Raw genomic sequence first — 121,799 nt, 5'->3', positions numbered from 1 at the left:
CGTAATGACAAAGTGAATTCTAATGATATGATTGGTTACAAGCATGCATGTGACCAATTATTTATTGGCCTTATGTTTAGATTTACTAATGACTGGTGAGGAGTGGTCATTAGTAAAATATAATAACCAGTCTTGGTTTTGAGATGAGATGGTTTATTAAATAGCAGGATCCACATCATATCCTTATATAACATAATTCACATCATTTAGCTCATTTATGGATGAGATAATTTCCCACATCTTGTTACCATACAAACAGTCCAAATGCCAACGATGTGTATTATATTTTGGATTGCCAATTTAATTTGCCCAAAGCAAATTACGAACATTTGTCTTTATGAAAGAAGATCCTGATTCCATGTTGTACACTGTGACCAAAATCATGTATATTACTGATTACACAATGAAAGGGCGAAGGCAATATATGTATGTTATGATGCCCCATATCTGTGCACATGCAAATGTGCATGATTCTAAGTCCTATGTATTAAAAAAAAATATGTAAAAGAAACCTGACCGACTGACCCAACTTTTCAATTTTGGGCTCATGAGGGCAGCATAATTATTTAAGGCCCAGTCAAATGAAACACTCAATTACCATAATCATTCCATCTCCATGAACATATAATTGTTGAATATTAATGAAAAATCAGTGAAATTGATAAACAAATATTCAATTTCAGGATTTCATGTCAAGGGCTTTAAAGGCTGTCTCAGTCACTGAAAACCTTGAATCATGTGTAAAGTGAATGGGTGTGCAGACATGGGACACGATTCTTTGTTCCAACTCAAAATGACAGGCTGTGGTTTTGGGGGTAAACATTTCATATTTTTGCTAAACTTATTTTTTTGAGATTTTTTTTTGCATATTCGCTTTTGAGAATACATGTATTCAAGGAACATTTGTTCAGCCGGAAATGGGGGTCCTGAGCACCATCGGGGAACATTATTTTATTTCTAACTTTTTTGTATTGCTTAGAGGGTCTATTTAATGAATATTGATCTTATAATTGCCAAATAATATCACATGGGGTTCATATTGGTAACTTTTGGCAGCTGTGAGATCTACTGTGTCTGATTATTACTTAGGTTCTGCTAAATGACAATTTAACATGGGAAAACGATACTACCAGTTCTGGGGCAAGTATTGGCTTTAGCCTATGCCATGGAATCCATAATTAGCACAGGCTAACAATTTTCTAAAGTGAACTTAAATTTGATAAAGAGCCAATTGCTCAATAAAAGCTTACCAGTGAGATATAAATAATTGATTCAATATAATATGTGTGATTCAGTATGTTGATTACATCGCTGTCTAACTGTATATCATTACATATCATATTGAAAATACAATTGTATTATCAGTCTTTGAATTTGTAAATAATAAATAATCATTCTGTATATTAGACAAGAACAATAAAGAAATCATGAATAATTATCTTGTCTTGAGGGATGAAAAGTAAACAACCTCCAAGGGACCTGTGTGGAAAACCTCTAATTGGTTCACTGAATTTATGAGGGTAAAGGCGACCGCACACCTTACGATTGGTCTGCGACCCAATTTCAGAATAAAACGTAGTAGATTTCGATGCTAATATTGAGACTTGGAATATCTTACTGTGTAATGTTCTAAATCATTGTACGAATACCTATGTTCAAAACTGTGACTATGCTATCATCCTTCTTAGATTAAAAGCGAATTTAATATCTAGTCGTAATGACGTCATAGCAGTCGTACGATTGGCTACGATTTGAAACTAATTTGGCCTTTACTCGAAAATACAGGCTTGCAATCTTTTAAAATGGTTGTATTAGTGTTCTTTCAATTAATTTAAACCTCAAATGAAATGAAATGTTCCATTCCAATCGGATCGCGAACATTCGTAAGGTGTGCGGTGGCCTTTATAGAGTTCATGTATTCCACAGCTTATGGCATGGTCAAGACAGAGATGGATGGATAGTATAGGGAGGTGTTGCGAGAGATTGCAATCAATGGATTGAAGCAAAAGGAGAAAATGGGGGAAGAGAATAGGGTTCCATGAAATTTGCTCAGGCAACAATAGTTCCGATTTAAATTTCATACACTAATCGAAAGACCAACTTCAACCCTGGGTTAACCCTATGGCCCATATTCTGAAGTCTGGTTTAATTTGAACTTAGGTTTAGAGTTGTGGACAGCCAATTGTTACATGAATCATAACAGTAGAGATATAATATGTCGGCTCATTTGGCTCTCCAATCATTCATAATTGTGTAGGAAGTATAATTAAACCATCGTCTTCACCATCAATGAATCAGGAAAGAGCAAAGTAAACATATGAAACATACAACTTAATAAACATTTTGAAACATTTGGCTTCCCATAATTTTAGCACAGACTTAGACCGTGGTCTGAGTTAAACCTGACTTCAGAATATGGGCCTTTATATTGCAACCCTGAACCCTAACCCTACATCTTAGACGAAATTAAGCCCGGAGCAATTGTTGCAGGAGCAGATGTCGTGTTATCGAGAATGAGAGGGAGGGATGGGTGGGGGGTGATGAGAAAAAGAGAGAAATGTGGGAACTAAGGAGAGGGCGACTACGAAGACATCAATGGATCCAGAGAATGATATGAAGAGAGAGGGGGATATGAGTCAAGGTAATGAAAAAGAAAGGGGTCTGGGTAGAGAGACGAAAAATGGGGTCTTGATTGAGAGGAATAAGGTTACCTTTTTTGTGATCAAGCTTCATCAATGGAAAAGGAGGTAGAGGAAAATTGATTGTAATGTTGCCCTCATCGACATGAGCCAAGAAATCTCATTGTAATTTTACATAATGTAATGTAAGATTATGCAATCTGGTAAGATTACAGGTGTTCTCGAGACTGCTGCAGGAACTTCTCATAAGGATAAATTTTCTAACAGTGTAACTACTGCAGTCTTATATTTATTATTTTGAATCCCTGCAACTTTTACATAGTTTGCATGGGGAGTTCAAAGGGTTGTTCACTTTTGTCATTAAAAAATATATTTTGATTGAGATAATTATGATTCTAAATGATTGGAAAGGGGACAAAATAATCTTGTGTAGGCTACTTAATTTATTAGGTTCCTCGTCAAAAGTGCATGTACAGACAAGGGGGTCCAATTTGTAAAGACAGTTATTCCCATTGAAGTGGCGTGGTGCATTCCTTTCAAGTGGAAAAAGTCTAATATTTTCTTTAGGCCTATGATGATCAAGCTACCATTCTGTGACCTTTTGGGCTTTATTCAGATCTAAAAAATATATAAACCAAAAGTAAAATCATAAGGAATATGATCATATTTGTATATGAAAAAAAAATCATAAATTATACAATATGCTCTTTTGGACAATATGCACAATTTAATATAGTTTTTATAATTCAGTGTTCTGTTTCATAGAGACTTATTATAATAATTAAAGGATTTCAGAAGGTTTTAATTGATTTGTTATGATAACAAGTTTCATGAAGTGGGCCCCCTTTTAAAATTTGTTTCAACAAGAAAAATAAAATTTTCATGTGAACAGAAAAAGAAGGGTGAATTGGTTAATGTACTCCTAGTAATAGTAAGTGTAGGTATATAAGTATTTTTATAAGATCTCTACCTAATTATCTATGTAATCGTGGTATAATGGGGATATAATTTACACAGAGTTGGATGATTTGTCCACCTCTATGATCCGCAAAAATGTATTAGATCTCTTCTCGTCTTGAGTAATTTTGCAAAAATGGGAAGTACGCCCCCTACAGTTTCAACACTGTAGATTAATTTCTGCACATTTAATTTCTTGGCGAAGAAATCGAACAGCCGAGAAAGTCTCGTTATTCTTACTAATTTTCATACCATCTAAGGAAGATAATATGGCGAGTAAATCATCTCCAAAAGGTTCTAATAAAGTGCAGAAGTGTAGTCCAGGAGGATCTGGTAGTAGCCCGACAGAAAAGGTGAATATGCCTCACGTTAACGTTATAAAAATAATAATTTGTATGATGACCGCCGTACGGTAAGTCGTACCTTCCGCAGTTCACATCTACCACTGCAAGTCGCAGTTCACGTTGATATTATTTTCCAGTTCGTGTGTCCTCAAAATGGTCATGAATGATATGTGACAGTTCTGTGTCCGAGGTGCGTGTGCAATTTCTAATTCTATGTAAACGTTACACAGGTGAACAAGCGTTGTCACAATTCCTTGATGAGACTAGAGTAGCACATAAGTAAAATCATTTGTTAAGTGTTGCCTGAGTATTCATGAGTGAGTGCACTCATTCAATGAACAAGGTTATAATATAACCTTGTTCTCAGTTATATCTCCATGTGTGACAAAATAAAGGTGGTAATGTTTGGCTTATTTTCTCTTTTTCTTTGGGGTAAATGCTTGATTTTTTTACACTGACAGTTTCCATTAGACCTGTTAATTCATACCGCTTGGCTCTTATTTAAATTTGATTCTTTATATCATTTTTTCTTAATTAAAAATAGAGATCAAAAAATGAAAATTTTCTTGCCATATTACTTTCCACCAAAAGAGGGCGTACACAAAAATATGCCCAAAATTCAAGTTTTTGAGCGCTCTGGTGAATACAAAAATCATTCCCACATTACTAATGATAAATAAATTAAAACTATATGGAAATTAGTAATTTTGGTCACAAAAGTGATATTTTAACGATTTTTTAAAGTGTGTGCTCTATACAGCATTGGCATACCATAGTCCTACCTGTAGATTCTCCACAGGCTAGATGGTAGCAGTGAACAAGTGAGTGAGTGATGAGCTGAGCCTGTTACTGACTCGACTTAAAAAAAGTTGTCATCAAATTCATGGTTGTGTGGCCTACCTTCTTGGCCTGGCCCTGGGGCTGTATTCTGAATCTGAGGTCATTTTATCTTTAAAATATTTTATTTCATCTCTTAGAATGAAATAGACAGCTGGCAGCCGTCTGTTTCGAGGAGTTTTTTAATATATTTTTTTTATTTTTAAACTTCTCCTCGTACACAGACGGCTCGCTATCGTGTAACCCAGGGAACTCCCGCCCACTACGCGGGCGGGAGCCCAGGATCTTACGTGTAAAGTTATACTCACCTCACCTGACAAGCGTGAAGTATGGTCAAAATAATTCTCCGAATAAATAGTTAAAACAGAAATCAAGCACTTACCACGATTATATGGATGATGGTCTAACGAGTGGCAGTTTTTCTGACATCTGGGCACAGACTGGAACCGTTTTTTGAGGTTCCAGTCTGTGCCTATGATGTCAGACAAACTGCCACTCGTTAGACCATCATCCATATAATCGTGGTAAGTGCTTGATTTCTGTTTTAACTATTTATTCAGAGAATTATTTTGACCATACTTCACGCTTGTCAGGTGAGTATGCCAAATTGCACGTAAGATCCTGGGCTCCCGCCCGCATAGTGGGCGGGAGTTCCCTGGGTTAGCTATCGTGCAGCCACCACCATTAGGGGACTTGCAATGCAAAATCCCCCCGTCGGGGCTCTTCAATTTTTGACTTTAATGAATAAAAATTTTGAAAATTAACTTGACCAAAATGCAAATTAATATTCCCTCTTGGCATTAATTTCCAAAAAACAGAGAAAAATCAAGTTAAAAGGAACAAAAACAATTACCTCGGCTGTCGCGCAAATTCACTTCCCTGTTTTATCCGATCTTAAGTACATACATGTAAATGGCCATTGAGTCCCCTGTACAGATCGCGCTAGAACTTCGGTCTCTGTATTTGGTGAGTGAAGCCAACGGAGTTCAGCTGAACAACCAACATAACAGAGACCGAAACAGTCGAAGCTTTTGGTCTAAAAATGAAATTGGTATTCTGAGATGACATTTTATCTCTCAGATAAAATTTTAAATTTTATCTTGCATATCATCATAGATACCCATCGCGTATTTGGCCATTGCAGCGCGGTTGATGTGCTTGTGCCAATTTACTTTGAAGAAAAAATATAATAAACTTAAAAGAGGGTAGGGGTTATTTTTTCTCTGCGACGTTGATTTCGTCAATATTTCTAGGTGAATTAACTTTAAATGTTGGCATGAAAATTAAAGGTCAAGTGCACCTCAGAAAAATGTTGATTTGAATCAATAGAAAAAAATCAGACAAGCACAATGCTGAAAATTTCATCAAAATCGGATGTAAAATAAGAAATTTTCAGTGTTATGCTTGTTGAATTTTTCTCTTTTTATTCAAATCAAGTTTTTGTTGGGGTGGACTTGTCCTTTAAGAAAAATGATATATTCATTGAGAACAACACCTTAAAGTTATTCCTGTACAATCAGGAAGCATTTCATAAGACTTTTCTTGACTAATATTGTCTTTGAAATGATGCTTGAAAAGATGCGATACAGACTTCGAAATAAAGATGAGAGTATTGTCATTTTTGTTAAAAGAAATCTTTGTAAAGACGCATGAGCGTATAGTGCAAGCGTATTGAGGTCAATAAATTGACGCGATCTCACTCCTTCGCCACACCTCCTAGCGGAATGGATTTCCATTGGTTGAGTGATATGAGAGAGCTATAAAAGCGGTTTCTAATTGGATATTGATTAAAAAATAGGTGTGTCTTACAGAGATAAAATGAAGATAAAATTGTTCTCAGAATACCAATTCGGAGAGATTTTAAGGGTATTTTATCTCGCTGATTTTAATGTAGATAATATATGTTATTTTATCTGAGATAAAATGGATCTCAGAATAGCACCCCTGGACTGGAGCCCTGCCCTGGCAAGGCCTGGGTGGTCTGGATCGATGGAGGGGGGGGGGACTTCTTTCGATGAGTGTATAACCATGCATGACCAAAAACATTTTAATAAAAAAAGGATTTCTATCAAGATACATTGTAGGGCATGTTACATGTACTTATGTAACGTATGAAGTAAGCACTAAAATAATGAAAACAGTGATTTTGCTAATCGCTAGGAATGTGTTTACGATCCAATTTGCATAGGTATGAAAAGACGAAAATACTTTGTAAACGGACATGTCCACCCGAACAAAAATTTGATTTGAATGAAAAGATAGGTATGTGACAAAAAAAATGAAAATAATCAAATGTGAATAAATTTGGTATCATTTGAAAGCTCTTAAAAAGACCTTTCAAATGATACCAAGAACTCTAATTTTCATCAAGAAATGATAAAGTTATTCCAGTTTAAGTCGCGCATTTTAATCCAAATTTGTTGTCATTGTTTTAATGTAAAGTCAATGGAGTACAGAACCGATTTTTGTGACCATTTTGAACCAAAGTCCTCGACAGGCTCTAACTTCTTTGTTTTTGAGCCCTATGAAGTAATTTAGGTATCAATGGAAAGGTGAAAGAAGGCTCAATTGATGTGTAATCATTTCATCTTGTAGTTTTTCTTCTTATTATGTGTAAAATAATTTCTTCTAATTCTAATTAATTATGCAAATTACACAAAATCACAATTACTCGCCTGTTTTTTTTTTTTTGCCAAATGAAGGTGATCATGATAGATAATATATATAATTTAGTTAGCATCAAAACAGCATCATGTAGATAATTTCCTAAATGAATTTGTTTTTAAGTGTTGTCTTTTTTTAAGTATAGAAATTATTCCTTTTGTACTTCTTATGACCAAATAAACATACAAGTGTGCTATCTTCTGATGTATTTGATTGTTTCACCAATTCCTTATACATGTATGTATTCTATTGCTTCATCAATTTGTTATACAAGTGTAATCTGTGCCTTTGATTTTAGAGACAATGGACATTTGATTACATTTTTTTAGGGGGATGAGCAGCTAAGTTGAAATATGTATGTAGCAGTGTATTCAATGTATTTTAAGTATCAAGGATAAAAATCAAGCTTTAATATATTCTATCATTTTCAATGTATTTCTTAAATTTGTATACATACATTGTATTACAAAGGCGCTGTTTGAAAACTCTTTTTTTAAGAAAAAATAAATAGATTCAAATTATTAGTTGAAGCCAAAAGAAAAGGAAAAGAGTGGTCTATTTTTTTTCAAAGCAAAACAAAAAACAACTAGGAAAAAAAAGATAACAAAGCTCTAAACAACAACCAAACAGACATCAAAGCTCCTAACAAACACTAAACACAAGAGAAACAAAAGTGACACAAAAACTTGTACCAATCTCATCCCCATTTTCCAGTTTAAAACACAACCTCCACCTCCCCCCTTATAAAGAAAAGTAAATAAAAAATAGTAAAATTAATAATAAAAAAAAAATAAATACAGGACTTAGACCCATCTGGAAATGAAATATTCTTTCCTCTGAGTTTTCATGTATTTTCTTACAAGATTGAAAAAAATATTACAAGAAAAAACAATAAACCACTTAAAGTTCGTTCATTTTGATAAAAAAAATCAACATTTAAGATATTTTCCCTTCAAAAGCAAATCCAGTCTCCAAATAATGAAACATGACAAAAAAAAATGAAAAAATAAACAATGCAAAATTTTTAAAAGAAACTAAAAAATAAAAAAAATATGAAAAAATAAACAGAATTTTTGCATTTTAATCAAAAAGTCAACATTTATGATATTCCCCTTTCAAAAGCAAATCTAGTCTCAAAATAACTAAATATGATTGAAAGTTTCCAAAAAAAAAAAATTTCTACAAAAGAAAAAAGGAAACACTAGATTTTTCATTTTAATGTAAAAAGTCAACATTGATATTCCACTTCCAAAACTGAAGAATCCAGTTTCCAAATGATGAAATATGATTGAACAATCAACCATCTTGCATCTGTAACCTTGGGAGGAAAGAATGTTTTTGTGACAAAATGTATTAATTAAAATCAATATCAAAATAATAATCTACAGTATAATGACAGAAATTTACGAAAAAGGCACAATATAGAGTAAACAATTCAAGATTCTAGTTCGATTCCAGCATGAACGACTCACTATCGACTGCTCCCATCACTCAGCCAACCGCATCGGGCAGCTCGACTGCCTGTGACAAGGGTAACCCACGGAGCTCCCAGTATAATGCACGCGCGGTCATGCAGCCAATTTTTGCTTGGCACATACAGCAAGTTTCGGAGCTAAAAAACATTGTTTCGGTAATCAAATCACTTAGATATTTCATATGCAGGTAATTAAATAAATATTCTACGTAGATATAAAACATTCAAAATTATACATACCTTTTTTGAAATTCAAGGCATCGAATCTGTCTCCCATCTTTTGATGGTCATATCTCAGTCCTTGTTCATCGCACGGGAAAAAAAAAGCGATATCAAGTGGGATTCCCGATCTCTTGATCGATACCCCATTCATGTACGGTCTAAAAATAGCACCACTACAGCGATTTTAGCAGACATGCACTGTGCACTCGAACAAGAGGCTGAATGATAGCGTGGTGCAAGGAAATAATCTGCGGAAGCATGGATTGTCACGTACCTAGAAAAGAGAAAAAGCCAACAAGCATAACACTGAAAATTTTATCGAAATTGTATGTAAAATAAGAAAGTTATAACATTTCAAAATTTTACTTGATTTCACAAAACAGTTTTTTATATGCACATCCTTGTCGGTATGCAAATGAGGAGACTGATGGCGTCATTGACTCACTATTTATTTTGTATTTTATTGTATAAAATATTCTAATTTTCTCCTCATTGTCAAGTGAAACAACAATTAATTCTTCCCTGAACATGTGGAACTAGCATTGTTTAATACTATATGTTTCAGTCAAGTTATTCCTCATTGTCAAGTCTGTCAAAAATGAAATATTGTATTATTCAAAGTTTCAAACAATAAAAAAAAGAAATAATGAGCGATGGACATCATTGACTGTCTCATTTACTGAGTTGTGCACATAACTGTTTTGTGCAAAATAAGCGAAACTTTAAAATGTCATAACTTTCTTATTTTACATCCAATTTCGATGAAATTTTCAGTGTTAAGCTAGTTTGATTTTCCTCTATTTATTCAAATCAATATTTTTCTGGGGTGGACTTGACCTTGACCAACACTATATGTCTTCAGGGTTCGATTTGAGCAAGGTGCATGGGCTGGTACTACACTAAGTGTTCAGTAAATGAAAGTAAAGTTAACGCCGATGCCCGTGACAACAATTAACTTGTTGTATACTAGTATAGGGGGTGAATTCTGGGCAGGGTGCTACATAACTTTTTAGATTCACTTGCCCTGTCGGGCGTCTGCGTTTTGTAATCACATTTTCAATTGTGATAATAATGATATGTCCATTTATATAGCGCAGTTACTATGTGCATATACTCTACTGCGCTTTGATACTTGGTATCATATTATTACCCCGGCTGTAGCTGAGCCGCCATATTAATAGGCGCTAAAGCGTTCAAGGAAAAATCCTACCGGGTACCCATTCACCTCACCTGGGTCGAGTGCAGCACAATGTGGATAAATTTCTTGCTGAAGGAAATTACGCCATGGCTGGGATTCGAACCCACGACCCAGTAGGCGGTTTCAAACCGCCTCGATCACAAGAATCCCCGTTAAATTACGAGAACTTTTTAAGGCTACAAAATACCCGTTAATTATTCCTGCATTCACACCGCCCCGAAACACATCCTTCGGGATAAGTTCCCGAAGTTACGAGCATGCGCAGTATGGTCTGATAAGCAGGTAAGGCGCGAGATTCAAAATCACTAGCCCAGCAGCCACCCACGCCGCCGCGCCCAACGACACGCTGGGCTAAAAGTTCCCGTAATTTGCTTTCACATCGCCAAAATACCTGCGACCTTGGAAAAATCCCCACGAAAGTTCTTGTAATTTCGCCAAGTACCTACTATTTAGCGGGTATTTTCTTTCGGGGAAATTACGCGTAGTTTGCTTTCACATTACCAAAATACCTGGTATTTTCTGATCGGGGTAAATTTCCCGATCAGAGAATACCTGGAACTGGCGAACTTCGAGGCGGTCTGAAACCACCTTCTGTTTCAAAGTCCGGAGACTAATCCACTGGGCCACAACGCTCTGATTCATTCATTGAGAGTGAAACACAAACTGTGTGTGAGAATTGTTGTTAGTTCATCTGTACAAAGTGTGGCAATGCATTGCTGTAGATCTATATGTATGCTGCATGCTGTTTGCCATAAGAGGAGAAAATGGGGTCATTCAGATGTTCCTTTCTTTGTTTACATGATAGGAAAGCTCCTAACTTTTATATAAGATTTTTTCCCTTTAATACAGTAGCGCCCCATGCACACACAATACTTTAAGATACATGCACTTTACATGTATGCATGTATCCAATACACCAGCGCTTCTCGAACAGTGAGCCGCGGCCCACTGGTGGGTCGTGAAGCTTTCTCAAGTGGGCCGCGAGAAGCTCCAGAGGGAGAAAAACTAAAAAAATATTTCACAAACCTGTCCAAAAATGGCATGTCCAATCAGTCCACGTGGGTCAAACAAAACTAAAGCACGCTTTACGTATCATGCATGTTGCAAAAAGCATGCACATGTACATTCTGATGGTTTCAATCTATTAAAGATAAATTCCAGTCTTGGTAACGATCTCAAAATTACTTTTTACAGAATCTAAAATAATGACCACCCAAGTGTCTGTTTGTATGAATAAAAAAATATGTGCCAAAGGATTCTGGAAGAATTTGTGTAATTGCTGAGAAATAAGCAAAATAAGCGGGGATTCGGTCACTTCCGTGAGGTCTTTATTCTAACAATAATACACTGTCCCACGTGTGCCTGTCTGTGTTGGTGATCTTCATTGTGAACATTTTCAGCGTAGATTTCCAGATTTCACAAAGTTCAGTTTATGTAACTGTACCAGATCTACATGTAGATCTCCGATGATATACTGACAATTAAGCCTGGTTTTACAGACTTTCTCATGAAATCAGTGTTACTGCAACTACTGACATTTCTCTTTAATGTGAACCTCGTACATGCGTATTGTGTATACATATGTACAGTACATGTATTGTCGCCCATTTACCGGACATTTGCGAATGTTTCGACGGTGCTTCAGATCTTTTGTGTTCAAATTTCACGAAACATTTTTGCATCAAAATGGACGTTTTCTTTAAAATTTTGGTAGATGGGCCTAAAAAAAATCTGTGAGTCAAAGTGGTCCTCGAGTAAAAAGGTTGAAGCACTGTAATACACCATGGAATACAAGATACTTTATACACTGCCTTGATAAATACCAGTGTGTGCTGTATGAATACATTGAATAATTATTATTAGTCTGGTCAGTTAGCGGAATTATGTGGACACGGTGGACAAAAGCGTGATTTTTTCTCCAGACCTTTGTTTATGTATAAGAATTAAGAATGGGGTATGCTCCAAAAAATCTGGCTGCAGGAACAGTGAAAAAATGGGTGAAAATGTCAGAATTTATGAGTTCAGATTTGTCTGGTATATAGACTAGCGCTAGTGCAAAACTCAATAGCAGTGCATTATTTTGCATTGAATTAGTTCTTGAATTCAGACCCTTTTTGAACAGATCTTCTGTTTGTCCTCGCATCTCAATGCACCAAATATCTGAATGAAGATGCTAACCAAGCCGAAGGGTGACGGTGGAGGGGTTGAATGTTGGTGTGTGTGTACATATTTTGGTCTTGGGGTAAAGGTGTGCAAGACACATTTTTTGCATGTGTTGGAAATTGTGTTGCCATGGTAACAGTGTATTATTGCAAAAATAGGTAAAAATCTTGCAGTTAGAACCACTTCCTCTGTTTTTAACCGATTCTCATGAAATTTGGCACACACATTGGTCTTGAGGTGAAGATGTCTAAGACACACTTTTGTGTGTCTTTCAGAAATCTTGTTGCCATGGTAACAACATATTATATGGTGAAAATTGGGAAAAAATCTTACAATTCAAACTGCTTCATCAGTTTTCAATCAATTCTAATGAAATTTGGCACACACATTGGTATTGAAGTAAAGATGTACTAGGCACTTTTTGTGTGTTTCAGAAACTGTTGTCATGGTAACAAAATATCATATGGCAAAATTTAGGTAAAAAACTTGCAATTTGAACTACTTCATCAGTTTTGAACCAATTCTCGTGAAATTTGGCTCACACATTGGCCTTGTGGTAAAGATGTGCAAGAACCTTTTTTTTGCATTTGTCAGAGAGTGCATTACCAGGGGCCCGTTGCATACAACTTTTTACCTGAGAAAACTCTGGTTGCTTTTACCAGAGTTTTTGCCCTGTGTTAAAGTCAATGGCAGAAATCAGACTAACCTTAGTTTTCAGTTTTTACCAGAGTTTTCTCAGGTAAAAAGTTTTATGGAACGGGCCCAAGGGTAGCCACATATGATAGCCGAAAATGTAGGAAAACTTATTGTGGATCAAACTTCCTCCCCTGTTTTAAGTCAGTGCTCATAAAAATTGGAAGAAATATTCATCTTAGGGTAAAGATTCATATTGAATTCTAAATGTCTTCTCTGCATTAAAATGTGGGGATATTAATCACCTTCATTAATATTTCTGGGTTGGGGGAAGGGGCAGGATTAGTCCTTTAAATCTGACAAAGAAGGTTAAAGGCAGTGGCCATTAGAAACATAAAAATGATAAAACACTCTTAAAAAACGCATCCCCTTAAGGGCATATAGGCTGGAGGTACACTGGGTGAATATGAAACCTTCCGCTGAAGCAGAGGAGTTCCAACACTGGCAAGCAAAACAAAATGTGTACCCCTTCTACTTTCAACAGCTGATTTTCCAAACCTTAGTTCCACCTCCCCAAGATGTGCACCCCTCCCCATACCACTTTTAGTTCTACTTCCCCATGCTCAAACCAGTCTACACCTTTGTCCCTCAGGGGTCAATGCATTTTTAAAGCTAGACATTACTCTTTTTTGGGGGGTGGGGTCTTTAGAAAATGACCTCATTAAAATTACAGTTAAAGGATTATGACTACATGTAGGAACTTAACCCCCCCCCCGAAAAAAAAGGGGGCTGATAATACTTTTTAGCAGAAAATGCCCCCCCCCCCCCTTCAAAGGTAAGAAGAGTCCTTTGCACTTCAGACCATTCATTTGAAGCTTAATGCATTCTGATTTGATAAAAAAATTGTTTACAGTACCTAATTAACCATTGTTTATTTATATTCTCCTACTCAGTCTTTTATTCATATTCATATTCCGTTCCTACTCTTTCTTTTTAACTTTCACATCACTCTTGATTTTGAGCTTCACCATGCCATCTCCTGTTTCCTGTCTGCTGTCTCTCTCTAAGTAATTGTTTGGTAAAAAATAGAAGTATATTTTTTCTGACATATTTTAAAGTGTACCTTTCATCATGCAACTAATTATTATAGAAATATAAATACATACAAAAACATCTGCACTTGTTTTAGAAATTCACTTGCAAATCCATGACTCAGTAACATACCATATCAAAAATATACCTATGTGCACAATAGATTTTAGCCTTATATTTTCTTTCATTCAATTTTTTCAGTATATTTCTGTGACAGCCCCTGCTTCATGCTTCAAATAAAACATTGATTAATTGGACACCGGAAACTTTTTTTTTCAAAGCAGAATGTTTGAGGCTTTAAATCAATATGCTGAAGTGTAAAGGATTTCCCTTTTTTTTTGGGGGGGGGGGGTTAAGTCCTTAGTCGTTATAATTTCATTTTAATCTTTATGTGGCAATTTTCTAAAGCCCCCCCCCCCCCCAAATAAAAAATGTAAGGGGTGTTTTTTTTAAGACTGTTTAAGTTCCTCATGGTCATGGCCTTTAACCTTCTATATTTTTATGTTGTCAGTTTAAGGACCTTCTCCGCCCCCCCCCCAAAAAAAGCCTATAAATATTATTGAAGGTGATTAATACCCTGCGCTATTATATGACGTTATAAAGGGGAATCAAACCCAAATAAACACTTGTTTTTAGAGGAAAATGAAAAATCAGACAAGTTTATAGGTCAAAGTTTGAACAATATCAGACAAACCATAACAAAGTTGTGAACATATTAAAGTTATAAACATTGGTAATCACTATACCCATGAAGACTTCAAATTGACCGCATATGTGATGTCACAGTAATTTAAGAAGGCAAGGACCACTCTTCCATGTACTGGAATAATTAATTAGCTAAAATTTCTTTTTTCAAAAGTTTTACTTCAAATTATATCTTTCTTTCATGAGGACATAAAACATACTACCGGTTTATATTACGGCCCCAATGGAATAGGGATTTAGGAGAAAACCAAAAATCCTGATAACTACTAGTCTTATGGGAAAGTTTACATAATAGAATAATTTACATAGATATACATGTACATGTTTTAAAGCAACCATAACTATATTCCGCTTGTCCGATTTCTGTAAAACTTTCACCATTCTTATTTTTCTCCTTTTCCATGCACACAACATTATGACCAAGGCTTGATTCCCTTTTAATACTGAATATGAATCTTTACCCAAAATGAATATTTGTGTCAACTTTTATGAGCACAGGCTGAAAACTGAGAAGTACACTGATCCACAATGAGTTTTCCCCATATTTTTGGCTAAATGTGGTTACCAAGGCAATGCACTCTCTGACAAAAGGTTCTTGCACATCTTTACCTCAAGGCCAATGTGTGAGCCATAATTATTTCATGAGAATTTGTTCAAAACAACAACAACAAAAAAAAAACTGATGAAGTAGTTCAAATTGCAAGGTTTTTACCTAAATTTTGCCATATAATGTTGTTCCCATGGCAACACAATTTTGGAAACACACACAAAAATTGCCTTGTACATCTTTACTTCAATACCAATGTGTGTGCCAAATTTCATTAGAATTGATTGAAAACTGATGAAACAGTTTGAATTGTAAGGTTTTTTCCCCAATTTTCACCAGATAATATGTTGTTACCATGGCAACAAGATTTCTGAAAGACACACAAAAGTGTGTCTTAGACATCTTCACCTCAAGACCAATGTGTGTGCCAAATTTCATGAGAATCGGTTAAAAACAGAGGAAGTGGTTCTAACTGCAAGATTTTTACCTATTTTTGCAATAATACACTGTTACCATGGCAACACAATTTCCAACACATGCAAAAAATGTGTCTTGCACACCTTTACCCCAAGACCAAAATATGTACACACACACCAACATTCAACCCCTCCACCGTCACCCTTCGGCTTGGTTAGCATCTTCATTCAGATATTTGGTGCATTGAGATGCGAGGACAAACAGAAGATCTGTTCAAAAAGGGTCTGAATTCAAGAACTAATTCAATGCAAAATAATGCACTGCTATTGAGTTTTGCACTAGCGCTAGTCTATATATCAGACAAATCTGAACTCATAAATTCTGACATTTTTCACCCATTTTTTCACTGTTCCTGCAGCCAGATTTTTTGGAGCATACCCCATTCTTAATTCTTATACATAAACAAAGGTCTGGAGAAAAAATCATGCTTTTGTCCACCGTGTCCACAAGTAGGGCATTTTTGACGCTAACAGACCAGACTATATTAGCTACAGTTCTAGTGTCTGTCCTTTTTTGTTACAGATTTTACAAGGACATGGTAGGCTAAATGAAGAAGAATCAAGTGTATTCTTTTTCAAATAGTATGAATGGTGGCATTCTTTGGCCATTATTTATAGGTCATAGAGTATATAAGTAGGCTTCTGTGCTATATGCAAGTACATCAATTCTGTCTTTATGACGTAATGTAGTATTGATATTGAAGGAGTAGGCCTATGCATTACATGTACATGTCAACCCAGGGGCCAATATGTACACAACGCAATCCAGGTGTCATAATTGTTCTTAACCTCAAACCTAGATAAGCCTCAGGAACCACAAAACCATAGGAAATGATCACCAACATGGCATAAAAACGATCTTGAAATCTTTAGAAAGTCTGACCAGTTATGTCTTTGTCCCCCCTTTAGACACCATTTTGATACTGGTATACATGTAATAGGGGAACAAAGAGTGCATGCTGTATTGTTGGAGTCTATTCTTTGGGATAGAAAAGGAGATTACCTAATGAAAGCCACTATAAGGAGACTACTGCTATACAGTACTTTAGATTATATCTATTGGACAAAGAACCCATTGCAAAGTCATCTTGAATTGAGCCTGGACAGTTATTTTTTTAAGAGCTATTTTAAAATGTGTACATGAAGCCTACATGTGCAATTATAGACCGTTTCATTCCAAACTTGATTAGTCGTGTCAATAACAACCATGAAATAAATGATAAACAAATTGGTCATTCCCTGTGCAGTTAGAGCAGTGGTTGTGTGTGCTTCATTCATAGTGGGCCAAGGAGAGAAAGAATGACGAGAAAAGAGGCATTTTGTTTGCAGGGCAAACAGGTTTTATTGATTCTCTTGAAGATCATTGCTTTAGTAGGTTTGTTCAAACCTACTGGAGAGTAGACTCACAATTATTCAGTTTATTATTTGGCCCAGAAATGGCTGTGTGCTTGCAATGAGGCCTTCTTCATTATCACGTTCATTTCATTCATTTTTGTAGAGTCATATATGTACATGTACATTAGCTGTGGACTTTCTGTACTTTGTCAGAGTTCTTAATGGCTGGTATAGTTCAAATAGATTTTCTAGTAATCTTTAAAAAAAAAATGGATGAAGTCAATGTTCCAATTACATACCACAATAACAGGCCAACATGTACATGTAGATTTTGAATTTGTGATTATCTTTTATATTTCATTATTCTGTGGTTACTTGTAAATTACTTTTAAAACAAAGCATTTGATTTGGAAAATGTGCAAGTGGTCTGCAATTAATGATCATTAATCATATTCAATGTTTTTTGTTCATTTTGTCAATCTGAACTAAAGAGAAGCAAGGATATGTCTAACTTTATAATAAAACACAATGAATTAACATGTACAAGATAATAAACAACCCTGGATCTTTACACTAAATTTAATTAAGAAGTCAAAATGAAAATAATCATAGATATTTTATAAAAATTCAGCTTCACAATGGCTCCAACAAGATAACAAAACAATTTACTCAAATTTTTGACATGACAATCCTCTATCTGATCTGTCCTCAGTCTATGATCTTGTTCATTCTGTCTGCCCCATCACTTTTTATTTTCATATATTTTTATTTATTTATTTATTTATTTTCAGTTTTATTTAATCAGGGTAGCTTCATCAGTTAACAAACTGCTGTCTTTGAGGGCCCTGAGATAAAGATCAATATGTACAATATTTACAAAGAATGAATACATATACATGTACACATCATACATGTATTTCCTATTGTTACATGTAAATAGTTAAAAATGAATAGTTTTGTTAAAGTGATTAAACATTGGTTTGACTTTTAAAAAATCTGAGCTAGAAGGTCACACTTGTCACCTGTGTCTGTGATATGTTACGAAAATGAAGCCCAGAAAAAATTGCGTTCAAAAGAAATTATTTAGTGCTTCAAAAATTGAAATATAAAGTGACCGGAAACACCATCTTAATTTCATCCCATACACATATCTATACTATATAGGCATCTAGAAGACGCCTATTTACAAAATCGGGGTTTGCCTTGTAGTTTTAGCTTTTCATTCTCAATAATGGTTGTTTTCAGGGTTTATTAGTTCTAATACATGCACCTGTACACATGTTTCATCATGGTTTGAGAATTTTTTAAATCGGCTGCTCACAAAGTTAAACAATACCTTTAATGAATACTTGTACAGTGTTTGTTTGTACATAGTGTACTTCTTTCTTCATTACTGTATCAGGTAACAATTTGGTGATGATGGTGACTGTTTTTTTTACCTGATTGCTAAGAAAGCATGAATGCTATTATGCAAGCAACCAGAGGACCAAAGGTTTAAGGTCCTCTCTGAAGGACCTATTACTGAGGATTAATGCCTACCAAAGGGCATTAGCGCACCCAGTGGGAATCGAACTCTGGTCACGGGAATACGAATCCCCCGCTCTACCGACCGAGCTATCACGCCTCCTTTGATAATCACATGTGTTCCTCACCTATGTATGAGTAGTTATTTCTGCGCATCCTCAGCCAGTTATACCAACATCTGTCTGAGGATGAGCTCTCTGGCTGATGAGACCCATCTGAAATTGTTCTGGAATGGGAAATTATTGTTCCTTGTGGAAAAACATGTAGTCACATGAATATTTACAGCTTCCATGTTCAGTCAAATTCATGCATACATTAACATGAAGGCCTACATAAAAGATTTGATTTACGATCCATCATAACATGACTGTATCATATGGTTACTAAAGCGAAAGCAAAATATACAACTCGCAGTACGCAGTTTGGTATGAAATGGAAGTAGGCTGACAGAATGATGTCAAAGAGTAGAGTCATCATTCAATTCGTCCTTTTTTAAACTTGTTTCTGCAGAAATGTCTTTCCAAACGTCCCTTTATCCATATTTCATGTTTGTGATTTGATATACTTTTAACTTTTGACTTAAATTCTGCAGGAGCGTGTTTCAAAATGTGTTTCAAGTCATGATTCTAGGGTAAAAAGTGGCGCATATTAAAAAGGCACCCTGAAAAACCATGAAGTGATAATGAAAGATCCATACAGGCACTCTCTATGGATTCTGTTTGTAAAGAGATGAGAATAGCTCGTTGTAAATATGACCATGAGTGTATTGTGCTGAAAGCAGTGTTGATATGGATACCCCTGCATTGTTGAATGGAATTACAAACCGTTGAACAGCGTTATGCAAACAGCTTGACACAAAAGTGGTAATCTACCAATTTGTTAACCGCTTTACTCAAATATGCAACAGGGGTAATGATGATAATCATTCCTTGGTTGCTTGCTACACTACATTACAATTTTTATCGGATCCTATGGGAATTTTCATAGTGCTTTTTGTCTCGCCTGCATAGCAGAGCAAGTCTATAGGCGCCGCTTTTCCGATGGCGACGGTGGCGTCGACAACATCTAATATTAACTGAAGGTTAAGATTTTGAAATGTCATCATACATTAACTTAGAAAGTATATGGACCTAGTTCATGAAACTTGGACATATCAAGTAGTACTGAACATCCTGCCAGAGTTCGATGTCACATAACCAAGGTCAAAGGTCATTTAGGGTCAATGAAATTTGTAGACCATGTTGGGGGAATCAATATCAAAATCTTATCCGAAGGTTAAGCTTTTTAAATGTTGTCATAGCTCAGATAAAACTTGGACATAAATGTAATCTAGTATCACTGAAGATCCTGTGCAAGTTTTAGGTCACATGACCAGGGTCAAAGGTCATTTAGGGTCAATGAGTGAAGGAACTTTTGCCATGTGGTGGGTATTCAGAGTTTCAGGTCACATGCTCGAGGTCAAATGTCATTTAGGGTCAACAAGCTTTGGCCATGTTGGGGGTATTCATAGAATTGCCAGATGTCATAACTGAAAGTTTATAGAGTTCATGCACCTTGGACATAAGAGCAATAAAATATCACTGAACATGCTGTGTGAGTTTCAGGTCACATGGCCAAGGTCAAAGGTCATATTCATTGTCAACAAAATTTAGCCATGTTGGGGATACATGTATATGTAGTTGTTACATTACCACCATCGTTTGGAAAGTGGACATACATGTACATGGAGGGTAATCAAATATCACTGATCATTTTGCATGAGTCTAAGGTCACATGATCAAGGTCAAATTGAAGTTTATTAAGCATCAATGAATATAGAATTTCATATTCCACTTGTAACTGCATTTTTGGGGACCCCGCCTTTGGAAATATGGCGCACATAACATAATTTTAAGGACTTACTTTGTATTTTAGCTGGGATTTTTGGTGAGTGATAGTGCCTGTTGACGTGATTGACTGTCTGTGCTTGTTACTGTGTTGGGTGTACATGTGTGTTGCGGTGAGGTGATTGACTGTGCCAGCGCGACATGTGAAATGAATAATTTTCTAGCGAGTTATAATGTTAGCTATCCAGCAGCAATGCATGGAATATTTTTGAAATATATATTTTCAAGTGAGATATATTTATATAAAGAAATTGAAAATTATGAAAGAGATTCCTGTAAGTACCAATTCTGTTCAAATTTGATAAATTTCATCCTTCCTTATGAAGCTATATTTCATAAAATAGATCTACAAATATTGAAATAATTAACATTAGTGAACAATGTTAAACATTATTTAAATGAATATACATGTACAAGCAGGACAAACTGCGATGCGGAACTATGTGCTAAATCCTGAAAAAAATATTGGCTCTAGAAAACTGAAAATGGCTCCTTGGTTGAAAAAAAATGGCTCTCAAATTTTTTTCGAAATGCACACTCCCAAGTATTTTTTACCCTTACATATCTATTGTAAAATAATTTTAAATGTGTTGAAAAGGTTCATTGCCAATTTGAATATTACCACATTACTTCAATTTGAATTTAATAACTTCATTCACTTGACATGAACTTTTTGTTTTACAAGTACTGTTATATCATATATATCAGTAATACATCAATGAAATTTATCGCATAATAGGCCTATTTGTATGTGCCGCGGTTGAGACCCCCTTTTTCAGCCTAAATTTAAGTTCCAGAGCATCACAAATTCAGGCAGCCATAGAGATTCCCATTTTTTCCCTTTCCGGAAACCGTCAAATTTGTAGTTTCTTGCTCCAGTGAGCGCCCGTCATGATCTACCCAGCCGTCAGAGCGGCAAGCTTGATCAGTGCGGAGCCCTTACATGGACTTCAGCCCCCCACTTTTTTTTCCAAAAGCATGTACAAAAATGTAAAAATGACCATACGATTATGATTTTTTTTGCATGGTCAGCTCAGCCCCCCCCCCTTCCCACTTTTGGTTCAGTCCCCCCCCCCCCACTTTGAAAACCGTTCCGCGGCCCCTGTATTGTGACGTATCATCATAGGGTTTATGATAGTATCCTCTACAACTTGTTAGATCATGTTAAAATTTGAAAATGTTGATGGCTCCCCTGATTATAGGCCCCTCCCCCAAATTAAAATTCTGGATCCACCACTGATTTATCCATAAATTAAACTGATCATGAGAAATTGTTAGGAAAAGAATACATTTATGCAGTATAAAGAGTATTCATTCCTAAGCTTTGGAATGTGCTCGCTCAACGATGAAAATGTTTAAAGTTCGTAAAGTGTGTGGTGATAGAAATGATGGATGATAAAAACAACAGCAATTAAAGTCACATTTTAAACCGAATTTGCCCCCAATATTCACTTTATTACCCTTTAAAATGAGTCTGTGACATTGAAAATACAAATAAGTACACAAATCAATTTCATTTTTGCACAGAATTCTGCCCATAGGTTGATAAACATTACTGCCAAATGACATTGCTAAAGACAGCCTCGAAAAAAAGTTACACCATATTGAATAAGGGGTTACTTATTCTTAAACATATGCACCCATAATGTACACAAGTCTATGAGAGAGGAAGTCAAAATTTTAACAAATATGAAATGAGGGTTTGTTTCATGGGCGGTTTTTGTTACTTCTACCAACAGTTATTTCATGAAACTTCGCAAATGGCTTCAGAGTAACACTATCTATAAGGCGCGCACACCAAAATAACCATTTGATATGGCACAGAGTGGGGCCAAGGCCTTGAACTCTCATTTGCATAATTTTCGAATATTGTGTGCTTAGTGATGCATTAAACATTGGGATTTTCATAAAAATCAAATCAAATGAACTATGCAAGAAGGTTTGTGACAGATATCCATCGTTACAAATTTCATTTTTTCCAATAACGAAAAAAACAGCTAATCACATTCCACATGTTCATTCAAGCGTAAATGTTTATTTGAATGCCTTTGAATCATTGAAGCATGTTAATTGGTCATGAACATAACAAAAAAGTTGAGAAAAAAAATCATTTTCAGTTACCAAAATGAAACAATACTTGCCTATGATATTTGAAAATCGTATTTTTTGTTTTCAATGAATGTTCATTGAACCATGAAACGATGAATATTGTTGAAGATACTCTTCCCAAAAATAACTGTCATCATATTCTATCATTTTTATTGATAGAAATGTGTCAAAAATCCAATTATAGCAGATTTGAACTTGTGTTTATTCAACAGTGAAATTTAGCCAAAAAAGTTGTATCGTCTTTTAGAAAGAACCTTTTACAAGCCTTTTGACTATTTGTCATGATGAGAATGTGGAATTAGTTCCAATAAAATGGAATCAAAGTCATGATATTTGGCTTGTGACTTTTGAAAAGTGACATTTTTGCCTTCTGACGGTGCTCACTGAAGCATGACGTAAAATATGTCCATAACATTTCTTCAGAGGGTAGCTTATAAAATTACCTAATTAAAAACTCGCATTGGTTCGGAAATTATTGATGTTTGTTTGAGGGGGGACTTACTTTTTTTGTTGTGTATATAATAATACATGACATGTAGGGTTGTAATTAACCTTGATTTAAAGGTTTTCTCATGAAAATTGTTTGCTGCAATTGCTTTCTTTTACCTACATGTATGACATATACTTACAGCCTTTCATATAGGCCTGCATGAGGTTGGATAAAAAAAAACGATTGTAGCATTTTTGTGTTACATGTACATGTATAGGCCCATAGTATGTTGAGGGCCCTCTCCCTTTCGGGTTCTGAAATTTTGGTGTCCCAACTTTTTTCTATTTTTCATGAATTTATGATATAAAAGTATGATTTTGGATTTGAGACAGACATATAATCATTTTGTTACCTGCACCAGTTTAGTGCTTGAGCAACTTGTACCATGTCAGTTATCTTTCTCTAAAACAAAGAAAAATTTAATTTCACCGGTGTGTTAAGCCAAGTTTACATGGATCATTTCCGACCCACCAGCAAGCTTCTTTCAAAGTCACCCCTGATTCCAAGAGATCTCTCCAGGGCATATGCAATTTGCTAGTGTATGTTTAGTGCATGCTCCCTTGCACACACTCCATTGCACGTCCACAATGGACGTGTGTGGAGGACATACGCACAACGGGAACGGAGCTCCTAAACGGAAGATGCTTGATATCATAAGAGTTAGCGACCCGTTGAGTTGATGAGAGCACAAGCACATGTGATATTGTTCCTCTTCGGCTCTTGTTATAGTGCAAGTCACTAAACACTCTTCAATGCTATAAACAGATCTGCGTATTTGTGGACTAAACACTTGGAGAGGGAGGTCAGTTTTATGGATCATTAGAATCTCATGGCTGTGCTCCACTTTAGTGTTCATGTTTTTCAGTGTTGACTTTCGAGAGGAGTGTAGTTCTAGCATGGATTCAGCAGAGCTAGAGGTAGGCAATACTACAAACATGGAAAACTGTCTTTGAATTTTTCTCAGGACTTCATACATACTGTACATTGTTTGTTCCTTATATCGTATCATTAAGATTTGATGCTGAGCATGTGTTTTCACTTTTTCAGAAATGTTGTTGCCTGTTCTGATACTACAATGCAATACATATACCACTGGCCTATACAGCCAGGCTGACTTCTAATTAGATAGCCTACTGTGAATCGGGGGGGGGGGGGGGGGGGGGGGTTTCCCATTTCTATTTTTTTCCAGGGATCCCCCTTGTATTGTAAAGTTTAATATAAATTTTTGTGAAAATCTCTGTCATATCAAGTCCAAATTTTTTTATCAATTCTATATTACATGTAATAGGCAAAGGGTATTGGTTTAAAAATGAACATTTTCACTATTATTTTTTCACGAACAATTTTCGGTTTACTCACTTTGTTCACTTGCACAATTGCTGATTTATATCAAAAGAGAATTAGGGCAATGACCTTTGGTGCCCTATCCTTTTCAGTCAGAACAGAAATTCACTGCCACAGAGTTCCATATGAATGTTTTCATTCTAGAATCTTCACCTTGTCTGGTGACTACATGGATGACACATTCTGTGTACTAGGGAACTCACATGTATTTCAGCATAAAAGGACAAGTCCACCCCAACAGAAACTTGATTTGAATAAAAAGAGAAAAATTCAACAAGCATAACACTGAAAATTTCTTCAAAAACGGATGTAAAATAAGACTTTATGACATTTGAAAGTTTCACTTATTTTCAACAAAATAGTTATATGAACGAGCCAGTTACATCCAAATGAGAGAGTTGATGACATCACTCACTATTTCTTTTGTATTTTATGATATGAACTATGAAATATTTTATTTTCTCGTCATTGTCATGTGAAATGAAGTTTCATTCCTCCCTGAACACATGGAATTCCATTATTTTGATATTTTGTGCTTCAGGCAAGGAGGTCATAATTGTCAAATTTGTAAAAATTGAAATATTGTATAATTCAAACAAAAGAAATAGTGAGTGACATCATTGACTCTCTCATTTGGATGTAACTGGCTCGTTCATATAACTATTTTGTGAAAATAAGCGAAACTTTGAAATTTCATAACTTTCTTATTTCACATCCGATTTTGATCAAATTTTCAGCATTGTGCTTGTCTGATTTTTCTCTATTGATTCAAATCAACATTTTTCTGAGGTGGACTTGACCTTTAAATGTTGTTATAAGGTAGGGAGAGAAATTTCAAGGATAATTTACAAAATCCCAAATCAGATGCCAAGTTCTTCTTGCTATCAAGGTTCAAAGGGGAGTGGGCATAGATTTCGTGGTTACGTTTGTATTCTCTTTCTGCCACACTTGCCAACTTCTTTACGTCAACTTGGAGGATGGGAATAATCATATCCATGTACCAAAATTTCCATTCCCATTTACAATCTGATACATTTTTGAAGAGGAAATGTGCATAAATATAGTATATTCTAATCTGGTGTTAAATTTTGCCCAAACGTCAGGGTTTTTTTTTTAAAGAAAACAAATCAGTATCACATTGAAATGTAATTCAAGCCTTTAGAAATATGCTTGATTGAAAATTTGAATTAATCGTATAATCCTGGTATGATGTTGATTCCAATAATAGCACATTGAATTGAATCAGGAAAAGCAGTTTTGAATTTAAATGGAAAATGCAACTTTTTTGCACAAAAACAGAGAAGTTGAAAATGCAGGAAACGATTTAGATATGCACTTCCTGGGGAAATTGTCAATAAATTAACACATGTTCGCTGTGGAGGTTACTCTGTATGTACAGTAGTAACAATCTGATTATGTAGTTCCTGCATGCATACGCTTTAGTCTACAGTGAGTGCTGAAGCAAGTGAGCTATACTGTACAAGATATGTACAGGCTTACATTTTGTAATGTACATAAAATGGGACAATAGAACTCTGTGATGAGAAATAATTTTTAAAACATAATTCTCTTTCTCTTTAAAGTGAAAAAAAAATTGATATAAAAACATAAACGGATCGGGGGAGGGGGTGGAAGGTTAGGGCACACCCCATAAAAATTGTAGATAAAATGCCTCCATTGTGGAGGCTATGAGCTATGAGATTTTTTTGGGGGGGGGATGATCGTCAAATTTCTGACTTTCTCCTTGGACAAATCAGCACCCAGGAAAAGTCTGACCCTGGATCCGTGCCTGAAAAGGAACAATGTCTATCTATCAAAGTAGTTCAAAGTGGCTCATCCCTACTTTTTATGATAGATTTAAAAAGTTTTTACTGTTTTCATGATATTCTTGTTTTTATCGATAATACAAAGTGGGTCTCTCATATTTCAAAAGTGAAAATCAGTTGTGAAGTTATGGTACCATTCTTCAAATCAATTCGTCTGTAAATTTTGCAAACAAACAGCAACTTCTAAAAAGCAATTTTTAAGCAAAATTAGTTAAATCACCATACATGACATTGTTCATGTAGACCTGTACACATGTACATGTACAGTCATACGTGTGTAGGAGCTTTCATTGGATGGGAATAAAGTGTTCACCAAACCAGCATGCATATTGCATGTGCTTCGTGCCAAGAAGCTGTTTTGATCTTGAATTTGGCAGATCACGTTCCATTAGGCTGAAGAGAAATTTTAGCTTTGCCAGCCGTATAATTCAGATGCTCACCTAGCGAATTAGCACAAAGAGTGTGTGTGTGTCTGGGTAAACCTTGTCGCTTTCAATTATCCATGTTTAGCTGATAGAGTTCACCAGACCAAGGTTGGTCAAGGGTGCTGATGTGTGACCTGATGATTTCAAGTGTCTTCAAGATATGATATTCTTGACCAAACTTTGATATGAGCATTGATATTGTAGTGGTTATGTCTAGTCTAGTGGTGACAAATCTCGTCTTTCAATGAGAAGGACTTTGGTTCAAATCTCAGCTACAAATGTATGGCATTACTTTTCCTTCAGCAAGAAATATATCTACATTGTGCTGAACTCAACCCAGGTGAGGTAATCGGCACTTGTCAGGATTAATTTCTTGAATGCCATGAGCACTGGAAGGAAGCTTGAGCTAAAGCCTGGATAATTGATTCGCCTTTGAATAGATTTTATCTAGATACTGTTGACGATATTTTAAAATGCCTATCATTATTTTGTTGTTATTGTACTGACAATTATAAAGAGCTACATGTAGTTGGTTGTGTTGCGATCCTGAATAGTGGTTCATTCAACCGTTCATGAAGTTACATTTAAGTTTACAAACAACTAGAGAGAATAGTGATGAATACAGTGGTGCTAAAAAAAAATTAGCAAACCCCACCAGAAAGTGAATGTGTTTATTAAAAGTGTTCAAGTTTTGCCATGTTTTAGATATTTGATTGTGAAGTCAGGTGATGAAATATTGCATCTAATGATAATAAAGTTTGTTTCTCTTGGCTTGCCGAACATTGTGTAATTATCTACCTTCAACACTCAGCATGGAGTGCATTTTGTGGGGGTTTACTAATGTTTGAGTTCAACTGTATCGTTAAGCCCAAGAAAGGATCACCAGTCATGTGGACAGTTATGCGTTACCTACAAACACCTTTAATGAAGCATCCCCCTTTTAATCTTTAATCTTCCATGATATACATGCAGGCTCTATACACGGAGTTCCGTATTACAACATTTTGCTTAGCAGTTAGACCGGGTAAATTGTCGAAACAAGTTTATGGACAAATTTGAACAATGAGTACATCAACAATATTTTTTCCTAGATCATTGAGTTTAAATCAGTTGTATGATGGCTTTGTTATATGTCAATAATACAGTAACACAGACTTGGGGGGAAATTTTATGGATTTGATGGTACGGTACGGATCGTATATCATCCATAACATGATTACTGTAAAGTATGCAGTGACTGATACCTTGTTGTGTTTGTGTTGGGGAATACTGCAAGAACCATGGTAATTTGATGATCCTTGCCTGAGTTGATTAATGTAGATCTGATTTCCTTCTCCCCTGCTTCTTCAATCTTGGTTAGACCAGAGAGAAATAACTCCATGGTTAGACACTTCAGATTGAGTAGATAAGAGGGCATGTGTTCGCAACAGGCGTTGCTGCACCAGCCCGAGTTTGCTCGATTTCGAGATTTTAGCGCGATCGGCCCTATTCGCGATTAATCTCAAGATCCAAGAAACCCCTTCTCCACCATCGCAAGTAGAGCGATACCTGCTCGAGCGAGGCATCGATCTGACGCCGTGAATAAAATAATCCCTAGTGCTTCTGCACCTGCGAATTAGCGGGATAATTCTTCAAATAGAGCCCTATTTTGAAAATAATCCTAAGTTGACTTGGGATTTCAATCTCGAGATTAATCCAGCTTCATTACAAATAATCTTGAGATTGTTCAGATCGGGATAATTTTGCCGGATCAGAAATAGCGCCTCAACCCTAAGATATCAGTAGGCCTATATGAAAACAATCGAAAAAAGTATAAAATATGTGTGTTTTCTACTAGTGTACCTACATGTACTTTGCGTGACAACCAAAATTTTGGTATGAGGGGGAATAAGTTTGCTAGTTATGTGATTGAAGCCGGTAAATTGCCTACATGTATTTGTCTATTGCCAACTCATCCACCTATCACATTGTCTACATTGTACATTCATTCAGTCTAATGCCATTATGTCCATCAACATTTTGTCTAAACAACCATTTGGTCCAATTGCCAGTTTGTCTATGACTATTTTGTCTCATAAACAGTTGGTGTAATATCCATTTTATTTTCATTCATTTTGCCAAATTAACACTCAGTCCAATTAGGAATAAAACGTATTTAAAATAGACTAAATGGCTATTGGACCCACTGGTTATTAGACGAAATGGCGAGTAGATGAAATGGTAATTAGACCCAGTGGATAGTGGACTAACTGATGGGAGACCAAATATAGACAAGTTGGTAATTAGCATTAGACAAATTGAAATTAGACCACTGAAGACTATACATGTAGGTTTTTGTCTCACCTGCGAAGCAAAGTGAGACTATAGGCGCCGCTTTTCCGACGGCAGCGGCGGCGGCGTCAACATCAAATCTTAACCTGAGGTTAAGTTTTTGAAATGACATCATAACTTAGAAAGTATATGGACCTAGTTCATGAAACTTGGCCATAAGGTTAATCAAGTATTACTGAACATCCTATTAGAGTTTCATGTCACATGACCAAGGTCAAAGGTCATTTAGGGTCAATGAACTTAGACCATGTTGGAGGAATCAACATCGAAATCTTAACCTGTGGTTAAGTTTTTGAAATGTCATCATAACTTAGAAGATATATGGACCTAGTTCATGAAACTTGGACATAAGGTTAATCAAGTATCACTGAACATCCTGCATGAGTTTCACGTCACATGACCAAGGTCAAAGGTCATTTAGGGTCAATGAACTTTGGCCGAATTGGGGATATCTGTTGAATTCCCATCATAACTTTGAAAGTTTATGGATCTGATTCATGAAACTTGGACATAATAGTAATCAAGCATCACTGAAAATTTTGTGCAAGTTTCAGGTCTCATGATTAAGGTCAAAGGTCATTAGGGTCAATGAACTTTGGCCGAATCGGGGGTATCTGTTGAATTACCATCATAACTTTGGAAGTTTATTGGGCTAGTTCATTAAACTTGGACATTAGAGTAATCAAGTATCACTGAACATCCTGTGCACGTTTCAGGTCACATGACCAAGGTCAAAGGTCAATGAACTTTGGCCGAATTGGGTGTATCTGTTGAATTACCATCATAACTTTGAAAGTTTATGGATCTGATTCATGAAACTTGTACATAAGAGTAATCAAGTATCACTGAATATCCTATTTGAGTTTCAGGTCACATGATCATGGTCAAAGGTTATGTAAGGTCAATGAACTTTGGCCATGTTGGGGTTTTTTGGTGAATAACCATCATATCTCTGTAAGTTTATTGGTCTAGTTCATAAAAAGTGGACAAAAGAGTAACCATGTATCACTGAACATCTTGTGCGAGTTAGAGTAGTATTCAAAGTCAGCACTGCTGCTATATTGAACCGCGTGATGCAGGTGAGACGGCCAGAGGCATTCCACTTGTTCATGTCTAATACCCCTTTCATAAACCCAATTATGTGGCTAATAGCAGCATAATTTGGTCGTAAACTTTCATAAACCCAATTATGCGGCTAATAGCAGTATAATTTGGTCGTAAAATTGGAGGAGGACCAGAGTTATCCGCATTATTTTGATGCTGCTATTATCCGCATAATAGCAGCATCGGGACAAGATTTGAGTTTATGAACGCATTTCCAAATAATGCGGATAATTGCCATGGTGCGGTCACAAGGTCACCCTTTTCCAACACAACCGCATCGGAGGGGGCGTGTCCAGTTGTCATGACGATTATCCGCCTTTTTCAGGACGGGCGCTCGTAAAAATAATGCGGCTTATTTTCGGAGTTTGTGAACGCAATTTTTATTGAATTATCCGCATTACTCTTAGGTGGCTAATTGGAGGATAGGTTTATGAAAAGGGTATAAGATATCTAAAAGAGTTTGAAAAGTAGAAAGTATGTTGTATTTTTTCTAGTGTACTATCAGTATGTTAAAAAAACTGAATATCAAAGTAGAAAATATTGTGTGTTTTCTAGTGTAGGTACATGTACTTTGCATCGACAACCAAATATTTGGTATGAAGGAGAAATCTATCCGTTTGTTTATGGTATTGATGCATATCACAAGTCTGTCTAGCTTGAAATTGATGATGCATGTATCTAGACATGAACATGTAGAACTGCAAGTTTTGCGAATAATGATTACTAATTCCCACTGGATTGTGCATTTTTTAAAGAAGGCCATTTATGTTGCTGAATTAGTGAGGCATTTCAGAGCCGTCCTTTTATAGTGTTGTGATCCATATTATTCTCCCTACTGTTACCCCATTCTGCACAACGATTCAATAGGTTTAAGTCCAATAAATCAATCAAATCCTCGTCATTGGTAAACTCTATTCATGTACTGTACATTTGCAATGAATATCCATCCCCACAAGTTGGAGAACCGACTCACAATTCCCTGGAAAAACTTATTGTCATTGGTTCCTTCTTTTTAAAGGGATGGTCTGGCTGAAAATATTTCTATCTATTAATAAATAGATTAAAATTCACAGAGCAAAATGCTGAAAATTTAAATTTTCAGCATTTTGCTGTGTGAATTTTACTCTTTATTGAGATATAGATACATGTATCTTCAGCCTGGACCATCCCTTAAAGAGATTCGATGCATGTTAGGAAAAGGTTGACAATGGTCCAAACCATTTCATACAATTCTACCAGCCAGTATTTGTGCCTTGAGATCAATTCATATTTTGGTCGGACCACAGAAATGGTTACAAGTTGTTTATGTTTTGTATGCTTTAAAGTACTGCACATATATAGGCCTTAATATTATAGTTAGGAGGGAAAGATGCTGTGGAGCTTGTTTGTCATCAAGATTAATAAGAAACAAAGAAAAAAAAATAGAAGGAAATTTAAAACCATTCAAGTACATTAGATTTGGACTAATTTCTGGATGTGAATTCACACACACACACGCACATACATGTACACTGTTTTGGTGTTAAAGGACAATTCCACCCCAAGAAAAACGTGATTTGAATAAAAAGAGAAAAATTCAACAAGCATAACACTGAAAATTTCAACAAAATCGGATGTAAAATAAGAAAGTTATGGCATTTTAAAGTTTCGCTTCATTTCACAAACAGTTATATGCACATCTCGGTCAGTATGCAAATGAGGAACTGATGACATCACTCACTATTTCTTATGTATTTAATTACATGAAATATGAAATATTTCTATTTTCTTGTCATTGTCATGTGAAATGAAGTTTCATTCCTCCCTGAACATGTGGAATTCCATTATTGTAACATTTTGTGCTCCAGGCAAGGAGGTCCTTATCGTCAAATTCGTAAAAATTGAAATATTGTATAATTCAAACAATAAAAAACAAAAGAAATAATGAGTGAGTGACATTATCGACTCTCTCATTTGGATGTAACTGGCTCCTTCATATAACTATTTTGTTAAAAATAAGCGAAACTCTGAAATGTCATAACTTTCTTATTTCACATCCGATTTTGATGAAATTTTCAGCATTGTGCTTTTCTGATTTTTCTCTATTGATTCAAATCAACATTTTGCTGAGGTGGACTTGACCTTTAAAGAGAAATGCCAGTAGTTGCAGTAAACACTGATTTCATGAGAAAGTATGTAAAACCAGGCTTAATTGTCAGTATATCATCGAGGATCTAGATCTAGTTTTACATAAACTGAACTTTGTGAAATCTTGAAATCTACGCTGAAAAATGTTCACACTGAAGATCACCAACACAGATAAGCGCACGTGGGACAGTGTATTATTATTGCTCTGAATGTCGGCCCGACGCTTGACCCGAATCCTGTGCTTATTTGCTAATTTCTCAGCAATTACACAATTTCTTCCAGAATCATTTGGCACATATTTTTTATTTATACAAACAGACACTTTGGTGGTAATTTCGTTGGATTCTGTACGAACTCATTTTGATATCGTTACCACAACTGGCATTTACCTTTAAACCAACGAGTTCCTTATGCCCAAACAACTTCTTTCATCATGATTGTATAAATGCATAAAACGTATGACCCCTATCCATCCCACCATGCACACAAATTACCTATTTTCTCTGTATGTTTTTAATGTTCAGTTGAGACGTACATTATTTATACTGGAAAGGTATTATTTCCCAATTAAAGAGGGAAATCCCTGTTTAAGCTTTGATTGTCTTTTGGTGTAAGGACTGGACATGGTAATTCATATTACAGTACATAGATATTACTCTACTTGTATTTGTACAGAATGGTATACAATTACCAATAATGAATGTTCTTTCATTCGTGCAATTGACAGAATACTTCATGAGGTGAAAGATGAAATGATCCATTCAACGAGGTGTAGCCGAGTTGTATGGATCATTCATTTCATCTTTCACCGAAAGAAGTATTCTGTCCATTGCACGAATGAAAGAAATTCATTATTTGGTTAATATGACACCTAAAAAAAGATTCTTTTTCGTATGAAATTTGTGAGTTTCGAAGCAAAATATGCTCATATGCAGTGTGAGTTCGGTCTGTTGATTATCGCGTACATATAACAGGCGCGATATTTTGTGGTGCCTCTTGTCTCTGTGCGCGCTTGCAATGGACTTTAATACTCATATGGATCCAAAATTGCACGATGAATGGATCTAAAATTACACGGTTGATGATGTCATTGTAAAATGGGCTGAATGGTCGATTTCAACCAACCAACCAATCAAATGACAAGGATCTATCTAGGTGTCATATAATTTGCTCTAATTCTCCATGAAGTGAAAAAAAGATCACCACAAATATCCTGTAATCAACGAAGCGCGCACATTCCTGGTTATCATTCAAAGTCATAACAGCAGTGATCACTTCATTTGATTCACACCTGGGCAGTGAGTCATGAATCACCTTGTCTGTGATTTTCACTGACAAATGTGCTCTTAGCCAATCAGATGCAAGGATTTCAGTAGCTTATAACAAGTCAATAAAAATCACTGACTATAAACTTCATGTATGCTCCCAAGGTGAATATTGTGGAACTAGTTGAATCTACAGAATATACGTGTGTTTTTGCTTCAGACCTTTTCAAAGAGCCTTCACTGAATAAATAGGCCTATACACTGGAATGAGTTGTTTTACAATCTGTGCCTGAAGACAGTACAGCTACAATTTCATCAATTTTGGCCATATCAATGTACCCAAAAACATTTTATCTCTGCTTTACTTCATAAAATGAAATTCATAGTTACACACATTTTGTCAGCCTACTTGATTGATGTTTATTCTTTCTTTCTTTTTATTTTTTCCTCTTTCAAACAGAATTTAAAGAGCAGTAACTCTCCCAGATCGCATGCAGCAGACCAGTCCAGTTCTCAGAGTACCAAACCTGTAACGTCACCCAGGCAGGATTGCATAATGCCAACGACGCATATAATAAGTCCCTCAGGGAAGAAAAGACTGTCTCCTACCTGTTCGTCAAATCGCTCGATCAATAATAACATGCATACTCTGAATGTGGACATCAGTCTGGCAAATGCCAAAATGAACAGTGTTTCTCCAGGAAGACAGTGCCTGTCAGACTCCAGGCTCACGGTGAAACCATCAAAGAACATTCCAGTGTCCAACCATCGCAAGAGAAAGATAGACATCGACGGTGCAGAGATTACCACTGTCATAACCGTGCCCATGACCTCTCCAAAAAAGAAGAGATTAAGCCCCCCAGATATCTGCAACAATGTGAATATAAATGTACAATCAAAGAAAGATTCAACTGTTGACTGGAACCAGAATGAAAGGAATATGTCTGATGCACCTTACGGAAAGAGGAGGTCAAGTTGGTCGGAGACCTCTCCTGACAGTTACAAGCATTCCCACAATATAGGTCACAGAAAAGTATCCCCCAGGGTGTCCCCTAAAATCCCAAATTCTGCAGAACTCCACCCGGCCATTGGTTGGAAGGCATTCCCAAATTCCAAAACGCAGAACAATCACAAAGACACCCACAGTGTGGACAGGCATACCAACAGCGTTTCTCCTACCAGTGCAAAGGTGCAGCAGAATGGACGTCTAAAAAGCAGCCATGCATCGATAGGTGAACAGAAGAGACCAAGCTTTTCCCACAGTATCTCAAACGATTCTGTTTTTGATGAAAATGTTTCGGAACCCAATGAAATAGACGAAGAAAGATTTGAGAAGGTTGACAGTGAGGTTGCCTTCAATAGGACGCCTGGGATAAAGAATAACACAGCAGGAGATATGGGTAAACCTAAACAAGCTACAGGAAGAACATCACCCAGAGGGGGTGGCAAGCCAAAGGAAGTTATTCGGAAAAATACTCTTGGCTCAAGCGATTCAGGTGTTGATAGCAAGAGGAAACGAAAGGGATCCGTCTCAGAGAGTGTTGGGAGCGAGTCTGTATTAAGCAGTTGCACAGAGGATTCATTCACTGACGATGGAAGCATGGCGGGACGTGAAGGTCTTAGCTCTCCTGAAGATGGAAAACCGAAAAAGCGCAGGTTCAAATTTGCAGACACGCTACCTCCGCGTGCGCCAAGGGCAAGACGAGAAGCGAGTCTGACAGCAGAGACCAAAGTACATCTGTTGTACGAAAGGGATGATTTTGTTGAGAAAATGCCTGCAAAAGTGTCCGCACCAAAGAAACCTAAGGCAAGTCAGAGTGTAAGTGATGCCCAGGGAAGTGATTTGTTGACAAGTAGAGCTATATCATCAGATATCAAAGTTGCAAAGGATACATGTAAAGTTGGAAGTGATTCCAAGGGGAAAAGGATTACGGAACATACTAGTGTGACGAATGGACAGGAAAAAGCAAAGGAACCCAAGAAACCTGCCATTAAAGCGAAACTGAAAAGTGATACATCCCCAGCATCTAGCAAATCTGAACTTGCTACTGAGACAAGTGCACAAACATGCTCTCGCTGTGGAAAACCTATAAAACCTCAAGGCAATAGAACTCCAGATGAAGCCTCGGATAGAAAGAGTAACAATCTGAAAACGGAAACTTCACCTAACAACAAAATCAGTAGCCCCAGCAGTACAACTCTCTTACCGACCCTCAAAGAACCTGCAGTGGTTCCGCATTCTACAGAAACTCCAAACCACTTATCATGCTCGTGCACGCAGGCTCAGAGGAGTATTTCTGAGCCTGCGCCAGACAATGCCCTCATGAAAGCTTTAGCGCCTCTACTGGGGCAGCCGAGAAGGGCCTCTATTGATGCTGCCGAATGTGAAAAACTGAACGCATCTTTGAAAGGGGCTTTCCTGCTGAGGCTATCAAGACATTCCATTGATGCACCTACAACCATTGCCAACCAGCTTTCTCTACCTTTAGCCCAACTCGGTATCCTTCAATCAGGTAAGCTCAAAGTTTTGATTTACATGTAGGCCTATATAAATCTATGGTACTCATGGAGGCCATTAAGTTTGATATTTTGTAGTGAAAGGCTTCTGTTTTCTAAATGATAAAGCACAATTGGCCCCAAAAAAAAGTAAAAAGGGAAAACAAAATATCTTAAGGCCAATGAGAGAGACATTTGGGCCAATAGGGCACCCAAAGCCATGGTCTAGGTGTACTTGGATTAATTGAACCCCTTTATATCGTAACATAATATTTATTAGGAAATTGGTATATAACCTCTGGTGCACAATACATTAGATTCAACAAGGAACATATCTCACCAAATGTCTATTCCACATGTTTTTATCATAGTCTAAATTTAAATTATTCCAGTATGAAATCAAACATATTTCCTCTTGATAGTTCTTTATTACATGTCCTTTGCATCTATACCAAGTTGTAACATTGCTTGTAAATCAGTAGGCTGCATGTAGGTCTGCTCCACATGTTTACATACATGTACCTCTTGGCTATGTCCATGCTGGGGTGTGTATATCATGGCCCTCGTAGAGCTCATTAAAGAGATCACGGCATCAGACACCTGTGTAAGCTATTTATGGGCCAGACGGTAGGGGTAGCTCCAATCTGACTTGCAGCTCGTCTGTGTGGCATGCATCCATGTAGCCACACTATGCGGCTACGGCAATTGTGACAAATTGTACACCTTCAGAAGAGTGACTACTTCCATGCTACTGCAAGGTGCCCCCCCCCCCGTGTCCTTTCCACACTCTCTCTTTCTCTCTTCTACTCTCACTCTTTCCCTTTGTCTCTTCCTCTTCAGTTCTCTTGTATGCGAATGCGCGGAGAGTGTGGCATACATCTAGTATTTTGATGTATTCCGCAGTTAGAGCTAACAATAATGAAAATTCATAAAACTGACTACTTTCAGAATATTCCTGAGTTTACAATAAACATGTCACATTCCTATACCTGCAACAAGGTAGAGTGAATTGACAGCCTGTGATTATTAACTCATAACTAATAATATTCTAAAATTATATTGCCTATACTTACATAGGTTTTTCATTATTTCTCTTCATTAACCTGCATTTAAATTCAAATCGCTACCATGAAAATTATTAATTAAACTTTTAGTTACCTTTCATGTAGGCCCTATAACTACATGCACATTTTTTCTTGGCTATTATCAAGATTATTAAACTAGGTTTCCTTACATGTATATTATCATGTACATTTCAATTAACGTGGAATTTCCTATTAAAAGCCATTCACTCGATGTGCAGAATGGGAGAGGGAAAGACGTGAAATCATCATCGTAACATAGCCAACTTCATATAGAGAAATCAGTCATTCATTTGATACCATCAAAGATCCCTGGGGGCTCATCGCCTGTACATACATGTATGTTCACAACATGCTTTGCTTCTCTCCTTTCGGACGTGTAAACATGTACATTTGCGTTGCACGGCACAGACAAATGCCAGGGTCAATGTGTTTCCCAAGTGTTAAATCAGCACAAAGCCGCATTTCTTGTCTGTAGGTGAATTCAATCTCGCAAGCAAATACAAAGTGATGGGGGACTGTGCCTGAAGGGAGTCTTTGATGTGTGTTTTAGCCCCGATTGTGTATATTGATCCCGTGAGAATAGACAGTGATACCACACAACATATTATAAACATGTTAACAGAGAACAGTATGCAGAATAAATGAAGAAAGTAAAATAAGCAGCAATGACTGACACGTCGTCCATCGTACACACTGTTTATTGATCAAAGGAAAGTTGTAGACTTTAAACATTTCAAAAGATGTTTGCAAATGCAAAAACATTGATATTATAAATCAATTTTTTTTGAAAAACATGCTTTTTCAAGCAATATATATTCCATGAATTTGCATGTACATGTAAATGTAGATTGTGAAACAAAATTATTGTACTGTAGATTTCAATGCAAGAATTATGGAAAATTTACAAGTATGATGATGAGGGAGATAAATGTTTGAAATTATAAATAGGTTATCTTATAAATATATGATTACGAAAGCTTTGACGTTTGAGTTGTAAACATACTATGGTAGTAGATTTAATGAAAATGATTTCACAATCAATTGATTTGTTAATTCATTTTATTCGCCAGATACAGTATGTCATAACAAATGCAAGCATTTATGAGATATTAGTATCAAAATACTGTGACGGGAAAGCTATTGAAAGCTGAGATGGCTCATTTCCAATGGGGTCCTTAATCCAGATCCACAAATATTCATACATGTAAATGTACATGGAAACATCCGACACTCGACACACCATAGAATACAGCATACATGTCCTAGAAAAAAAGTAAATGTCAAGGCACATGTACATGTAGTATGTTGAAACAGTATAATAATATGTTTTCCTCGTAAGAAACTGATATTGGCCATCAGTGTCAAATCTTCCACTTTATGGGTGCAAATAATGAAACAGACAATCGGTGAAGCTTTCGCAACCTGTATTCAATTTCCTGACTGACGGTTTTCTCTTCTTGTTTTTCTCTAATTTCCCTTGGCTCTCCTGTGGATTTCCCCTTTTCAGGTAAGGGTTTCATGAAACAAACAGTCTGTGATTTTTCACTGGCAATGGTATAAGCTACTGAAATCCTTGCATCTGATTGGCTGAGAACAAACTAGTCAGTGGAATCTCTGACCAAACTCTTTATGAAATGCTCCCTTTCTGATTTATTCTGAACTCGGCTGTTTTTCGCCATCGCATCCTTCCACGATCTATTTTGTATCACCTCTGTCTAATATCCACTTTTCCTCCTTCCAATAGGCCTACATGTACAGTTCATGCACTTTTTTTCTCCTTTCTTCTCCCCATTGTGAATTCTCAGCGTCTACATTTATTTGCTCTGTTTTTCTCTTTGTATGATTAATTAATTATAGTCTGTCTTTTGATGGTAGTGGTTAGTTGACAAGTTGTGCTACATTGTAAATTCCCCTCTTTCAAATTTTTGTCTTACCTGCATACTGCTTAGCAGAGTGAGACTATGGGCACCAGTTTTCCAACGGCGGCATCAACATCAAATTCTTAACCGAAGATTAAATTTTGAAATGATAGCATAACTTTATGACTTTTAAAACTTTATGGAGCTACATGTAGTTCATGAAACTTGGACATATGGTTAATCAAGTATTACTGAACATCCTGCGATTCCTGCCTGAGTTTCAGATCACATGACCAAGATCAATTTTAGGGTCAATGAACTTGGACCATGTTGGGGGAATCAACATTAACCTAAGGTTAAGTTTTTGAAATTTCGTCATAACTTCGAAAGTATGTGGACGTAGTTCATGAAACTTGGCCATAAGGGTAATCAATTATTGCTGAACATCCTGTCTGAGTTTCAAGTCACATGACCATGGTCAAAGGTCATTTATGGTCAATGAACTTTGACCAAGTTGGGGGTATTTGTCGAATTACCATCATAAATTTGAAAGTATATGAATCTGATTCATTAAACTTGGAAATAAGAGTAATCAAGTATCACTGAATGTCCTGTGTAAGTTTCAGGTCACATGACCAAGGTCAAATGTCAATGATCTATGGCCATGTTGGGGGTATTTTTTAATTCATAAAACTTGGACAGAAAAGTAATCAAGTATCGCTGTACAACCTGTGCGACTTTCAGGTCACATGACTGAGGTCAAATGTCATGTAAGTTCAATGAACTTCAGCCAAGTTGGGGGTATTTGTTGAATTACCATCATAAATCTGTAAGTGTATTGGTCTACATGTAGCTCATAAAAGTCGGACATAAGAGTAACCAAATATCACTGAACATCCTGTGCAAGTTTTAGGTCACATTAACAAGGTCAAAGGTAAATGAACTTTGGCCATGTTGGTGGGAATTGTTGAATAAACATGACTCCGAAATTACATGGCTCTAGTTCATAAAATTGGACATAAGAGAAATCAATATCACCGAACATCTCATGCAAGTTTCAGGTCACATGACCAAACTTAAAGTCAAAAGTCATTTAAGGTCAATGAACTTTGGCCATTTTGGAGGTAATTATTAGATTGCTGTCATAACTTTCAAGTTTATAGATAATCAGATATGGTTTATAAAATGTGGGTATAGGGGTAATCAATTATCACTGACAAGTCTTGGGTCGCATGATCAAGGTCAAATGTCATTTATTGTCAATGAACATATTGTATCATTATATGAATTGTGTATTTGTGAATAATTATGTTATAGTAGTTTTCAAAGTCAGCACTGCTGCTATATTGAATCGCATGATGCAGGTGAGACTGCCAGAGGCGCTCCACTTGTTCTCTGTTACGGGTTCCCCCATCTTGCCTATTATTGTTTGATGTAGAAAGATTTTGGAATTTCCAGAACCCAAGTGCACACTTTGCACTTCATGCAAGCCCAATAAAATTAGTAAAGCAGCCTCGTTTTCGCCATAGTTTACAAGGGCTTCAAAAATTTACCGAAAATACTAGCACCAACAGGGAAACTACATGTCGGCCTACAATAACTGGAATATTATGTCAAGTGCCGCACTATGGACTTCACAGATTTTAGAAGCTGAAGAATTTGTGTTCCATCTAGATCGTTCAAATCTACATGTATGCCAAGCTACTGTGTACATTTACATGTAATTCAATAATTTGCTTATTCTGTATGTTACTAAATGTATACTTATTGTTGAATGATGTGAAGTTTATCACACAATTGTTGGTTTACAATGTGATTTTTTAAATTATTATTAGATTTATTCATTCAGTTAATTTAAATTGAACAGAATCACTACATGTATAATGAGAATGTGATATTGACAATAATTGATTCTCTCTCATCACAGGAAATTTGCATGCATCAAATGGGACGCCAAACAATGGTACAATAGCTACAGTCCCCCAGCCTAACGGCAGTGGAACTACCGTCACAGAGTTCATCAACTCCAAGTCAAAAGTCGTTCGGAAGGTGGTGAAAAGGCCCGGTCTCAAACCCTTTCATCGAAGGAAATCTACCAACGGATGGCGAGGGGAAGGCAATCCAGTGCAGAAACCTGTTATCATTAATGTAAGCAAATTTTTCCTTTTTCTTTAAATTTAGTCCGAAATAGATACTCAGATGTGTTATATTGTGAGCTAAAAAAGAAAAGGGTACATTTTGTTAACAGGCTAAAATGTATTACTAGGTGAGGGCCTACACATTCACAAATGTGATGAGAAGTACATGTATGGTGTTTGCTCTATTGTAATTGGCTTATCATACAGTGAACGTGCATGGTGTGTTAGGGTATCATAAATAACAAATCAGGAAAGGATCGTGTACAGGGTATTTTCCTCCTTACATATTTATACAGAATTTTCAGGGCTACATTGGTGATGGTTAAGTTGATCTTAAAGGTCAAGTCCACCTCAGAAAAATGTTGATTTGAATCAATAGAGAAAAATCAGACAAGCACAATGCTGAAAATTTCATCAAAATCGGATGTAAAATAAGAAAGTTATGACATTTCAAAGTTTCGCTTATTTTCAACAAAATAGTTATATGAACGAGCCAGTTACACCCCAAATGAGAGAGTCGATGATGTCACTCACTCACTATTTCTTTTGTTTTTTATTGTTTGAATTATACAATATTTCAATTTTTACGAATTTGACGATTAGGACCTCCTTGTCTGAAGCACAAAATGTTAAAATAATGGAATTCCACGTGTTCAGGGAGAAATGAAACTTCATTTCACATGACAATGACGAGAAAATAAAAATATTTCATATAATAAAATACAAAAGAAATAGTGAGTGAGTGATGTCATCAACTTTCTCATTTGGATGTAACTGGCTTGTTCATATAACTATTTTGTTGAAAATAAGCGAAACTTTAAAATGCCATAACTTTCTTATTTTACATCCGATTTTGATGAAATTTTCAGTGTTATGCTTGTTGAATTTTTCTCTTTTTATTCAAATCAAGTTTTTGTTGGGATGGACTTGTCCTTTAAAGTATTATTTTGACCAAGCAAAGACAAGTAGGGATGGAGTTGCTTGTTCCCTGTACATGGGCGAAAACCCCAGGGGGACAGGGGGGATGTGTCCCCCCTATTCAAAATAGTAGGGGGACACAATATCATATGTTCCTCCCTACTATTTTTGGTCTTTTAGGATGGTAAGAAATACTTCATTCAAAATCGAACTAAAACATGTATTTTGGGACGAAATGACCTTACTTTGGGGATAACCGTTTTTTTGTTTTTTCTTGTCAAATTTTCCAGCCCCTTTTCCCCCCTACCTTTTAGGAGAGATTTCCGCCCCTGCCCTGCCCCTGTAGTGTAGTGTACCCCCCCATCCCCTCAATCCTCTTGTGTTACAACAATACACTTGGCTCAAAATTTCAGAATTTCAAAGATGTGGTCACATTTATTGGAAATTCAATCTTCATGTACATTACATAATATAATACCAAATAGACAGAATTATAAATGTGTGGTGATATTTAAGCTATTAATATATATATCATTTATGATCTACTTCTTTTATCATAATAATTAGATTTTTAGTTTTGCTGTATTATGTCAATTTGCATTTATACTGGTAGTTTTGGTGCATGTATTACGATATTAAAACAATTGATTATTTTTGGATCATGTGGATGAAGAATCACTGTGGATAATTTGAGGTAGATTATTTGTACTTGAACACAAGAGTCTCCTTGTTTGCGACCGATCTCTTTCTTCTGGGTTAAGTTTCAAATACGGTATGTATACCACTTTGCTTCTGTATGGCGCATCATACCCGGAGAGTCTCGGAGACAATCACTCTTTCATGTATTAGCTTGTGAATCCTATGCAATATGTATGAAATGCAACCCTACAAATTTTATGTGGCACCCAGCCCAGTCAGGCTGTCATCCGTAATATGCCAAGTGATAAGTTGAGTGTAAATACTCTAAACACTCCGATCAGAATAATGATACTTAGTCTGTATTGGCAGGCTTTCGTCGCTTCTGATGTGTTTAATCAATGTGTCATTTCGGTGCAGCGGTCTTCATGAAAATTAAAAGGGCAATCAGTACAATGTACATGAGTAGTTTAGAAATGACACTCAATTCTGAGTGGCAATAGTTAATCTTTTGTTGAAATACTCTTTTTTTTACAATATTTGTATAGATCTGGTTTTTAAAGAGGAGATGGAACAAGTTTTTATTTCTTTATTCTGACATTGCCATTGTTCGCTTTCAGGTACATGTACATTTTAGTTCATTTCGCAGTGGAACTTGATTTATTATATACCTCATGCTAAAGATAGTTATCACTGACTGGTCAAAACTGCATCAAGTTATAAGGTGCTATGCTGTCTATCATCATCTCAGGGATTTGACTTGCATGTATTGTCAATTTCTTTTATCAAACCCTCTGATAGTATTTGTTTTTAAACCTGAGAGCGGGGCCACAAGTTGTGGAGTGTTGTGGCCCAGTGGATAAGTCTTCTGACTTTGAAACAGAGGGTCATGGGTTTGAATCCCAGTCATGGTGTAATTTCCTTTAGCAAGAAATTTATCCACATTGTGCTGCACTTGACCCAGGTGAGGTGAATGGGTACCCGGCAGGATTAATTCCTTGAATGCATGAGCGCTAATAGGCAGCTCGAGCTTAAGCTGGGGTAATGATAATAATAACAACGCGCCTCGGAATAGAATATTTCTAGATAGATTATTATTATGTTGCTAAGCGTGCATCTACCTGGCTGCTGCTGCGCTTAACATACTGCTGCTCGGGTCATGTGTGCGCAGCCAGTGGCGCACTGGCTGGCCATAGCAGTGCAGCTCGTTTACCCCTTTTACATGTATGAGATTGCGCTTTTCGCCGGTGAACTACACCGGTGAAGGGAGAAAGTCCCCAGTATGAAAGGTACACAGGAGAACTTCCCCGGCGTCAATATGAAAGCTGACTTGAGAACTTCAACGCCGCTTTAATGACGTCAGAGGTCAAATTTCATATCCCTGAAATACCCTGAACCGAGATTCCGCAAGCTGAATAAAGCGAATGGCCGATCAATCCATAGAGTTTTACCCTCAAACATACCATTTCTTTTTTACTAACGATATTTATGATGAAAGCATCTTTTACATGCTAAAGATGCACTAAAAATATTGATAAACTCTGAATTTTTTATTTGTTTTATAGTCTTTCTAAAAGATATTGCAATTTAAACCTTTTGACACCTTTAATAATTTATAAGAAGTGATGTTTACAATTTTCTTTTTGTTCGTTGTGCACATGCCGAACTTGTTCAGTTCGGCCTAAGGAGTATTAAACGTATGCTACATTGCGATATTGGAAAATTAAAAAAGCATAGGCCTTCATTTGACCCCAGTCTTCTTTTCTCCCCGAGCAAATCGACTTTCTCTGGGAAAGAGATGCTGGTACGAAAGTACACATTTTCCTCTTTGCTGGGAAAGTGAGGAATGCTTGCCAGAGGAAGGGGCCAGTGTGAAAGGGGTATTACATGTAGCAAATCAAAGTAGATTTAGAGTTACACTATTGATCCTAATATTGAAACCCTTGGGTCAAGAGTGATGTGATTAACAATGAGGCATATACAATGTAAAGCAAATATGGGCTGCTCTTTATTCAGATGACAGTAAAAATCATCATTCCCTCAGGTGCTTTTCATAGGGGGAGGGGCCCCCTTCTATCAACCCTGGGCCAAGGACTTGGGGTGATAGAAGGGCTGGTATGAATGCATCTTGGGAATGATAAATAAATTTACACAGTCATTCTCATGTGTAGTCAATATTTGTATACATTATGATACATTTTGTTAACATTGGATATCATGGTTTTAGTTGATAGAACAGAGTTACATGCAATTATAAAGATCATTTCATTATTAGATTAGATTGTGTACAGTATTTCCATGTACAAAAGTTATTTTGTATAGATTTAATATGTGGTCCATTCAACCTCAGAAAATCGTAGAAGGAAAAGAGTTTGCAACGCAGCAAAGTGTCTGATTATCAAGACTACTTGCATATATAGAGATCATAGGTCAAGTTTAAAAGCCATATTGTATTTACAGCTTTCTTGTTAAATTGAAAATACATGTGATTGAGTACCAGTACCCTGTGCAATTGGATTTCAGCTGGCATACATTGCAGACTGATGCAAAGGAGTGTTCTTAATAGAGTGTATATGTTTGTGAATTATGGTTTAGCAAATAAATTAACATTTATTTTCAGTGGGGTATTTGAAATCTGAGAGCACCTTTTTTCCTTCATCAGCCAAAACTTCTACATTCCACTATGAAGTGGACATGACTACATTTCTATCTCCTTTTTGGAGCTTTTGGAGACATCTCTGCAGTTTGTCTCTATCCAGAATGTTAGCTATCAGAACTGAATTATGAATATAATTAAATTAGAGAAAATAAAAAAATTACACTCTAGCTTTGCAACCCAAATAACTAAAGCAATTTTTGAAGATGCGAAGTGGCAACTGATAGTTACATGTAAAGTCTCTAAAAAGGTGTTTTTTAAACAGTTCTGATTCATACTACACGTGTACATGTACATACATAACATTTATCTATATATTTGATTAAGTCTTTGGGTTAACAAGGACATTGTACATATCATAACAAGTAAAATAAGACTTGAATGATGGACAACTTCCTCAATAGTTTCTTTTCCTTTTATGAACTCAGAGATTTTGTTGTACATGTAAAAGTTAGAAGCATTTTCATAGTTAATTGTATTGAAGATAACTTGTTACAGCAAAACCTTGTGTTAATGATAAATGAGAGCGATATATGTAATAGGCTTTATTTTGTATGCCTATAAAGAAGTTGTGTAAAACCTAAATGTATCATGTACCCATATTTCTATGATCGGGAGATATTGTCCCCAGACACCAGCTTTAAGTCAATTCTTGCAACATAATTATAAAAAGAAATTATTTGGAATAATAATCACTCTGTTTGAATTAGCTTTCATAACAAAACATATGTGTTTTGAAACAATTCTGTACTTTGTTTCATTCTATTTCTTTGTCTGCCGATCAGAATCACTAGGTGGTTTCAGACTGCCTCAAAGTTTGTCAGTTCCAGGTATTCTCTGATCAGGAAATTTACTTCGATCAGAAAATACCAGGTATTTTGGTAATGTGAAAGCAAACTACGCGTAATTTTCCCGGAAAGAAAATACCCGCTATTAGGTACTTTGTGAAATTACGAGAACTCTCGCAGGGATTTTTCCAAGGTCGCAGGTATTTTGGCAATGTGAAAGCAATTAACGGGAACTTTTAGCCCAGCGTGTCGTTTAGCGCGGGTGCCGTGGATGGCTGCTGGGCTAGTGATTTTGAATCTCGCGCCTTGCCTGCTTATCAGACCATACTGCGCATGCTCGTAACTTCAGGAACTTATCCTGAAGGGTATGTTTCGGGGCGGTATGAATGCAGGAATGAATTTTTTTGGTATATTTTAGCCTAAAAAAGTTATCGTAATTTAACAGGGATTCTTATGATTGAGGTGGTTTGAAACCACCTAACGAATGAGAGTGTCCAAGGGGTGCATTACTTGCTACGGATCTATCCACAGACACTTGCTTAAATCCATTCTGATAACATAATTGGTAAAAACTAAAAATAAATTACTTCAAATATTCTCTTTTAAATTGAATGAGTTTCCACTGCAAAATGTCTTGCTACATGTGAAACAGGACTTGATTATTTAAGTACTGTTCTGTTCTCTTCCTTTGTCAGAATGAGAGTGTCCAAGAGGTGCGTTATTGCTTCGAGTCCATCAGAAGGAAAGATGATGTCATCAAGACCAGAGATTGTGTCTTACTGAGAGCAGACCTGAGGAAACGAGACCTACCATTTGTTGCCAAGGTAGCAGCACTTTACGAGGATCCCGATACAGGTATGTCTTACATTTGACACACAGTAAAACAAAATGAAAGAACATGTATTTAAATTTTTATGCATCCTGGTACGAACTTTTTGTAGGGACAGTGATTTTCCGTTTCAAAAAATGGCCTTTTCCGTTTCAGAAAATCACGAATTCCGTTTCAGCACGTCAGAAAACGGAAATTCCGTTTCCCCATAGACGTTGTACACACGGAAAAGTGACAATTCCGTTTACACATTGAATAGCAAAATCAAAGCGCATACACTCGCATTGGCCAAAATTTGTATCTGCTACTGTACCAACAACACAATAGAATCCGTTCTAATCGGATCTATGCTGGTGTATTTAATGATTTTTCAAACTGATTTAGCATGCATACATCCTCACCTTTCACATAATTAGCATTATTTTACGGTGAAATTAAATTTCATCGATAATTTTGGGTTTTTTTGGACATCGTTATCATCAGTCAACGACTTTCGCCAATCCGCCATCTTGGATTTTAAGACCACGATATCGTGCTGTTACATCTTCAAACGTAGAGGGCAGCAACACACGACCGTGCAGTTGAGCGATCTGAAGCGATGTGAAGCTCAACCCGGCCGGCCGGCCGGGTACGATCGCGGGGTACTATCGAGTGTGCTGATGTCGAGAGCAATCACGATGTGTGAATTGTCATGATTGTAGCGAAGTGAGATCGTGTTTTCTGGGGTTTTGTGGCCATTTAATATTCTCATTTTGTTGTTATTTTGGAGTAATTTCTGTTGCTATTCTGTGTATTTTGAGGGAAAATACGTTTTCCGTGATTTTCCGTTTGAAATGCCACTTTCCGTTTCAAAAGGCCTTTTCCGTGAATTCCGTCCGTTTTCCGCGATCGCGGAAAATCACTGTCCCTATTTTTGAAACAAATGTTTAATCCTGCATGTATCAACTTTGGCTATTAAAAGAAGGTTAGATACCCATAATGCCTTGCTATACATGTACATGCAGTTTTATCTGTGACATATTGTTATGAACAGCTTTATTGATCACTTTTCTGGTTGTATAGCGCCATATATCTGTCAAAGACATTCAAAGGAGCATTGGAGGAGCCAGCCAATCTGGGTCACCAAGAACTGTGACCCGAAAACTGGTTGGAGAATGCAGGTGGACCACTAACACCGGGGTTTCCCCTACTCTTATTCGAATAGTACAGTGGGTTTTCTTAACGTGCAAAGGTGGTGATTCTCCTCTCCATGGGGCCTCCATTTAACGTCCTATCCGAGGGACAGAGTGTTTTCCACTGTATCATAGCCTGCATCTATGAAACAGGGGAGAGACGTTTACACACAATGCACTGGCTTCAGTCATTTGCCCGGGATGGACTCGACCCCACGATCTTTGATTCGAACGGCCGACGCTCTACCGACTGAGCCAACTTCGCTCTCTTGGATGTTCATTAACCTAAACAAAATACATGTAATTTCTTTCAGACGATCCCGGCACATTGGTTAATGCTTGTTTCATATATTTATTGTCAAGTTGTTGTTTTTAATTTGTTGTCTTAATTTGTTGTCTTGTCATTATTCATTGTTATATGTTCCTGGAAATTAAATAAACAAAAATACACTTGATACACAAAATAAAAATAAAAAACTAAACCAAGCAGCCACAAATTTGCCAAGTGGTTTCATACAAATTTGTGAGATTACAGTGTAAACTGCCATGAATTTTTCAGCTTTCTTTCCAAATAATTGTCCATCCTTTTTTTCTTGGAGTAGTTACAGTCTCAAAGCCAGTATACATGACTTGACACACTTGAGAATGTTTGTGTTCCAGTTGTATTAGCGTTAATCAAAACAGTTGACAGGGGTACATATGGATATCAAATTAATGTGCTCTTGGCCCAATTGTCACCTTGACAGCCTTCATATTTAAAGGTCCCTTTCTCTTCACACAAGGAAGGTAGTGATCACATGGCCTACAAATTTATATGATTATGATTTGTGGTGTGTATTTGATTCATTTTGATTTGATGATGATCAATAATGGAGGTGGGGTGCCAGTGATGGTGGTTATGGGAGCAGGGAATAATTTCCTTGTATCGCAATTCGCTCCACATTTTTACAGACTGCTATGCATAAAGTCTTTTGTTTAGCATATTTTTACGTAGGACTGTACGACCAAAAATGCTTTTCAAATTTGTAAAGCAGAATTATTCCCTGGGTAGTGATGATGATGATGATGGTGATGATGATGATGATGATGATGAAGATGATGAAGATGAAGGTGAAGATGATGATGATGATGATGATGATGGTGATGATGATATTGGTGATGATGATTTTAATGATGATGATGATAGTGGTAATGATGATGAATTGAAGATGATTGAACAATGATGATAATGATGGTGAATGCTGGTGGTGGTGACAATGATTTTGATTTATAATGATGCAGATGTGAAATACAACATTTAGATATTCATGAATAGTTCAAAATTAAATTCATCATGATACTATTCAAGTATTGTGCAGCGATAATGGTGACAAGAACCTTTTAGATTTTGATGATATTTATAAGACAATCGCAAGATAGCTTTATGAACAGAAATTTCTGTTCTTGTTGATGTTTGATATAGACTTTGCCAGATCTCTGTGGTATGAGGCAGTGCTAGTGATCTGATTTATGTTGATTTTTGCCCAGTATGCCTGAAGAAAGAAGTGATCTAGGCAATCGCTGCCATATTATACCAAAGTTTGAAATTTGATACTGACTGTACCTAGCAAACTTTTCAGAGGGAGTATCGATTTCCTCCTGAGAATTTTGTTTCATATCAATCAATAACAGTTGTTTTCAACTAGTCCATATTGGAGTAGAAATCGGTAAATTTTGAACCAGATCGATGTAATGTTACTGTACGATACTGACATCACATTGCAGACATTGGATTGCTGTTATCATGATGCATGGCCTATATTCTCTGTAGTAATCATATTATTGAGAAACAAATTTAGAATATTATCAAAATGCAGTTTGTTGTGTTGTCCATACATCGACTGCCTGTAGGCTTAGTTTGCCCTTTAGTGTCCTAATAAAAAAGTGAGTAACCAGTATGTCTGACCTTTTCATGATGATACTGTGTGCTTCATAGTTCGCCTTTCTAGTCCAAAGAGTCACAATGCTTCTAACAATGCTAATTAAAAGTTTGCAAGCTACATGTAAATGTAAGCATAATGACAAATTTTCGAAGTGATCGTTGCCTAAGGGTACATTGCATACTTCACACACACGTCAGACATGTGTAAACCTCTTTTGAGGCATTATCCATATGTCGCAATGTCATAGATTTCTTTCGTTTTTAAATATCTTTTTAAAAGAGAAGTATGTGTATACATGTATATCCCCTTTTCTTTCTGTCGATAGATTATTTTAGATGAAGAGTAAATTTATTTTATTTAGACAATGAGGCAGCCCGTCACTTCTTTGTTGATTTTATTGAGAATGTACCTTCATCACTTTCACCATGGAGCTACTAGCTCCGGCTCCATGGCTTCACCGATTCGTGCTAACTGTTACACAGCCAGCAAGCTATTAAATTACTCTAGTTTAATCACGATTCTTTGGACAATATCATATCTTCCAGTTCAGATCTCATGCAATAGCCATGGGAGATCGGGAATTTCATTCTGAGAGCAATCCTTTTTTAATGTGTTTGTGTGCAGATAGCTTGCCCTTATGGTATTCAGCGAACAACTCTTGGCAGATTCTCAAATGAATCCCATTTCATCATAGGGGTACTAGTATAAAAATTAAAGCAGAAAATATGACTACATCCAGCCAGGTAGATGTAATCTGCCAAATAAACCCAGCCCTCTCAGTTGCTATGACTGCTTAGCTCATGCAAGCAAAGGAAATGATATTGCCATAGTTTTTTTTTACATTTAACCCCTACAAATGCACATTAATATTGAAAGTATTCATCGATTTTATTATGGCGGGTAGGGTGGATTGAAAATGGTTTGCTTCATATTTACAGATGCATGTACACTTATGTATTGAAATTATCTGTTCAAATTTTCTTCAAAATGAATGTACATTGTCAATCCAATAATATCAAGTTTTCGAGATTACAAAAGGAAATTCACTGCTACTTTTATCGCTGTGTCTCCAAATCCAAGTTTTACACGTACACTGTATCTGTCTGCCCTTTAACCATTCTCGTATTTGATGAGACATTCATGGGTTGTGATATATTACATCATAAGCATATATCCTGTGTCTGGGGACAAACCTCCATAAATAGTCCCGTGTTTGTGCCACATACTGTATTCCAGCGATCGCTATCACAACATGGAAGATCGCACCGGTTTAATAACCACTGCGAGCAAAGAATCGTCTGTTGAAGTTGGGAGAGTCCCATCTGTTTTGGGATGAGATGATTGAGTATGTGTAAAAGATCGAGATTGTCCATCAGTAACAAGGCTCTTCAGAGAATACAACAGTCACCTGACACTCGCTCTCTTGTCAGTCAGTCAAGTTTCGGTGGTTAGGGGGCAAACAAAAAGATGATAGATCTCTGCATTATGAGCGGGTGAAACAGGAAAGATGATGATGATGGTGATGGTGGTGGGGAAAATGATCAGGTGATGTTGATGATTGATGATGATCATATTGATGATGATGATGATGATGTTGATGATGATGATAATAATGTTGATGATGATGATGATGATGATGAGATGATGATGATGTTGATGATGATGATGAAGATGATGATGATGATGGTGGTGGGGAAATTGATGATCAGGTGATGATGATGATGATGATGATGACGGTGATGATGAGGGTCATGGTAGGGATGATTATCATGTAATAGTGCCAATGCTGTCGATAGGCCTCATATCGACATTGATGTCGACATACAAGGGATTTTCAATGTTTCCCAACATGTTGACATGCATGCATCCACATCGACATGTAAACATGAGATAAAAAGGGGTCTAGCCTATAAAGTCCCGAGTGTAAAGCTTACCTGATATTAAAGTTAGCAGCATTTATCCACAGTAATTGGCACAATTGAAAGGTTTATTGAGCTTAGCAGTGCATTAAATTAATAAAGAATGCCTGCAAGCTGCACGGCAGCAGAAATACGTCAGTGTGGCACGGGCCCTAGCTAGCTAGAGATCTCTGTGCATGTGCAGCGCTAGCGCGCTGTAACTAGCGAGCAGCATTCACGTTCACCGTACCCATGCTTGATAATATGCTGCTCCAGACCTCAATGTATTACTGTTCACATTGACGTGAGCTGCAGCGAACAAGTGTTTTCATCAAAGTTGCGACCGCTGTTATTTAGTGCTTACGTCATTTCACAGAAGTCACAGAAAACTTGCCTTCCTTCGTTTGGAGATTGCTGCAGAAGTGGTACTGAAATTATCGATCAATTTTTATTATTTTTTATTGTCAATTTTAGGAGCTTGCTTTTGCAGCACATGTGTACCAGTGTATAATACGCAATGATCACTGTTGCAATTGGTGATTCTCAAATTGGCTCTGAGTGTGATTGCGCAATGCTTTTGAGACCGGATCGTGGTACAAAAACTTGATTTTCTAGAATAAATGTGGATTAAATCAGCGATTTTGGAAGTGAATTCACTCTAGCTTTATTAGTCAAAATATGTTTTCCTGAACTGAGCCTGTATAGATCTAGATCTAGATCTAGTGTGGGGATATCACTGTGTCAAGGTGAATACATTTGATTGAGAGAGTGCTGTTATGTGCCAGATCGAATGATTGTTAGGGAGCCTTTATGGTCCCTTTTCCAGTCGATGTCGGGATTGATTATTCAGCGACATGTCGATGTGGATTTTTGTTCCCGACAACATAACTATCATGTAATGATAATGATGTTGGTGGGGATAATGATGATCAGATGGGATCAGATGATGGTGATTTAGATGAAGAAGATGATGAGGATTATGATGATGATGAAGAGGATGAGGATGATGATGATGATGATGATTATGATGATGATGATGATGATGATAATGAGGATGATGATGGTGATGATGATGATGATGATGATGATAACTATAATGATGGTGGTGGTGATGATGATGATGGCGATGGTGATGATGATGGTGATGATGATGATAATAATGGTGATGATGATGATTATGATGAATAATTATGAGCAAAAGGATGACGATGACAGTAGTGATCTTAGGTTGATAATGTTAATGATGAGGAGGAGGGGGAGGATGATAATGAAAATGATGATCTTTACAGGACTCTCTTCTGCTTGTTTGGATTTTTTTCTTTTTTTTCTGGAATTTTCATCAATATATTTTTTTATGTTGATGCATCTCTAGCCATGTTGCTTCAGTTTTTTTTCTTCATATTAATTATTCATATCTGCAAACAATATTGTTCAGAGTAGACAAAAGTGACTGGTAGAGATATGTGGAAGATTTTCTAAAAAAAAAACAACTGACAGGATGAATGATTTAATAGTATTGTAGCCTAAAATATTCAATGAGATCATAATTGAGGAAGCAATTTGTGTAATTTGTTTCCTACGTGTGTGTTTTACATAGGTAACCGTACAGTTCCCAGCTTCTTTCCATAATTATGTTAATTGTTTTTTATTTATTTAATTTTGTGCTTTGTTTGCTGCTTGATTTGATTTCTCCCAAAAGTATACAAAGTACGATTTGCTACATGTAGTTATGACTGCATTCTTGTTTTCAGGATCCTTTGGAATTAGTATTCCAATAAATCCCAAAGCATGTATATATGACACCAATTAGATCTGAATTTGTGCAAATAATCAGTACATTTGGCCATTTAGAATACAATCACTGTTAAATAAATGAGTGTAATTTACATCCCCAAAACACCCTATAAAGCATCAAGTTAATGGACACCAAATTTATGTACACCAGTGATGAACTGTTTTAAAATTATAGGCCTGCAATTCTATTTCTCTTTGTTAGTATCAGATTTCTTTTTAGTCATCTTTGTTGGCATGATCCTGCCAGTAATTGCCTAACAATAAATGAAAACCCATCAAACTTGGAAATTCGCTGAACACAAAGTTTGACCATACTCATTGTGCCGATCCAGTCTCATACAATAATTATGCATCATCTGTCCATTATGATTTTGTCATTTCAGGATATAAGCCTCAATTTGTTGATTACATAGGGCTTATTCTACACATTGTATAGTACAGAATGTAACTAAGATGTAGGGTATTTATCTGATATTCATACTCCCCTCTCGCTTCCTGCCGGCGTGTACTCACAGTGTATGCGAGGGACACAGTCTCAACTCTCCTACTGCTCACGTATCCGCTTATCGACAGCCCACGCAGTGCTTCTAACATGTAGGCTACTAGTGTCTTTATTTGGCATGCCTGATATACAAGACACCCATGGCCAAACGACCGACCGCCATGCTTACTCTAAGGGCTGGTTAAGCGGGGGAAAGAAACCGAGACGATTGATTGAATTTGATCGAATCACTCCCGTCCTCGGCTGCAGAGTAAAAGGTGCCATGTCTCACCATTTAAGATATATTCTCTCCCAAGCAAAGCAGTGATATTTTAATGACATTTTGATAAATTTGATGAGTTTGGTGAGGGATGGTTGATGATAGAGAATCATTACCCTCACTGCAGTGGTTCAATTATCGGCGATTTGATCGGAGTATGATTTCCTGACGTGGATTGTAACAAATTGATTGTTGTCCATGACGGAGATAGGATGTGAATTATGTGTTTATTTCAGGGCAGTTGACCTTTCCATTTCATACTTTACATTGTGTGTGTTTGTTCTCTCCGGTTTTCAAACAGTTATTTCCTGCTTTTGTTATTAGCCTGAAGTTTTGAGATGTTCATTTTTTGTTGAAGATGAAGGGAATCGAAGTAGAGTTTAATCTTTCTAATACTAATAGCTACAGAAATGCTGTCGCTTTGAGCATCTTGCTTTTAACTCTCATAACTTGTATAATATACATGTACTTCAAGATATCTTGCTTTCTTAGCACATGTTCTTTTTACATATATGCCTATGCTCCAATCCTGATTTGATAGCACTTTGTATGAAATTTACTCACATGTATATGTGAATTCTTTAAACATTTACAAATAGATAGAGCTACAAAATAACATTTGCATTAAAAAGATCATGTACATTTAATGTTTATTTTTTTATAACACTTATCTGTCTCTGTTCTCTGTTCTTCGAACTGAAAATGTATATATATTTATATATTCCTCATAAAATGTTCATGTGGTATAGCTAGCTAGGAAGTACCGTTACAACCGAAAGCAGTTGTTTGTCGCTAATTTCACAATTAACCCCGCAACAATGCTGATCTCCATTCAAAGACTACGAACCTGAAGAAGCCCAACTTTGAAGAGGTGGTACTCAATACTTGGAAATCAGATTGGGGTATAAGTGGATTCATTTTGACTGTCAATACCGATGATGTTATGTGTTATTAAATTTTGGGTTTCTTTTCATTCTCCTTTAATATATTCGAAATCTTTTGATTCTTTGCTTACATTGATTGTGATTTAAAAAAAAAATGATTTTCAATAATTGATAAACATAATGATGATGATGATGATGATGCACACTTTCATAATTGATCTGTCTGAGTGTTGTCCCAAATGCTCCACAATAATTACATGTAAATACTGCCAATATTTAAGTCTTCTGCATTTCAATTTTCATGAAATAAATTCATGTCGGGCTCCTCTGTATAATTTGCAAAATAGCACGCTATTTTACAAATTATCGTGCTAATTTGTAGGTGCAGACGCACTCGGAATTATTCATTCACGGGATCAGACCATAATGCATCGATGCTTCGCTCAAGCAGGAATTGCTCTTCTTGCGATGGTGGAGACGGGGTTTCTTGAATCTCGAGATTATTTGCGAAGAGGGCCGATCGGGGCTAAAATCTCGAGATTGAGCAAATTCGAGATGGTGCAGCTATGCTTATTGTGAGCAGAACTGCTGGTCTGCCTACACCTTAGGATGTAGTTTCTCGTAACTCAATGGAATAAATTCATGCAGGTGTTTCTCAAAGATTTAAGTCTTACTAAAAAATCGCTTTTATATCTAAAATTACCTGTGGTATATAATGCACCCCTACATTGGGTGGATCTTGCGCACTGGATCCATGTTACTGTGCATCCATCAATCAGAGTATATGTTAAAGAACATGAGCGTGGCAGCACCTCGGCAAAAGCATTAATATGCTTTTCACACTGCACTTTTTTCCCTTAACCCCAGGAAATTGGTGGGGCGAAGGGGGGGGGGGGTCTTAGCCCCACCAATTTCCCTGGGTTAAGCTTAGCCCTCTTCGTTTTCACACTATGTTTTAGCAAAGTGGGCTAGCATGGTAAATAGTACGGTACTATCTGGCCCTGCAAACAAGCTGGGTTAGCCGGCTTATTGTGGTGCTAGCACCACAATTGCGGTGCTAAAAGATGCAGTGTGAAACGAAACAGGACTAAGAAAAAATGGGGCTAAGCAGTAGCCAATCACAGATGTCGAAATTGCACGTTAATCACGCTCTGCATGGTAAAATCATCAATATTAATGAGCTGTGGGATAGCCCGTGGTTAAAGTGTTAACCCCGGCTAAGCAAATAGTGGGGTTAAAAAAGACAGTGTGAATCGAAAAAAGATAATATGGGGTTAAGGATAGTATGGGGTTAAGGAAATGCAGTGTGAAAAGCATATTAGTCATACTTACAATCTTTGTAGAACACCATCAAGGGCCCGTATAACACAAAGCTTAGCCATCATCGTAGAACGATTGATCGCATTGACTACCAGTACAATTTACAGTTAATCGTGAAAATCAAGTGTACGATCAATCGCTAACCTTTGTGTTACGGGATCCTGGAGTGATCTGTCAGGGAAGATAACGAAGAATGCCTCCAATCCGAAGAGGAGTGGGAGTGTTTGAGGTGAGGTGGTAACCGAGCTAATCCTTTAACGAACAACCCAATATTGCTATTAAGTTGAAATCAATGACAGGACAGGAATCGGCAACCCAAGTGTGGTTTGCATGACGGCATCATCATTTATTCATTGTCACAGCTACGGCAGCTGTCTTTATTGATCAGTTTGTAGCACTGGAGAGGGTCCCCCATGCAATGGGATACATTCACATCCATTCTCGGCCTGCCTGTCTTCACTCCCGCTCTACCACAAAACTTGTAATGTTTACATTATAACCATGCACTTGACAATGGAATGGCATCCCCCTGTGTTTTACAATCCCCGATGTGTATCACCTAGCCACTCCAGTGATGGAAAAGCTACATGGAGTGCCTCCAGACCACAAACTGGCTGAAATCCAGAAGAAGATACATGTACTGTATGCAACACGCTTGCACATGTATGCATGACATGTCTATAAATTTGCATTAACAGGGGCGGATCCAGGATTTTCCAAATGGTGGGGGGGGGAGGCACACTTTCTTGAGGAAAAATTTGACAAGCAAAAAAAAACAAAAAACAAAAAATTAGGGCATTTCGTCCACGCAAAGATTTTGCAAGTAAATTAATAAATAAAGAAGTCTTCACTATCAAAAGGGGGGGGGGGCACACTTACAGTAGCTTATGTTTTAAAGAGAAATCCCAGTAGTTGCAGTAAACACTGATTTCATGAGAAAGTCTGTAAAACAAGGCTTAATTGTCAGTATATAATCGAGGATCTAGATCTGGTACAGTTACATAAACTGAACTTTGTGAAATCTTGAGATCTATGCTGAAAAATGTTCAGACTGAAGATCCCCAACACAGATGGGGATCTTCGCACGTGGGACAGTGTATAATTATTGCTTCGAATGTCGGGCCCGATGCTCTACCCAAATCCTGTGCTTATTTGCTGATTTCTCAGCAATTACACAATTTCTTCCAGAATCCTTTGGCACATACGTTTTATTTATACAAAGAGACACTTTGGTGGTCATTTCATTGGATTCTGTACGAACTCACTTTGATATCGTTACCAAAACTAGCATTTACCTTTAATGGCGTTTTTACATACAAATTTTAATTGTGCCTCTCAAAAGGGGGAGGTATGGGCCGGCTTTGCCCAGTGCAAAAATGGTTCCTAGAAAAGTATTTTAAAGTTAATTGAGCTGCCCAGTTTTTCCTCATGAATATTCAGCAATCCACCTTAATTATGTTGAATAATGTGAAAGCAAATTGTTGTGCAGAAGAACATGTCAAAATGTGGGAGGGGCTGGTCTTTGTAGAATTCAGCACATTCGAATTTGAAATAAAGATTCACATGGACACTGTAGGTCTACATATAAAGTATAGAAAAAATAGGTTTTTGTAGTGATCATTCAAACAGCAATCAGTAAAACTGTCATAATGCCCATGATTCACTCAAAATTAATCCAGTTATTAAATGCCACTTTCTTCATTTTTATGGTGGAACAGATATTCATACATGAGGTACATACATGCTTGAAATGGTAGGCCAGGGCCCTTCTTACAAAGAGTTACGACTGATCCAGTCAATCGTAACTATGGAAATCCAGCAGTGTCATAATTTTTTCTGCAGGAAATTAGCACAATGTCCTTCGTAAACAAATAGAAGCACAGTGAAATTTCAGAAAACAACAATGAATGCACGAATATACATCAAAGCTAGAAAATATTTTGAAAAAACATGCATATTAGATGTTGACGTTACTGGCCGTCCATAGTTGCGATTGATTGGATCAATCACAACTCTTTGTAAGACGGGGCCCAGTATGATATTTTATGCTTTCAATCAATTTTTCACAAATATGTATATATTTTCTTTTTTTTCACTGGTCATCTCTGCTTGAACAATGACATTTTATCCAGTTCTTTTGATTTTACATGTAGTCCCTTTGAAGTCCATGTTTCTGGGACCATGATTTTCAGTTCACAGTCACACATGTTTTAGCCTCTTGATTTCACATATTTTTTTTTCCATTCTGACAATTAAAGTGAAGTCTAGATCATTAAAAAACTGGAGGTTACCACTCATTTGGTGGTATATTGAAGGCCATGTTACCGATGTTTGTCATAGGTTTCGGCATTGAGCATTGATTTGAAATTAATATGGGGTATTATCCCGATTATCCTTGCGCTCGAAACACTTCCAGGTACATGCTTCAGTTTCAGTTGCTATCTCAATGGTGGTGAAAGCAAACCGCACATTAAATTCATTTTTTGTAACTCGGTATGTAGCCCAATCTAATGTACAGGACTTTGTGTTTTCATAGTCAAAATTTTTTAAGGAAGGCAATGCCATTTTCCTGTGTTATTGGTATTCAGTTCTATTTGGGGGTAGGCAGCCAACTGTTTTACTCTTCTGACATTAAAAAAATGGAAATAGAAATGAGAAAAAAATGAAATTGATGAATAAACAAATTGGAAAAAATATATTTGATGTATTGTAAAGCACACACAAAAATAAACTGAATAAACTGAAAAGTGGTTCTGACAGGATCATGTTTCAAAATGTCTGATAAATACAACATTGCATTATGATTGAATGTAAAATTATTCATGTTTCCTGCTTATTTAAAAACTCCATTCAGATTTTGTTATCCACAAGTGCACACTTTGGTATCTGTTATGATTTATTTGAAGACTTGAAAAGATAAGTGTCAAAATAGAGAAGTGCCTTGCTGTAGGCTGTGCCTGAAATCAAACCCGGTAAACTGCCAATTGGTCCACTGCCACCTCGTCTACTCACCACATTATGGTCTACCTTAGTCTAATGCCATTCCGTCCATCAACATTTGAGTTAACAACCATTTGGTCCAATCATCACTTCGTCTATTACCATTTCATCTAATAACCAGTTGGTCTAATACCCATTTTCTTTTCATTCATTTTGCACAATTAACACTTAAGTTTAATTAGACCAAATGGTATATGGACTAAATGGCTATTGGACCAACTGGTTATTAGATGGCATGGCATTAGACTAAATGAAAGTAGACCATGTGGTGAGTAGACAAACTGATGTTAGACCAAATGGTAGTAGACGAGTTGGCATTAGACAAATTGGAAATAAACCTCAAACCCTGGACTTCCATGGTGTACTCAAGTGCCTACACCACTAGGCTACAGCATTTCATGCAGATATTTTTGCTTTCTGAAATCTGGCCTGGAATAAACATTTGAACACCGTCAGTACCTTTAAGAGAATGATTTGTATCCTAGCAGTTATCAAATGACAGAAATGGTAACACTGTGGTATAAGGTTTGGCCGTCAGTCAGGGTATGAATGAGCCACTGTGAGCGCAGCTGCTGCTATTGATCACATGATACGTGTCATGAATCACATGAATTGAAAATCCTGATGAGATCCAATGAGACCAGAACAGTTTTTCAATATTGAGCTGATTTGAATTGATGAAAGAGAGGCATTAGTCTAGCAAATGTCACAATCAAAGCATTCAAATTTCATTGTCAACATGCTTATTCATTTTTGCTCCAAAAACAGAGTATCGTCTCTGATCAATACAGTTAATAAAGATCAAAAAAACGTTTTAGCTATTTCATGATAATTCTAATTTTGTTTTGCACACTGAGTATGGTCTGATCTATAAAGTGACTTAAATTTGGTTTATTATTGTACATTTAATCAGTTTCATTATAGTTTTTATTTTGCTCTGACAACTGAGTATGGTCTATGATATTTAAAGTCAATAGAGATCATAAAGACTTTCCCATTGGTGTAATATTCTACATCAGTTTCATGGTAATTTTTCAGTTTGTTCCCCCCTCTTTGTAATAAATAGTAAGTGACTTAAGATCACACAGACTTTCCAGTTAGTACTGTTTGTTTATCATTTTCATGATGATATTCATTTTGCTCTGATAATGGATCATGGTCTGTTCTATGATGTACTTGCCTGACCTTGAATCACAGTACATGTACTAGGTCGTTACCCTATCACAATATAATGGGAACAAAAAGCTGTGTAGCGTAGATGCATATTAGTATAATTAATTAATTTGATTTCTTTTATATCCCTTCATACAAGATGTGGCCTGTTTAAAAAAAATAATAAAATGACAAAAGCTTTTTTTTTTTTTTGATTACATTTTTTTGTCAGTGAATTTCCTTTTGACTAGCGGTACACATATTTTTACATAACCATTACATTGTTATGTATCTTAAGGGTCAAGTCCACCTCAGAAGAATGTTGATTTGAATCAATAGAGAAAAATCAGACGAGCACAATGCTGAAAATTTCAGCAAAATCGGATGGAAAATAAGAAAGTTATAACATTTCAAAGTTTCGCTTATTTTCAACAAAATAGTTATATGAACGAGCCAGTTACATCCAAATGAGAGAGTCGATGATGATGTCACTCACTCACTATTTCTTTTGTTTTTTATTGTATGAATTATACAATATTTCAATTTTTACGAATTTTACGATTAGGACCTCCTTGCCTGAAGCACAAAATGTTAAAATAATGGAATCCACGTGTCCAGGGAGAAATGAAACTTCATTTCTCATGACAATTACGAGAAAATCAAAATATTTCATATTTCATATGATAAAATACAAAAGAAATAGCGAGTGAGTTATGTCATCAGTCCCTCATTTGCATACGGACCAAGATGTGCATATAACTGTTTTGTGAAATGAAGCAACACTTTAAAATGCCAATACTTTCTTATTATACATCCGATTTTGATGAAATTTTCAGTGTTGTGCTTGTTGAATTTTTCTCTTTTTATTCAAATTGAGTTTTTGTTGGGGTGGACTTGTCCTTTAATGCTTATTAGAATGACATTGTAGCTTTCCATGTGAACTATTTTACAAGAGACCTCAGTAAGTTTTAGGGGATGAAAAAGCTAGGAACAAAGGAAATTAAGGAATGTTCATAAAATTTCCCAAACAAAACAGAAAGTGAATTAATGCAACAAAGCTACTTGTATGTAGTTTCAATTGTAGAATTCATGTGTTTGCTGTTTGTGCCATGCTGAAGTATCAGTTCCTTGTTTTTCATGACAACTTGTTATGGTACTTATCCTCATCAATTGGTTTCATGATAGCAGACAGAAAACAATACATACAGACAACTGTTTAAACTGCTATTCTAGTGAGTTTAAGTATTTGAATTGAATTTCCCAGAATTGATGATACTGTGAAAGAAACCATTAAAAACACTTGATGTACATCAGTGGTGTACCGATGGGGGGGGGGGGACGTGGGCTTCCATGACCAAGAAAAAATGGTAAGGAAAGACAGAAGAGGAAAATATAGTACTATTTTATGAATATTATGTCAAAATGTATCACAAAATTTGATTTTTTGAAATACATATTAATAGATTTTGTCAGATATCTGGCCCCTGGAAATTTTTTGGCTCATTACGCCACTGATGTACATGTTTCATCTTGTGTAATACTCAATTCTTCAATGTGAAACGGACCAATACAATTCACCAGGCACCAAGCTGAGGAGGTAGCTCCTGAGATGATTGAATGATGTATTTTTCAAAGTCATCATTCACGTCACTGAACTTTAATGTTGGTTAATGGCTGCTGCTTAATAGCTGTGCCAATCAATGATTAGTTTCTACAACAATAGAGCCAGCTGATGATCCAACCCTTGTAGTAATGTATGTAGTATTCAATCATCATGTACATGTAGGTAAAAATTGATTATTGATGATCTTCTGTTACATATACCTATGACAGCTTTATTTGGTAATCAAATTATCATGTACATGATACAAAATGTGGAGCGTTGTGGCCCAGTGGATTAGTCTTCTGACTTTGAAGCAGGGGGTCGTGGGTTCAAATCCCAGCCATGGCGTAATTTCCTTCACAAGAAATTTATCCACATTGTGCTGCACTCAACCCAGGTGAGGTGAATGGGTTCCCGGCAGGATTAATTCCTTGAAGGTAAATGCTAGTTTTGGTAACGATATCAAAATGAGCTTGTACAGAATCCAATGAAATGACCACCAAAGTGTCTGTTTGTAAAATAAAAACGCATGTGCCAAAGGATTCTGGAAGAAATTATGTAATTGCAGAGAAATCAGCAAATAAGCACAGGATTCGGGTAGAGCGTCGGGCCCGATGCTCTAAGCAATAATTATACATTGTCCCATGTGCGCTTATCTGTGTTGGGAATCTTCGGTGTGAACATTTTTCAGCGTTGATTTCAAGATTTCACAAAGTTCAGTTAATGTAACTGTACCAGATCTAGATCCTCGATGATATACTGACAATTAAGCCTTGGTTTACAGACTTTCTCATGAAATCAGTGTTTACTGCAACTACTGGCATTTCTCTTTAAATGCACTGAACGTTGAGAGGCAGCTCGAGTTAAGCCGGGATAGTAATAATAAACAATGTGCCTCGGAATAGATTATTTCTAGATAGATGGTGCTATATAAATGCCTATTATCATTGTTATTATTAATGTAAGTTATATTGAAATTTGAATTAAAGCCCACCAAAAGTTAAGGTAAGGATATAATTCAATGAAGTAAATTATATTGGAATGTTATTTTAACTTCTTCAAGGGATAGTCCTGGCTGAAAATAAAATAGAGTAAAATTCACAAAGCAAAATGCTGAAAATTTCATCAAAATCAGAGAACATATAACTAAGTTATTGACATTTGAAGTTATTGAATTTTAAATCAATATTTGGTGAAAACTGTTATATGCACATCGTTATGAATATTCATTAGGTGGGCTGATGATGTCATATCCCCACTTTTCCTTTTCTTATGTTATTACACAAAATCATAACTGTTTCATTTTTTTCATGCATGTGTAAATGATGTGTCTTTATAATGATGAAAAAAATTTGCGGCAATAAATAACTAATGGGCTATTCCACGGTTACTCACGTAACATTTGGAGACACCTTGACTCATACTTGTAACTCCATTATTATTGATAGGAACTAAACATCTCCTTATCACAACAAAGTACACAGTCTGACTATCCTTTGTATAAAAACAAAACTTGGGAAATTCTATTATGCTCCTGGCAAATCTTTGGAATGTGTCGGTTACCCACGTTACAGGATTTGGACCAACCTGTGGAATTGCCCATATGCACTTAATCAGTTGTCAATCCAATTGTCTTAGTTCTTGGTAGAAAAATTTTGAATAACACCTAATTTCATATGATGAAATACAAAAAGGAACAAGTGGGAATATGATATCATCAGAGCTGTTTCACTGTAATAATGCAAATCTTTAAATCAATTCAACTTCGTTATTTGTTATCCGATTTCGATCAAATTTTCAGCATTTTGCTCTGTGAATTTTACTCTATTTATTGAGACATAAATATCTCCAGCCTGGACCATCCTTTTATATTTAAAGTGAAGTGACTGTTATACGTGTATATTTCAACACTTTTAGTATGATACACTCTAAAAGTTAAAGGGTGGGCTGAGGGAGGGACTCCTTGGCACTTTTCCACCCTTTTTGTCTTGTTTTTTATTCAGAGGCCTGTAATATTTGTACCAACCAACTTATGGAGGATTGTTAACATTATTTTAGAGAGTACTACCATTTCCCTGCTTAAACAAAGTAATGTCAGAAGAACAACTCCCTTGTGCGTCCATAATGTATGTACACCATTGCATTCCGGTGTACAGTATCACATGTTGAAAGGAGGAATTGAGTTTGATTTTGTGGTTTTCCATTGCTTGCCAGTGCTTCTCACAAGGTCAGGGTCTGGTTGTTTCTTTATATCATTATACGAGACGTATTATGGTATCAAGCTCGGTGTCCGTCCGTACGCCGGTCTGTCCATTAACTTTTTCTTGTAAACGCGATAACTTCAGTTTGACTTAACCTAGGCTCGTATAATTTGGTATGTATGATACCAGCATGGATCCCAAGAAGCCTTTGATTTTGAGGTCAAAAGGTCAAAGGTCAAGTCCACAGTGACATTTTTATCTTGCCCTTCTGAAGTCCTTGTAAACGCAATAACTTCAGTTTTGACTTAACTTAGGCTCATATAATTTGGTATGTATGATACCAGCATGGATCCCAAGAAGCCTATTGGTTTTGACGTCAAAAGGTCAAAGGTCAAGTCCACAGTGACATATTTTTATCTTGCCCTTCTGCAGTCTTTCTAAACGCAGATAACTTCAGTTTAACTGAACCTAGGCTCATATAGACTGTGGGATGGACAAGGAAAATGTCTCTAGTTTTTCATTTCCGTGGGACGGCAAATGCAACGACGGTTCTTGGACATGATAATATGTAAAATATTATGAGTGAATACATGCAACATGTTGCCACCGCTAAATTCTGCTCCTGACCTCAAAATTAAAATAATAATGCGAAAGAAATTTACTGGCCCTCTTTCCTTGTGTAAGACGTGCATATATTTGCTATTGGTAAATCGTCATTTTCGCTGTCAAACACGACGAAGACGACGACATCTTATCCGCCATCGTAGATTCTACATGTACATGTACAACGAATAAAAAATAAACGCGAAGGAGGTTACATGCATTGTACACGCTTGCGCGCGTTCGCGGAAGTCCTTAACACACGGGGTGAATGATGGAATTTCCAGTTTAATCAATGGTACAATTTCGCATATTATTTTAATTTTGAGGTCAGGAGCAGAATTTAGCGATGGCAACATGTTGCATGTATTCACTCAATATTTTACATATTATCATGTCCAAAAACCGTGGTTGCATTTGCCGCCCCACGGAAAGTCACAATTTTAGCGACCATCCCACAGTCTAATAATTTGGTGTGTATGATACTAGCATAGATCCCAGGAAGCCTAATGATTTTGACGTCAAAAGGTCAAGGTCACACTGACATGTTTTCATCTTGCCCTTCTGCAGTCCTCATATAAACGTGATAACTTCAGTTTAACTGAACCTAGGCTCATATAATTTGGTGTGTATGATACTAGCATAGATCCCAGGAAGCCTTTTTATTTTATTCACCCATTTTGGGTCTTGTGTATTATTATGTAGATAAGGATAATACATTGCAGTTACCATTTCTATAATTTATATTAATTAATAATTATTCTTCGAAGCATAGATGTTGGCCTACAAATAATAGTGATGGAAAAACAACAGTTCTTAGACTATTTAAGCCTCATTATATTACAATGAATATTGAGAAGGAAGCAATTCATGGAAGGCATGATCTTTCTGTCAATGCATTGCCATTCCAAGAAATATCCTGTGTAAGCTCCCAAAAGGGAATGTGGCAATTTCCTATCATAAGAAAAAAGCCTGATCGTGGATTGTGCCATATATGATCCTGCATACAGCTCTTTTAAAATGTATAATAGCCTGAAATCGTTGGCGTTCATACAAACTATCGTATCAGTCAATTTTGATTTTAAAAAAATTATAAATTCTGAGATCTTTGCAGAAAACGAAAGTACAATTCCTGTTCTGTTCATAACTGAATTTCTAGGCAGCAATTTATTTTAGTTTCTGAGATATGAGGGGATTTCCACGGCGAAGCCATATAAATTACAGTCCGACCTCTCTTATCCGGACACGTTGGGACCAGCACCAATCCGGATAAGGGATTTATCCGGATCTGGGAGACCCAATATCAAATACACACAGCTGCGCTGCCGACTGCCTCCCCAGGCCACCGGCGGTAGCTACACTATTGTAGTGGGCGCACGGTAAAGACAATATTCACTGCAGAGTCGGTGCAAATTATAGGCATTGTTTTTATGGAAATTAAATCGATCAATGGCCAAAACTCTTGGATAATTTACCTGCTAAAATGACTGAGGTATACATCGAGCATACCTCGAAAGAAAGAGAATGACTTGATGAAACCAAGTTTTAAAATTAGATCATCGCGGCGGGTATCGCAGCTTCGCAATGTCAGCCATTGTTACACTGACTATAGGCTCAAACATGATAGATGGCGCTGTCTGTATTGAGGCCTAAAGTTAGCTAGCAAGACATGTGTTGTTTTTCCCGCGAAGCAAAAAGAGAAACGTGATGAAATGTTTGCGCTGCACCCTGATTTACTGGAAATTATCATTCCTAAAGTTCTTTTGGTGATTTGGGTGAGATATTTTCATGAAAAATATGTTTGGTGTAGGGTGACTATGTTGGGAAATATATGTTATCAAAGTGAGTTTAGGTATAGGATTCAGTTTAGATTGAAATCTCATTTCCTCACGTACCGGTATTAGATTAAAAAAAAACCTCGGCAAGTGTGCGTCCGGATAATAGAGAGATCTGGATAAGGGGAGGCCGGATAAGAGAGGTCGGACTGTATTGATAAAATGCCCTTATCCCATTGGAAACATGTACTGTAGTAAAGCAAACAATTGCTGCATGCACTTAATATGCAAATGCGCGGTCAGCTGAACCGTCGTATCAGCACTGCATTGACTTTGCAAATGACAATGCAAGACAACGTTTTGACTTTATCGCACGCATTGATATCGCAGTCAGGATTGTTGTGTCCTCTATGGCGTTTTTGTCCAGGGAAAATCTAAACCGCTCAAACCGAATTTACAAGCATGTAGCTCTTTTGCTATGTTTTCTCTGATCCTTGGTTTTGTGTAAAAATAAAGATACCAATGCCAAGCATATATGTCTTGGTCTTTCCAACCATGTATTTTTCTAGCAATGAATAAAATTATAGTGAAACTTTGAAGTTGATTTTCTCTGGAATGGGTCCACACTGTCGTATTTGTGATACGACGGTTTGGATGACTGCTGACGAAATGTATTAGCTTTGTACTGTAGGGTAGCATCATGACTAATTATAAACAGTTACTCATTTAATGACTCCTTTTATTTTTCAGTGCTAGTAGCGTTGTGTTTTAACGGTTTAGCCATGCCTTTGTGCATCAGTGGTATGCATAAATCATTAGTGAGTTTCTCCTTCAGACTAGACACTCTCATGATCATTAAACACTCAAGTGGGATTAATTGGTACATATTTTGTAGATTTCCAAACATTGTTCTTGTGATTTCTTCTTGAAGCACTTATGATCCAGTCAGATGAAAATGTTTTACTATTGATAGGTACTCCATTAATTGGATGCTTTAAATCTCTGCTTAAAAACTCACCTCTTTAAATTTTTAGTTTGATGGAGGCGCACCTATTTTTTGTTTATTGTAAATATAGACTTGTCGTTTTTAATAGTTTAAATAGTCATTAAAATAACAGGTTTTAAACAACCGTATAAAGCACCCTACAAATGTCAATCACTATTATGATATCATGATTATCATCTTCTAATGTTGCTCATCCTTGGGTTAATGCCAATGAATTCCCGAATGTTTGATCATTTAGTCAAGCTGTCATGTTGTATGTGAAGAACATCAAATGATCACTCTCTCTCAATAGGTGGTTTCAAACCACCCAGATCACAAGAATCCCCGTTAATTTACAAGAAATTATCAGGCACAAGATACCCAATAGATATTGATGCTTTCACACTGTCTCGAAACATACCGTTCAGGATAAGTTCCTGAAGTTACGAGCTAGCGCAGTATGGTCTGGTGAGCAAGCAAGGCGTGAGATTCAAAATCGCTAGCTCAGCAGCCACCCATGGCGCCCATGCGCAACTGCACACTGGGTTATAAGAAAGTTCCGGTAATTTGCTTTCACACTGCCAAAATACCTTTGAAAACTTCCCTTCGAAAGTTTTCGTAATTTGACAAGTACCTAGTGACTACCTACTAATAGTGGGTATTTTCTTTCGGAGATATTGCTCGTGATTTGCTTTCAACACTTCCAAAGTTAGCTGCTATTTTCTGATCGGGGTAGATCGGCAAATTTCCCGATCAGAAAATACCTGGAACTGAAGAATTCAAGGTGGTCTGAAGCCCCCTTATCTGGTTGTGACTGTCTTGAATGGATCCCACAGAAAGCCAAGATAAACAATCCTTTAATCACTCCCACTCCTACTCCTGCTGACTGACTGTATGGAAGATTTGCCCCTCAGCGTTTGCTCCTTTCGCTCCTTTCGCTCCTGAGTTCAAGATGACAGGAGAGCTGTATTACATGAATGAACAACTCTACGCTTTGTGCAAACAATGACAGGATCAAGAGGGCATCTGAGGACACATCAGAGTCATGTTTCATTGGTTTATATTTACTACAGTTGGGCTATTACAACATGGGTTAAACTGTAGTCCCCCCTGTTCCATAAGGAAATTGGCAACAACAACAACAACAACAAAAATCACAGTGTTCTTGAAATACTTCCTTGTCAAATTTTACCTCCATTGGAAATATTCTAAAATTGTTCTCTATATACAATATCGCAAGTTTTGAAGACAAAATTTGATGTTTAGAACACTAAATTTGGCATTTTAAAGTACTGAAAACTTTGGTCTATAGGTGTTAAACCCATTTGCTCTTCTTTCAACCTGGTGTTATTTTTGTATGGTCTATTCTCCACTTGGTCTCATGTCCACTTCATCTACTTATTTTTACATTGTCAAATGAAAAGTTTGTTTATAACCAGTTCATCTTATAAAGAACAAGTGGTGTTAGACTAAATAGTTAGGCCTGTAGTCTAAATTGGGATTAGACAAAAGGGTTAATTAGACTTAGTGGCAGTTAGACCAAAAACACTCTTTGACGGACTGGTGTAAGTAGAAAAAAATGAGATTAGATTCATTATATCATCTGCGATAAGACCAAATGTGTAGTAGACAAATATGCTTTTCACATTGCATTTCCTTAACCCCATACTATCCCTAACCCCATACTATCTTTTTTTTTATTCACACTGTCTTTCTTAACCCCATACTATCTGCTCAACCGTGGTTAATGCCTTAACCCCAGACTATCCCTCAGCTCATGAATACTGATGATTTTACCATACAGAGCGTGATTAACGTGCAATTCAACTTCTGTGATTGGCTAATGCTTAGCCCCACTTTCCTTAGCCCTGTTTCGTTTTCACACTGCATCTCTTAGCACCGCAATTGTGGTGCTAGCACCACAAAAAGCCGGCTAACCCTGCTTTTTTGCAGGGCCAGATAGTACCGTACTATTTACCGTGCTAGCCCACTTTGCTAAAACGTAGTGGGCTAAGTTTAACCCCGGGAAATTGGTGGGGCTAAGACCCCCCCTTAGCCCCACCAATTTGGGACAAAAAGTACAGTGTGAAAAGCATAAAAGTGGTTGTATTGTAATAGACAAATCAGATACTGCTTCATCAAGCACTATGGTATCCATAGAGATGGAAGTTGTGTGAAGAAACAGTCGGATGATGTCAAGGTTCCAAATTTGACAATTAGGACCTGCTTGCCTGAACCACAAAATGTCAAAATAATGGAATTCCACGTGTTCAGGGAGGAATGAAACTTCATTTCACATGACAATTACGAGAAAATCAAAATATTTCATATAATAAAATACAAAAGAAATAGTGAGTGAGTGATGTTCCCTCATTTGCATTCCGACAGAGATGTGCATATAGCTGTTTTGTGAAATGAAGCGAAACTTTAAAATGTCATAACTTTCTTATTTTACACCCGATTTTGATGAAATTTTCAGCGTTATACTTGTTGGATTTTTCTCTTTTTTATTCAAATCAAGTTTTTGTTGGGGTAGACTTGTCCTTTAAGCTTGCTTTATTCCTCGTGGAAATGTGTTCATTCCTTTTTATAATACAAGTTCCATCTGCATGTCTGCTCCTGTGTGTTTTTTTTTCCTCATAATGAAATGCAGAACGTATTGTATTTTAGGCGAAGCTGGTTGTTGAGCATGGGTTAGCTCCATGGTTAGAGCAGTTCTATAACATTTACTACAAAAGTTGAAAGGATGCTGATGACAGGCTCACATGTTGTGCTTAGCATGAGAGTTATTGTGTCTATTTGTTGAAAGGTTTCACTGTCTTTTTCATCCAATTATTTCAACACATGCATGTACTCGTAGTTAAAGCGAACTTAACCTTTATAGCTGTAGTCATGGTTATACAGTTAAAGGGGAGTAAAACAAATCCTTTGACTATGTGCGTTGAATGGGCAAACAGGATGTTGTGTATTTTAAAGGGGTGGGGATCTGCTGTTGTGGACGTTGAGATTTGTTTTTGACATGCTTGATAGTAGGAAGTTTTTTGCCCTGTGACACAAGACGAATTCAAGTACAGAGTAAGTGTATTGAAAATGCCAGTCAAATGACAATGAACAGCTGGAAGGTCTTTGTCGAAAATTGGTGTAATAGAACAGCAGTTTTTCCCAAGTTTTGGAGCTGATGAAAACTTTCAAATTTCGGATATTGCAATTTTGTCCACCGTCCAGGACAAACTGCTGTTTTGATTCCATAACTTTCAACAAAGACTTCTAGGTTGTTCTTTGGGTGTAGGGCATTCGACAATGCATTTTCTGTTATTGAATCTGCTGTGCGTTGCAAGCGAAGACTCTTAATTGATTCAAACCAATTGAACTACTACATATAGTAACTAGATGTAAAACACAAATGTATGAGTATGATAGTTCTTGCTTGTAATCCTTTGAACATGATTATGACATGAAAGTTTACTTATAGGGGATAGAAAGATACAATGATCACGACAGCAATCTTAATGCGGGGATAAGTTAATTAATCTTTAGCCCCGCTCTCTGAGAACGAAGTCTTCACCTCTTGAACAGATTAAACCAGATACAATATTGAGGGCCACAACCGACATTCCAACCCCTTCTTCTGGCTAAAGAAACCATCAGCTTGGACTGTACACACTTGTGTTACGGGAGTTGAACGCATCCCCCTGGAACGCATCCTCACCGATCAGATCAAAATCATGGCACTCTTCGCCTTCTCCGAGTCCGCTCCTCTCTCTTTATCATCTAGTACATGTATCTCAGGCATGCGTTGGAAATCTGACCTTATTATCTCCACCTTGGCTTGGCTTCGCTGGCCAAACACTTATGATATGCATGCCGATTTGTTTCCATATCATGAAGAGAATGGATTACCACATAACCTGATCAAGTGATTCGCTTGTCTTCAGGGGCAATAAAGTATCAGTTTTAATTAGAATTAAAGCAATAGGCTTCTCCATGTGATTGCCAACATGCACATTTGTATTTTGAAATCATATACGGTGATATATCATATTTCTTTAGAGTATTGATGAAAATTTGAAAATGGATTTATTTTTTCATGCAAAGGGCTATTGATTCTAGCTGCATTTAATCATTGCACAGTGTTATACTTTGTTGTCCATCTTTGTAAAACCCACTCTGGTTTTCATGGTATTTTATGACAACAATTATGACAATGAATACTTACAAAAAAGGACTTACAGGCTATTTTTATTTCATTTGTGTTTTAGAATTTTAGTTTATATTATCTATTATGATATAGCTAAAAAGTAATTGCCCTCCAACTTGTCTGTCTCTGGGAACTCTATCTATTAAGATTTCTTTTTATTTGCTATCCATTATACATTGCTAGGAAAAAAAGGTTATTGATCAAGAGTTACCATAGCAATGTATGGATATTAGTCTGATGACTCCGGGTTGTCTGAAGTGGTACTGAAATATTAATCATTATTATTGGTAGATTGTCAGTCACTATATCTCAGTGCTTCAACTTTGACTTTATCTGTCACCTTCAAATGGTATATCAGCCATTGCGATCAGCTAATAACGAAGAAAAGGGCAATATCAACGTATCGATAGTGCATATTAGATATATTATGAGATATATATTTGAAATACTATCAATTAAATATATGTTCTTAAAGAGAAATGCTAGTAGTTGCAGTAAACACTGATTTCATGAGAAAGTCTGTAAAACCAGGCTTAATCGTCAGTATATCATCGAGGATCTGCATCTGGTACAGTTACGTAAACTGAACTTTGTAAAATCTTGAAATCCATGCTGAAAAATGTTCACACTAAATATCACCAACACAGATAAGCGCATGTGGGACAGTGTATTATTATTGCTTTGAATGTCGGCCCAACGCTTGACCAGAATCCTGTGCTTATTTGCTAATTTCTCAGCAATTACACAATTTCTTCCAGAATCCTTTGGCACATATTTTTTATTTATACAAACAGACACTTTGGTGGTCATTTCATCGGATTCTGGATTAACTCATTTTGATATCGCTACCACAACTGGCATTTACCTTTAATATTTCACCCTTCTGGATTTTTCAAGCACATTTAATAATGTAGGGAATATTGTATTGTCAATAGAAATATTAGAATTGGTAATCAAGTAAATTATTTTCAATTACAACTACGTTGAACAGAAATCCACAATATCTCAATCTTCTAATTGTGCTGATCACTAGCTGTTCACTACCAGTCTGGATTTATTTTCAATTCTTCAAAGTTAGAGTGTAGTGTATATCTCATGAAGCCACAGATGAATTTTGATTGCAGACGAATTCCCATGAAATACATTCATCCAGATCAGTTTTAGTGAGAATCCATTAAAAAACATGCATGAATTCATTTTCTTATCTTACAAAATATCAAATTATCCCGTGGATCTGTGCTGTCTGGGGTTATACGAGATTCTTTCTCTTCTACAAATAAAAGAGTATTTCCCTCATTCATGATGAGCTGCAGTAATGCTTTCTTTAATTACTCAAACCATATATCCTGTATTAACCACCATCCACTTTCACAATAGGGATGGTATGTTCAAGGATGTGGTAGTGGTAAGTTCTAATAGTTTAATTATACTTTTCTCTGTTTTTCAATGTTGTTTTTGTTTTTGCTATCTTGATGTTGATAGGTGATCTGATGATGAGCCTACTATGGTACTACAGACCGGAGCATACCGAAGCAGGCAGACTCAAATCACATCTAGAGGTAAATTTGATTTCATTGTAGAGTACCAAATTGATGATGTCACAATTTTTTTTTTTAGATTTTAGCCCCATTGAAATCAATGTATCTTTTGCCTGGTAGTGGTTCATAACCTCTCGATCTTGATCAATAATATGTTGATTTTTAATAGAGCTAATTATGTATTCATGCACTGTTGAAATTTTTAAACAACACTTTGTATGATATGAATCTTACAGTAGTTGTTTAAACAGTGTTAACAAATGTTTTTTCAAATCATAAACAAACATGGTCTGATTCCCAAATTTGGGTTGTGGAGGTGTTTCATCGTGCTCTACTGAAATATGTTATCAAAAATTGCCGTAGCTTTCAATTATAGAAAGCTATTGGGAGACATCTCACATTTTCTCGTTTCATACTGGCGAACTACAAATCTGACATTTGTGTGTTTATCAAAATTTTAATTTTCTAATGCTCCCTATTCAATCTTGATGCTAATGGGATCTTGTATTCTTCCTGCGTTTTATATTTGTGTTGATGGTATCCCTTGGAGATATCACTGATAAGTAGATTGCATATATGGAATTTCAAACCACCCCGACTGAATTTTAAGCAGTTTCTCACTTCCTTGCTCAGGTTTCTACTGCTGGTTACTCTGATAAAAAGAAATTGATATCATTTACAGTGTTTTCTAATTGCTTGGAAGAGTATCAATATGTTTATTCTTGGAAAATATGAAGAGTTTTAAGACTTAAAAGAGTCCACTGGGTAGCCTGATATACAGATGTGCTATTTACTTGGGGAATTCAATCAAAACCATATCATTAATCATAGTTTTATTATGATTTTATATGTCCTACCTTTTTCTTACCTTTTTAAAAAAATCATATTTTTCTCTGAAGTTTCTGTGATCATTCTTTCTTCTAATTACCAACTTGAATTGTTGCCTCACATAATACTGGTTATACTGGTCAGGCACGGTTCTAGACTTAAAGGGGAAGTTCACCCTAACAAAAAGTTTATTGTAAAAATAGCAGGAAAACTAATAAAAAAATATTGCCGAAGATTTGAGAAAAATTCATCAAATAATTAAAAAGTTATTAGAATTTCAATTATTTGATTTGTGACGTTATATGCGAGCAGCATTCATACGTAGCGAATGGTAAAAAATCAAAGAAATGTCATTTTCCCAGAAAATTGAAAATGGTTTTCACTGTACCTTTTATATATCAATAGACAAATCATTTCACACCCGATCATGAATAGAAAACAAAATTAAGTCACCAGGAACCATAAAAAATTTGAAATTCATGCATTTTATATTACATAACACATGGGGCAGCTGCTCGTTTATGACATCACAAATCCAAAACTTTGAACTCTAATAACTTTTTTACTTTCCAACGGATTTTCCTCAAACCTTCACCAATATTTTTTTACTAATTTTTCTGCTATTTTTACAACAAAGTTTTTTTTCAGGGTGAACTTCCCCTTTAATAATGTGGTGGGGCTTCTGGGGACTTGAGACATTTTAGATGTTGGTTTCTTTACTACACTGGAAATGAACTATTATGTGTAGCATATATGTGATCATGCAGCTTGTCCTCCTCCCCCTGGCCCTAAAACATTTGTTTAATATAATGTGAAAAAAAAGTTGAGAATTGAAAGTTGAAAATGCTTCAGAATGTTTTTCATATTCCATTTCTATTGACAATCATGTACGGCACCCATCAGGCCCGGAAGCAGTAATTGCTCTTGTGAGCATTTCAGCAGGGGTAGAGGGGATCGCCCTGAGCCCCTAGGTAATTTTTCCCCCTGTGAACAATACATGTAAGCCACCTATACATCTGTTTTTGTGAGCATAGTTCTCATCTGATAGTGGTACTCCACATTTCTGTGATAAAGGCTCGTTCTCAAAAGGTCATTTAATGGAAACAGATGAGGAAGGAAACATTAATCCTTGTTATCAATCATCAGCTGAATTACTAAATCACCTTTTTTGTCTATTGTTAGAATATTTTGACCCAAGCCACAATAGTCATATAGGAGCCAAAATCTCAAATGGCTCATTTTTTAATCTTCAGGAAATGCCTTTCTGAGTAAAAAGATTTGGCAACATTGTACATCCCATGTTTCTAATACAAGAGTCAGTGTGCATTGATTTTTGTTTTACTATAACTGAAAAGTTCCCCCACAAGAAGTTACAGTCCCCAGGGGGGGGGTGCAGGACACCCAGAAATTTTGAATTATTGGCGTAGTGACCAAGGGGTTTGGGTTGTCTCGATTCTCCCCCCCCCCCATGTCATGACCAGAAAACTGTGTTTAAATCGTAGGAGAGCTCATAAAAAGCTTGATAGTATTACTACTAGTAAAAAACTTCTATAGCAACCTTTGTTTGCTTGTTTTCTCCAGGAATAAAGACACTATGTTCGAATGATATTTGGATACCATTGCCATATTTCAAAAGTGAAGCTTTTTCTTAATAGCTGCCCTCAATGTTTAGAATGTTTAGATACAGGTACAAGGTTTGAACTATTCTGGTGTGCAAACACGATACTCTGAGTTAAGAGTCTGAATTTGCAGCCTATAATGCCTTGTGTACTGAAGGCCCTCTCGCTCAGGAATTGAAACAGGAAATTTTGTATGTGCTAGTCCTTGTGTGGAGACCCATTTGTTGATCAAAGTTTCAATCAAGGTCTGTGCCTGCAGACTAGGTTTTTAACACCCTTGAAACAATAGCAACATGATATGCTTTTCTAGGGGTGCATTTATATGAGCCACTCTTTTACCCTAGAATCATCATTTGAAACATGTTTAGAAAGAAGAAAGAAGTTTCTACAGAATCACGGTTGCGTCCAGTCAAAAGTAAATATGTTTCACTTTCAAATCACAAACGTGAAACACAGAGAAAAGAGGTGTTTGGCCGGGGGGGGGGCACTCAGTATATAATGCATAGTGGAAATGTGCCAAGGAGGGGGCCACCATTTGTACTCTCAAATTTCCGTTCGAAGGCATACCATTTTTGTCTTATTGAGATAAAGAACGAAGAAAGCCGCTCCAAAGCATAGCATTTTCTTCTTATCAAAAAAAAAGAAGAAAGAAATCCACTCCAAAGCTTCGCATATTTTCCGTTACGATGTTCCAGCCATATTGATCTGCTACAATGAGCCGCAATTTTGGTGAAAAGCGGCGGCAGAGTGCTGTCCGACCATCGCATCTGCACTAGCGCACCCGGCGCCCGTGCCGCCGGGCTAGCTGCATGCACGTATGCCCATTCCATAGGGATGAATCCTGGAGAATAAATACACAATCACACGCATGTATTAAACCAAAATTGAAAATACATGCGGTCAAATAACTTTCAAAAGTTCTGACTAACGAGAAATTAGCACGGAAGAGAAGGAAAAAAAGAAAAAGAGAGAGAGGGGGAGAGAGTGTAACAATGTGAATTTCTACTATTAGTATCATAGATCCTGGTAGAAATAGACTTTTTGTATCTTTTGCAAATAAAACTGTTATACACTGTAAAGAAGTTGACCTATCCTACCTTGGTCAAACCATGGTCAAACTACACTCTATGATGCGCACTGGCTAGGCTTAAAGATAAATGAAAGTAGTTGTAGTAAACACTGATTTCACAAGAAAGTCTGTAAAACCAGGGTTAGTTGTCATATCATCGAGGATCTAGATCTTGGACAGTTACATAAACCAAAATTTGTGAAATCTTGAAATCTACGCTGAAAAATGTTCACACTGAAGATCACCAACACAGATAAGCGCATGTGGGACAGTGTATTATTATTGCTTTGAATGTCTGCCCGACGCTTGACCCAAATCCTGTGCTTATTTGCTCATTTCTCAGCAATTACACAATTTCTTCCAGAATCCTTTGTCACATATATTTTATTTATACAAACAGACACTTTGGTGGTCATTTCATTGAATTCTTTATGAACTCATTTTGAAATCGTTACCACAACTGGCATTTATCTTCAAGTGAGGGAGAACAGTGTTCAAGAGAGTTTCAATTTTCAATTGGTCTAATGACATTTCATCCAATCCTCAATTCATCTACTATCATTTGGTTTGTCCACTATCCACATGATCTAATTGCCATTTCGTCCACTCACAATATCGTCTAATGACCAGTTGGTCCAATAACCATATAGTCCATGGACCATTTGGTTCAATTGGGTGGAATGAATGAAAATAAAAAGGATATTAGACCAAGTGTTTTTGAGACGAACTGATGATTAGACGAAGTGATGATTTGACCAAATGGTTGTTAGACGAAATGTTTATGGACGGAATGGCATTAGACTAAATGATGGTAGACCATGTTATGAGTGGATGAGTTGACAGGAAACGAATTACCCAGAGGGCCACTTCGATTGACGAGTGGATACCATGCGCGACCAAAAAAAAACCATGTAAAAAGGATGTCTTTTTCAAGATAGGGCACGTTACGTACGTAACGTAATAGGAGTGTCAAAAACACAAATAATGAAAAGGGGGTATCTATTTTCTCAAGGAAAGCTACGTGTTTAGGGTCAAATTTGTGAGGGTGTAAACAATTAAAGACTGAAATGTTTGATAAAGGATGCACTTATTGTCCCAAGAGTCAACACTTATTGAACATGTTGAGAGTACGATTTGCATGAGGAGTGGGTGGTGGGGCCGTATATACTAAACCCAGTTATGTAGGTAAAGGTAAAACCGAAGACCGACATCCGTAACATATCGATGTAGTTGTTTAGTTGGGTCAGTTCAGGGAATACTTGGCAAGAGTATTGTTTTGTTTCCAATACTAGTTAAGGGTAGGGTTTCACGCGCCAATACTTGTTAAGGGGTGCATTTTCAGAATATGGAAAATGTGTGTTTAGGGTGCTTTTTGAGGCCCCATGGTCGCATATGGTATCCACTCGTTATTTGGAAGTGGCCCCCTCCCCCCAGGATGAATTGGCAATTTACCTTTAAGAGAGGGTCTATTAAATCCTGATTTTGTAGTTACCATGATTTTTGTTTGTACCCATGAATGTGATCATGTGATTCCAGCTTATGATGTTGCCTAAACGCAGCCTAAATTGTTGCATTGTGCAACATAATAAAAATAGGGGGTATTCCCACTTTCATGAAGCAGCAGCGTATGCAAACCAGGATGTTATTGTTTTTCATGACAAGCTCATTCAGTTACTAGAAATTTCTAAATTTCACACACGCCACAATCGAGGGGAAATCCTGGCAATTTTTTTTTTCAGATTGGATATTCTGTCCAGTTCAGAAAATATCAGCTAGATGTGAATGAAAACTAGCAAACAAAGTGGTAATGTCCTTTTGTTTTTAGTTGGAAATTTCACAAAAATAATCCCATTGCAAAATATTTAGTTAAGAATGGGCAATTTAATTTCCTAATCAGAAACACATGAAATTACCATGTTTGATTGGTTATTTGATATTATATCCCTCTGATGAATATGAGTATTCTAGATAAACGATTGGTCAATTCGCGATCATGTGACAAAGTGTAATTTCAATAGAAAAGTACGTTGCTGCAAATAGCTCTGTATAGTTTTCTTCTAGCTCTGTATATTTTTTGTTACATACTGTGCATGCTCGTGCTCGATATGTTCCCTCAATGTTGAACTGCTCCCTGTCCTGATATCCGGCAGCAAAAATAAATAAATAAAATAAAATACAAGCTCTTGTTAAATTACTTACCGACAATCTGAAAAAAAACATTGGAATTAGGTCTAGATCATCATGCAGAAAATTTAATTCCATGACGGCCTTTCATACAGGATTATTAAAATTATACCCAACAAGGTGAGTCAAGGGGTGCGTTTATTCGACACTTTTTTACCCTAGAATCATGATTAGAATCATTCAAATCACGATTCTGCAGAATCACGATTGCGTTTAGTCGAAATTGAATATAATCATGATTAGAATCACAAACATGAAACACGAAAAAAGGGGCGTTTGGAAAGACGTTTCTGTAGAATCACGAACGAAAAAGGTCGTATAAACGATATCGTGATTTGAATCATGATTCTATGACGTCATTGTGTCGTGCTTCTTCCGGGTTCGACTCAAAGGCGCGCGCTGTGTTTCGTGCAGGTTAATTTTCGTGTAGCAGTATTGCCAGCATTTAGGAATTATCATTCTGTGTATTGTACCCCCGGGGTTGTACTGTAGCGTCATTTGTATATTTCATTGTTTTCATCAATCATTTCTTCAAGTTCCAAAGGCACAAATTGGACCGATCGACGATGAATTAACTCAGGGCTCTGCTTGTGCTTTGGGCTCAGCCTGAAGCACAAGCATCCCTTACCGGGATTCACAGAAATAAGACGATCCCTTTCAGCGGCGCTTGCGAGGGAGGGATTTCAACGGAGATGTGGCACCGCCTGTCGAGACAAAATTAACAGAATTCGTGCCCAGTACAGGACCATCATAGACAAGAAAAATCGATCGGGAGGTGGGAGGGAGGATAATGACCCCTTCTGGTTCCCGATCAAAAACAATATGAGGTACAATACACGGAATTCTGGAAGTAAAAGATTTATTTTTCGGAAGCCGAGTAAGCGTTGCACTTGCACAAACGTTTGCTCGTTAGCTCCGGCGGCAGCAAAAATCTAGCAGCCGACGTGAAGTTAGAAACACGTGCGAAAATGTTGACCTATACTTCCTGGGTCAAACTGCGCACTGGATCGGCCCGAATTCAGGGAGAAACAGCGTTAGAAAGATGGTCGTATAAACGCTGATTCTGTCGGATCGTGATTCATGCTGCTGTTTTGAATCATGATTCAAATTGTGATTCAAATCATGATTCTGGGTCGAGGTCGCATAAACGCAGCCAAGGTCAGATATAAGTTAGCCTGCGCATTTACAATTTGAGTGCAGCGGCGCAGCGGACCTCTCATAGAAGCCGCGCGCAGCCTACCCAGGAACTGGTTAGCATTAGCTCGACAAGCCTAGGTCTACAAGTCAAAGGGAGACATAAAACAAATATAATATAAAATGTATTAATCCTCGGTTGGACTGGCAATACCAGTAACTATTTTTTCCTCATGGCTTTGCCACTCAGAGAAAATAGTGATTGCAGTTCAACCTCCAATTAAAAATTCCCACCATACTTTCTCAATCAGTTTATACTTGCCTTATCAACTGTGCAAATATTAACATGGTCAAGAATTCGCCACTATTTGAAGCACCATTCATATCTTACTGGTAGTGACTCTGGACCCCCTTTATCAGTGGCTGTTGCTTCTTAATGTGTTAGCCAGTGTGTGCTGACGACGTGTGCAGGCTATTTCTTAATCATATTTCATAATATCTCAAGTGATTCTTAATGTAAAGAATTAGAATTTTTATATTTTTTGATGTTAACAAAATGCAATTCTCGATATAAGAAATGTGGCTGGCTAAACATAGACACCGTTATCACTACTGTCTTAAAACTACTTAACTAGAAACTAGTTAAGTGGAAACTAGTTTAACATGTAATGAGAACGGTCAAAGCGGTCTTGGAAGCGATCTTCCAAACCGGTTAATTAAACCACCTCACGATGTATTTTTCAAGATCACTTTGTCTCATTAAACTGGTTTTAGCAGAAGTGAGGACACAACCGTTCTTCAGGAAGCGATCTTCCCACATTTTGAGCCTGCTTCTCCACACAATGTGGGTAGAATGGCCACACTGCAGTTTCAAATTTTGCGCGAAATGTGTCACCCCACTGAGAGCATTCCCATATCAACAAGATTACTTTATGTGAAGTGATTTTGAAAACCACTTTCTTGTGATCAAATGGGAACGCTAGCAAAGCGATCTTCCAAACTGGTTTCCTGATCCCGGTTTCCAGTAAACTAGTTTTAGAAAGCGTAATGAGAACAGTGTCATATGGGGCGTTGCAAGAAACTTGCGATCAATTGCAAGTCTATTTTCATTCCCAAAATCAAGCATATGCCGTGCAATTAATTGTAAATTTTCGATTGATTGCTTAGCTGCTCCATGAAACAAGGAGTGTAATCTGATTTGCTATAGTTAAAATTGATCAATCATTCATAAATTGAAAATCAATCGCAAATATTTTCTTGTAACACCCCCTTAGTGTACTTGACAGCAGCCCATGAATTGTGTGGGGTTTTTTTTTTAACCAAGGGCAACAAGAAACGGAGGGGAGGGGGGGGGTATGCAAGGGAAAGAGATCATGAGAGAAAGTTTACACATGAGGAAGAGGGGGTAGTTGATAGGAAATGATCTTTATTGATGGTGTGGGCGGATATTGAGATGAACATGAATTATGAATTGCTTAAGGGCACAAATGACTTGAATTGACACGGATGGAAAGGACTCTCTATTTAACATGAAAAATATTGAATGATGTATAATAATCGAACATGAAGGGTTGATGAATTAGTGTTTATCATCTTAAATGGTCATAAATTAATGATAAACTAATGCAGACACAGCAAACAATATCATGAGTCTCTAATATTAAGATCAGTTGTCACTGTGTCATCGTAAATTGTCTAGGTATGGTTCATTCATATAAACCTATCTTTGTAAAATAATGGAATATATGCTGACAAATTCTCACACTGAAATTATCAGCTTGTTCCTTGCATTTCATAAGGACATGCACAGAACTGATTTACCAAAATGATGCAAAACTTTGAAATGTCACAATTTTGTTCTTCTTTTTCCATTCGTGATTCATTGTGTTTTGTTTGTCTGATTTTACTATATACATGTATGGTCAAATCACACAACTTTCACCCAGGAGTCCCTTTTCATTATGATGAGAATTACAGAAAGCATACAAAAAGAAAAAAAATGGAGGAGGATTAAGAGGAAAAACAATATTTACTTCAAAAATAAGCCTGGTTTGAGCACACTTGCAATGACATTAATTACCCTTATACCTCAATATCTTCTCTATCCATCTGTTCATAGCAGAGATCTAAATCACTTCACTCTTGAATTATGAATGATGTACTTTAGCCATAGGCTTCTCCGAGCTTGTCACTTCTGCGTGATGGACAAATTCATCTTTCTTTCGTAGCATGTTGGTGCCTAGAAAGTACGATTTGTAGATTAGTGTCTGTGTTCTCTCAAATCTATTTTCCGTAAAAAATAGAATTGTGTTTAGAAGAAGGTTTATGATCGATCTATTTTATGAGATGGTATCCTGAATCCAGCAGAAATAATGTACATTATAAGAGGATCTAGAAAAGGGCATGAGAAATACTTCAGTAAATATTTATTCATATTTTCTAATCTAGAACCTTACATAATCATTTTACTCTGTTACCTAGTGAAAGCAGGTACATGCAGTCTCTCAACAATGGGAATGGGAGAATTTAGGATTTAATAGAAGTCCATCTGCATAAAGAACCTTTCCATTAATTATAACTATACAATCAATTGTAATTGAAGTTGAGTTTTCTAATTTGAATGGCTGTTGGGCAGTTGTGTCATGGTATTTTGCATGGATTGCACAGTGACATATTTGCTCCTGTGGCAATTCATGTAAGAGTTGGGTTCAGGTTTGCAATATGGTTTAATGTTAGTTTAGGGTAGGGTATAGTGTTAAACCCAGGGTTGAGTTGGTCATTTGGATTAGTGTGTGGAATTCAGAGCGGAGCAAATGTCGCCAGAGCAAATGTCACTAGAGCAAATGTCATGGAACTGGGTTGCACATACAGTAGCCATGTTGACAGGTTCAGTGGAGCAAATGTCGCCAGAGCAAATGTCATGGAACTGGGTTGCACATACAGTAGCCATGTTGACAGGTTCAGTGGAGCAAATGTCGCCAGAGCAAATGTCATGGAACTGGATTGCACATACAGTAGCCATGTTGACAGGTTCAGTGGAGCAAATGTCGCCAGAGCAAATGTCATGGAACTGGGTTGCACATACAGTAGCCATGTTGACAGATTCACTGTTATTGGGTCTGGGAACGGAGTGATTGCATGTATATAAAGATGTGCTCTGTATAATGTAAATACATAGTATGCTCTTCTTCCTTGAGGTAGTGCATCAATGCTAATGATGCTAATGATGCGAGTGCTGCGATGCCGAGTGGCTAATGAGGTGTATGAGCCCTCAAGAGTGATTGAGAATGATTTAGGTCTGCGTGAACTCAAAGAGCTCTTCATATGCCTTACCTACTTGGTTCTTCCCGTGAAATCATTATGAGCTGCAGTCTTTTTAATGGGAGACTCCCTCAAAAGTAGATTTTAGTTTGTTCCAGTAAATGATTAAGGAAAGAGTTCTAGGTGTTTAATGATTAAAACTATACACTGTTCTATACTGCATTTGCCAAAGGAAACAAGGATGAGTTATTAATGGTTGTTTGTTGTGTTCTCATTAATAGAATATTACTTTAATATGACCACACCATATCAAGTCATATATATCAGGCGAAGCATCATGTATAACATTTACTTGAATGGCAGGTACATTTGCATCTTTGTCTTTTACAAGAAATGTTGTATTGTCACTCTTTCTTGACAGTGTACAGCAGTATTATAGATTGAATCTCTCCTCCATGTATTTGATTTGATTATTGAATGTGATGGCATGCTGATGAAACTATCATGTTGCGTCATGTCTATCTAACGCACTAAGAGTAAATATTCTGTTTCTCTTTTTTTCTTTGCAGAACGAGATATTTGCTTGCAGGCACTGGGATATCAACAGCGTTGCATGTATAGAGGACAAATGCTATGTTGTCACCCTAGCTGAATACAACAGGTTTGTGTAATTAAATTTTAGTAGGGACTAAAATGAAAAATTCAGTTTGGGGATTTAAGGGTACTTTGTGAGCTTTTGCATTCTATTCATTTTTTTTAAAGAATATTGGTTTGAAATGTCTAATATTTAGTAAAAGATCCAGTATTGAGTTGAAATGATTTGTGTGCAGTCCTATATTTCTTTTCTACATGCTGTAAGACTCTTCAGGAACATATGTATTTTATTATTAATTTAGTAACAACTCGAATTTAGACTTTACGTCTGTTTCTATATTTATCCAATATGATTTTCCACATACTCTTTTTTTACAGAGTTGTATGATAATTTATGTTGTGAGACCTTTTATTCTTTCATTATTTCATGCAGGTTCTATTCCAAGCTAAAGATGGCTATGGAAGGAATCCGTCCTAGTAGAAGCTATGTCCCTGAACCTCTGGAGAACTACCCAAGGAAAGATTCCATACCACCTCAAGGTTTTGATCCTGATGCAGTATTCCTTTGTCGTCAAGTGTATGACTTCAGGCAACGGCGTGTTCTCAAGAATCCATACTGATGGACCACTTTGATGAACAGAGGATGATGGGTTGGCCTGTACCTCCTCACAACAACCTATTGATGATGACATCCCTCTGCTGGGTTTTGATCCTGGTGTTTTATTCATCTCTTGTTAAGTTTATGACTTCTTGCAACATTGTGACCTCAAGAACCCATACTTCTGTTCATATTCACCACTTGGTGAACAGAAGATGTTGAATCAGAATGAATCTACCCAAGGAAAAATGCCACCCCACCTCAGGGTTTTGATCCTGATGTGGTGTACCTTTGTCATCAAGTGTATGGCTTTAGGCAACGGCCCGTCCTCAAGAATCCATACTGATGGACCAATTGATGAATAGATGTTGGGTCAGAAGATGTCCATCCTTGTAGAAGCTACGTCCCTGAACCTTTGGAGAACTACACAAGGAAAGGTGCCATCCCCACCCCAGAGTTTCGATCCTGATACAGTATATTTCTGTCGCCAGGTTTATGACTTCCAGCAATGGTGTGTCCTTAAGAATCCATACTGATGATGGATCACCCGATGATCGGGAGATATTGGGTCAGAATATATCCATCCAAATAGCAGCTATGTCCCTGAACCTTTGGAGAACTATACAAATTAATTAAAGGTGTCAAACCACCTCTGGGTGTCTTCTGTCCTCAAGTCTATGGCTTCTTGCAATATCTTATCCTTAAGGATCCAGATAGGTGTAAACACCCCTTGGTGAACAGGAAAGGTTGGATCACCCTAATTCTTTATAGATCTACCAAAGTAAAGATGACATCCCTCTCCTGGATTTTGATCCCGACACGATATTTCTCCATCGTCAGGTTTATGACTTCTGCAATGTCATGTCCTCAAGAACCCATATTGATGGATCATGTTGGGTCAGCCTGAACCTCTGAAAAATCACCTATTAAAAGATGACATCATTCCACTGAGTTTTGATCATGGTGTTTCATTCATCTCTCATTAGGTTTATGACTTCTTGCAATGTCATCTTCTCAAGAACTCCTACTGATGTTCATGAACATTATTTGATTAACAGGATGGGTTGATCAGCCTGAACCTCCAATTAACTACCTATTAAAGATGACATCTCTCTATTGATTTTGACACAGTTTTCATCAGTTGTTGGGTCATTGACTTTTCATAACATTATATCCCGATGGAACCGATGCAATCGTACACCAACAACACATGGGCCCGAATTCTTAAGTGGGGTTTAACTTAAACTCAGGTTTAAAGTTGTGGTTGAAATATGGATAACCAATTGTTACATAAATCACCAACAGTAGAGATATCATATTTCAGCTCATTTGGCTCTCAATTCATTCATAATTGTCTATGAAGTATAAGTAGATGATTGTCTTTACCATTGAAGAATCAGGAAGGAGCACAGTAAACATAAGAAACATACAACTTAATAAAAATTTTGACACTTTTGGCTTTCAATAATTTTAGCACAGAGGTAGACCATGGTCTAGGTTAAATCTAACTTCAGAATATGGGCCATGGTGAACAGGATATTTTGGGTCAGCTTATATCTGTGAACAACTACCTATTAAAGTATAGATGATATTAACTTGCAAGATTTTGATCCTGATGCAGTATTCCTCTTCAAGCTTGATGACTTAAAGCAGACTTGTGTCCTCGAAATTCCATACTGATGTTCAGTAATGCCACTTTCTGAATACGAGATGATTTGCCAGCCTGAACCAGTGGCTAACCACCAAAGTAAGGATGAATATCCCTTTGCATGATTTGATCATGATGCAGTATGCATATGTCACCAGGTTTATGACTTTGGCACTGTTACATCCACAAGAATCCATACTCATGGACCACTTAATGTACAGGAGATGTTTTGTCAGCACGAACCTCTGAACAACTATCAGAATAAAGATGACACCACTCTTCAGGAATTCAATCTTTATGCATCATTTGTCTTTTTTGGGGTCTTTGCCTTGAATTCCATACTGTGGGACCACTGGTGAACAGTAGATTTGGGTCAGCCTGAACCTTTGAGCAACTACCAATTTGAAAATGGCATCATTCGCAGGATTTTAATCCTGACGCATTATTCATCTGTTGTAAGGTCTTTGACTTCTTGCAACAGCGTATCCTCAGGATCCTATACTATTGGTTACCAACAATACTAAATGAACAGATTTGGGGTCAGACTTAACCTCTGCTGAGCAACAACCAAAGTAAAGATGACATCCCTCTGCAAGATATAATCCTGATGCAGTATTCGTCTGCTGTTAGGTAGTCTTTGACCCCCTGCAACATCATATCCTCAGGAACTTTCTCATTGGTCACCAACATCCCTTGATGATGAGGAGACAAGTCTGGGTGACCTACTTGCTGTATTCTTTCACTTTCTACAGGGTTCTATGGTATTTTTAAACCTAGATTTAAATCAAGATGGTTTGATCGCTCTCAATCTCAGAGTACAGTTTGGAGATGATTTGGAAAGAAGGTTTATTCCAAACAAAAAAGAAATGAAGATGATGATGGTTTAGTAGTATCAGTATCCTCTCATGACATTTAATTATGCAAGTACATGATTTTTTTAAAAGGAAAAAAGTAGAATAAAAAATACTAATAGGGCTCTGAATGCAACAATGCCATAAATGCCATGATTGTTATTATAACTGTGAACAAAAAGAGATTACTCACTATTACCAAATCTTTGAAATTTGCCGACAGGAAAATTGAGTTGTGCTAGATCAGAGGTTAAGGCTGTGATGATGATGATGATGATGAAGTAAGGGTTATGCGACTTAAACCCAAGAAACATGCAATGAGGCAAAGACGGTGAAAACTGAACAAAGTCGAACAACTCTGAGAAGATTGTGTGTTTGCAGAGAATTTTGAAGAAAACCACCCATTTCCACTAGATTTATCCATGGAAATAATCATATCGATGAGTTTTAGGGAAATTTTTATTCATCTACTTCACTATCCACACACTAGTACATTTTCTATCACTAAGTCCCTTAAATGAGCTCCTACATGTCTAATGATGGAAGCTACATTGGTCTATTAATATAGAAGGATGTCACTTTCAGATACCCTGTTGTGTGCAATAAATCTGCCGGATCTCCATGCTAACAGCATCATATGTGTAATTAACTTAAGTGGGGGGTAGATTAGATTTGTAAAGCCATTGGGAGCGGTGGGGGGGGGGGTTAAAAATGATAAGAAATGTCTACACTATTCACCTGGGTTGAGTGCAGCGTAATGTGGGTAAATTTCTTGCTGAAGGGAAACACGCCATGGCTTGGTATCATGCCCATGTCCCTCAGACTGAAGACGAGAATCTTAACCACTCGACCACGACGCCCCCACTTATCACAAAGATATCGTCTTTTGAAATGAGCTACCACACAATGTGTTCACACTTGCCAGGTTTGATGGTGAACTCAATTCTAAAACAAATCTTTAAACAGACTAACTTCTCTTGAGGTGCTTTCCAAGTTACAATGTATATAATATAGATATATGTTTTACTTGTGTAACTTTCCTCCACCACTTTGTGCATTCATTAACCTATTCGCTTTGAGATTATATCAACCCCTTCAGAGTTCGTACAGGGCTGTTTAATTTCCAGTTGTCAGTTGGTTAATAGATTCAGATTGTATAATTTATGTCAAATATTTTCTATTTCTCTCCCCTGTCTCCCCATCTTCATTGTCGATTTCTCTTTTGTATCACTTAAGTTATTTGTGTAACTGTAATGTACATACAATCAGACTATATTTGAATCGTTGTCTTCTAAAACAGATAGTACATTGTCTATATTTTCTTTTTCAGATTGTATTTTTATGTGTGTCACAGTGCATTTTGGAGAGGATATAAAGTGCCATAGGGAACGGAAGTGTTGTCTTAAGAACAAATTCAGTGTTTGTTGTACTATTTTTTTTGTGTGAAATCAAAGTTTTCAACAAGTTTAGTTAAGTAAGATTCTCTGTTAATGGTGCTGTTCATGATATACAGGTGTGATGAACGTATGAATGAGATTGAGAGAATTTGCATTGCTTTCCACTTTTTCTATTTTGATGTTCTGGGGTAAAATCTATGTTGGTAAATTTCTCTTATGTTGGGGGCCCTTTTCATCACAGTTGTTGTTATTGATAGGTTACTATAGTAACCATGCTTTTTAGTCAATTATTGTCAGAGAATGTTATTGTAGTTTTCACAGATGAAACATTGATGAAATTATACTCTTTGCGTTTTTTTTACATTTTTTTGTTTCCTAGAGAGCTTGTACTTCCTACATGTGCTTTGCTTATTCTTAGAATTATAATGAATTATTCAGATAGATTTTTATTGAATATTGAGATTATTTTTTCAGATTATTATTTCAAATAAATGAAAGTATTAATTTCATTGAATGGACATGAAATGTTTAGTCCGCCAATTGAATTCTATTTGTACTCCAAAATGGAGTAAATTTATTTTATTGAAAATATTGCTTATGTGAATATTAATGTGCTAAGGATCTGAGCTACATGATGCCTCGGCTAAAATGCTTTTTGAATTTTGAAGAATGATATGATTGAAATCAGTGAGTGGGCATAAAATGTCGTCCAAATTGAGTTATATTTGCACTCAAAACCAGAATAAATACTTAAGGTCTCATCCAGGCGACATAATCTCTTCGCTTTCAACCTTGCATTTCTAAGAATGTATTACAGCGAATGGGGACGTAGGAAATATTGTTTTTCATGATTTTACCCAGAAAAAATAACCTATAATCTACTAAGAATATATTCTTTACAAAGTATCATGCCGATGATCATGATTTATGTGAATGATATATGACATCTGTCTTTCAAATCCGGTCACACTTTGGTCATTGTTTCTCTGATTGTGTTTTTATATTGAATTAGGGCATTCAAATTGTCAGTGTATGGGGAGTCAGTCCAAGTGATTTTATTTTCATCTTTGTAGCATCAATGAATAATGTGCATCTCCAGTCATTAATGATTAAATGAATTTATGATTACAAGAAGGCGATTGCATTGCATTGGATCATTTATCTGGTGATGATTCTATCCCGCGCAAGCTTGATATTTGTTTCTTTCATCTGGATCAGCAATTTTTCACTTTTTATTGAACGAAACATGTCTTAATCTGAATTATCTTGAATATTTTCAGCTTTGTAGAACCAGGATATACATGCAATGCCATTTAGTGACTATGGTTGGTTTGTGCTTAATGGATTATAGCTAGACAGTTTTTTTTTATTCAGTTGTTGCAGTAGAGCCATGCTTTTAATGCAAATATATTCCTTCAAGAAAATTTTGGAAGTCTGTTTCAATCATGAAGAAACCTTAAAAAAAACAGCAATTTATTAGATGAAAAAGTAGGGTAAGTAATGGAATGAAGAATCTTTTGAATGGTTTCATGCGTTTTTACATTATTACTAGAGAAGGGAGAAATATTGAGTTTGGATTTCTAAACTCCTTTATGAGCTGCTAGATTGTGTCAAACAAAATAGAGAAAGAAATTATGAAGTGAAGTTAGTGGGGCAAAAATTATTTTGAGTCAAGAAATCGTGATGAATGGCCAAGAAATGGAAGATTCATTTATGGAATATAATTTGACAAGCATATCAAGTATTTTGAAGCATCTTTGTTCTTATCACATATGAAATCTTCCACCTGAAGTACTTCTTTTTTATTACATTTCTTTTTCACTTCTGGAGAATAATTGTGAGTAACCCTTTTTTTTAAAAGTCTTTTACTCTGTTTTTGTATGTTAAGGCATCCGCACACCATACAATTGGTCTGCTACCTGAATTCAGAATAAAATGTTATAGAATTTGATGCTAATATTGAGACATAGAATATCTTTCAGTCGTAAGATGTGACGTGGCCTTAAGAAAAGAAGAATGTCTGGTATCGAATGATACACATCGTGTAATACAGGTTTTGTTGTCTTGACCTGAAAAATTAATATTTAAAAAATGCTCACTGGTTTGAATGTTATAAAGAAACACAGCAAGGAAAGCGTCATAAAACACATCCTTTAAAAAATGAACTTGAACTTTGCATTTTTCTTTATATAATTTTGCATATTCTGATGTTCACTTGATTGCGAATAATCTGTCTCTGGTTCTCAAAGTCAATTACAGTTCATTTTTAATTGAAACACTTATATGTACTGATTTTAGTCAATTTTTCTATATATTTTTGTTAATTTCTGTGTATGTGTTTGCAATTGATTTGTTTTTAATATTGATGGTGAAATATTGAATACGTCTTCTCATCCGCTTCTTCACTGAAAAGTATTTACGCTTTTGACAAAGTGACTAGTTTCCTTTCCCTTATATCAGAGTCCATAGATATACTTCCAGTACATAGAACTGTACATGAAGCCTTGAGTGCGGATAGCACTGTGCTTTGTTCTCTTAGAATATCAAAAGGTAGTAGAAAATAGAATGATGTTGTTTTGCATAACATCATATACACTTACTGTTGAAAGGGGGCAATTTTTTCTATATAAATCTTAAGATGTTTGCCATTACTGTACGTTCTTTGAAAATCGATTAAAGCCTTCATCTTGTAAATACAACATCATGTGCTTTGACAAAATATAATCATAAATAGAGTATTGACCGTGTTCCTTTAAGAAAGTATATTGAAATAGTCCAAATATGGCACCTTAAAGATTTTTTGTTGTGTGATAAAAAAATGTTGACCTTCGAGGGTCATACATGTATATCAATATATTCAAGATGGTTATATTATATCAATGTATATGTGTGTTAATGTCATGACAGATAAAAAGATTAAATACTAGAAAGAAGTGTTTGCTTGAAAATGAAAACAGGATTGACCTTTGTTATTATTTTGATTGTCATTTCAAAGTATAAGTTAAAGTCGATTAACAATTTTGAATGACGAACAGTTTGAAATAAATCAGACAAGAGATGGCCTGATGATGCAGGATCAAAGATCTAATCACGTTGACATCTTTTAGAAGAGCTGATCACACGACTAAGGCCTAAAGGCGACCGCACACCTTAAGATTGGTCTTTGACCCGCTTTTGGAATAAAACCTAGTAGAATTTGATGTTGATGTTGAGACATGGAATATCTTACTGTGTAATGTTCGAAATCATCTTCTTACGAATACCTATGTTCAAATCTGTGACCATGCTATCATCCTTCTTAGAATAAGAGCAAATTTAATATCTAGTCGTAATGACGTCATAACAGTCGTATGATTGGCTACGATTTGAAACTAATTCGGCCTGTACTCCAAAATAAAGGCTTGCAATCTTTCAAAATGGTTATATTGGTCTTCTTTCAATTAATTTTAACCTCCAAAATCAGATCGCGAACAGTAAAATATGATCAGATTATGAAATCTGATTCTGATCATGTAGACATCATAAAACAGGTTTTTGTCATCTTTTCATCTCTAAAAAAGCATGTCAACAGTATAAGATCCAAGATCTCATAATCTTAAAGTTTACATGATGATGAGATCCGAGATCTTGTTACCTTATTGTGCAATACATGCTTGGATATTTTTAGCTATCGTATGCCCATTTATCTGAAAATATGTAACATATGTCTATACATGTAACAGAAACATAAGATTTCTATTCCCTTTACAACCTCATTCCATACTTTTTGTATACTTCAGTATCTGTAGAAGATATAGGATATGTTATTTCTAAATGAAATCTTTACTCTCGTTTGCACAGCTATTTTCTAGCACTGTCAAAGTGCTCCATCTGTTTCAGCGAAAGAGCGCCATCTCTCGTCTCCACTGGCCGAGCACTGTCGACCTCTTTTCACCAATGTAAAAATAAAAATGAATGTGTGCATAAATGGAACCATGACCGGCGCCATCAAATCTTGATTCGGGGGGGGGGGGTAAGACCATTGGAGGCCCCCTTTTACTTGGATACCGGGTAATTATAAGTGTTAAATGCCCCGGATATAACCTCTCTTCTTCCTTCCCCGTTTTTCCTTTTTTTTCACAAAAAACTGATAACAAATGACGAAGTTATTGAATTTTAAAGATAGCAACATTTTGTGGAAACGGTATGCACGCCGCCACTATGCAATAGGTTGGTTGTTAATGTCATGCCCCCCCTCTCCCCCTTTTTTCATTCTCTTTTGTTATTATATGAAATCGTAATTATTTCATATTTTCATACACGTGTGTACCATTTGTCTTTCTTGTTGCATAATAAGTTGCAGCAATGATTATTTTGCACCTTAAATCAGATTTTAATTACTTTTCCCCATCTCATTCAAATTTTTATTCCTTTCCTAATTTAATGAAAATAATTTTACTTTTTTTAGGGGGGGGGGGCGGTCTGATTTTAGTTTCTCTTCAAATCATATCACTTTCTGCCTGGACCCCTTTAACCTAGGGAAACCTGGCACTTTTGTTACAGGGATTATTTCAACCACCTCCTTCCCTCCCGGGAACGCTGCCCAATTTAAAATTCAACCACAGAAGTTTGTCACTTTTCCCCCTTTGCCGACATAGGTCTGTGGTAGTACATATCCCTATTTACTTGCTCTATGACCCCTTAGTTGATTTACTTTCTTTACTGCCATGCCAGGCATTCGCCCAGTATTTATTTACCCTGTTATATTCTTGGCTAAGCTCATCCAGTCGGATACGTAGCCCGGGAAGGGGGGCACTTACATTGACGAGTGAGTGGATACCATGCGCGACAAAAAATACACGTAAAAGGGACGTCTTTTTTTCTTCAAGATATGGCACGTTCCGTACGTAACGTAATAAGGGTGTCAAAAGCACTAAAATAATGAAAAAGGGATATCTATTTCGCTAGGAAAGCTACATGTTTAGGGTCAAATTTGTGAGGGTATAAACAAATAAGACTAAAATATTTCATAAAGGATGTACTCTTTGCCACCACAGTCAACATTACGTGTTTAGAGTACGATTTACGCGAGATATGGGAGGTGTGGCCTTACTAAACCCAACTTTTAGGGCCCCTTTTGATACCAGCTTTTGCTGATAGGGCACCCTATTGAAATATTGTTTAATAAATAAATGAATAAAACGATGTAGGTAATAAATGGAAAACCGACGTCCGTGACAAAAATATCTCTGTACTTGTTTAGGGGTTCAATTCAGGGAATACTTGCCAAGAGTGTCGTTTTGTTTCCAATACTTGTTAAGGGTAGGGTTTCACACACCAATACTTATTAAGGGGTACATTTTCAGAATATGGAATATACTTGTTTAGGGTACTTTTCGAGACCCCATGGTCTCGCATGGTATCCACTCGTCAAAGGAAGCGCCCGCCGGATGCGTAGTGAATTCAGTTAGCATTTCTTTTTTGCAAGAAAAACATTCAGGAACTGGGCCCGTTGCCCTGGGCCCGATGCACAAAAATACTATTTTGGTAATTTGTGTTTTTTCTCTGTCCTGTTTTGTCCTCATTGTCTTGTCTTCCTCTGTACAATGTCTTTGTTTTTTCTGTTATTAATATTCCGTCTTGTCTTGTCTAATTTATTTTATAAACACTATCTCAATCGTTGGTTTGTATATTTTCTTGTATGCCATGGTATGATTATGTTGTAATGATTGTATTAATTTCATATAGTGCACAAACATACGAATCTTGACCCCACATATTAGTATTTTTCAATTATTCTATTGAACATTGTTAATTTCTGTTTGTATTTGATAAATTTTAATCATTTATTTATTTCAGGGGACTCACATAAACAAGCGATGCTTTCTAGTGAGTTCACCTTTTTCATTTCTGTTATCATATTCTGATTTGTTCGAAATGAAGAAGAATAAATTCAATCAATCAATCAATCATTTTATCATTTTGACATTCAATTTGACAACCATGGTAACATTGCTCAACAGTTAGTAAAAATCAAGGGTTTCATGAAATATACCATTAGATGGTATAATTATTATAGAATATCATCTTTTATGCAACGGGGCCCTGGTACCAAATATTTGACATAAAACAAGGAAACCAAATAAAATTGCTATTACGGTCTAGTCTGCTGTGCAAATCCTTCACTCGAGTTAAAGGGGAAGTTCACCCTGACAAAAAGTTTATTGTAAAAATAGCAGAAAAAAAAATATATTGACGAAGGTTTGAGAAAAAAATCATCAAATAATTAAAAAGTTATTAGAATTTCAATTATTTGATTTGTGACGTCATATGCGAGCAGCATTCCTACATAGCGAATGTTAAAAAATCAATGAAATGTCATTTTCTCAGAAAATTAAAAATGGTTTTCACTGTACCTTTTGTATATCAATAGACAAATCATTTCACACCCGATCATGAATAGAAAACATAATTAAGTCATCAGGAACCATAAAAAAATTTGAAATTCATGCATTTTATATTACATAACACATGAAGCAGCTGCTCGTTTATGACGTCACAAATCCAAAACTTTGAACTCCAATAACTTTCTTATTCTTTAACGGATTTTCCTCAAACCTTCACCAATAATTTTTACTATTTTTTCTGCTATTTTTACAACAAAGTTTTCTTCAGGGTGAACTTTCCCTTTAAGTGTCTCATGAATGTGCAGCTTAATAATACCTTGTGTGAGTTTTGTATGTGTTAGTCTTTGCGTGGAGACCCACTTGTTGATCAAAATTTAAATCAGGGTCTGTGCTTGCAGACTAATTACGATCACGGTCCATTTTGCATATAAGTTACTATTATCATGTTAATAATTTTACCATCCAATGGTAATTATGGATAACAATGCTCAACGGCCAATCAAATTCAAGAATATCATAGGCATGATGGGAGATACCATTGGATGACAAATTTAATATAATAGTATTTAATGCAATGATGCCATGTTAATCATAAGTATAGTATTAGAGATGTCTTTAAGGGAATGGAAATATCATACAGAGACATTGAATATATTTGTAAAAATTAAGTATATATTTAATTAAACTTTTGTTTATACAAAATTCATTGGCATGAGTGCCAAAAATGGAGAAAGCTTGAATGAATTGGCGCCATAAATTACAAATTAATATTTATATTGAATTAAATCAATGACAAGAAGACTTTAATTATGACTCAAACTTTCAATAGAGAGTTATTACAATGAAAAGAACCTTGGTTAAGATGTGTTTGGTTCCCGAAATATAGGCCTTACTTTTTCATTTTATTGTTGTAGAAATTTATATGCATTAGTTGACTTAAGTAAGGAATTCTGTTATTCTAGCAAATAGGTCCAATTAGGGCATTCAATGTATATAAATCCAGATCGGATAAGCATGCAGGTGGCAAAGTAGAAATATCACTTAACATCTTGTGATGAAATTGTATCTTGCATTACCAAGATATCGTCATTTCTTGGAAAAAAGGGAAGCTCCTTTAAAAGGACAAGTCCACCCCAACAAAAAGTTGATTCAAATAAAAAGAGAAAAGTCCAACAAGCAAAACAATCAAAATCGGATATGAAATAAGAAAGTTATAACATTTTAAAGTTTCAATTAATTTCATAAAACAGTTGTATTCACATCCTTGTCGGTATGCAAATGAGACTGGAGACATCACTCACTATTTCTTTTGTATTTTGTTATGTGAAATATGAAATATTCAATTTTTTCTCCCTGTTGTCGTGTGAAACAATGATTTATTCCTCCCTGAACATGTTTAATTAATTAGCATTGTTTAAAAATATGGTTCAATCAAGTTGGTCCTTATTGTCAAATCTGTGAAAAATGAAATATTGTATAATTCAAACAATGTAAAACAAAAGAAATAGTGAGTGAAGGACATCATCAACTGTTCATTTGCATGCCACTGAGTTGTGTATATAACTGTTTTGTGAAAATAAGCGGAACTTAAAAATGTCATAACTTTCTTATTTTACATCCGATTTTGATGAAATTTTCAGCGTAATGCTTGTTTGATTATTTTCTATTTATTCAAATCAACATTTTCTAGGGTGGACTTGACCTTTAAATAGGTAGTTAATAAGAGTTTTTGAATAAATGCTCTCAGTAAAAGGATAATTTTCTTAACATTTCTTTAATGAATACAACCACAACATACATTACAATATATAAATGGACATTCTAAAAAACAACATACATTTGAGAATAACTATAATCCTACTTTTGAAGGTACATAGGGGTGCCGCATATCAGTCATATAAAAATAGTAAATTAATAGACTTGAAATTCAAACAAAAGTAAACATAGATTTAAAGAGAACACGAAACACGTTTAATGGGATCGATATTTCTTTAATTGATCCCATTAAACGAGTGTCGTGTTAAATTAATGAGTTTAATACCGGAATAAATGCAATATAAACAATGATTTTATCTTCTTGGGTAGTAAAAAAAATTATGACCCTTTAGTGAATAAGCTTAGTCGGTGTTTACTTTTCAGCAATCATATCGTAATACAACAATCATATTATAAAATGACTCTTTTTTTTCAAAAGGTTTCGAGATTCGTATGAAATAGACAAATGATATCCATAATTTGTTCTTGCATAGTTTCCGAATACAAATCACATTGGACAAATCTTTGAAATTGGAGGGTCACTTGGATTTATAGACAAAAATACTTTAGGGTTCCATTTGAAGGGGTAGTCAGTTCCTGCCCACAGCACCATAAGCATCATCAATTCATCATCATCATCACCATTATGATCATAATCATATTAAATCATCATCATAATTACGAGCTGATTCCAAGTCGAAAGCACTAGAGCTCCACAGGTAGGGCTTCTTCGGTTTCATTGGTGACCGAAAGACTGATTCCAAGTCCATAAGCCTTTTGAGCAGGAAGGGTCTCTGGAAGGGGTAATGTAGTTCCAGTCCTACCAAAATTACCATCATCATTACCAGCTACGAAAGACTTCTTCGGGTAGGCTACTCCGGTTCCAACCCTACCAATATCATCATCACTCTCTGATTGGTGATTCCAAGTATGAAAGACATAGAGTGTCCCTTCCTCTAGAAGAGTCTATGGAAAGGGTACCGCAATTCCAGTCTTACGCCCACTATCACCAACATCAATCCTGACCATTGTCACCACCTAGATCCCCTGTTTCTGTGTCCTTGCTCATTACCTGTGCATGCGATCCAGAAACAACTGATTCATACGATGGGGGCAGGTCGTTGTTGTAGTTAGGGGCTGGATCCGCAACAGTGGAATCAGGGTTCGACGCTGAAGGATATACTGTCCCGACTTCGACCATGTTGACTGTCGGTTGTGACCTCACAGAAGTAGAATTCATCTGGGCTTGTATTCCTTTATATAAGCGCCAGATGCAAAGGACTACGAAGAAAAGGATTGTAATAATTGCGAAGCTAACGACTACGAATATCCATGCCTCAGGTCCAGGAGGTGGTTGGTAAGCTGTAAAATTTCATGTGGAAAGAAACAAAATGTATTTAGATTTTTTTTTCCTTCTGACCTTCATATCTTTGAAAAAAATATATCAACGTCAAATTTGTCATCACTATCATGATGGTGATGATGATCATCATCATCACCATCCTCCTCCTCATCATCATCATCACTATCATCACCATCATGATCATCATCCTCATCATCACTATCAACATCATCACCATCATCATCATCCTCATCATCACTATCAACATCATCACCATCGTCATCATCATCCATCATCATCATCATCACTATCATCATCGTCATCATCATCACTATCATCACTATCATCATCGTCATCATCACCATTATCATCATCATCATAATGATCCAGAAGAAAGGTACATTCCCAACTTACTTGGTGGTACTATAGTGGTTAATATCCGAATACAACTCAGTCCGGCAACGTTTTGAACAGGACATTGTCCGAGTTGACCCCATCCACTGTGGTCGCATTTATAAAGTCGTTCAACTCCACTACATGAGTGGAGCTCGAACCAAGCCTGTGTAGAGGATGTCGATAAGTTGTACGACGTCAGATCTATTGTGTCCCCGATGAAATCCCATCCCGGGTCCAGTTCCAAACATATTTGCTGAAAAAAAAATGATTATGACTTTGTAAATATGGCATTTATGAAAGATGTTATTGACAAAATCAAAGCAGGTAAGCCATAATGACGTAAATGTAAATTATTAATTTCTTTGCTATTTCGCCACGGCACGATGACCCTTTGAAGGAAAGAAGAAGATGACATATTTCAGAACAACGACGATCCTTTTTTCACAAAGCCTGAATGATTATCTCGAAACGAAGCACTTGAAATTTAAAGAGAGATTTCTCGAGATCATTTAAGAAAAACAGAGACATTTTTATTGTCACACATCCGTATGTCCGATCCACGGTTGCGTCAGAACCTGGATCAGGATCCACGGTTGCGTCAGAACCTTGATCAATTACAGGAGGGGTTATTTTACCGCCTACCCCTCTTTCTATGGTAGTACTGTATTATTCATCCTCATATAGCAGTATCTAACACATTGATAAAGCCAGTGAAAAAAAAGCATTTTGGAAATGATATCATACATCGGCCCTTTGTGAATGGTGTAATATAGGTAGTGGGTAGTGGAATTGTCTACTACTTCAGGGCGTGACGACCCTGCCTGACACGAGTCCCGGGCTCAGCTGGCTCCGGCTGTCAGTATACCGGTAACGGTCACTTGACCAGGGTAAGAATTCCCAATTTATTTGGGGTCACCTTCTTAGGAGCGGCTTCGGTTTAGAGATTTCGCTGACGCCAAGTCAGATGTACTCTTCAAGGAAGGGTCAGGTATAGCAGGGCAAGGGGCGAGTACTGTACACCAGCTTAAAACTTAAGTACGCAGGCAGGAAGATCAAACCCTTTGCCACCAAGAAGTCTTATAGCGATGAGAAAGGGAGTAGCCTGACAAGACGATGCTGGGATCTGCAGTTCCAATCTTACATGAAGCCTGACGCAAGCGGCATCGATATTGGTCGTTGTTGACGCAGAAATTACAATATCACCCGTTACATCCTTTTTGCCACAAAGCAGCCTTATGTAGGGGGGGGGGGCTATGCTTGCTCCAATCGGGCCTAGAAAGCCTATGAAATGCTTATCTTCAGGACACCCAGTTGGCTTGTCACGGTCAATGGGCATCTTACTACGTACTCGAAGTGAACAATATTGGAATTTGAGGATCTCAAATCAGGACGACGATGCTATAAAACGCCCATGTGTAGATCTGCAATCCTAGCCCACGAACTTTGCGGACAACAAACCAAGTCTTGGACTTTCTATTCCCGCCACAAACCCCTCCTATAGACCGCTTCCATAGACGATGTCTCCGTAGCATTTCAGGATTGGCTGACAAGACCGTGTGACAAACACAGCATCGAAGCCACATGGTCCTTAACTGGGTTAAGCTGTGTTGGGCTTGGCATGTCCACGGGGTGGAGAAAAGCCGTCTTCCGGAGATCGTCCTGGTTGGACAACTTTCCTCTGGCGAGCGAAAGAGCTATAGAGTCGCACCTACACTCTATAAAAAGGCCATAGACTATAAAAATAGACCATGGCAAATTTAAGCTCATGGACAAACTCGAAAGGCATGGAGAAACCGATCAGGAAGGCATGTACCTCAGTTTGAAGCATTGTAGATCCATGTTTGAAACAAGATAATGTGCTGTGTACTATACCGAGCCAGAGGAAACAGTAAACGAAAAGTCCATGCCCAGAATCGAGATGGTGTTCTCCTTATGATGATCAAGTTGAAGCCCAAGATGACCAAGACCAGGGGCAGATCCAAGACTTCCCCCCAAAAAGGGGGGCACGTTTTCCGAGGAAAAATTTGACAAGCCCCCCCCCCCCCCTAAGTCTTCAATTTCAAAAGGAGGAGGGGACACAGTTTTGTTTTAATGGCATTTTTACATTACAAATTTTAATTTTGCTTCTCAAGGGGGGAGGCACGGGCCGGATGTGGCGCCACCCCCCCCCCCTGAATCCGCCAGTGACCAAGACAGGTGTCTGTATCTAAAGAGTTTGACCTCACATGTCATCGAAGATCTTGCATCTAGCATGTCTAGTCATGAAGCATGTCATGAATAATCTTCTGGCCCCAATCTTCGCTCGCGAAGCTTAGCGTTTACTAAATTAATGTCATTATTTTGTTAACATTTCATTCATCTTACATTTATTATGTTCTCTGTTTCTGCTTAATCTAAGGATGAAGACAATCGTCTTATTCCCAGACAGTTCTAAATAAGTGCTAAATGAGCTGATAGATTTAAACTGCACTGTTAGAGACATTAAATGTCCCAATTACCTTTCCATTGTCAAACCAAAACTTTTTCCAGAGTACACTCCAGTTCAGAATATGGATCATAGTGGTCAAGCCGTGGTCAAGGAACTATCTTAAACCAAAACTTTCTACCAGCGTACACTCCAGTTCAGAATATGGATCGTGGTCAAGCCGTGGTCAATTAACTATCTTAATAACTCACATAGTAAAACCTCTGGTAATCTTCCAAGCATACGGAGCGCCATTCTCCATCGTGGTAGATCTCAACTCGTCCATAATCGGGGTTGATTTCACCTTCTTCATCGATCAATCTTACAGGATGATTTGCAACCGATTCTGTTCAAAATATATAATTTTATGATAAAAAGACTCATCTATATTCCTTAAAATAAAATATTATGCATATACATGTACATGTATGTCTATTAACTAAATGTTCATCATATCAATTAATCTTAATTTGTATCTTATTTATCTTAATTTCCTTATCAACACCAATAAGAGATTAAAAAATATTTAATGCAGATTAAATCAATGATTAATCTTTAAAAGGTATGCAACTAATAGAGATAAAGTAAAGTATGGAATTATAAATCATATAATTATTTCATGATAATGGTGATTTATCAAACTTTGCTGTGTCGCGATTCGCACACTTTTGCTAGTCATTTCAACGAAGAGAACCCATTTGAGCTTAGTTTTCCAGAAAAATGTTATCTGCATCATATAAAATTGCAAGTAATTCAAGATTGCCACTTTGAACATGCGCTTCACCAATTAAGATTTTTATCTAAAAGAGAGAGATAAAATTTAAAAACCAAATTCATCACAAAACTCACCATATGGATAGCAAACGACTCCAATGTCGTTTTGATGCATCTGCGCAGTTGTATTACTAGTATCATTTGTAAGCATCACATTGCACTGAGATATATTAGTTGTTAAAGAAGAGAAAATGAAGCCCCCTGTATACATATCACATTGCAGGTCGTCGATCAGAATCGGTCCGTCTCCTCTCCCGAATCCCGCGGGATTGGTACGGAACGACGACCCGTCCTGGTATCCCAGTACCCTGCAAACGACCCCAAGGGTCTCCTCGTCGAACGATCCTCTATCGGCAACAGAGCCCCACTCACCATCCAGGTGCACCTCTAACCGACCCTGCTCTGTGAAGTTACTCCCAGCCATTCGGATGTCGAAGTCTATGGAGAGATTAAAGAGTTTTCGCATTTACTACGGAGAAGCTCTCTACAACGCATCGATTCCTTTGAAAATGCAATCAAAATCCCAATGGAGAGCTGAGAGCGATTTTTGTCGAAAGTTGGTGGACTGAGACAGCAGAACATCCAAAGATTTGCACCGGACGAACAATTGCAAATAATATGCCGTTGTCCAGAGTCAAGAGATTCCGATGCTGTCCCGGTCCACCTACTTTCGACTAGAGCCTCTCAGTTTTCAATTGTGATTTAATGCGGATTGAAGAGGATGATGATCGACACAATACAAGAAAGAAGATGAAAACGAGGGAGTAAGAGAGACGGCCCAGGAACGAGGGACTGGTAGGGAGTTGCCCATCATATCGCTTTAAATAAAGAAGAAAAAAAATGATCTACAGCCACTAGAATGAGCTTCTCACCTTCCTGTGTATATTGTGTCCAAGTCACATGCCTTGGGACCACTGAGATCTATTCAAATTTAAAAGATTTATTTCGTCTTGCGCGACTTCTGGGAGTGCGACTTGAGCAAGTTTACTTGTAAGCTCATCAAACCTACGACGTGTCACAGTGGCTTGTTTTCTTATTTACGGACTACATAATTATGTAGAACTATTGAGTTGTTGTTTTCAAGAAAACGGTGTGCAATCCTTTTGTTACATCTTCTCTTTCTACGATCCCAAAGGGGTTCAAACTTGAACCCTATAGGGGTTGCTACAATAGCAGCACCTCAAGGGGTGCTACAGCGTGTATATGGCTATGCAGCTTTAATAGCGACATTAAACACCGTAAAAGGGTGAAGAGACCAACCAGGAAATAAAGGTGAATATTCGAATCATTCTTTACGTAAAGTATTATTGCACCTTAAAAGGTGAAAAGTTGCACCTTTTAGAATGCAAACGAACATTTCTTGGTGCCTATATATGTAATAATAAAAAATTGATTTTTTTTGCACTTTTAACCATTTAGATCCTTAAATGGAAAGTTCACCAGAACGAAAACTTTGTCCTAAAATAGCAGAAAAAATAATGATGAAGGTTTGAGGAAAGTTAATTAAAGATGAGAAAATTTTCAGAATTACAACATTTTTTATTTGTAACGCCATAAACGAGCAGCTGTCCCGTGATAATGCAAAAAATTCATTTTTTATGATTCGTGACGACTTGTTTTTCAATTTCTTTTTTTAGGAGCGGATGTGAAATGATTCGTGTATTGATATACTAACGGAACAGTAAAAACCATTTCCAGTTTTCTGCGAAAATGACATTTCATTGATTTGTCAGTTACCACAAGACATGTAGGAAAACTGTTCGCATATGACGTTACAAATCAAATAATCAAATTCTGATAATTTGTTTATTCTTTGATGGAGTTTCATTTAAGGTACAAACTTGAACATTCATTTCTTGGTTTATACACTCACCATGAGGAGGTCCACAAGAGACTTGTGCGATTTCATCTGGAGGACAAGGCGGATAGATCGATGTGCCCCCATCTGTGAAGGTACAGTTCTCAAGGCAATCTTCTGTTCCGTCACAATCGAAATCTCTGTAGGTGGAGTCACAAAAACAGTTCAACACCTGATTTTCTCATAGGTCATTGTAAATACACTCGATTTGTTTCTCTGTACTTAAAAATTGCCATGTCATATTGAGGACACTACTGTCACGAAAAGGAGCCTTGCACAATAAGATATTTCAAAAGAATTTTTTTTCATTAAAATCTAAAAACATAACATTGGTTATATTTATGTGAAAAGGAGATAAATAGAAAACTTTCAAATATTGGTCAAGGAATACAAGAAATTTATGACTGTTTGAAAACTTTATATCATGCATACCGGGGAAGGAGAGCACTCCTTTTCAAACCATTCCCTCCCCTCGAGTGTTCCGGGTACCTCTCCTTGCCCCTCTTGCGTGTCCTTTAGACAATTCCTGAAGTGTAGTTGTCGGTCTATGGCTAAACATGTTCATCAAGTTACAATCAGTCGCATATATTATTTGTTTCTTGTGTTAGGACCTTCACCATCAAATTGAGAAAGCGTAATTCTCTTGGCAGATTAGCTCGTTGCTGGCCATTTAAAAGGTCTTCATTTCAAAGTTATTTTTTTATATTTTTGCTCGTCAAACTTACAGCACCCCCAGTCTAAAAATCGCTCCTATGACCCTACTTCCAGTAACACAATGAGTCTTATATTTTTGAGGGGGCCAGACATAATGCATTGGGAACAAATTCTGAAAAGCTGTGAGTGAGCGAAGCTAGAAAGCAAAATTTTGATCATTAAGTTAAAAAAAAATATTGTGTGATTGAGTTTGAAGCGGTTTTCAGAAAATAATATCACAGTGCACTCTTTCTTTTTCATTTCCTATTCTTGGTCATGAAAAATCCCCCATATGAATTATATATAGGCCTATAAATAAATGAATACCTATTCCACATGTAACCAGAGATTGGTCCCAGTGATACCGGTTTTAGGCTCAGTCCTTGCTGGTAGCCAAGCTGTCGACATACCACCTCCGCGTCAAGATCACCCCAGTCCTGATCACAGATTAAACCAGTCATACCATCATACCGGTACTGAACAACGCCTTCGAAGCTCGATGAACCACTCAGTAGGTTTATCTCACTCACTGCGTATGGAAATTTGAAATTATATGATTGATAAGAATAGCCGCGGATCGAACCGGATTAGTTTTGAGATGTTAATTATTGTCCACAAACTATATGGCCCCTAAAATGGTATAGGGGCCAGTTTCATAAAACTGTTCGTAACTTGTGGGAAGTGATTTTCACCATTAAAGGTCAAGTCCACCTCAGAAAAATGTTGATTTGAATCAATAGAGAAAAATCAGACAAGCACAATGCTGAAAATTTCATCAAAATCGGATGTAAAATAAGAAAGTTATGACATTTCAAAGTTTCGCTTATTTTCAACAAAATAGTTATATGAACGAGCCAGTTACATCCAAATGAGAGAGTCGATGATGTCACTCACTCACTATTTCTTTTGTTTTTTATTGTTTGAATTATACAATATTTCAATTTTTACGAATTTTACGATTAGGACCTCCTTGCCTGAAGCACAAAATGTTAAAATAATGGAATTCCACGTGTTCAGGGAGGAATGAAACTTCATTTCACATGACAATGATGAGAAAATATTTTTTTCTTCATATTTTATATAATAAAATACAAAAGAAATAGTGAGTGATGTCATCGACTCTCACATTTGGATGTAACTGGCTCGTTCATATAACTACTCTCTTAATTCCCGAGACTTAAAATTTAAACCTTATGTGAGACTTGTAATTATTTAAGTCGTAAAGACTTATTTTAGTGATGCCTTGATTTAAAATTTCTCGGACGTTTCGCGAAAACAATCGATGTTTTAATTCTTTTGGAAAGACTTAAAACTTTAACCAATCATATTGCGATGAATTGGAATCACGTGACCAGAGCAAAACTTCCACCGCCGCCATAATTTCTCTCTCATAATGGCTGCGATCCCGGGCTGCGATGGAAGAATATTTGACCAAAAGCGTTCCGGAGAACATTATTGCAAAATTAAAAGGTATGCTGGAAGTTATATATGTATAATGATGAATATGTTGATATTTATTTTATTGTGATTCGTCGTGGAAAACTTCTTAGAATCTGTGTTTTTGGTGTCACCAATGACAACGTGATGTTAAACTTAGCCGCTTAGCGTTAGACTCTACCGGTACGGTACCTAACCCAGGCCAGGGAGCTCCGGCCCGAGAAGCGGCTCCGTCCCGCTTGCTCGGGCAGGAGCTCCCTGGGACGGGCTGGGTTAGACTACCGTAGATCTAGACATGATGTACCGTAGGCCCTATATTAATTTGTTGTGTGTCCGGACGGGTTGTTTATCCGGGCAGTCAATTTTTGATAGTCATTTAAAAGTTAAACAGGCAATGCCTTTTATAATTTTTAGAACAAATAGGCCCTAGGCCCCGCCTAGGTCATAGAACAGTTATTGAAAACAGCGCATAGTTTAGCCATAGATAATAGAGTCTAAGCCTAGCCTAGGCCTACAGTAGTTTTTGTTTAGGCAGTGTATACAGCCACACGCGTGTGTCTTTACCATCCAGCCACACGCGTGTGGTTATATCCAGAACACCTATCTGTGGATACTGCCACACGCCGCCAGTAATAACAGTAAAACGCGTATGTAGGTCTGACCGTCTATATCACGATCAAAATAACCTCATTTCTTCATTAAATTCTTACATTCTAAACCACTCTGATTTCTTTAAATCGTTTCAATTTCATTCTCACCGTCTTCTTTCCTTGCTTTTCTTGTCTTGTTACAAAAGGCCGCCTGTTAAATAGCAAATTTCCACACTTTTTCTACTTGTGTCGATTCTCTACTGACTCTAGGCTATGTGCGTGTACGTGCGTACGTACGAAACTCGGGATTCGTGCATGCTTAACGCTTGGTACGAAAATTATTCGTACCAAACGTAAACGTAACACAAACTGTGTATGTCTACTGCGCTGCGCTAACGCTGTATGGGTCTGCCACCGTATGGTGAGACTACCACATATCGACCACCTCTTTTGAAACCGACCACCTTGCGCGCGTTAAAATTATTGCGTATTACAAACGATACGCGCGGGAGAGTAGGCGCAGTGTCCATAGAAACGGTAAGAATCGATTTTACGAGAAAAAAAGAAGCAACAAAAAGTAAATATTTAGTAGAATTAATCAAAATTGTATTGACCAGACCCAAATCCCGCTGAAAAACCAAGAAATCCGATAGGAAACGGCTTTAGAACAAATATCCGTCGTCAATCGTCGAATCATGCGCCGGAGCTCGCAGTGGAAGTAGTGAGGCGATCATTTAGCATGTTGACGTCATGGAACTGATTTGAAAGAGAAAAAATATTTCGCCACCCCGACAAGAATCGACCGTAAACTTAGAGTATCGCTGGTGGTCGGTTTCAAAAGACGGCTGCAAATGAGCAAATGTAAAATCGTCGCATTCGTTGTTCGTCGATATATACGCGGATTGAATCGGAGTCGCCGAGCGAAACATGGGAATCTGATCTGCTCAATTTTCTGCACAAATGAGACGAAAACTGGGTAAAATTGGTGAATATTTTCGCAGATACGATGCTTAGAAGATTAGGTGGTCGATAAGGGGTAGTTCCAACCATACCGCGAAGGAAGCCAGAATCGACACAAGTAGAAAAAGAGAATTTGCTGTTAAACAGACGACCGTTTGTAACAAGACAAGAAAAGCAAGGAGAGAAGACGGTGAGAATGAAATTGAAATGATCTAAGGATATCAAAGGGGTTTAGAATGTAAGAATTTAATGAAGAAATGAGGTTATTTTGATCGTGATATAGACGGTCAGACCTACATACGTGTTTTACTGTTATTACTGGCGGCGTGTGGCGGTATCCACAGATAGGTGTTCTGGATATAACCACACGCGTGTGGCTGGATGGTAAAGACACACGCGTGTGGCTGTATACACTGCCAAAATATCAAACTCAAGAAGGCAGTTTCATTTTTTAATTTCATTCTGTCCCGACGATGATGAGCTACTACTAGTATGGCAGCCCGAACGCTTACTACTGTACTGGCGTTCGTGGCAGCGTCCCGGCCAGCCCGGGGCTACACATGCATGCGTGCAGTCTCCTAGAGGCTAGACCTTGGAATTGCATTCATTTTATGCGCACTTGGTCAATATGTTATTGTTGGAATTGGTTTGATTTTTCTGTGTGTACTACTACTAGATCTAGTCACTGTAGCGTAGTGAAATCACTTGTTAGTGTGTTGGTATCACTTCAGAAGTTCATTCAGTGCATTAGTGATTAGTCTAGCCTAGAATCTAGATCTATATAAAATGGTTGATCTAGATTTAACAGTCTAGATTCTAGATCTAACGTTAGATCTTCATGTATGGTCTGAAGCCCCTTGTCTGCGCATATACTTTGCAATTCTAACATCATAAAGATGCAATGGACATCATCTTTAAATCAATTTTTTGCGATACGTACATATCACTGAAAAAATGAGGAAAGAGGACTATTTTATTTTTTACTCGCATGCCTTGAAAATGCCACTTTCATGCAAAAAATCCCAAACTGCATGTAAATTGTAAAGTGAATGAGTGGGCAGACAAGGGCACCGTCCTCTTTTTTGCGTCAAATTTACATCATCGCCTTTTCTGGTAAAAATCACATTCTTGTTCGCATTTTGATGAGATTTTCTGTAGATAGTACATAAAGTTAGATCTATTTCTGACATGTAGAGTAAACTACCCGAAATTCAACCACTTAAGCTTTTCTGCAATATTTAAATGCGCTGCACCATATACATGGTTGTCCATCGCAGAGGTTCCGGCGCCCATCAGTACTCCCCTTGCGGTCGAATGCAGGCCAGCGGGGACTTGCATTTGACTTTGGCAGATACGGAGGATTTGGGTTTTTTATTTGTTTTTCGCCAATGCCATCATCCTCGGAGCTTGAGATAAATGAAAATCTTGTCACAAACTGCAGATTTCTTTATTTTTTGCGCATCTTTTGCAACCATGTTTCTTAGCAGTATAAGCTTTGGAAACATTGGAAATATGGTGCCTATTTTGCATAAATTATGAAACCAAAATAATCAAAATATGGCCTTTATGTGGATTACGGGACTTGTGAGTGACATGTCTTTAGTGTGTAATGAAGTGATTTGTGTGTGTTGTGGAGCAGCATGACACATTGGTTAGATTAAAACAAATGTGCCATTTTTTTTTTTACCTTACTATAATCAACAACTTAAAATAATCATTTATTAGAATACCATATGAGGCACACAATCCCAACGTAAATGTTATTCATTAATGCCTTTTTAGTAAAGAAAGGAAGGGAGTTTTGTTTTTATCTGTAATTTGTAAAGGGAAAAAAGTAGTTAAACAAATTAATGACATTTATTCATTTTAAATCTAAATACAGGAAGTGCTCTATTGTGATGGAGAAGGGTTCATCCAAACTTGTCTTAAAAACTCCAGAATGTCAGCAACAGGAGAAGAAAATGAGGAAACCGAAGAAGACCAGCGATGAAAAGGAAGATGAAGCAGGTATAGATGATGCATTATTGGAAGACACTGATGCAAAGGAAATGGTAAGCCCCTTTTAACAACAGGGTCAGTAGCGGGGTGAATATTCTTCCAAAAAGCTGCTTTATCACTTGATAATTTTGCACTTTGCTATTAAAGATTTTGAAACCTAATGAAATAGGATTGTGGAAGATTTTGATCTAATCACAAAAGCAATTTAAGAACATCAATTTTCTCGAAGAATATTCACCCTGGCCCAATGGAAATTCATTTTGCAGGATTTTCTTTTTAAGAGCCAAATCTTGTAACTCAGCTACTAAAGATGCAGCTGCAGAAAACCTAGTATTTTTACCAAGCATATATGCTGACCCTAGTTACTTGGAAATCAATCAACTCATGTTTAAAATCAATCATTACAATTTTGTATGGTAAATCTGATTCCCCTTCTAACTTATAAACCCCATGCTATCCATCAAACTGCAAGAATTAAGTTTTTATTATGCTATACTACCTTGTGATTCTGAAGATTATAAGTACTTCTCTCCCCACCTATAGTTATATTGGTTCATATCTACCGTATTTTGACTTTGTAGGTTGACAAGCCGTAACAATGAATGAAGTATGCCAGCCCAACCAAAGAAAACTTACCAACAATAAGAGAATACTTTCAGCGAACTTATGAGTATCGGCAGGCACAGGTCAAAGGGGAACTCTCTGTTACCGAGCTCATAGACCTGTATCCATGATACAAGGATTTATCCAACTAACTTGGTAAGAAACATAGATGGTTCTGTAGAATGTGCCAATTAGTTTATTATACAGTTTATACCCCCGATGTACATGTAGTGCTTTAGAAATCTGTATCATATAATGTGGACATCTACAATTTCTTTATCATTATTTCACCTTTTAAAAAAATCTACCACGTACCAAAATGTTTGCAGAGTAGGCAGAGCCACTGCATTCATTAAAATTTATTGTGCAAAATTGAACCTCTCACTGTTTTTTAATGTGCACTCTTGCATCCAATCACGTGGTAATGTGTGACGCACTGCACTATCACATCACCAAAAGTTTAAAAGGAGTGGAGGATTTTACTTAAGCGATTCCTTGTGAAGGAATACAGCAGTCGATTGCTGGAAAGGTACTTCATGATTCCTAAGGATCCAAACTTTAACCATTAGCTGAAACATGCATGGTCCTCCCATTGTCAGACTTTGGCATGGCTTCTCCATTTTTCAGAGACTGTGCCTAAAAAACATGTCTCCAATTCGAACACACTCCTGTGTTGTGCAAGCATGCCACATTGTCCCGATCTCTACCTTGGCCAGGCAGGCAGGGATATAAGTTTGCGGCACCCTGCGTAAATCCATTTGGATTCTCGCAGAGGAGTTTTGCGCGAATCCACAGATAATCATGAAACGGTGGTATTAATTAGTTTGTGTTTTATTTTATTCCAGATCAATGTTGAATTTGCACTTATGTTTCGTGAGGAGTCTGGGATTTTTCTGAAAAAATGGGGGACTACAGGGAGAACATCATCACCACTGCCAAGGAGGATTATGCTACAATACAACAGGTCATGAAAGATGAAGTTTCTGACAGTAAGCTGCCATTTTTTATGTTATTAAAACTGCCAAAATTGGAACACTGATGTGATCAAACATGAAATATGCATCCAACTTAGGAATGTTGTGTCACTTACTTGCATTCCAGCCAGATTTGCATTTTCATGAGTGTACTTTTTTTAAATTGAATAATTAGGAGGTTGTTTTTAATGTTTTAATTTTAATTAAATCTTGTAGTGCAAATGCAGTAGACTTTTTTTCACTGGAGTGAATTGTGCCTTTGTCAGATAACATTGAACAGCTTGCAACACTTAATTGGCGGGTCTTGTGAGTTGGATATCTTATATGTATTCAGAGTTTCAGCGATTTCATCGCTTGACCTAAACTCTTAGGCAAGCTGTGTGCATCCATAAGAGATCAACGCTGTGTGATGTTGACCAACAAAATCACTAGAACTCTGAATGTACCCTTTTAAGTGGCCTTAGCTGAGCTTTCGATTGTAACACAGTCTTTTTCAGTTTTAGACCTGAAAAGAACTCCCGCTTCGATTGGCAAAAGTCTTTTTGTTGGATATATATCTTGTTTATTAAAAACGTCCATTAAACTCAATTTTTTTCAGATCGAAATATCAAAATTTTCAGCACGAGCTTCGCGCTCGCATCTATTTTTTTTAGATACCCATCTTAATCATTGGTAGCAAAAATGCTCAGAATATCAAGTTTTCAGATCAGAATATGTAAAGAAATTGTGTGGGGAGCTCTAGGCGAATGATGTCAATATTCAGAGATGCCAGTCTTCAATAGGATTCACCGTACAGGGTTGGTTTTTTTTTTGCATTTCAGGTTTTTGAACAGTAATGACTGGCAGCTCTGAATATTATCCTCCTGTTATTAGACCAAATTAAGGCGAGTGATAAAAAGCTTGCTGCAAATGACAAGGCCTGATATATTTTTTTGCTGAAATAGATGATGGATATGGTTTTTACTGATTTCTTTAAAATTGTAATATTTCAGGAAGGAACTGATTTGAGGATGACGGCTCGAAATGGAGAAAATGTTCAGCCAATCTTTCCTTGTGAAGAAGAGCAAGCGACACTACTTGGTGTTGGACCAAAATGTCCTTGTAGCAGGTGATACATTTGACAGGCTCTTCAAAGCCCATTACTGTTTCGATGTCCACTTTTCCCAAGTTTTGGCACCATTTAATGAATATTTAGCAACCTACATAAATGGGCTGTTGCACCCATCCAAGGTGAGACCTGCAGTGCGCTCACTTGCATCAGTTATTATGTCTGATCAGTAATCCGTACAACCTGAACCCTTTTCGTGTTAGACCAAAATGTTATAATTTGATCATCACTAAATAGGCAGGCCAAGTCACAACTTGAATTGATTTAGGAAGTACTGAACACAGCGCAACTGCAGCAGACGCAGCTTCTGTCTTACGCAGCTTCTGTCTTACACGAGCATCGGTGTCTATGATGTACGTGTGAGTGGGATTACCTTGCGCACAGATGAAGAAAAGCCTCACATTTCCTGCATGTTTAGTGATAATCAAAGTATAGTGGCAGGTGATGGCTTTGTTGAATTATTTAACAGACTATTAGAAGCCCATTTTGTTGTTTTAAAGGGATGGTCCGGGTTAAAAATATTTATACATGTATCTGAATACATAGAGTAGAATTCATTGAGAAAAATGCCGAAGATTTCATCAAAATCGGATAACAAATAATAAAGTTATTGAAGTTTAAAGTTCAGCAATATTTTGTGAAAACAGTTGTCATGGTTATTCATTAGGTAGGTTGATGATGTCACATCTCCACTTTCTGTTTTCTCTTGTTATTAAATAAAATCATATTTGTTTCATTATTTCATACTTGTGTGAATATGTCGCCCTTATAATGAAATAAGTTGCAGCAATAAATATCTAATGCACAAAATCAGTTATCCACTTTTTCTAGTTCTTGGTGGAAAAAATTAGAATAAACCTGATTTCATATAATAAAATACAAAAGAACAATTGGAGATGTGATATCATCAGCCCACCTAATGAATATTCATGACGACTGTTTTGACAAAATATTGCTAAAGTTTAAAATTCAATAACTTTGTTATTTGTTATCCGATTTTGATAAAATTTTCGGCATTTTGCTCAGTGAATTCTACTCTATCTATTACGCTTACATACTTTCAGCCCGGACCATCCCTTTAAAGGTCAAGTCCACCTCAGAAAAATGTTCATTTGAATCAATAGAGAAAAATCAGACAAGCACAATGCTGAAAATTTCATCAAAATCGGATGTAAAATAAGAAAGTTATGACATTTCAAAGTTTCGCTTATTTTTTAACAAAACAGTTACTTGAACGAGCCAGTTACATCCAAATGAGAGAGTTGATGATGTCACTCACCATTTCTTTTGTTTTTTATTGTTTGAATTATACAATATTTCAATTTTCACGAATTTGATGATTGGGACCTCCTTGCCTGAAACACAAAATGTTAAAATAATGGAATTCCATGTGTTTAGGGAGGAATGAAACTTCATTTCTCATGACAATGACGAGAAAATCAAAATATTTCATATAAAATACAAAAGAAATAGTGAGTGAGTGATGTCATCAGTTCCCTCATTTGCATACCGACCGAGATGTGCATATAACTGTTTTGTGAAATGAAGCGAAACTTTAAAATGCCATAACTTTCATATTTTACATCTGATTTTGATGAAATTTTCAGTGTTCCGCTTGTTGAATTTTTCTCTTTTTATTCAAATCAAGTTTTTGTTGGGGTGTACTTGTCCTTTAAGGCCACATTCCCTAACCATAAGACTGATAACGAGGTCTGCCATGTTTACTGGAAATTTTAGCTAGTTTACACTTGTTGGATTTACAGTTTTTGAATACAGAAAGATGGAAGTCATCTTGTATATCAATCATTAAAGTTGTTTTATAGTATAATTCTTCCAATTACTAATTGATTAGTCCAATTAAAATTGCACTACATGCGACATTTCAGTAGCTAGCAGCCATTTTTATCAAACACTAGTAAAGTTTCCAGTTGAATTGCCAATTGATTTTATCTTAAAGAAGGGGGAGAAACAATTTTTTTTTAATTATCCCTCAAAGGGGTAAAATAACATGCAGATTATTTGAGAAGTCATTGAAATAACTGTATGGTATATTTCACACAATTTTGATTAAATTTTGGTTCAGTACAGGAGGGTCAAAAAATTTTTTACATGTAAAAATTTTTTCAACCCAACCCTACCAAAGTATTCATGAACACTCCCTCAATAAAATTGTTGTAATCCGTACAAATATGCAGTTGATCCAAGTTAACATTTCCGCCAGTGTCAGGGACAAATTTTAACATGGATTAGGTTAGGTAAACTTTATCTCATTTTGATTTAGAAAATGGATGTAACATTATAATGTGCCTCTATACAGTCCACACTGCTGTTTTCATTGCATCTTTTTAACTTTTTAGCCCCTCAACATATTTTTGCGTTATTTCCGGAATATGAAAAGTTTGTGCCGTGACGTTTGATAACTTTAATTTCAAATTTTCAACGGGTATGTGGTTCCGAAATTGCACAACATTTTATAAGCATGTCGGACCCAAAATTGCTCAAAAACACGATTTCATGTACAAATCCAATGCAAATTCTGTTTCTAGCCAAAATTCATAAATGTATCATTAATTTCATGTCGAAAAAAGAAATAAATTTAAAACAATAAAATACATAGGAAGAAAAAAAATTGATACCACCATTTTTGGGATGTACATTTGATGAGAATCCTGAAAAGAGTGTTTAGACATAATTTAGCAGTTTTTGACCTGTATGTACAGATGTACAGCTGAATTCTAATTTCTAGCAGAATTGAAGAAAAAATTGAATAATTATGTAATTATACAATTTTTGAGATTATGTTGTGGAAAACGTGCATGCCTATTTTCGTCGCGATCGATGGCCAAGATCTGGGGGGGGCAAATAAGCCCCCCCCCCCCCCACCCCACGCTATGCAGTTTCAAAATAGCCCATGCTATATAAGGTTAAGATAGAGCTGATGAACTACAAAATTGTAATTTGGCAAGTGTGCAGATCTACTCAATCCATGAATACACCAAAAATTTTAGGTTATTTCGATTTTTTGTTTTTTAGCTGCAGGTAATTTAACATGGCCAGTTAGCGGTTTCTGAGAACGTTGTAAATTGTGCCCAGTGCGGCGACTCTTACTGGCCTTCCTGGACGGGGGTCGTATTCCGAGCTCTCCCTGCCATGTTTGAATTCACCAGGCCACTTCTTAACCATTCTGTAGGAAGGGGCAGTATCTCCAAATATGGTCTCCATGTTCTTGTTGATTTCTGTTGGTGTTAAGCCCTTGAGACCAGGGCAACGGATGACCGCACAGTGCCAGATTTTGGAATTTTGTCCCAAATCTCATGGTAAAAAGGGTTAAAAACCGATGACTAACTATATATTTTTTAAATTAGCTGTACCTAAAAAAACGAGAAATGGCACTAACTATAAATGAATTAGAGGATCTGCACACATCTGCCACAAACTTATTGAACACCCCTTTTACTGTAACATGTTTTATGAGTAAATGGCAAGAAATCTTGAATTAGTAGGCCTGGGGCCCGTTGCAGAAAGAGTTGCAATCAATTGCAACTCTAAAAATCATGCGCAAGTCCCAAATGCGCATCGTTGATTGGTCGAAAATCAAATTGCGCATTATTTTTAGAGTTGCGATTGATTGCAACTCTTTCTGCAACGGGCCCCTGATTATTAGAGGTTAGTAAATGATATAAATCCAAATGATGTACATTCACTGATTGGATTGCTGTTGTTGCTTACTTGCATTTTGTACACACAAAAGATAGGGCAATTACTGAATTACCACGGCAAAAGGAAGTGTTGACCATAATTTTTGACCAATTTTACCATTTTACTTGGCATAAATTTCCACATACCGAAATACTTTGTAGTTTTTTATTATGCATCATCAGTTTATCTGTTTATATACCAATTTGAGCTATGAATTCGCAACAAAATAAAATGAATCGTACAAAATATAGTTTTTGCTTTATAACTCGTAAACTATTTTATGGTCAGTACTTCCTTTTGTCGTGGTAAGGCAGTATATAACAGATTGATATTGTAAAAAGGTTATGAACTGGTTTGAATTTGCATATGTTGGTTTATTGTGGAATTGAAATTCTACATTATCTTATAATTGACTATTTCATGGAGAAATAAATGTTTATGAATTTGAAGTACTTGTATCGTGTTTCATTTGAAGTTCAATATTTTTAATTCTAAGAAGGACTTGAAAACAACCCTTACATGATTTGTTTTTATGTTGGGATTTACCATTCATATTTAAACCCGTAGAAAGACTTAAACTGCAGTAAATCCTGATGGTACTTAAAAATGAATCCAGAAAGATTTAAATTTCAAGTCCAAACGACTTATAATTCAAAACTTCTATGGACTTAAAATTTTAAGTCTAAGGATAGTTTTGTTTTTAAATCCAAGGGTTTTGTCATTTTAACCAGTCTCTCTTGGACTTAAAATATAAGTCTTTTGGACTTAAAAATAAGTCTTTGGAATTAAGAGAGTATTTTGTTGAAAATAAGTGAAACTTTAAAATGCCTTAATTTTCTTATTTTACATCCGATTTTGAGGAAATTTTCAGTGTTATGCTTGTTGAATTTTTCTCTTTTTAATCAAATCAAGTTTGTCCTTTAAATATTAATTGGTGATTTAGCGCATAAATTATAAGAAAGGATCACAAGTCGCAATTCTTAAAGTCGCTCTTAACTTACGAACGGCTTTATGAAACACCCCCACTATTGGGTTTGATCCGGCTGGATTTCCGTCTGGAAAAGGGGACCTTCCCCCTCCTAGTGGTGAGACCATGGAGATACTAATAGCTCCATGGTAAGACAATGTCCACTTTTGAAAAATCCAGAGCCTTTATTTCTTATTTTCGGGGGGTGATTGGGAAATCAATTCACACTGCAAAAACTCCGGTGTTGATTTAACACCAGCCCGGAATTATGTCTACACCACAGGAGTGTTGAAACAACACCACTTTGGAATCAAACCGATGCTGTTTTATGTTGTATAAACACCTATCTGGTGTTAGACCAAAACCAAACTGGTGTTTAACACTTCTCTGGTGTGGACATGATTATATAGATTCTGGTGGGCTGGTGGTCGGAGTTTTTGCAGTGTATACATTGTTAGAAAATTAATCCTTGAAATAGAAGAAGTTCCTGCAGCAGAGTCTCGAAAACACCTGTAATCTTACCAGATTGCGTAATCTTATATTATAATCATGTAAAATCACAGGAAATTTATATTTGATGTATGGAATCTTACAAATTTTCTTCATTAAAACACCCTTTTCCCCTTTTTAAAAGACCTGTTCTGTTAAATTGCAGAAAAATTCCTGTTTTATGAATTTACAGAATGATTCTGTTATTGCATGCTATCTGCAAACCTTCTTTTTTCTGTAAAATCACATTTTTTAACAGTATAGGATAAAAAGTTCTGTCTTAAAAATGACTCGGACATAGATCCGATGTGACACAGAGAGACATATTGACCTAATTCGGAGTCATTTTCTCCCTCTAAGTGTCAATGGACTAATTTATGGGGTCAAAACTGACCCTCGATTTTTTTTTTAATTTTAGAGCGTCTGATAGAACACCAATTAGGAAAAAACCGAGGATTTTTTTAATTACACTGTAAAATAGTGTCATATTGGTTTTGTTTAGGTTTATTAAAACCTACCCTCATTCTTTCCAGGGGAAGGGATGCGTTTGATTTACATCAATTATTTTTCATTGATTTTCATTTATTTATCGGCATGCATCCTATTTACACAAAAAAACCAAGTAAATATACACTCAGCAAGGCAAAATATTTGGTCGATAGATATTTCCTATATTGACATAATGTGGCATATTCTGATAGCCATGGTTTAGTGAAACCTGGGTTAATTTAGACCAAACTTTTATAGAGTGCCAGTTGTCATCTCCTTCAATCACCAATTGAAATTATTCTTTTCCTGCTGCCCAAAAATGTAAAAAAAAATAATTTAGACGTGAAATGGAAAGAATAAGAAAATAAAAAATCTTATAAAATCTAACGAATTGATTTATCCATTATAATTGCCTCGAATGTAGAAGAAAGTAAGTCCAGCATTACATAGAAGTGTGGCTTAAAATTATAGTTTAGAAAAGGGCGAGACCTGGGTTTGATTATTGAAATACCTCCCATATACTGTATAGTCAGGGGAGCGTTTCATCAACATTTTCGTCCGACAAGTAGTCAGATCTGACAACTTTCCTTGATAACGATAGGCCGAGAGTCACTGTTACCACACTCTAAAAACAAATCAGTCAAAAATGACTGGTTAATAGGGTCAGCTGGGAGCAACTGTCATTCTAGTCATATTTGACTATTTTCTAGTCATATTTTACTAGAAAAGAGTTATTTCTGACTAGAATATATGTCAGAAATGTGAATATCAGTGATTGCCATATCAGTTGCTCCCAGCTGACTACTGGTCTAGTCAATTTGACTTTTAAGAGTGTATATAGTAACTGTCGGATAAATCAGTTTTTGTCGGATAAAACGTCCGACAAGTCCTTTCATGAAACGCTCCCCAGGTCGATATGTTGACGAATGATATTAAGGCAGCACCCCCTGGAATCGGGTTGGCAAAAAGGTTATTGCTCTGGAGATACTTGGGAGCAATAACCTTTATCCGTTTGTTTGTTTGCTTGTATTTTTTTGTGTGACAACACCCTAAGCAGAACCCGGGCCCAAGCACCCCTATTTAAACTTGTTCCTATACAGTGCCCTGACCTATATCTGACCCTTTCATGCAGTACTTATATTTGATTCAAGAGTGTAAGCATGCTATATAATGGAAAACATTTAATCTATATTGTGTAATTCCAACAGAATGGCGCTGAAATAAAAATAAATTCACAACAAAACTAGAAATATACATGTACATATCCGCATACAGTCACAAATGAGAATGGAATGTATAAACGTGAACTATATACTTACTTGCACCGAATGCCCTCCGCCCTAACAATGTACACCATACTCCATACGTGAATAAATGCATCAATATATTCAATGTACCATCCATGTCAATTGAAGCGAATTTGAAAGTCACTAAAACGCCAATTTCGATGAACGGGTCACCCGAACAGATGATAGTCTTTGACGCCGAATGTGCTGCAAAGCCGCAGACGTGTACTACATAATTTTGATGCTCGAATATAACATGGTTTAATGCAGCCGGTGTTTGAACATGGAGCTATTATCATGATTATAGCTCCATGGTTTGAACCCGGGGTTTGAAGTAGACAATGTATTTGCACCGAGCAATAGTATTTTCCGGATAATGGAATAACCATAAATGCATGGTATTTACGAGGAAACTGGGATGTAATGGTGATGGTGATGAATTCTGCGGTTGAACGCGGGGTTGAACGGAGTCACAATACACACGCCACGTCCTTTTCACCTGTGACAATGACTTTGGCTGCGATGTAAACAATGGACCGTGTATGTTTGCGAACCCATGTATGATCAGGACCCATAAAATTATACTATCAAACTTCGTCGTGGTATTTATGTTGCATGAATGGCGAAATACTAAGGATTTTCCATTCACGTACAGGAAAAGCAGTTAATTCTGCAAATATTTACGTTTAATATATATTAATTGATTTTGTTCTATGGTGAATTTGCATGGATAATACGCAAGGTCACTTTTGTGGAAAATATTATATATCATATTTATTAGCACTTCAAAAAAAGGCACATTCACGTACAATTAAATAGAAAGAAAACAAAAGTACACAATATATGATATAATGGCAATATACATGAATTGTCTTATGCAGATTTCCTTGCACACAGATCTATGGCAATATTTTCAAAACGAATAATATACGACTGGTCACTCCATTAGAATTTAAATGTGTATGTAAATTGATGTAATTCATATTATATAGCCAAACAATCGCCAGTCACATTTTCTCACAAAAAGCATTCCACCCCATCAACCGGTTCATCTTTACATGATTAAATTTACACACACTAAATTATGTTAGCATCAATATTAGTTTATTCACATTTCATTACAGACAAAATGTATAACATTCGTTTTTAAAAATTTAATGATTTAGCGCTTCTTATTACACATATTTTATGTTGATAACAGAATAATAAAATCAATCATATACCGGTACTAGTACTCTACAATGAAAAAAGTGCTTTATTGCAAACTTTATTGCAAACTTGCCATACAACCCCGTCCCCTGGTGAATATGAGTACGACTGATAAAATGGTCAAAATCAATAAATGTATTGGTGTGTAAGATCTACATGGTTACTACGATGCAAGTTCTGAGCTTTTCTGTCTGAGAAATGGCGGTAAAACACGTGGTCATTCCTTAAAGCTAGAAAAAAGATATTCACATCTTGATGTGCGTCTCTCTTTGCTATCCGAGTGACAGATGTGTGGAACAGTTTCCTAGAAGATGTAGCTACTGCTTGTTCAGTGATTGCATTCAAGAATAGACTGGATAAGCATTGGTAGAAGATTGCCTATGATTTTGAGTGTCTGAAGGAGAGCAGCAATAGACATGACAGGCTAAGTCCTACAACATCGTTGTATGAAACTATTAGAATCTCCCCAAATTTTGATTGATATTGATAATTTTTTATCGGTCGGACTCATATTCACCAACAGACTGGTTATAGGCCTATTGACCAATACTATTTAAGAGTCATGTGATAATGATGCATGTGTGTGTATTTGAGTTTTGTCAGACGTTTATCAATCAGATATGATTATCATCCGAAAGACATGACCAGGGGCCTGTTGCATAAAACTATTTACCTGAGAAAACTCTGGTAAAAATTGAAAACTAAGGTTAGTCTGATTTCTGCCATTGACTTTAACACAGGGCAAAAACTCTGGTAAAAACAACCCGAGTTTTCTCATAGTAAAGGTTTTATACAACGGGCCCCAGGGCTCAAACCTGTGATAATGATTCGCATGCTACATCCCTTTATATTACGAGTACTTTATTATTGTTTAGTTATTAATATATATATTGTAAATCAACCATTGGAATTGGAACAGGAGGCTTCATGCCACAGTAATTCAGTTAACCTTTTTCTGTCCCTGGTGTTCCAGTGGTTGATAAATCTTATATTTTGTATTGTTTATACTGATGTACTTTTGTTTTATTTGCCGAATAAATAATATTAATAATTATAATAATAATAATGAGTTGGTTGGTCATTATTTCTACAAAACTAATCTCCGACCTGAAATATTTCACATCAAAATTAAGGTTCACAGTTTTGCAAAGCAATGAACACATTAAAACCCTGTACTATTTCTACGGTGTCTGCAAGAAGAAGTGCGATATACA

General features: G+C 36.6%; 2 protein-coding genes and 1 long non-coding RNA gene across 3 annotated transcripts; 2 read left to right on the top strand and 1 right to left on the bottom strand.

Moving 5' to 3' along the window:
* The first annotated feature begins 23,862 nt into the window (after positions 1 to 23,862).
* Positions 23,863 to 88,951, top strand: LOC121418361 (flocculation protein FLO11-like). Its single transcript, XM_041612183.1, has 7 exons — positions 23,863 to 24,212; positions 34,178 to 36,230; positions 41,085 to 41,305; positions 46,989 to 47,148; positions 73,870 to 73,946; positions 84,590 to 84,681; positions 85,048 to 88,951. The coding sequence occupies exons 1-7, from the start codon at positions 24,150 to 24,152 to the stop codon at positions 85,232 to 85,234; spliced, it is 2,853 nt and encodes a 950-aa protein (XP_041468117.1). The 5' UTR covers positions 23,863 to 24,149; the 3' UTR covers positions 85,235 to 88,951.
* A 9,213-nt stretch (positions 88,952 to 98,164) lies between these two features.
* Positions 98,165 to 119,679, bottom strand: LOC121418359 (neurotrypsin-like). The gene is made up of 7 exons (XM_041612181.1): positions 119,410 to 119,679; positions 105,104 to 105,305; positions 104,099 to 104,223; positions 102,301 to 102,663; positions 101,664 to 101,797; positions 99,006 to 99,240; positions 98,165 to 98,611 (listed from the first exon to the last, which is right to left on the bottom strand). Exons 1-7 carry the CDS (start codon positions 119,492 to 119,494, stop codon positions 98,265 to 98,267), a joined length of 1,491 nt encoding a protein of 496 aa, XP_041468115.1. The 5' UTR covers positions 119,495 to 119,679; the 3' UTR covers positions 98,165 to 98,264.
* On the top strand, positions 110,366 to 112,793 carry LOC121418360. The gene is made up of 3 exons (XR_005970455.1): positions 110,366 to 110,520; positions 111,210 to 111,353; positions 112,331 to 112,793. It is a non-coding gene; the product is annotated as an uncharacterized LOC121418360 (long non-coding RNA).
* Positions 119,680 to 121,799: the final 2,120 nt, after the last annotated feature.

Source organism: Lytechinus variegatus, chromosome 7 (assembly GCF_018143015.1).
Source record: "Lytechinus variegatus isolate NC3 chromosome 7, Lvar_3.0, whole genome shotgun sequence".
Lineage (NCBI taxonomy): Eukaryota > Metazoa > Echinodermata > Echinoidea > Temnopleuroida > Toxopneustidae > Lytechinus > Lytechinus variegatus.
This window is presented reverse-complemented; position numbering and strand designations above follow the sequence as displayed.

Bases quoted from the DNA above. Each gene is read 5' to 3' on its own strand.
- LOC121418361 (XM_041612183.1), top strand. From the start codon at position 24,150: ATGTTTTTCAGTGTTGACTTTCGAGAGGAGTGTAGTTCTAGCATGGAT. The intron at 73,947-84,589 runs GTAAATTTGATT...TTTTCTTTGCAG, and splicing joins GACTCAAATCACATCTAGAG to AACGAGATATTTGCTTGCAG. The intron at 84,682-85,047 runs GTTTGTGTAATT...TATTTCATGCAG, and splicing joins ACCCTAGCTGAATACAACAG to GTTCTATTCCAAGCTAAAGA.
- LOC121418359 (XM_041612181.1), bottom strand. From the start codon at position 119,494: ATGGATGGTACATTGAATATATTGATGCATTTATTCACGTATGGAGTA. The intron at 105,306-119,409 runs GTAAGTATATAG...TTCCATACGCAG, and splicing joins GCGGAGGGCATTCGGTGCAA to TGAGTGAGATAAACCTACTG. The intron at 98,612-99,005 runs GTAAGTTGGGAA...GAAATTTTACAG, and splicing joins AACCACTATAGTACCACCAA to CTTACCAACCACCTCCTGGA.